The sequence below is a fragment of the Peromyscus californicus genome, unplaced genomic scaffold, assembly GCF_007827085.1.
Source record: "Peromyscus californicus insignis strain IS unplaced genomic scaffold, ASM782708v3 Scaffold_20__1_contigs__length_68692818, whole genome shotgun sequence".
NCBI classification, from domain to species: Eukaryota; Metazoa; Chordata; class Mammalia; order Rodentia; family Cricetidae; genus Peromyscus; species Peromyscus californicus.
In genome coordinates this window covers 63,970,067-64,111,643 of record NW_026294503.1, presented here as the reverse complement: position 1 = coordinate 64,111,643, position 141,577 = coordinate 63,970,067, and the positions used below count along the sequence as shown (strand labels likewise).

At 48.3% G+C, this 141,577-nt stretch overlaps 3 protein-coding genes across 15 annotated transcripts; 2 read left to right on the top strand and 1 right to left on the bottom strand.

Moving 5' to 3' along the window:
• Positions 1-21,071: 21,071 nt before the first annotated feature.
• On the top strand, positions 21,072-74,621 carry Fmnl3 (formin like 3). The gene is given in 27 exon segments (XM_052748906.1): positions 21,072-21,366; positions 53,410-53,493; positions 55,837-55,917; positions 56,575-56,651; positions 59,327-59,410; positions 62,109-62,261; positions 63,364-63,472; positions 63,629-63,705; positions 63,883-63,976; positions 65,433-65,507; positions 65,622-65,732; positions 66,012-66,161; positions 66,552-66,653; positions 67,567-67,849; positions 68,274-68,342; positions 68,425-68,549; positions 68,763-68,965; positions 69,733-69,967; positions 70,097-70,165; positions 70,272-70,352; positions 70,454-70,583; positions 71,078-71,238; positions 71,776-71,877; positions 72,207-72,299; positions 72,572-72,695; positions 73,430-73,447; positions 73,450-74,621. Coding segments are annotated over 27 exon segments (3,339 nt in total). The 5' UTR covers positions 21,072-21,240; the 3' UTR covers positions 73,773-74,621.
• A 214-nt stretch (positions 74,622-74,835) lies between these two features.
• On the bottom strand, positions 74,836-98,726 carry Prpf40b (pre-mRNA processing factor 40 homolog B). 13 transcript variants are annotated; one of them, XM_052748907.1, is made up of 26 exons: positions 98,611-98,726; positions 90,832-90,912; positions 89,990-90,133; positions 89,631-89,696; positions 88,958-88,985; positions 88,702-88,727; positions 88,475-88,585; positions 88,054-88,174; positions 87,939-87,963; positions 87,524-87,733; positions 87,208-87,334; positions 87,061-87,125; positions 86,455-86,619; positions 86,245-86,353; positions 85,780-85,930; positions 83,448-83,581; positions 82,826-82,940; positions 82,592-82,683; positions 77,175-77,291; positions 76,870-77,007; positions 76,565-76,660; positions 76,338-76,439; positions 76,044-76,221; positions 75,717-75,778; positions 75,480-75,644; positions 74,836-75,397 (listed from the first exon to the last, which is right to left on the bottom strand). In XM_052748907.1, exons 1-26 carry the CDS (start codon positions 98,611-98,613, stop codon positions 75,305-75,307), a joined length of 2,724 nt encoding a protein of 907 aa, XP_052604867.1. In that variant the 5' UTR covers positions 98,614-98,726; the 3' UTR covers positions 74,836-75,304. The 13 variants fall into 13 exon arrangements, with proteins under 13 accessions (XP_052604867.1, XP_052604876.1, XP_052604871.1 ...); XM_052748916.1 differs by having other exon boundaries at positions 74,836-75,393; XM_052748911.1 differs by having other exon boundaries at positions 75,480-75,623.
• Positions 98,727-109,063: 10,337 nt separating this feature from the next.
• Fam186b (family with sequence similarity 186 member B) lies at positions 109,064-126,947 on the top strand. The gene is made up of 8 exons (XM_052747517.1): positions 109,064-109,210; positions 112,198-112,423; positions 113,737-113,919; positions 116,951-118,535; positions 119,101-119,293; positions 123,458-123,633; positions 124,211-124,393; positions 126,680-126,947. Exons 1-8 carry the CDS (start codon positions 109,115-109,117, stop codon positions 126,906-126,908), a joined length of 2,871 nt encoding a protein of 956 aa, XP_052603477.1. The 5' UTR covers positions 109,064-109,114; the 3' UTR covers positions 126,909-126,947.
• Positions 126,948-141,577: the final 14,630 nt, after the last annotated feature.

Genomic DNA, 141,577 nt, shown 5'->3' with positions numbered 1-141,577 from the left:
AGCCAGGGTCTCACATTAGCCCGGACAGAGTGGCCAGCTAGCCCCGGGGATCTTCCCATCTCCACCTCCTCGCCTTGTGATTACAAGTACAGACCACCATGCTCCACACTTTCAGGGGATCAAAGTCAAATCTGTATGTTTGTGAGGCGAGCACTTTATCGAGTGGGTTATCTCCCTGCCTCTAGACCCCCTTTTCTTATAAGTACTCAAATTTAGGTACTTCATTATGGTAACAAAAATAAACTAATAGACTGAGTCTATGGCCTCACTCCTTGGATCTCCACAAGTTTCTAGCAACAGGTTACAAAATCGTGATGCTGTGTGACTTCTAAGGCGCACAAAAAGCTACACACCCTGATCCTAGATCTCTCTGCTTCTGGCTTGTGAGCTTGAGAGTCTTTAAGGGGACACATATGGGTGCTTTGGCCAACAGTCCCAGGTAAGCCCAGTTTGATAATGGAGCCCCCAGATGATCTCCTGTGCCTGGACCAAGTTCCTATCACAGCATCCATAGGCCAAGTGAAATGGTTGTTTCATGTGACTAAGTTTGAGGTGTTAACGGCACACTGCACATTCTGTAAATTAATAAGAACAAAACCAACACAAAACAGGCAGATGTCATCGTCTGGGTAATTAACAGCCATTGCAATCAGGGATGCATGTGGTGCAGTCATACATGCAACCAAAACACCCATATACATTAAAATATTTTTTAACTAAAGTTATTAAACCAACATTTGTGAATTGTAAGCAACAGGTACAGGAATATTTATTATTCTCTGCATTTTCTCTATTCCTCCCACACTTTTCATATACATATAAGTCAAGTTGGTAGCACTCTAGCTTTGACTTATAAAGAGTTTATTCTGGCTGGTATTGGTAGATGTCTCAGTCTGAGAACCAGTGACCTCATTTTTTCGGGCCTCTGGTGTGGGTAGCACACCATGTTGGGCATGAATATTGGGGCCAACCACTTTTATCATGAGCCAGGAAGAAAAACCATTTTAAGGAACAAGCAGGGGTCCTGCAATCCCCTTCATGGACATGCCCCCAATGATGTAATGATCACACATGGCTTTACCTCCTAAAAGTCCTACTGACTCTTAAGAGCCTAGGGAACCAAGCCTTTAATGCATGAACTTTGGAGGAGACACCATCATTCAGATCACAGCAATATAGAAATGACTTTTTTTTAAAGGTTTATTTATTTATTATGTATAGTGTTCTGCCTGCATGTGTCCTTGCAGGCCAGAAGAGGGCACCAGATCTAATTGTAAGTGGTTGTGAGCCACCATGTGGTTGCTGGAAATTGAACTCAGGACCTCTGGAAGAGCAGTCTCTTAACAACTGAACCATCTCTCTAGCCCGACTTTTTTTTTTTTTTTTTTTTTGAGACAGTATCTTGCTAGGTAGCCCAGGCTGGCCTTGTATTCACAGTCCTACTGTGCTAGGATTACCACAGGAAGTAACCACAGCAAGCTAACCAAAATTTAAATTAAAGGACCCCTATTTGCTCCAGGTGTGTACTATATGCATCAATTTTGAGTTTGTGTTGATGACATCAGTTTAAGAAGACAGGACAGGGATGGACGAGACAGACACGTAACAGACGTTATCTGCTTTACCCGTTCATATTGTCCTCCAAGCTTAGAAGGTATTAGAATTTACCTGGCCCAGAAATCATCTGTATCCATGCACTCTGAACTCTAAAGACCTCTCTCTCCTGCCCTGTCCCAGACCAGAGGCAGGGATCTCTTAACTGTCTTTTGGTCAGGCAGTGGTGGTGCACGCCTTTAATCTTAGCACTTGGGAGGCAGAGGCAGGTAGATGTCTCCGAGTTTGAAGCCAACCTGGTCTGTAGAGTGAGTTCCAGGACAGTCAGGGCTGCACAGAGAAACCCTGTCTCCAAAACAACAACTAAGAAAACACTGTCTTCTGTCTCCATCTAAGGCACAGTCTTGCCCTTCAATACGTTGCCAATGATGCAGACTGTTTTGCACGCTATATTTAGTCCCGAAGCTTGCTTTTCTTGCCATATTTTTCTCCTGAGGCACTAAATAGAAAGGCAACTAACTGTTTGATAGGGAATTAAGAAGAGATGGAACAAGGGCAAATACCCTTTTTTAAAATTTCTGTTTTGCTATTTTATGTGTTTGGGTGTTTTGCTTGCATGTATATCTGTGTGCTAGATGTGTGCTTTGCACCTGTTGAGTCCAGAAAAGGGTCTCAGATTTCTTGGAACTGGAGTTATGGAGAGTCGTGAGCCACCATGTGGGTGCTGGGAATCAAACCTAAGTCCTTTGGAAGAGTAGCCAGCGCTCTTAATGGATGAGCCATCTCTCAGCTTAAGGCAAGTATTTTAAAATGTCATCTAAGGTATTCAACTACTGCTAACGTAGGCACTGTATTCTAGATCCTTCTATAATTTTGCCTTGTCAGCAAGATAGCTTAGTGGGTAAAGGTGCTTGTCACCAAGCAACACAACCTGGCTTAGTCCTTGGAACCCAAATGGTAGAAGGAGAGAACTGACTCCTGCAGCTTGTCCTATGACCTCTACTCTTGAACCATGGCATATAAGGGTGCCTGAGTGCAACATGCGCAGACATACACACACACACACACACACACACACACACACACACACACACACACATATATGCACACACAAAATAAATATAATAAAAATAAAAACCTCAAAAGATTCCTAAATCTCCCTTATTTTTCCATTCCATTGCCTATTTTTAGGTTCCTAGTCTAGCTGCTAATATCAAGCTAAGTTGTGTATATCATTCCCCACCAGAGCCAGGAAGTTGTTTTTCAGAAATCATAAAAACATGCTTAGGAAATGGTCCAAGAAAACTCTGTGGCTCTATAGAAGAAGTGTCCAGGGAATGTTTATCACCCAGACTGCTCTGAAAATTCTCCATGCGCAGATGTCTAGGATCCACTTGTAGATCCACATGTAATTAACCATCCATTTGCCAAAACTCATTTCTAGAAATTGGGACAGGCAGACTACAACAGCTGGTCTTGTTGGCTGTTTTTGCTCTTTTGGGGGGCCTGCCACCGAGCCCCCAAATAATCACACACAGAGGCTTATTGTTAATTATGAATGCCTGGCCTTAGCTTGGCTTGTTTCTAGCCAGCTTTTCTTAAATTATCCTGTTCATCTTTTGCCTCTGGCTTTTATCTTTCCCTATTCCTGTATACCTTTCCTTTTCTTCTTACTCCGTGTCTGGCTGTGTAGCTGTGTGGCTGTGTGGCTGGGTGGCACTGGGTGGCTGAGTGGTGCTGGGTGGCCGGGTGGCTGGGTAGCACTGGGTGGCTGAGTGGCGCTGGGTGGCTGTGTGGCTGGCCCCTGAAGTCCTCCTCCTTGCTCTCTTGTTCCTTGATCTTCTTTTTTTCTTGCTCCTCCCAGATTTCTCCTTCTATTTATTCTCTCTGCCTGCGAGCCCCACCTATTTCTCTCTCCTGCCTCACTATTGGCCATTCAGCTCTTTTTTTTTTTTTTTTTTTTTTTTTTTTGGTTTTTCAAGACAGGGTTTCTCTGTGTAGCTTTGCGCCTTTCCTGGAACTTGCTTTGGAGACCAGGCTGGCCTCGAACTCACAGAGATCCGCCTGGCTCTGCCTCCCGAGTGCTGGGATTAAAGGCGTGCGCCACCACCGCCCGGCGGCCATTCAGCTCTTTATTAGACCATCAGGTGTTTAGACAGGCACAGTAACACGGCTCCACAGAGTCCAACAGATGCAACCTAAAAGACTGCAACACATCTTTGCATCATTAAACAAATGTTGCACAGCACAAACAAATGTAGCGCATCTTAAAGTAATACTCTACAGCAAGTTGGTCACCCTAAACTCAGGGTGGAGTCGGGCGCAGAGGTTGGCAGGAAGGTAGCAGGAGAGGCAAAAGCTGGCAAGCTTCTCCCACACAATGAATTTGGAGGAAAATCTGCTGAGTTTGTAATCATTTCAGAGAGCACAGATATGAATTACGGGGAGCAAAAATGAAAGGCTTTGGAAAGTCTCTTAAGCTTTGTAACTCCCTCATATTTGTAGTCTGAGACCCTTATCGGTTTCCTGTTAGTGAGCAGATGACAGCCTTGTGATTGCAGGTTGTTTGAGTTTTCTCCTTAAGTCAGGAATGGTGCTCTGTGCCTGCAGTCCCAGCTACTTAGGACGCTGAGGCAGAGGGTTACTTGGATTCACAAGATCAGGCCTGTGCAGCTGCAGCATAGAGAGGTCCTCTATCTCAACTCTCCTTTGACCAGCTTTGGCTGGTCTAGAACTCACGATGTAGAATAGGCAGGCCTCGAACTCACAGAGATCTGCCTGTCTCTACCTCTTGAGTGCTGAGATTAAAGGCGTCTATTACCACATCTGACAGTTTTTTTTCCTTTTAAAAAATATTTTTTGTGTGTGGGGGGGGGCTGGAGAGATGGGGGGCTGGAGAGATGGGAGGCTGGAGAGACAGGAGGCTGGAGAGATAGTGCACTTGTTACTTTTGCCTAGGACCTGACTTGAGTCCCAGCACCCACATGGTGAGTCCCAACCATCTATAACTACAGTTCTAAGTGATCTGATGCCCTCTTCTCACCTCTATGGATATCAGACTTATACACATATGTATATGCAGCAAACACTCATACACAAAAATAATCTAAAAAATTAAATGTATTTTTGGTTTTATTTATTTTTTGAAGTTCTAGAGCTCAAACCTAGGGCCTTGTGCATGCCACTCTACCACTGAGCCAAACCCCCAATCCATTTTTTCCTTTTTTGGGATTTTGCTTTTTATAATAACACTGACTAACAACTGTTGTGTACATTATCCAGTGTATTCATGATGGTTTCTTTGTAAAACATTCAGTCCTTGCGATCACCCTGCAAGGTAGGAACAATGATTACATTACAGATTAGAAAAGGTTCCAAAAGTTTGCTCAGTGTCAGGACCTGAACTTGAGCTCTGGGTATACCACTCTGGAGCCAGGCTGTTAATCATTACACACATTAGTTACACTTCTCACAGCACAGCATTGTTAATGTAACTATAACATTCTATGAATTTTTAAAAACAAAACCTTGGTAAGAAAATGGTAGTTCTACTTAACTTTACCAGAGAAAGAGAGAGCAGGAGGGTATGTAAGAAGAGAGAAGCAGATTCTACTTTTTTTTAAATTTATGAGTGTTTGCCTGCCTGTTTATACACCAAATGTGTTCCTGGTGCCCACAGAGGTCAGGAACTGGAGTTGTAGACAATTGTTGGGCTGCCATGCTGAGAACTGAACCCTAGCCTCTGCAGGAGTGCCCTTAACCACTGAGCCATCTCTCCAACCCTAGGTTCTGCATTTCTGAAGCTAGGGATCTGGGTGTGCTAAACAGAAGACACAAAGTAGGTTGAAGCCTCAGTGTAGGGCCAGGATGGAAGAGATAAAGTGAGGACACTGGGAATGACTGAGGTCCTAGTCTAATTTTAACCTTAGTGAAGGTAGGGTGGCTCCTCCAATAAGTGAGGACAACATGGCTCCCCTAAAGTCGTTTCTTTTTCTTGGATCTGTCCTTATCTACTTTTTTCAATTTTCAGATTTGTTTTATGTGTATGGGTATTTTGCTTGCATGTGTGCCTGTACACCACCTGCATGTCTGGTGCCCAGGGAAGTCAGAACAGGACATCTTGGATCCCTTGGAACTGGAGTTATAGATGGTTATGATCCACTACACAGTTGCTGGGACTCAAACCCGGGCCCTCTGCAAGAGCAAGTGCTTCCTAATCACTTAGCCATCTCTCCAGCTTTGTCACCATTTTCCCAAACAGATTGCCAACCCCCTCTACTGTTGCTAGAGTTTTCCTGCCTGGCCCACAGTCAGGACAAATCTCTCTCACCCGCCAGTCCCAAGCCGCTCAAACCCGATCAAGTAAACACAGAGACTTATATTGGTTTCAAACTGTATGGCCGTGGCAGGCTTCTTGCTAACTGTTCTTACAGCTTAAATTAATCCATTTTTATTAATCTATACCTTGCCACGTGGCTTGTGGCTTACCAGTACTTTACATCTTCCTTGTCCTGATGGCGGCTGGCAGTGTCCCCTCTGACCCAGCCTTCCACTTCCCAGCTCTATTCTTCTCCTTGTCCCGCCTACACTTTCTGCCTAGCCAATGGCCAATCAGTATTTTATTTATTGACTAATCAGCAACACATTTGACATACAGACCATCCCACAGCACCTCCCCTTTTCTTTTCTTAAAAAGGAAGGTTTTAATCTTTACATATCTCCAAAGTCAGCTTGGTATATTTGGGAATTTGGGCGTAGCTTTTCTTACTACTTCCTGCTGGAGGGGGGCGCTGTATCTTCTGGGGAAACAAAGAAAATTTTAGGATCATGGAGTAGTCCGTGAGGCTGTATCATGTGAGCCAGTTGTCTTGAAACGGTTTTGGATGTTGGATCATCTGGGCCATGGTGTCATTGGAGACCTTTCAGGGGGTCTTGGCTGGTCAAACCTGATGTATCTTACTCTGGAACAAATCCATAGCCTCTTGCTTTCTGTGGAAAAAAAAGAGACTCTTTTCCAAAGCAACATATCCTTACATCCAAATTTTGAAGTCAAAGTATCTTTAAAATATACGTACTGGTTTAACTCAGCTTCCTTTACAATCAAGCATCTCTCTGTAGTTAAGAATCCCAAAGACAACACAATCCAGACTCTCTGTGTAATAGTCATCTCTACGTGGCTTATTTTTTATATTAATTTTAGTGTCTCTTTAAAGACTTTATTTTTTAAAACCATGTATTTGTTTCTATACTGTATATATCACCTTTTTTTTGTCTCTTTTAAGCCTACGTATATTTTACACACATTTTAAACTATTACATCTGAATCTGTCTTATTGTGAATCTATTGCTTTAAGCTGCAGCAGCTGTGGCTGCTGGCTCCGCCCACCTCAGCTTCCCAACATGGCGGCGGCGGTACTGTAGTTTTCCGCCAGCTCTGGGAGCTATCGTGGGTCTATGCTTTTATCTAAGCAGCGTGTAGCCCCAAAACCTCTTTTTTTGTTTTGCACCAGCAAAGGCTAAATCCACAATGTAGCTTAATGTGCCACTTGTAGAGGCCTCATTCCCGCCATACTGCAGGTCGAGCGCGCACGCCAGCAACCCGCCAGTAGCTCAAACCGGCAGCTGCCGCTCATTTGAGAGAGACAATTAGGAAGCTGTTTTTAGCTCCGTTTTAGAATCTTTTTTTTCAGGTTTTAGGTGGAAACTCTTGCCCCACGTTGGGCGCCATTTGTTGCTAGAGTTTTCCTGCCTGGCCCACAGTCAGGACAAATCTCTCTCACCCGCCAGTCCCAAGCCGCTCAAACCCGATCAAGTAAACACAGAGACTTATATTGGTTTCAAACTGTATGGCCGTGGCAGGCTTCTTGTTAACTGTTCTTACAGCTTAAATTAATCCATTTTTATTAATCTATACCTTGCCACGTGGCTTGTGGCTTACCAGTACTTTACATCTTCCTTGTCCTGATGGCGGCTGGCAGTGTCCCCTCTGACCCAGCCTTCCACTTCCCAGCTCTATTCTCCTCCTTGTCCCGCCTACACTTCCTGCCTAGCCAATGGCCAATCAGTATTTTATTTATTGACTAATCAGCAACACATTTGACATACAGACCATCCCACAGCACTCTACTTTCTCTGGTCCCCCTCCAGCATGTTCAGCAGGTAGACCAGATGGTGGATTGCCAACCCCCTCTACTTTCTCTGGTCCCCCTCCAGCATGTTCAGCAGGTAGACCAGATGGTGCATGTGTGTAGCCATTGCTCTACACTAACCCCTGTAGCATCAGTCACAATTGATCTTCTAAATCTTTGCTGAATTCTTAAGGTTTCAATGTACTCTCTACTCCTTGTCTCTATGTAATAGCTTTAAAACAGCTTCACAAGTCGATACTCCTCCCTTTGAGAGAGAAACCCTAACTCTCGTCATTTAACTATTGGCTAGATTTAGTGACTTGTTTCTTTCTTTTCCTTTTATTCCTTCCTTTTTTATTTTTATTTTTTATTTATTTATTTATTTATTTATTTTGAGACAGGGTTTCTCTGTGTAGCTTTGCGCCTTTCCTGGATCTCGCTCTGTAGACCAGGCTGGCCTCGAACTCACAAAGATCCACCTGACTCTGCCTCCCAAGTGCTGGGATTAAAGGCGTGCGCCACCACCGCCCGGCCCTTTTTTATTTTTTTGAGACAGGGTCTCTCTACAGCCCCGGCTGTCCTAGTATTCACTGTGTAAGCAAGATTGGCCTCACACTCACAGAGACCTGTCTGTCCCTGTCTTCTGAGTGCTGGGATTAAAGGTGTGCTCCCCCAGGCCCAGCTAGTGACTTGTATCTGACAAACAGTGGAAGTGATGGTCTGCGACTTTGGAGACTAGATTGTGAAAGGTCCTGTGGCTTTCTCTTTTCTCTTCTCTCCCTTGGATCATTTGTGGACATCTGCTGTGTCAGGGAGACATCCCAGCAGCCTTGTGGAAAGGTCAGGCTGTTAAGCAACCACATGTTGGTCAACAGCTTGCAAGGAACTGGAGCATCCTATTGACAACCATCTGAGTGAGGCAGTGTGTGTGTGTGTGTGTGTGTGTGTGTGTGTGTGTGTGTGTCTATGGATTAAATCATTCTACCACTGGTCTTTATTGTAAGTCCAAGTGAGACATGTAAGGGTGGTCAAGAAAGGGCTGGAGAGATGGCTTGGCAGTTCAGGACGCTTGTTTTTGCAGAGGACCTGAATTTGGTTCCTAGCACCCACGGTAGGCATGTTACAAAAGCCTGTGACCCCAGCTTCACAGGATCTGATGTCCTCTTATGACCTTCACAGACATCTGCCTCAGGTGCACATACATGCACACATGCACACACATGAACAAATAATCTTTTAAAAAGACTCCAGATTGCATCAGCCAATGCCTTTATTGCTGCCTTCCAGGAAACCCTCAACCAGAAGCTCCTAGCCCAAGCCTTTTGCAGATTCCTGACTCAGAAAGGTGTTTGTTTCAAGTCTCCCCCGAGAAACAGAATTCATATTCTTACTCAGCTTCCTTTGTCATGTAACAAGACTTGATAATGTAACAAAGCTTGAACACATCAGAGGTGCCACCCCTTCGAGTAAAGAGAACAAAATGACACCCGTTAGCATGGAAGGAAGTGAGTTGGTGACTACGTATCACTGACCGGAAACAGCTCAAGTGGGGGAAAGGCTAATTTATGCTCATGGATACAGAAAGATTTTGGTCTGGCCCAGCAAGGAATGCACAGCCAAGTTCAGGGCAGCAGAAGCTACGTGGGTGTGGTAGATAGAGCCTCTTCCCTTATGTCCCCCCAGGAAGCAGGGAACACAGGCTGGAAGCAGAAGCAGGCATAACCTTCTGAAAGCCCACTCCCAGGGGCTGCTTCTGCCAGCCTGGCTGCGCCCACGAAAGGCTGCACAGCATTCTAAAGAGTGGCAAACAGTGAAACAAGTGTCGAACTGTGAACCTGTGGCGGACATTCCAGATTCTAACCCTAACGTGAGGCCTGTGCCTGGAACGGCTTTGGAACGGCCATTCAAGCTAATGCGTGGCGAGTGGGAACAAGCGTGGTACCCAGAGAGAGGAGTTCAGCTATGGGAACGGAGAAAGCTGGCTTGGGTGAGGCTGGCAAAGGGCGAAGGGGGAGCCAGGAGAATGGACGTTGTATGTGGGGAATAAACAACCTGGGTTCTGTTGGAATTTTATTTTATTTTTATTGTTTTCAGTCGCCAGTGCTTCTGACTGCTAAATCCAAAAACCCAACGGCTATTTCTAAGCTTTCTCTAACGTGCGACTACGTCTTTCTCCGGCTCCTCACGCTGACTCTTTCAGGCAGTTTCCCGGGTTGCTTACCAGCAACGCATTTCTCTCTTTCCTCCAAGGTCAAACTGGAGTTGTTCCCAGCTCTCTTCTCTTCAACAAATATTTGCCTCGTCTCTCTTGTGAGCCAGATGCTGAACTAAATATTAGACATGGCCTTGTGCAAATAGGCATGGTCCCAAATCTTACTAAGTTTTCACTTTAGTGGGGAAGACAGATGTCCAACAAATAATCATATAAATTAAGTAAATACAGCCAAAGCCTAGGTTTTCCCCCCACTTTAAATGTCTGCTTCCTTTTTTTTTTTTTTTGTTATTGTTGTTGTTGTCCAAGACAGGGTTTCTCTGTGTAACAGCACTAGCTGTCCTGGAACTGGCTTTGCAGACCAGGTTGGCCTTTGCCTTTTGAGCGCTGGGATTAAAAGTATGTGTTGTCACCGTCTGGCTTCTGTCTGCCTGCCTTTTAAAACAGTTTAATTTAGGCATAATGGACATATAGCAAATGGTAAAAATATATGTAAACTTCAATTTTGTGAGTTATTTATTTGTTTTTTTGAGACAGGGTTTCTCTGTGTAGCTCTGGAGCCTGTCCTGGAACTCACTCTGTAGCCCAGGTTGGCCTGGAACTCACAGAGATCCACCTGGCTCTGCCTCCCGAGTGCTGGGATTAAAGGTCCCACCACCACCCGGCTTCAATTTTGTGAGTTTTGACTGGAAATCATGATCATAGCCCTATACCTGCCCCCCACCCCCATTTCCTCAAGCCTATTTGTAATCACTCCTACCTTCGTCCTCTTCTATCCCTAAGCAATCACTGGTCTGCTATCATCATGATAGATTAATTTGGACCTTTTCAAATTTTACAGAAATGGAAACATTGGTTTGACCTCTTTCACTCAGATGTACTATTTTCAGATTTGGCTATATTATAGTATACTAGTCCATTACTTTTAACTCCTGAGAAGTATTCCACTATATAGATTACTATAAGGTATTTATCTATTCACCTTTGATGGACTTGTGGATCATTCCCAGATGTTGCTTTGTTTGTTTTGAAACAGAGTCTGACCATGGAGTTCTGGCTGGCCTGAACTGATTCTGGAGAGTAGGCTGAGAGATCTGCCTGCTTCTGGGTCCAACTATTGGAATTAAGATTATTTCCCATTACACACCTTTGGGTAAATGGCAAACAAAACAAAAACAAATGACTGCTATTACATGAAAGATATATGCTTAACTTTTTAAAATACTTATTTTTACTTTCTTTCTAAAAAATTTTTATTTAGTTTTATTTTATGTGCATTGGTGTTTTGCCTGCAGGTCAGATCTTTGAGTTACAGACAGTTGTTAGCTGCCATGTGGGTGCTGGGATTTGAACCCGGATCCTTTGGGAGAGCAGTCAGTGCCCTTAACCACCGAGCCATCTTCCAGCTCCTTATTTTTACTTTCCTGTGTGGGTGTCTCACTTGCATGTGTGTCCCATGTCCTTGAGGAGGCTAGAAGAAGGTTTTAGATCCTTTGGAACTGGAATTTGATGTTTTTGAGTCAATGTGGTGGTTTGAAGGAGAATGTTCCTATAGGCTCAGATTTCTGAATACTTTGTTTCCAGTGGTGGTGCTGTTTGGGGTAGGTTTAGGAGGTGTGGCGGTGCCGGAGGAAGTGCATCACTGGAGGTGGGCTTTGAGATTTTAAATCCAGGAGCCTGTTCATATCACTCCGCTTAATGCTGATGGCTGGAGATGTAAGCTCTCGGCTTCCTTCTAGCTGTGCCACCATGCCCCCACTCTGCTATCATGATCCCTTAATCCCAAATAAACCCTTTCTATCAGTTGCTTTGGTCACGGTGTTTTATCACAGCAATAGAAAAGTAACTAATACAGTCACTGTGTGGGTGCTGGGAACCGAACCTGTGGCCTCTGCAAGAGCAAAGAAAGCTCTTAACCTCTGGGCCCTATTTCCAGCCCCTATTTTAAGGTGTTAAAAGATTATGTGTCTGAGTGTTTTGCCTGAGTGTACATATGTGCATACAGTTCCCGTGGAGGCCAGAAGAGGGCATAGGATCCCCTGAAGCTGGAGTGACAGACTGCGGTGAGCCACTGTGTGGCCTGAGAACAAAGCTCTGTCTTCTGCAGGAGTGACGCTGGCCCTGACGTCTGAGCCATCTCTCCAGCCCCATATATGTTTAGATAACTGCCAAACACTTTGCCCAGCGTGGCTGCATCATTTCATACTTATACACAAGCCGGCCCCGGAAGTTTAATTTCTCTCTGTATACTCACCAGTAGTATAGTCAGACTTTCAATTTTTAGATATGCAGCATTAGCTCATTGTAAATTGACTAAATAAGTCTTTGATTTTTTTTATGGTGCTGGGATTCAAACCCAGGGCGTTGTGTATGTTTTAGGCAAGGGGCAAGGACTCAACCACTGAGTAACATCCCTTGCCTTTCACTGTGATTTCAATTTGTACCTTTGTAATGATAATGATGTTAGATTTTTTTTTTTTTGGTGCGAGGGGGGGGGGGTACTCAGATAAACTAGGGCCTGAGCTGGGGACTTGCAGGTGCTATCACTGAGCTACACTCCCAACTCTTGTCACTGGTTTTAGTTCTTGAAACAGTGCCTTTCAAAGAGCCTTAGTAAGTCACACAGGGTGGCTCATGAATGTAATCTTTGCATTCATAAATTCAAGGTCATCTGCAGCTACAGAGTGAGGTCCAGGCCAACCTAGGTTAGACCTTGTTCCAAAAAACAAATAGTTTTAGTTTTGCTAGGTATGGTGGCTCATGCCACTTGGGAGACTGAGGCAGGAGTCTTGAAAATTATTATGGTCCAGCCTTAATCATCTTCTTCCCAGGGGCCCAGAAAAGAAGCTACAAATGGTGCGAATTATTTTTGGGAAAAGAATCTAAGTACACCAAGCTCTTAGTCCACTTACTTCATTCCTCTGGGATAAAGTTCTATCTACACAGCTTCTATTCCGCTCTAATGTCTAGCTCCTTTCTTGCCTGATTTCTCTACCTTTATCTGCTGTCCCCTCTAAGTTCTATCTTAATTCTCTCATCTTAGTTCTGCCCCATCTTGGTCTTTCTCATCTGGCTCTTCCCCATTTGGCTCTTTCTTATCTTCCATCTCATTTTTCTAGTTCTCCAGTCAAAATCCTCTCTCAGTCTCTGAGGTTTACAGTTATATACCCATGCAATAGCAATGCTCTAGCTAAAGCAAGGTCACCAGGCTTGAATTCTTACAGGGTTATGAAGGCAGACAAGAATTTTCCTCAGGCAGTGACCGTTAGGCTTTCTTTTACAACCCAAAAGGGGTGTGGTAGGAGGAGGTGGTCAACTAAAAGCTAAAATCGGTTACTATATCAGAAAAAGGGAATTTATGTGCTCCAACTACATTCCTAGAAGTGATTAGGTAAAAATGTTAGGAGTCTATAATGTTAGTATAAATACCACTAAGGCTGTGTAAGAAAGGAGGGTCTGAGCTTAATTTACCTTAATTCAGGAGATTGTTTGGCCTCGGATGCTTGATAGGAATTTCAGATAAAATACACTGTTAAGAGTTTTTGGAAGCATACATAGCATACAAGAAAAACATTGCAGGAATCCGCTTATGTATATACAAAAGCTAAAATATCACCAAGACTTCTTAAGCCATGGCTTGACCTTTGGAAAAGTTCTTGACCTTTCTTAGTAGTAGCTTTTGTGATAGTAGCTGAATTCCATTACATTTTCCTGTGGCTAGCAGCACCGGAGGATTGACATAGGTTCAAGGACAGCCTGAGGAACAGAGTGAGACCTTGTCTTTATAATAAAAGAATTTTTAAAAAGAACCACGATCCATAAAAGATCCTATACATTTAATATGTTTGAGGTCTCTGTGTTGAATTCCTAGAGGGAAAAAAAGCATTTTTGTTTTTGTTTTTCGTTTTGAGAGAGTGTCACTTTTGTAACCTTGGCTGGCTTCTAGGATTATAGGCAGGAGCCAGTCTCATGTACTTGGGTCACATTCAGAAGTGACACAAAGGACAGTTGGCTAGTGCATCAGGCGTTTTCTTTTGGGCCACCAGCCAGCCAGCTCCCAAATCATGACATGGAGACTTAATATTAGTCATGAATGCTCAGCCCAGCTTAGGCTTGTTTCTGGCTAGCTGTTTTAACTTAATCTATTTCTCTTTATTTGCCTTTTGTCTTGGGGCTTTTCACCTTTTCTTTCTGTATGTCCTACTTTTCCTGCTTCTTCCATGGCTGGCTGGCTGGCCCCAGGCATATCTCTCTCTCTCGCTCTCTTCTCTTTTTCTTTCAAGCCTAGATTTCTTTTTTTTTTCTTTTCAAGACAGAGTTTTTCTGTGTAGCTTTGAGCCTTTCCTGGAACTCACTTTGTAGACCAGGCTGGCCTCGAACTCACAGAGATCCACCTGCCTCTGCCTCCCAAGTGCTGGGATTAAAGGCGTGCGCTGCCGCCGCCTCCTCCTCCTCCTCCTCCTCCTCCTCCTCCACCTCCTCCACCTCCTCCTCCTCCTCCTCCTCCTCCCCCTCCTCCTCCCCCTCCTCCTCTCAAGCCTAGATTTCTATTTATTCTCTCTGCCTGCCAGCTCCACCAATCCCTTACCAATCCCTCTCCTGCCTAGCTATTGGCCATTCAGCTTTTTATTAGACCAATCAGGTGCCTTAGGCAGGCAAGGTGAAACATATGCAACACATCTTTTCATAATTAAACAAACGCAGCATAAACAAATGTAACACACTACTACACAGGTAAACACAGGTAAAGTAATATGCCACAGCATAAACAATTTAACACATCTTTGTATAGTTAAATATTCCACAACAGCCTAGGGTTGGTTTGTCTTTTTGTTTGTTTTGAGACAGGGTTTCTTTGTGTAGCTCTGGCTGTCCTAGAACTCACTCTGTAGATCATGCTGACCTTGAACTTACAGAGATCCACCTGCCTCTTCTTCCTGAATGCTGAGATTAAAGAAGTACACCACCACTGCCTAGTGCTTACCTAGTTTTTAATTCTGGTGACTACCAATATATTTATTCTTTTATAGATTGCACATTTAGAATCATAGCTAAAATATTTTGCCAAACCTAGGAAATAGAAAGGGTCATATTGTACCCTGAAAGGCAGACCTTAGGCCAGCACCAGACACTAAAGCAGCCACTGGGTGAACACTGGGCAAGGGATGTAGGTGCAGAGGAAAAGACCCAGTTGTAGACGATAAAACAAGGGGTGAACTTGCGGAGAAGCTGTGTCATAGCTACGGTGGTGAGCGTTTTCCATCCATCCGCACAAGCCAGTGTACTTCCACCACAGTGGCTAGAGGGCTAAGACTGTTTCTCAGACTGTCTTGCAGCCAGCATCATGGACTTGGGTCAGATTCAGAAGTGACACAAAGGACATCATCCTGCCGGGCAGTGGTGGCACACGCCTTTTATCCCAGCACTCGGGAGGCAGAGACAGGCAGATCTCTGTGAGTTCGAGGCCAGCCTGGTCTACAGAGCGAGATCGAGGACAGCCAGGCCTACACATAGAAATCCTGTCTCGAAAAACCAAAAAAAAAAAAAAAAAAAAAAAAAGGACATCATCCTGATCCTGATCCTTTGAATATTTCACAAGCAAGGTTGTGGAAGTATCCTTTCTATAGCAGCGATTCTGTGATAGTTGTAGCCTTGCAAACATTGAGAACTGGTTACATCAGCATCAGCGCTGCCAGCATCCTGATGTAACTGCAGGATCCCTGGATTGCAGCTGCAGCCTGTGCTCTTAAACCCAGCCATCAATGGAGATCTCCAGGGGCCTTTCCGCTCCTGACTGGCAGGAGCAATTTCTCTAGTATAGCCCTTCTATCATCATCTAGAAGTCATTTCTGGAGTTCCAGATCACCTACTTCCTGTAGTTCCAATATTCTGGACTTTCTAAAGGATATTTAAAGTACACACAGTGTGTGTGTGTGTGTGTTGTGGGAGGCTAGCTCTCACTTTTTTCTTTTTTGCTTTTGTTTTTGTTTTTCGAGACAGGGTTTCTCTGTGTAGTTTTGATGCTTGTCCTGGATCAAACTCTGTAGACCAGGCTGGCCTCGAACTCACAGAGATCCACCTGGCTCTGCCCCCTAAGTGCTGGGATTAAAGCATGTGCCACCAGTGTCCCACAGAGGGAGCGTTTCTAAGCACCCAAGAAAGGAGATAGGAATAATAGAGAGGCTTTCTAGATGCAGGGTGAAGGGTGGTGTTGGGGGGTCTGTGGAAGGCAAGAATGGGGTGGAGAGAGAGGCAAGAGTCAGTGCCAACAGTTGGCTTAAGGGAGAGTCTGAGGGACCAGAGAGATGGCTTGGTGGTTAAGATTGTGAACTGTTCTTACAGACAATGTGAGTTCAGTTCCTAGCACCTACTTTCGACAGCATGTAACTCCAGCTCCAGGGGATCTGATGCCTCAGGTCTCTATGGATATCTGTACTCTGTACACACACACACACACACACACACACACACACACACACACACACACACACACACACTTTTCTCTTAAACAGAAAAGCCAGGTGTAGTGGGCACTCCTTTAATCCCAGTACTCAGGAGGCAGAAGTAGGTGTATTCTATGAATTGGAGACCAGCCTTGTTCCATAACAAGTTCTAGGACAGCCAAGCCTACATAGAGCGACTCTGTCTTAAAAAAACTGGAAAGAGAGAGAGAGAGAGAGAGAGAGAGAGAGTGCATTCTGGGCTTCCTAAGAGACTAAGGTTGTGTGTTCTTCACTTGATCTTAGCTAAAAGGCTGAGATGCGATCGAGTTGTGTATTCCCAAACTAGCCTCAACTCTTCAATCTCCGTTATTCTCTTACTTCCTAGGAGAGAATTTGACTTCCTAGAATGATGTGAAAATTTGAAACTAAAGCCTAGGGTCGAAGCCAGGCTAACCAATGACTTGCTAGATGGCCTTTTAGTCTGTTTACTCGCTGACAAAATTAGGATAACATCTCTGGTTCATGTTGTAACGATCAAATCAGACGATAGACAACATTTCAAATTGTAGCATGTACCAGAGATGGCTCTGTGATAAGGAGCTTGCTGCCAAGGCTGATGACTTGAACTTCATCCCCAGAACTCACATTCTAGAAGAATGCAAGCTGTCCTCTGACTTCACGAATATCACATGGCATATGCACACACACACTTACACACTTAATTTAAAGGCTTATTTTGAAAGCTGCCCAACATGGGTGCTAGGAACTGAACTCCAGTCTTCTCCAAGAGCAATTATGCACTCTTAACCACTCAACTACCTCTTCAGCTGCAAATACATTTTCTTTCTCTCTCTCTCTCTCTGTCTTTCTCCCCCCCCTCTCTTTCACAATATAGCCTGGCAAGATTGTTTGGGCTAGTGACCTGAGTTCGAGCCCCAGAACCCACATAGATGGGTGGGGAGACCCAACTCCACAAAGTTGCCCTCTGACTTTTGCACGTGTGTCATGTCGTGCATGTGTGCACGCGCATGTGTGTACACACACACACACACACATCCTCTATAAATAATAATAAATTTACATTAAAAATTATAAGACATGTCTTACCATTATTTATCTCATAGTTAATAACTCTGGTTGATTTAGTTACGACTGTTTTCAATTCTGCTCCTTCCCTGATTGGGTTCGGCTCTTCTCTATTCTCCTGCATACTGTTTCTGTAGACCTTTCTAGATTCTGAAATGCTCTTATGGAAATCTTCCCAGAGAGTATACTTGAAAGCTGTCCAAAAACTGGGTGTAGTGGCAAAAACCTGTGATCCCAGAACTTGGGAACCTAAGGCAGGAGGATCATAAGTTCAAGGATGACCTGGGTCATGTAGGGAGACTTTACCTCAAACAACCAACCCACCCTAACTTGGACACAGAACTATCTCTATAGCCCTGTACAAGATTCTCCTTCAATCGGCTCCAGCCTGCCTTCTATTCTCTCTTTATACACTCTGTGCGTTGGCCTAATTAAATGTCTTACTTTTGCTCAGCCTCCCACATTCTTTATCGTCCATTTCCTCCACTCCCACAAGGCCTTGCCCCATTCCTGGTCAACATTCCTTCTTTCTCCTAGGCTTTGTCTTGGGTTTTCTCAGTAGCACTTTGTATGCATTCCTGTGGCAACATTTATCACACTGTTTGGTAAACATTAGTTTGGGAGTCTACTAGACTCCAAACTTGGAGCCCCTGGAAGAAAGACACCTGTTTATCACTGGTTATTCCTTACTGTTGGAACAAATGGACATTTCTGGCTGAATGACTAGAGGTAGTAGGTAGGATAGGAAAAGTGGGATAAAGAGGCATTAAGGCTTGAAGATTATTAAATAGATCTTTTAATACCAGGAGGAAAAAAAACATTGGCTATGAGTAAGCAGGGAGTTTACAGTGAAGGCAGTCCTCTAGTGAGCCCCAGAAGATCCCAAGAGTATGGAAGTCTGGTAGTTAAGCATGAGCAACCAAAAGCAAAATGCTGATGACTAAGAGACCACACAGGGACCGAGGCATGCTGTTGGGCATCCTGTCAAGTTTTTTTTTTCCTGCTGCATGTTACTTGAGTATCCGTGAGTATGATGAATTAATAGTGATGTATTTTCCCCCTTTGGAGTCTCAACTGTTGTTTAGTATGAGTCTACAGTTTTATCATGACGTCTCTGCTCTGGAAGTGTCTGTAAAAGGAATCAGGGACGGGGCTGGAGAGGTGGCTCAGCAGTTACGTGCATTTGCTGCTTTTCCAGAGCCTATGAATCCAGTTCCCAGCACCCACGTCAGGTGGCTCACCACCACCTGTAACTCCAGCTCCAGGGAGTGTTGCTAGAGTTTTCCTGCCTGGCCCACAGTCAGGACAAATCTCTCTCACCCGCCAGTCCCAAGCCCCTCAAAACCGACCAAGAAAACGCAGAGACTTATAGTGGTTACAAACTGTATGGCCGTGGCAGGCTTCTTGCTAACTGTTCTTACAGCTTAAATTAATCCATTTCTATTAATCTATACCTTGCCACGTGGCTCGTGGCTTACCGGTACTTTACATCTTCCTTGTCCTGATGGCGGCTGACAGTGTCCCCTACTCAGCCTTCCACTTCCCAGCTCTATTCTCCTCCTTGTCCCGCCTATACTTCCTGCCTAGCCAATGGCCAATCAGTGATTTATTTATTGACCAATCAGCAACACATTTGACATACAGACCATCCCACAGTACTGGGAGTCCTAACACTTTCTTTCTCAGGTACCCTTGTGCACATGCAGACACAAAGACATAAATAAAAACAAAACAAAATTGTACAAAAAGTCCGGTAAGTGTATGTTTAAGGTAGTGGGGAGGGAAAAGAGAGAAAGATAGAGTTTGGCTGATTTGCCCAACGTTAGAAGAGGACCACACAGGGAAGAAGGCATGCTGTTGGCACGCTCCCAAGTTCCTGGTACATATTACTTGAGTATCCATGATAAATGAGTGTGCCCTTTTTGCTCACAGATGCATCTTCAATGCTCAGAATAGTATGGGACATAAAATAATCTTTTCAATAAGTACTTGTTGAACGAATGACTAAGACATTTGGGTGATAACTTGGGAGAGGTTAGATCCAGTTTCTCAGTATGCCATTTGAATTCTGCCTGGACCGCTCAGCTGTTCTCGGCGCAGGGGCTCCAGTCTCAGGCGGGTTTGGGGGTGATGAGTGACAGCAAGGTAAGCAAGAATAACTGCAGGTTTGCATTGTAACGATTCAGAAGCCCAAGTGACAGAGCCTCTTCCCTGACTCTTCCTTAAAAGCCTTGAGTAGTCCCACAGACAGCTGGGCTTAGGTCAATTTACAGTCTCCAAACTTGGGCAGTCCTGGGTCAAGTCCTGCTCCTTGAGTAGGGGCAAAGTCCAGTTCCACTTCAGCTGAAAACAGGAACTAGTGGTTCCCTAAAAGAAAATGGGGTTCTGTCACCAGAAGAAGGGGGACAAAGGCTGACAGAGATGACAGGTGTCTATCGCCCTGTACATAAATGTTTCCTTCTCTCTGTTTTCATACCAGCCCAGTGAACCTGTGCTTGTTGATAAGATCTTATTCTAAATACCACCCTCCCATCTCTGCCTGTCTACAAGAGGCCTTCCTCATCCCCAGATGCCTGGTTCAAATATATTTCCCTCATGAGTCTCCTTTTTGAACGGAGTCCCATCCTTCTTAATGCCAAATTCAGGGCCAGGGAAGGGCACACAGACTCTGCTGTATGACCTACCCTGAATCTCCTGACCTGTCCGAAAGCAGGCATTACCACATTCACAGTGTCCATGAGAGCACCAGGGTCCAGAGGTGAGTCACTTGTCTTCAGTTCCAGCAGAGCTGAGCAGTGGAAAGACCACACCAATCACTTTCCACCAAGCCTAGCCATTTCCATAATCTACCCTTCATTCTCCAGCCATGCTGTCGTGTGTCCTGTTTGCATTGTACCGGAACTTGAGACCCGGAGAAGAAATAGTTTACTTAAGGCTCCAGGTGCATTAAGGAAGGTTTGCAGAAGACAGATACCATCGTTGGATAATAAAATCCTTCCGGGAGCCAGGTCTGAAACAGACATTAGGGCACAGTAATCATTTTTTTTCTGAAATGTGCATTAGTGTTTTGCTTACATGTATGTCTGTGTGAGGGTGTCAGATCCCCTGGAAATGGAGTTATAGACAGTTGTGAGCAGCCATGGGGTTGCTGGGAATTGAACCTGTGTCCTCTAGGAGAGCAGCCAGTGTTCTTAACAGCTGAGCCATCTATCTCTCCAGCCCTCACAGTAATCATTTTAACCATCCTTTCAAATGGATGTTTCCCCCCTCCGTTCGATCAAGGCTGGGAAAGTGGTGTTTGTAACTTCCCTGGGGTTACATACACTGCTCTCACGATTACTTATTTTTATTTATTTTCTGAGACAGTCTGGCTGTGTAGTCACAGATGGTGGTCTCGCTCCTGAGCGCCCGCGTGTTAACTTTGCAGTCCGCGCGCCCCATGCCTACCTCCTGCAGCAAGCACGGTGATTGGGTGCCCCGCGAGGGCCACCAGGGCGCGCTCGCAGCTAGGCGCGAGGCCGCCGAGGGCGGGAGGCTCTGTGATTGGGAGGCGCGGCTGTCAGTTAGCCGCGGGCGGGGCGGGGGGCGGGGGGGGCGTGGCCTGCATGAATAAGGCGCGCTTCAGCGCGTCGAGCGAGCGCTCCGCCGCCGCCGCCGCCGCCGTCGCCGCCGCCCGCCCGCCGGACGACGAGGCGCCCCCTGAGGGGCGGAGGAATCGGGCCTGGGGAGCGGGCGCTGAGGGAGGAGCCAGGTCGGAGCTGCAGAGGGCCCTGGCGAGGAGGTGGAGGGCTGAGGCCCGGAGGAGGCCCCCGCCGCGATGGGCAACCTGGAGAGCACCGAGGGCGGTCCGGGCGAGCCGCCCTCCGTCCCGCTGCTGCTGCCGCCCGGCAAGACGCCGATGCCCGAGCCGTGCGAGCTGGAAGAGAGATTCGCCCTAGTGCTGGTGAGACCCGCGCGGCTTGCTTCCTTCCCGCCGCTCCCCCCCCCCCCCAAACCCCCGCCGCGTCCCGCCCACCCCCGCTGCCCGGTCAACCCCTGACCCTGCCAGCAGCGCCGGCTCGGGCGGGGGCTCGCACGGAGCAGCCCGTCGGGGGTCGGGGAGGAGGGGTCCCCAAGCCCCGGACCTGCCCGCCGTCCAGACTCCTCCCCACTTCCCTCGGACTTCCCGGTCCGCGGCCGGAATTCCATTCCCGGGACCTCGCTGGCGGGGCGATTTCGGAAGCGGTTGGGTTCCCCAGCCCAAATCAGGCTTTTCCTCCCGTGTGAGAGTGGTTCTCGCGGCCAGACGAGGATGTTTCGGGGCGGGGGGGGTGGGGTGGGGGCGGGAAGGGAACGGAGAAGGGGCTGGCTGCTGTTCTTGGGGGGTGGGGTGGATGGAATACGGAGTGATGCCATTCTTATTCAGAACCGCATCCTGCTAAGTTAGAGTGCCTTTGCCTGGGTTGAACATGTGGATAAGCCATTTGACTAGGCAATTTTTTCCCCCCAATTGAAACAATACACAAACCATTCCGCCTGATTTTTCCCCCCTTGTTTCTTGTTAAGCCTTGGTGACTGGTTTGTATTCCTTTGCCTGTGGTTCTTTGTAGTCCTTCTGTGGTTTCAAAAGGGATGGTCTATAAAGATGCACTTTCAGAGCCGACTAGGGGATTCTCCTTTGCTCTGGGACTTGGACACTGATGTGAATGGCTTTGTGACTAGAGAGATAGTATAGCAGGTACCACTGAGATGAAGCTGGACCATGTGTTGAAGCTAAACGTGAAGCTTTAGAGAAACTTGAACATCTGCTAAGACAGAAATCTGAAAACTCGGGGAAATAGCTTTAGTTCCTCCAAAGAACTCTTAGTAATAATTCTGGTGCATTGTTGGTATAGCCCGAAGGGCTGCCTCTGCCTGTGAGGAGGGATAAGTTGTAGACTTAGCAGCCTTCTTGGATTTCATCTGCCTTGGAAGAGGGAGATTGGATCTGTTGGCAGCAGTGGAGCTGTCTAGAGATCCTGCCTCTGCAATGTGGAGAGCCTGACATCAGCTCACTGGCACCAGCTTGGACTCAGAGAGTCCAGGATGTTCCAGAGAGTTGTTCCAAGGGCAGCAAGCAAGGATCCCAGCTTTGGTACTTGTTTCACATCAGGGCACACCTAGAAAGGACCACTCAGAAACTTCAGCTGCCCCTGGGAAGAAGCAAAATCAGTATGCTGGAACACCTAAGGCACTGGCTTGGATTAGGACTCCTGGGATCAGTGTCCTGAGCAAATCACCTCAGGCCTCAAGCTCTCCAATCTCTGCTGACCCGTCTATGTGGGTCAGATTATGTGTCTCCACCAGAAAGCCAGGCGTCTGTGGTCTTGACTCAGCACTGATACAACTTCCCCAGCCAGAGTGTTTTTTAGGGGGGTTTCCGTAAATGCAGTGGGGTTTGTGAAGCCCTCCTCTGACAAGAGCAGGCATATCCTGTGACTGGGTATGTAGCATAGAGTAGCTACCTTCCAGCGATTTCTGAACCTCAAACTCCTTTGGGGGAATGCAAGTGATCTCAGATCTGAGTCACTGTTGAGATCAACTTCAAAGTTGACATTGCTGAGCACATAGTGCATGGCAGACTTCCACTTTCATTCAGTCTACACAACAGCCCCATGTGGTAAGTGCTGTTATTACCCACATTGTAGAGGAAAGTGGGACTCAAAGGGATTCAGTAGTAACTTAATGTTAACTACCTGACCAGAGACTGAAGAAAACTGTTTGAGTTAATTCTGACTTGAAAGTCCATGTCCTAAACCAGGATTCCAGGATGTCACTCTTCACCTACCAAATAGCTTTTCCATAAATCCAGTCTGTTGCGTCGAAGCTGACAAATTGGGAAAGAGGGTGACAGAGGAGCAGCTTGTCTGTTTTATATCATCAAGAAAAGAAAGTAGCCTACACTGAGCACCTACTCAGTGCTGATTCGTTACACTGTCTAGTTCTCAGTCCTGCCGGGACCAAATCATCAGCTGCAGCTCCTGTTTGCCATCATGAGTAATACTGCGGCGAATACTTGCTGTGTGAAACTTTCCTTAGGATAGAAACTTTGAATTGAACTTGATGAATTAAAGGGCTATAAATTGTTTTTTATTTTCTAAGAAGTTTATTTATTACGATCATGTGTGACTCCACACTTGCAGGTGTTATGGCTTGAATGTAGAAGTCAGGGGACAACTTTTGGGAAGGAACCCTTCTAACGTGGGTTCTGGGACTCGAGCTCAGGTGGTCAGGCATGCCTGGCAGGAGATTTTTACCTGCTGAGCCATCTTGCCACCCCTGTAAATTGCTTTTAAGGTCCTTAGTAGGTATTTGCAAATTGTCTTTCAAAAACAACAATGTGGTTTGGTACGGTAGCCATGCCTGTAGTCCCCCGTGAGGCCAAGGGAATAGAGTAGTGACATAGTGAGTTACATTGTGAGCCACTGTCTCAAAACCAATCTTCACCTCCAGAAAAATGAGTGTTCCCCAGGTGAGAGAAGAGGATTAGGGATGGCTTTTTCTCTCTTGATTATAAAGTGATATATTTTAATTAAGCAGATTTGGAAATTATGGAAAGAGAAGACAATCATCTGTACTAGTAGTTTTTTCTAGTAATATTTTGACAAACTTAAATATATTTTAACAATTAAGATGATACCCCAGATTGTGTTTTTTTTTGTTTGTTTGTTTTGTTTTGTTTTTTGGAGACAGGGTTTCTCTATGGAGCTTTGTGCCTCTCCTGGATCTTGCTCTGTAGCCCAGGCTGGCCTCAAACTCACAAAGATCCGCCTGCCTCTGCCTCCCAAGTGCTGGGATTAAAGGCGTGCGCCACTACCACCTGTCCAGGTTGTGTTTTAAACGGAGTTTTTCTTTACAATTTTAAGCATTTTGTAATTTTTTGTTTTGTTTTCCAAGACAGGTTTTTTTTTTTTTTTTTGGTCTGTGTAGCCTTGGCTGTCCTGGAACTTTCTCTGTAGACCAGGCTGGCCTCGAACTCACAGAGTGCTGGGATTAAAGTGGTGGGCCACCACTGCCCAGCACCCATTTTGTAATTTTTTTTTTTTTTTTTTTTTTTTTTTTTGGTTTTTCGAGACAGGGTTTCTCTGTGTAGCTTTGCGCCTTTTCCTGGAACTCACTTGGTAGCCCAGGCTGGCCTCGAACTCACAGAGATCCGCCTGGCTCTGCCTCCCGAGTGCTGGGATTAAAGGCGTGCGCCACCACCGCCCGGCCCATTTTGTAATTTTTAAAGTGTTCTTCGTATCATGGCTGTATGACTACATAGTACTCCACAGTAGAGTATTTTATCACTACCTTATCTTGTAAATTTCTTTTATCTCTATTTTGTTTGTGATGAATTTCCAGTGCACAAATATTTGCCGTCATCTCTGATTGTCTTAGATAAATTTCTAGAAATGATGTTATTGGGCCAAAGGATTAAATGCTTTTTTGAGGCCATAGAGACCTATGCTTTTTTTTTTGGGGGGGGGGGCGTTCGAGACAGGGTTTCTCTGTGTAGTTCTGGTGCCTGTCCTGTCTGTAACCAGGCTGGTCTTGAAATCACAGAGATTCACCTGCCTCTGCCTCTCAAATGCTGGGATTAAAGGTGTGTGCCGCCACCACCTGGCAACCTATGCATTTTTTAAACATTTATTTTGTGTGTGTGACCATGTTTGTGCCGTGGTGTGTGTGTGTGTGTGTGTGTAAGTCAGAGAGCAATTTTCAGGAGTTGGTTTTCTCATTCCGCTGTGTGGGCTCCCAATATGGAACTCTGGTCATTAGACTCTGAAGCAAGTGCCCCAACTCACTGAGCTATCTGGATCCCCAAGACCTAACTATACCTTCTGTTAATTCTATCAGTGACATTTTCTGTCCACCCTAGTAACTTAGTATTTTCTGTCCACCCTAGTAACTTAGTATTTTCTGTCCAATCTAGTAACTTAGTATTTTCTGTCCACCCTAGTAACTTAGTATTTTCTGTCCACCCTAGTAACTTAGTATTTTCTGTCCACCCTAGTAACTTAGTATTTTCTGTCCACTCCAGTAACTTAGTATTTTCTGTCCACTCCAGTAACTTAGTATTTTCTGTCCACTCTAGTAACTTAGTATTTTCTGTCCACCCTAGTAACTTAGTATTTTCTGTCCAATCTAGTAACTTAGTATTTTCTGTCCACTCCAGTAACTTAGTATTTTCTGTCTGCCCTAGTAACTTAGTATTTTCTGTCCGCTCTAGTAACTTAGTATTTTCTGTCCACCCTAGTAACTTAGTATTTTCTGTCCACTCCAGTAACTTAGTATTTTCTGTCCACTCTAGTAACTTAGTATTTTCTGTCCACCCTAGTAACTTAGTATTTTCTGTCCAATCTAGTAACTTAGTATTTTCTGTCCACTCCAGTAACTTAGTATTTTCTGTCTGCCCTAGTAACTTAGTATTTTCTGTCCGCTCTAGTAACTTAGTATTTTCTGTCCACCCTAGTAACTTAGTATTTTCTGTCCACCCTAGTAACTTAGTATTTTCTGTCCAATCTAGTAACTTAGTATTTTCTGTCCAATCTAGTAACTTAGTATTTTCTGTCCAATCTAGTAACTTAGTATTTTCTGTCCACCCTAGTAACTTAGTATTTTCTGTCCACCCTAGTAACTTAGTATTTTCTGTCCAATCTAGTAACTTAGTATTTTCTGTCCAATCTAGTAACTTAGTATTTTCTGTCCACCCTAGTAACTTAGTATTTTCTGTCCACCCTAGTAACTTAGTATTTTCTGTCCACCCTAGTAACTTAGTATTTTCTGTCCACTCCAGTAACTTAGTATTTTCTGTCCACTCTAGTAACTTAGTATTTTCTGTCCACCCTAGTAACTTAGTATTTTCTGTCCAATCTAGTAACTTAGTATTTTCTGTCCACTCCAGTAACTTAGTATTTTCTGTCTGCCCTAGTAACTTAGTATTTTCTGTCCGCTCTAGTAACTTAGTATTTTCTGTCCACCCTAGTAACTTAGTATTTTCTGTCCACCCTAGTAACTTAGTATTTTCTGTCCAATCTAGTAACTTAGTATTTTCTGTCTAATCTAGTAACTTAGTATTTTCTGTCCAATCTAGTAACTTAGTATTTTCTGTCCACCCTAGTAACTTAGTATTTTCTGTCCACCCTAGTAACTTAGTATTTTCTGTCCAATCTAGTAACTTAGTATTTTCTGTCCAATCTAGTAACTTAGTATTTTCTGTCCACCCTAGTAACTTAGTATTTTCTGTCCACCCTAGTAACTTAGTATTTTCTGTCCAATCTAGTAACTTAGTATTTTCTGTCCAATCTAGTAACTTAGTATTTTCTGTCCAATCTAGTAACTTAGTATTTTCTGTCCACCCTAGTAACTTAGTATTTTCTGTCCACCCTAGTAACTTAGTATTTTCTGTCCAATCTAGTAACTTAGTATTTTCTGTCCAATCTAGTAACTTAGTATTTTCTGTCCACCCTAGTAACTTAGTATTTTCTGTCCAATCCAGTAACTTAGTATTTTCTGTCCGCCCTAGTAACTTAGTATTTTCTGTCCACTTCAGTAACTTAGTATTTTCTGTCCAATCTAGTAACTTAGTATTTTCTGTCCACTTTAGTAACTTAGTATTTTCTGTCCACTCCAGTAACTTAGTATTTTCTGTCCACTTTAGTAACTTAGTATTTTCTGTCCACTCCAGTAACTTAGTATTTTCTGTCCGCTCCAGTAACTTAGTATTTTCTGTCCACCCTAGTAACTTAGTGTTTTCTGTCCACCCTAGTAACTTAGTATCTCATCCTCCCTCCCTTTCCTCCTTCCTTACTTTCTTCCCCCTTCCTCTTCCCCCACAGTGCTTGGGCTCTAACCCAAAACCTTCTTCATTCTAGACAAGTGCTCTATTTGTTTGTTAGTTTGTTTTCTGAGACAGGGTTTCTCTACATAGCCCCAACAGTCCTGGAACTCACTCTGTAGACCAGGCTGGTCTTGAACTCACAGAAATCTGCCTGCCTCTACCTCCTGAGTGCTGGGATCAAAGGTGTGTGCCACAGTGCCCTCCTTTTCTTTATAAGCTACTTCCGGATGGTTTAGATTTTAGGAACTTTTGTTTCTTTGATTATTACAAAATGCCATCTTGTTTTACTTTGCATTTTTCTGAATATTTTGTCGTGTTTTGTCCTTTGTTCTTTGTTTGGGCTTTATTCTATATCCGTATGTCTATGTAATAAATGTATGTTTTGTACAGTTTCACATTCTGAATCTTTTTCACACATGAAAGAGCATAAGTAACTGTCCTGTAAGGGTAAAGTATGTGGAGTTCTTGGAATTGCTCCCTGCCCCTTATGCTTTTCACCTTCCCTGGAACGAGAAGCCTCTAGTGCTGGGCTTGTTGAGTCTGTGTGTCCCACAGCTGGGGCAGTCCAGGTGGCAGGCACACACTCTGCCGCAGTTGGTGAGAACAGTGGAAATAACTAGTCTTCAGTGAAGTGAAAAGAGAAGCCGAGGTGGAGAGGAAATGAAACCGCAGATCTTCCCCCGAGGCTTCTTGGGAAGGCTAGGCAGAGTCAAGGGCTACCCTGTGGTCAAGACCAAGGTATTTGCCCCAGAGCCGACTCTGGTGTCCCCATAGGACACCAGTGCTGTCAGCCTGCAGTCAGCATGTGGCCTGCTCTGCCGGGCATCTGGCCTCCATTTTGGGGAGACATTTCTCCTGCGTTGGAGCTGACTGCTGTAGTGGCAGGGAAGGCCGGGGTTCATTCCAGTTTCGGAATACTTTTGAAAAAGAGAAAGTATCTTTTGAAGACGGGGAAGGTGCTGGGGTCACTTAGCCTCCCTTCCCTTGTCCCCTCTGGACAAGAGACTTCAGGACTCGCTCTGTGAATAGCTGTAGAGGGAACAGGGTCTTAAGGTTCTCTGTCTGTGGGGAAGTGGGGTGGATAGGAGAGTCTAGAATGGAGCTGAACTGGGTAGCTCCAATCCCTGAGTTTTCTCTGCTTTCCTTCAACCCGGGACAGAGAATCTCCTAAGAAAGGTGTGGAGGCCTCCCGCTGACATAGTCCTGCTGGTGCGTCTGTCTGTGTCTTTCTGCCCTCTCGCCTCCTGTCCCTGTTCTCTTCTGTCTCCTCATGGCACAGGTGTGGCCTGGGAGTTTGTGTGGTGGGTAGGGAAGGACCTAGAGAAGATTTGGCATGTGTGGGAGCTGCGTCTCTTCAATCCTGAACTTTACTAATTTCCATAGGCTCAGTCTGTCAAGTTCTTTGCAACATTGAAAAGTACTGTAAACGACTTTAAGAATCCTAAGGGACTGGCTGAGTTCTTGGCATGGCAGGGTTTAGGCTGTGCTATACCGGTGGAGTTTAATTCTTGTGTCCCTCTCCTCCTCTGTTTTTTAAATCACCTCTGATACGCCTCCAGGGCTGGAGTTGCAGCCTGTTGGTTTTGCCACTGGGTGCCTAGTGCAGTAACAGGAAAGATATGTGCTTCCCGTCCCCTTTTCCTCTGTGTCAGCTCAGAATGGGGACTGTCACATCCTTCGGTTACCCAGCCCTTTTCAAAGTGAGAGCTGGGCTTGTGCCTGGGGTTTGGTTATTTTAAGAGATGGTTATTCTGTTTTAAGAACTGCTTAGACTTCAGAGTTTAGCTGTTTTTATCCGTTTCCTTGCGGGGAACTGGAGAACCAGTCACTCTGTATAGTCCCTATTTCCCATGAAACCATTAAAAAAGTGTCCCTCACCCCTCCAGCACCTCCCCTCCCACAGAGGAAATAGCTGGTTGGAGATTTGCTGGCTCAGACTTGGTTTTAAAGAAAGGCTGTTAGTTTTATAATCAGGAGACTTAGGTTCTGGTCCAGTTTTGTAGTCTCTTTTTTATCTGAAAGTCTGTGGACAAATCTTATACTTCAAGTCATTTATTTTGTGTTTGTGTATGTATGTGGACACATGTCTTTTCTCTCCTTCTATCCTGTGGGTCCCAGAGATTGAACTCAGGTTGTCAGGCTTGGTGGGAAGCGTCCTTACCTGCTCACCATCTCCCCATCCCACATCCTGAGCCACTTTTGTTCTTTATGACCTGAATGAGGATAACTTCTTACTCACAGCGTTTAAAGGGTACTCCTGGATCCTAACGTGATTTTCAGCTGAGGGAAGGGTTGGCTTATGTTGGAGTCTTAGGGAGCAAGCAAGGATGTTTAGGTTATTACACTAACTGCTGCTGTGTTTGGTAGACAAGTCCAGGGATGTTAAACATCCAAAGTGAATGGATATGGCCCCACAGCTGCTTGTAATCTCAACCCTTGGGAGGCCAGCCTGGGCTACAAGGGAGACTTTGTATTTTGAAAACCTCTATTGTAAAGGAATAAAAGTAAAGATAGAGCCATAGCTTATGAACTTATACCTTAGGAAAGAAGTAGACCTTTTTATTACCCTTGTCTGCGGGTAGTGCCAGGTTCTTCTGATGCAGTAGGTGCTATCCTAAAACCTGTCAAAGACTTTGGCATAAGCATGCTACCTCTTCCCTCTTGTCAGCCCATTAGACCAGTGTAAAATCAAAGGTTTTTACTTGGGAATGTTTTATCAAGAAACACTTTTGTATGGCTAGGATAGAGTTAAGACAGGATCTTTTGTAGCTCAGGTTAGCCTAGAACTCCTGATTCTGGCTTCTACCTCCCAAGTGCCAGTATTACAAGCATGTGGTACCATGCCTAGCTGAATTTGCAAGTGAATTTGATAACAGTTCTTTGTTTTTTGAATAACAGATCCCTTTGAAAGTCTGTTCAAACCCATGGCCTCCCTCATGCACATGTTGCATGTATGTGGTGTTTTGAGGGCTTCGGGGCCTGTTCATGGATCTGCCAGGAAAGTCCTGGCTTTGCTTGTCAGAGAGGAGAAAAGGGTAGAAGGTGAGGAGACTCTAATCCAACAGTGATCTGAGTGTGTGGTAGGAGGGTGGGAACCCTAGTTAATCACTCCGATAAAACGATGCCTCTGGTAGTGGTAACAACAAAGGCATCTTGTTGAAGTTTGCCTGGTCCCCCCATTCAGAGTGAGGCGTTCAGATCCCTGGACACTGATTTGACTTTGATTAAGGATCTTTTGTAGTGGGGGTCTGGTCTACTCTTTTGAGGTAGAGGTCCAGTTCTAAAATTCTGGGAATATCCAGGTGGGAGTAATTACATTACTTTTGAGAAGTCGTGGGGAACAAGTAACCTCTCTTGTAGTAGGGGACAAAGTTTAAGTCATGTCCTGTGACTGGAGGCACTGCCTGTGAGGAACAGCGGCTCTTTTCCTCTGGGCAGTGTTCTCCCAAAGTGTCCAGATAGAAGGTAGAGTTGGCTCCCAGCACGTGCTTAAGAGGACGGGAAAGATCTGTCTTCAGCAGATGCTTCTCTGATTAAATCTTGTCCATGTAATGACAACAGTCTGACCTGCACCTCTTTTTTTTTTTTTTTTGGTTTTTCGAGACAGGGTTTCTCTGTTCTCTGTGTAGCTTTGCTCCTTTCCTGGAACTCACTTGGTAGCCCAGGCTGGCCTCGAACTCACAGAGATCCACCTGGCTCTGCCTCCCGAGTGCTGGGATTAAAGGCGTGCGCCACCATCGCCCGGCCAGGTTTGGGATTCTTAATCGTGCTCTTAACCGCTGAGCCATCTCTCTCTCAACATACGTTATTCTCATCATTTTTCTTTTTCTCTACTGCCACTGTTTCCATCCAAGTCAGTATCAGGAGCTTGTATTCCAGCCAGGGAACCTTCTTCTCTTGTCTCTCCATTCTTCATCTGTTTCCACAGAGGAGCCTAATTTAAAATATTAGCCTTTCATCCAGAACATCCTTTCTACTTTAGGGCCTTTGTACAAGCTCTATCTGCCTAGGGCGCCTTTTGCCTGAATCTTTAAATGACTCATTTTAGTTTATAACTTAGGGCTTCAGCTTTTGAATCACCACCTACCTCTCAAAGCCAGCCTTGCTTATTATTTTCTATCTTAGAATCCTGCTCATTCCATTGTGTTATTTTTCATTTTGAAATTATTTAATTGCATATTTATCTTCCTACATTACTGACTCCCTGAGGGTGGGGACATTATATCTGCTTATCATTGTACAGCCAAATACCTGGTATAGGTAAACATCATTTAATTTTTGTGGCTGATGGAAATCTCCAAGATAGGAGTGTGTGTGTTTACAAAAATAATAATCTAACGAGGTAGTTCACACCTTAATGCTTTATAATAGATTACATGCTTGTGTATAAATATGTAGAAAAAAGGCCTAGAAGACTCACTACCTAATTGTGTTGACATCTGGAGGGGAATGAGTAAGTTGGGGTTGAATAAGATTGTAAACATCAGGGTAGATTGAGTTACTCAAAAAAACATGTGTTTTTCTATTATGTATCCTTCTTTTAAGGGAAATGGAGTTGGATGGGGGAACCTCAACTTTGAATGATAATATTAAAAAGGTTCTCTTACTTTACAGTGAGCCAAAAGATGAACAGGAGAAAGAAAGGACACCAGTGAGATTGGTAGCTAGGTCCTGCCTGTCACATGCCATGTGGGGACCTGCACATCACATTAGAGAGAGGCCCTTCTGCCCTGAGGCTGTATTTTAGATTGTTGAGTGGAGGCATCCTGGTTCCTCAGACACAGGCAGATTGTATATTTTCAGTCTCTTGCATTTCAAGTCCAGTTAAACGTTCACCTCTCGCCTTAGCAGAGGTGCGGTGATGTCAGCCAAGGAAATAAGCTCCGTGCTTCACTGAACCGAGCTCCTCAGGGTTGGCTCAGCAGTTCTGACCCCTGTGGAAGTAATTTTCTCTAGATTCTTGTCTCTTAGGAAAAGGACAACTAATAGTGTTTTTAAATAATGTCAAACAGGAAAAGAAGATATAATAAATGTGGCCACATTGGGAAGAGGGACAAATGACATCTAGTGACCTTCCACCGAGGGAATCTTCCAAATAATTCTTGATAACTTTTACTGGATGGTAATGGAATGCCAGCACCAAGCCATCACTCTGGCAGAAACATCTCATTTCTTCACCATGATAGTATAAAGCAGGATTTGTTAAAGCTGAATGAAGGGTCTCAAGCATGCTGTACACATGCTCTACCACTAAGCTACGTCCCCAGCCTGAAGCAGTTATTTCTATTTTGTAGATGGGAGAACTGAGGTCCAGGAAGGTTAAATGGTCCAGGATTAAAAAGTAATAAGTAGTCAGGATTTGAATCCAAGCATTCTGACTCCAAAGCCATTGTTGTAGTTCAGTTTGTTTTGAAACGTGATCTCACACTGCAGTACCAGACTAACCTGGAACTCACTAGCCCACACAGGTGTCTAACTTGTGCCTCAGCCTCCTGAGTGCTGGAATTACAGTCTCATACCACCACCCTGCCTCCAAAGCCCACATTCTTAACTCCATGCTCCTCTTCCCAGAGTTGACCTCTCCTTGCTTGCAGTTGGACATGGTGACACACACCTGTGATCTGAGCTCTTGGGAGATGGAGGCAAGAAGATCAGTAGTTCAAGGCCAGCCTCATCTATATAACATGTTTGAGGACAACCTGGGATAATAAGAACCTGTCAAAAAAAAAGTGTAATTACAAGATAGGAGCCAGCCCCAGTGTGAGGGCGCATACACTTGGGTGGCTTTGAGGCAGGAGGATCAGGTCAGGGTCATCCTGGGATTCATAGTGAGTTTAATACCAGCTTGGGCTATATAATGAGTTTCGGGGCAGGCTTAGATACATAGCAAAGTCTTGTCTCACAAAACCAAACGAAAACAGAGATAGGATTATGTCTTTGGGAGGCAAAGAATAGACGAAGCGTGAAGCAAAGGCCTCATTTAGGTCAGCAAGTCTTAGATCCACACTTTCCTTTCTGTATGCACGGCACTCTCCTAAGTGCTCCGGAGTATACCGAAGACGTAGATGGTGCTACCTGAGTTGGAGAGACAAAATGGGTATTGAGGACTGTAGTTTGAACTGGAGCATTAAGTCAAAACATCTTCTCAGGTCATCTGTGAAGCCTGTTGTAGGAAGTCAGACACTGCTGGACAGCTTGTCTTAAAAGTGACTAGGGTGGGTCAGCAGAGAGACAAGAGCAGGATGGGGGGAGACTGAAGAGGAAGAATGAGCCAGCTGTTGAGAAGAGCAGCCAGAAGCCTGCCTTTTGTAATAGAGGAGCCTATTTACAGAGACGTGAGCTTGGATCAGGTTGGACCACCAGTCCACAGAGAGTTCTGCCTGAAGATTTACTGATGCTAGAAAAGGTTCTGTGGAGGCCCTGCTGCCCAGCCTTTCATGGGGAATGCGATTTGAGATTAGTTGGTAAGTGGCCCCTGGCCATTCATGAGTTTACTCATTAAAAGTTGGATGGTTGAAATACATGAGAAATAAACATTTGATCCTCAGAGGTTAGAGAAGCAGAATATTTTTTAAAAACTAGATTGGAAAGGGTCCCACACGTTACACTTGAACCTTATGTAGATGCTACCATTTTTAGTAACCAAACTTTAAACTCATTTTCTTTTTCTAAATCTGTCTTTCCTTTTTTAAAGGTGGAAGGGCATCTTGTCCTAAGCAATTTCGGTTATTAACAGTGCTTAGGGGTGCGGAGATGGTTCAGTTGGTAAAGTGCTTAGGGCCTGAGTTTGATCGATAGCACCCATGTAAAGCGTTGGGCAAGTGTTCATAGGCCAGTAGTCCCAGTGCTGGGGATGTAAGAGGATCCCTGGGCCTTGCTGGTAAGTCAGTTTTGCAGAACCTGTGAGCACCAGGTTCAGTGAGAGACCCTGTCTCAAAAAGTTAGATGGAGCCGGGCGGTGGTGGCGCACGCCTTTAATCCCAGCACTCGGGAGGCAGAGTCAGGCGGATCTCTGTGAGTTCGAGGCCAGCCTGGGCTACCAAGTGAGTTCCAGGAAAGGCGCAAAGCTACACAGAGAAACCCTGTCTCGAAAAACCAAAAAAAAAAAAAAAAAAAAAAAAAAAAGTTAGATGGCAAGCCATTGAGGAGCACACCCAGTGTCAGCTCTGGCCTCTGCAGACATGTTCACACATGTGCGTAGATACACATGGTGCATACAAATACAGAAAATGCTTTGCTTGTGGTAGATTCTCAACAGATGTACTTCACTGCATCATGATAGTGACTCGTGTTACTCTCTGACTGCTGCTAGTGGTGTGCATGCTGTGTGTTGAGAGGCGAGGGTGAGATAGTACCCTTTGCTAGCTAATTATCCAGGCTAGGTATCTGGAGTCCTTCGGGACTGCTGCTCTGTCCACCTTCCCTCTACGACCGCCACTCTGTAGTTGGCCTGTTTGATGAACTTGGTGGTTTCCTTGTTTGAGCCTTGCAGGACCTAACTCTGTTCTCCGTCCTTCATCACAGCCATATGCTAACTTCTGAGGTGTGTTGGAGGGAGTGTTCTGGGAGTAATGAAATTTCAGGAGATGGGAAACAATTGCACATTCAGGGAACTGAGAGGCCGGATTGGTTAATGAGGATCCTAAAGAGGTCTGAGAAGCCATCAATGATGAGCAGGACCCAGACCATGTGGGGGTTTGCCAGTCTTAAAAGTTTGACAACAGGCCGGGCGGTGGTGGCGCACGCCTTTAATCCCAGTACTCGGGAGGCAGAGCCAGGCGGATCTCTGTGAGTTCGAGGCCAGCCTGGGCTACCAAGTGAGTTCCAGGAAAAGGCGCAAAGCTACACAGAGAAACCCTGTCTCGAAAAACCAAAAAAAAAAAAAAAAAAAGTTTGACAACAGTTACGGAGATGGTTTTTAGGCATGGTAAAGCTCTACCCTGCTCTGTAGTGTTGGGAGAGTCCTGGAATCTCTCCTGCTCTGGTCAGCAGCCTGCCTGAGGGCCAGGATCCTCTCTAGGCTCTGCGGAGAGGGATGGCCCTCTTGATCATTTCAGGTTTGACTGGTGCTCAGCCCTCAACTGCTGTACTAACTAACCCTCAGGCCAAAAAGGGCCGTGCCTCTGCTGGGCTGTCCCAGGCTTGGCGTGCCTATCTGTGGCCAGGGCCTATAATTTGGTGGGTTGGCTGGTTACAAAAATAAAAAGTGCGACCTGTAACTAAAGCTGAGTGGATTCAGCGAAGAGGGAGCTTTTAATTTGCCTGGGCTGTACTTACTGGAGAAGTAAGGCGTAGTTCCAGGTTCTGCTTTAGTACCTGCTGTAGGGCCCACTAAGGGCTTGTGCCTGGTGCTGAGATGTGGGGACCCTAGGGGAGGGATTTGGAGGGGGTGTTGGGGTTCAACCATAGGCTTGATATGGTTCCCTGGGAAGTAAACATTATTCAGTCTTGTCTCTCACATGTGTTTCTCCTGTTTGATTGCATTAACATCCATCCATCCATCCATCCATCCATCCATCCATCCATCCATCCTTGTTCAACAGGATTGAGTGCTTTTTGTATTTTAGGCATTCGTGATATCACGGTGATCAAGAGGGACAAAGAGGCTGGCCTCAGAATTCACATTGTTCTTGAAGAGAACAATAAATCAATGTCCAAGCAAATAAAATAATATCCAGTGCCACACAGGAGAAGGGAGACGGGGAGTAATGGGGATGGTATTTTAGATGAGATGGTCCTGTATTTTCTGTGGTTGCCAGGTAGAGGGAAAGGGTGAAAAAGGAACAGGCTACGTGTGTAGAGCCTGGATGCCAGCACCTGGAAGTGTCTCGGAGGAAGAGGCTCCTGTGGCAGTGCAGTCAGCCTGGGTGGAGATGACAGGCGGTGCCCCTCTGGGGCCCAGCTTGTTCCTAGTCCAGGTGGACCCCAGTCAGAGCCTGTGGTTGTTTCTTCCGGGCTCCAGATGTCAAAACTGTCTGCAGGGCCGGCAGGGTGCTGATTAACTGTAAATAGACGCCTGTCTTCTCAGAACCTCTCAAGTCTGATTCCTGGGGTTTCCCGAAGGGACTGTTCTGGACAGAGGAGGAATGTGAAACCGGCCTGGGGAACAGCTGCAGGGGTGATGGGTTCCTCCTGACTGTATCTGGGTGCGCTTTTGTAAGAGCTGAGGTGAGGGGGTTTGGATTTGAGTCTTTTTGTTGTTGGTTGGTTGTTTTTCGAGACAGGGTTTCCTGTGTAACAGCTCTGGCTATCCTGGATCTCGCTTTGTAGACCATGCTGGCCTTGAACTCACAAAAGATCTGCCTGCCTCTGCCTCCTGAGTGCTGGGATTAAAGGTGTGCGCAACCACGGCCCGGCTAAGATTTTTTTTGAGTCAGAGTTCTATGTCCCAGACTGATCTCAAACTCCCTAAGTAGGCAAGAATGAACTTGAGTTTTTGATTTTTCTGCTTCCACCTTCTGAATACTGAGATTACAGGCATGCTCCACTAAGACCAAGTGCAGTGTTCAGGATCAAACCCAGGACCTCATGCATGCTAGGCAGGCACTCTACCAACCAATTCACATCCCTAACTTAAGAAGAAATATTCTAAAGGCATAACCTTTTGAATTGGGGGTCTTGTATTAGGAAGCCAAATGAAAATGCTCAAGAAATGAATTATTGGGACTGGGTAGATGACTTAACACTTAAGAGCATTTGTTGCTCTTGCAGAGGACCTGGGTTCAATTTCCACCACTCATATAGTGAGTGACTCATGAACATCTGTAACTCCAGTTCCAGGGCTGACCTCTGTGGACACTGGGCACTCGTGTGGTACGTATACATATGTACAGACAAAATTTCATACACATAAAAACAGAGAAAATAGAGAAGAAGTATGAATTACCATTCATGGGTGGAGACTGTTTTCTGTATCTCTAAATTGCAGAATCACTGAACTTCCCACCACATTTGTCACTTGGCTTTGTCATCTGATGTTAGACTAACCATGACTTGTCCATAGGCTTTAGAGACTCTCAGGGACAAGGGTGACCCTGGATTCCTGTCTGCCTGCCCTTTAGTGCATTTTGTTTCTGGTGCAGCCATGGAAGGTTCTGATTTTTAGAGCATTCCGAACTTCGGTGCGTATATTAAGGACAGGACAGCCATCACAGGCCTGCTGAGGCTGAGGATTGTGTCTGTACTGTATTGAACTCTGGGTTGTTACATGGATTCATTTTGTGGGCTGGAGATTCCACACCCCTTTCTCCTCAGTGCAAACTTTGGGGATGATACTCTAGAATGGATGGACAGAAGATACACAACTAGGAAAGCCTCCGTGGACTGTGGACAGACTTCTTGTTTGTGGTTATTTTGTTTTCACTTGCTACTCGGGAGGATGCTCCTTACACAGCACACATGGGCAGGTCCTTGGAGGCAGGACTTTGTGAATCCTGCTCTGAGAAGAGCTCGCATCTATCTGCTGGCTTTATTTTTGGGCACATCTGGTATGAGTTCTAGATTAATAGTCCAATAGCAGCTCTTAATTGCTTCCTTTGGGCTTTTTAATTACTGCTAGCATGGTGGGTGACTAAGGAATTAAGAATCTCTTGTACATTTATAGAGCAACAGGTTCTGGTATGTTCCTAAAGCATTTATCTGTCATTTCCCCAAAATATCCATGTTTAAAGTTGTGAACATAACCTTTAGACTTGAGGGGTGGCCAGCTGAAGAATATCAGGAGGCCTTTGCCTCTCCGTTTACTCCTTCCAAGAATTGTAAAGAAACTGTCTAGTACTTGCTGCTCCAGATACTTAGGGAGATGTCATGGCAAAGGCATAACAGCCTTGGTGTTGCCAGCTGCTCCTGAGATCTTAGTGGCATGGAGCTTATTCCTCCCACCTTTTTTCTGAAGCAAGGCTGGTGAAGATTCCCTTCGATTTCCTGCAGGGACTCTCAAGCAGTGAGTTGGAGATGGCCCGTGTCATCTACCCTGCCTAGAGACAGGGACAGGGACAGTGTTTCGGCCATCAAAGGCTCAGCAGGTCTAGTGTAGCGCTCATTCACTCGGCAGGCATTTATTGAGGGCTTAGGACTGTGTTAATTGCCAGAGAACTAAAGATGACTAAGACGGTGTCTACCCCCAGGAGTTCAGGCTGGAGGGGAGCCAGATTCACTGAACATGTAATTACATTGTGTAGTTGGTGAGGTTCTGGTGTAGATGGGCAGGAAGCATAGGTATAGGCCTGGGGAGCACTGCCTGCAGGAGGAAATCCCTGCTGGCCAATGGGATGATAGGATTTGGACAGAGCAGGAGAGAGAATGCACTCCAGATAGAAAGAACAGCATGGTCATAGACTTGCGAGGGAGACAGAGCGTGATGTGCTCCGAGAATCCTTTCAGGGCAGCTCACTGCTCTTGTGTAGTGCAGCTGAGAGCAGTGGGCAATGAAGCCAAGTTGGCCAGGAGGCCTTGGATGCCACATAGAAGGAACTGTACTTCATGCCTTTTCCAAGAGAGTGTCGTGGTCAGATTCTGAGTTGTGTGTAGGTCAGTTCCATGTCCCATAGCGAGGAATTAGCAGTGAGGAGTAGTTGAGTAGTATATGACGGTGGAAGGCACAGTGGAGACCGGAGGACAGATTGAATTTTCAAGACTGATTAGGTTTGACATTGGGAGGATGGCATCTGAGACTTGTAGCTTTCTGGATTAGTTAAAGGGAAGTCCCACCAGCTGAGGGAACACAGGAGAATGACCTGAGAATGGAAAAGATGAGGCCAGTCTTGAGACATGTGAAGTCACAGTACCAATGGGAATCTGGGAATACCCTCTCCTGGGAAGCTGGAGATTTATCGGTGGAGCTCGAAAGAGATTTTGGAGACTGAATATTGTAACTGGTCAAATAAAACCTGAGGCCTTGGTATTCCCCCATTTTAGCCCTCTAGGAACAGGAAGGGACACTGAGAGGACTTACATAGTGTCCCTGGGAACAAAGCAGAATTGTTGAGATAGCGAGGAGGCTGAAGAGAGTGATTTATGCTCGAATGAGTCTGCAGGTTTGCAGACCACACGTTGAGCCAGAGGAAGTCAGAGGCGGCTGGGAAAGTGAGGGATTAGAGGTAAGCCAAGAATGCTAGAAATAATCTGCTAACATCTTCCCCTAATCTCTACAGATAGGCAAGCTGTGGCCCCAGAGTTTCATGAATTGTCCCAGATTCTCCTGGCTGTTCTGATAGCAGGGCAGCTTAGTCAGTGCTTCTGGTCTGTTTCCTGAGCTCTGGTCCTGCCTGTGCTAAATCCCTGGATAGCATGTATACAGCTGCTCTAACCCGCAGAGCACGTGGCTTGTGTCCTGTACTAGCTGTTCAATTGCGTGTGCATATGCTTTAAAGCATCTTGATGAAGAGGTTGTCGTCTTCCTATTTTACGGATGGGAAAATTGAGGCTTTGATAACTTTTCTAGGATCTCATGACAAATATTTTAAAACAATATGACCCAGATTCATGATCTTAGTCAAGGTCTCCTGACCAAGATTCAAATCTGAGTCAGCTCTTGCTTCCAAAGCCTAAGCTATTTTTTTCTTGTTCAATTTTTTTTTTTTTCTTCTTCAGACAAGGTCTCACAGTGAGTTCTTGGCTGGCTTGGAACTCACTATATAGACCAGGCTGGCCTGGAGCTCATAAAAACTGCTTGCTTCTGCCTCTCAAGGCTAGGATTAAAGGTACATGCCACCACATCTGTCACAGCCTAAGCTGTTGTTACTGCAGTATTTTGTACAGTTTAGGATGTTACTCGGCTCTGAGACCGTGTGTCTAAGAGGACAGTTTCTTGTTTCTGGTTGTGCAAGGTCACTCTTACTAAGAAACTTTCAACTTCAGGTGCACTTACACATGCCGTCAGCTGATTTCACTCAGTCCTGCTAGGCAAGGAAGCATCGTTTAATGATCAAAGCTGCCAGACAAATCTAGTTGGACCTTCTTGAATCAGAAATGGAGTTCCCCACCCTCCTTCAGAAAAGTTGATGGCAGGACTTGGTAGAAAAGCATGTAAATCTGGGTTCTGGTACATTTTTTTCCTCCCAGTTTTTTTGTTTGTTTGTTTTTGTTTTTTCTTTTTTTTTTTTTTCCAGTTTTTTCGAGACAAGGTTTCTCGGTGTAGCTCTGTCTGTCTAGGAACTCTCTTTGTAGACCATGTTGGCCTTGAATTCATAGAGATCCACCTGACTCTGCCTCTGCCTCCACCTCCAGAGTGCTGGAATTAAGACCTGCACCACATTGCCCACTGGGCTGGTTCTGGTACTTTCTATATGACCTTGAACCAATTGGTCTCTAGTTCTTCCCTTACTGGGTTAACAGGTGAAGGAGCATTCACCTCCAGGGATTGCTAAGGGCAGTAGATTGGAGACAAGTGCCTAGCATATGAAATGCTCAGTAATGTTTCCTTCTAATCTTTGATCCTGAGTAAAAGGTCTCACTCTGTAGCCCTGGTTGGCCAGGAACTTGCTATGTATACCAGGCTTCAAACTTACAACAACAGATCCACCTACCTCTGCCCCACTAGTACTGGGATTAAAGGTGTATGCCACCACACATGGCCAAGAGCTATCAGGATCTCTTTAATTTTTAAAATGCCACATATACATTTTTTTTTAAATTTTATGTGTGTGGCTGTGCACCATGTGCTTGCCTGGTGCCTGCAGAGGCCAGATGAGGGCACTGGATTGTCGGAAACTGGAGTTACAGATGGTTGTAAGTCTCCATGTGGGTGCTGGGAATTGAACCTGTGTCCTCTGGCAGAGCAGTCTGTGCTCTTAACTGCTGAACTACCTCACCAGGCCCTCGGGGTCTCTTTAGATCATAGGAGAGGAATTCTTTGTGGGCCAATTACAACAGGGAGGTATTCTCATCTAAGTGGATAGTCCAGGGCAATATAAAAAGGCTGGAACAACTGAATACGATGACATTGAGATGTGGGTAGCTGTCACCTCTGTCAAGCTGTGGCCTTGAAAGCATGCGGGGTGACAGCTTTGGAAGACTCTGAGATTAAGAGTGGACTGAGTTCACTGTAGTTCCTCCTAAAGAGGATAGAAGCCAGGAGCACTGTGGACATGCCCCATTTAAGAGCCATTCAGAAAGCAAGGAGGACAGAGGGCTTGGAATGCCTCTTCTCAGCTGATGTGATATGTGACAGATATGTGATATGTGCCTGGACTGGGCCTCATCTTACCCTTCTATAAAACAGGAGTCCTGCCCCTCCCGCATGTGTTTAGAAGTAGGAAGGGATTCATTAAGTTTTATGGTTGGATAATAAGCTCCTAGATTTATTATGAGACTCCTGGAAAGTCAGAGCCAGGCCAAGGCAAGTGCACTGGGTGCTGGCTGGAGTGCTGCCTCCCGTCAGCCTCCCCGTCTCCTTGGACAGCCCACAGTTTCTACTAAATTTCTTCTGCTTGTGCCTCATGTCCTTGCCTAGGAGCACGTGTGTTTCTGGGCCAAGTCCATACCCTCATGGAGTGGACAGTCTAGTTCAGGAAATCATGCAAAAGGTGAACAATGAACAACTGAGGAAAAAAGTATTTTTTTCTATGAAACCGTGTAATTAAAGGGCTGAGCAGAGTGCCTGGCCCAGAGCAGATGTTTATAAACTGCAGCTTCCCCTCGCTGTAAATACACAAGAGTTTTTGTAAGGCAAAACAGATTTTCTGGTGAGATGGCTCTGTGGGTAAATGACCTACCTATGTTTGATCCCTGGAACACACATGGTAGAAGGAGAGAACTGACTCTGACTTACACACACACACACACACACACACACACACACACACACACACACACACACTATAAAACAAGAACAGGTCTCCCCTTTCCCCTGGCACAGTGTGGATGTAGAAGACACTTAACAGCTGTTAAAAGAAAGTCTGAGGTTCTGCAGATGCTGTCACCTGGCTTCTCGCTGTCATCTGTGTTCAACTCTACAGTGTTCTTTGACATCGCTGTAGATGGCAAGGCCTTGGGCAGTGTCTGCTTTGGGTTGTGTGCTGACAAAGTTCCAAGGACAGGAGAAAACTAATTTTCTGAGCACAGACTACAAAGGACTTGGTTACAAAGTTTCTCTTTTCACAAAATTATTCCAGGATTCATGTGCCACACACGCTATAGTATCACTGGCTTCAAGTCTGTCTACAGGGGGAAGTTTGAGGTTGAGAACTTTATTCTGAAGCATCTAGGCCCTGGCATATTGTTCATGGAAAATGCTGGACCAATGCTAATAGTTCCCAGTTTTCATCCCACCCTTCCACCCCCCAACCCCCGCCAAGACTGAGTAGTTGAACGGCAAAGCCTGTGGTCTTTTGGAAGGTGAAGGAAGCCGTGTAGCACTTTGTTTGGGTCCATGGACAGCAAGACCAGCAAGAAGATAATTATTGCTGACCCTGGACTACTCTGTACTATTGACTTGTATGCATCTTAACCAGCAGATCGTTCCTTTTCATAGCCCTGGAGAGAAACCCTCCACCTTATCTGCTCCAAATATCTTCTGATGCTTTTTGTTCTTACTGTAGTATTTTTGTTTGGTGTGTGTAGTTTTGTTTTGTGTATATAGTTTTGTTTTGTTGTTTTCTTGACACAGGGTCTATATTTTGTAGCCCTGGCTGTCTGGAACTCCCTTTAGACCAAGCTGGCCTCGAACTCACAGAGATCCGCCTGCCGCTGCCTCCCGAGTGCTGGGATTAAAGGCGTGCGCCACCACCGCCTGGCCTCGCTGCAGTTCTTTAGGCTCCACATTTTTCTTAGTCCTCTCTAAGTAACTGAATTGTAAAGTTCATGATTATGAGTGAAAACTAAGCAAGAAAAAAATGTTTGCCTATAATTGCTAACAGGGAAATGAGCCCTTCAGAAACTCAGAGGAATAAATAGTATACAGAGGTCTGGGTTGTTGGTGAGGGGAGGGTTCAGAAGGACAATTATAGTTATCCAGCTGAGCCCTGAAGGGCATTCAGGTTAGAAAGGCAGCTGAGAGGGCTAAGGCACTTCCTGGTCTCAGAGTAGGTGCTATGTAGGAGTAAAGTTCAGGATTGGGGTTAGATCTAGATCCAGTTCCAGCCCTCTCCCATACTCTGTGTGACCCCAGGCAAGTTCCACAGCCTTTCTTAGCCTTACCTGTAAAACAAAGAAGTTTGTTGTTGTTGTTGTTGTGAGGATTATGTGTGGTGACCCACAGAGTGCTGATGACAGTTTTCTCAGTAAATGTTAGCTTTGGTCATCATTACTATTATAATTTAAGTAGTATAGTATCATCCTACTCATTCCTGCTAGCTTACCTCGGGGTTCATAAGCCCCTTTGTTATTGGACTGTTTTCTGCCCATAATTTCCTAAGTGCACACTATTACAGCAGATCACTTGTAGACTCCTGGCCTTGTTATGATGCTTTTATGCTTGCAGACATCTGCGATACATGTTCTGATCTAGAGTATGACCATCTTTTCTATTGCTTTGCCTGACCCTCTCCTGCTTGATGTTCAGAACAGAATCCTGAAGCTTTTCTTCCAGTAATCCCTGCTTGCTTCCTCATCTAATCAGATGCTATCTCCCAGGGACCCCTTGGGCAACCTCTGCCTCTTCCTCAGCAGAGCCAACCACAACTCACCCTAGCTTTCTGATCGACCTTGCCTCAGGATATAAGCTGTCCAAAGATAGTAATCACTCCTTGTTTGTTTTCTAGTCCCAGATTCCTAGTTTAGTGTTTGATGTGTAGTTTCATAGCTAAGTGTTGGAATAAAAAGCCCGAGCAAAGTTTGCATTATGTGTAACATTTTCTATGTGGGTTCTGATGTAGATGTTTATATATACTAACTTAACTTCCCCAGTCTCCATGGCAACTTTGCTAGGTAGGCACTATTCCTATCCCCATTTCACACATGAGGAGATTGGGTCTCACAGACATGAACTCCTTTCCCAAGGGTACAGTAGTAACAAGTGATGGAGCCAGGACTCCATCCCAGACACTGTGTCTCTACAGTCCTTGTTCTCACCACTCCATTCTGTTCCCAGGAGTGTCACTGAGAGCCATCGAAAGGATGTGTATTGAAGGTCCAAGATAGGGTGAAGGAACATTAGTCATAAGTCACAACTCTATGGCCACATTTAAAAAGAATTAATAAATGTGTGGAGACTCCGTTGGAGCAACTCTTACTTAGGGGAGATTTGTTAGAAGAGGCAGGATCTCACCTGCTGTGAGCTGGAGGAGGGGTGAGGCTAGGTGTCCTGGAGAAGGAGACAGATGGCAGGAGGAAGAGGAGTATCTGCATGGGGAATGAGGTCTGCTCAGTCTTTAGTGAGTTGGTGGTGACTCTACTCAGAAGCCATCGCCTAGCAGGCTATAGAAGGGTGACTCTGGTTAAGGAGAAGAAAGGGAGAGAGTAGGCTTCGATGGTGACCTGAACTGAGACTTGGGGTGAGACGCAGGAGTTCACTGAGGGAAAAGCAGCCTAAGGAACACAAAAGGTAGAGTATAGGTGAGTGCCCGGAAGTTCCAAGGACGGTGGTGAGATGTCAAGAGAGTTCTTTCTGTTCTCGGATAACAGGAATGGAACAGGACCAGAACAAGGGACCCAAGGGACCTGGTAGAAGGCTGGGCATCAGTCATTTACTAAGCACCAGCATTATTCAGAACAGAAGCCTGACCTTTGCTTTTAGGGACTCCTGTTGCAGTTGTGCCGGGATGAGCAGGGAACAAGCAGGAAGGCACATCATATGGAATGTATTCGGACTGCACTCATGGTCCACGGCTACGGTCACAAGGAGCACTTCTTCCTCTCCTCCCTCCCAGCCCATCCCTGTCGTCCTTCTTGGAGATAGTCTTGCTCAATTGCCCTGGCTGGCCTTGAATTCACAATCCTCCTGCCTCATCCTTCCAAGGAGCTGGGATTACAAGTGGGTGCCACCGTGCCTAGTGGCAGTCACCATAGCAACTGCTGCTTTTAGTTTTTCTCTCTTCAGTCCTAGGTTTGTCCCTAGAGCCCTGTGCACGCCAGGCAAGTGCTCTACCGCAGCATCCCGTCCCCAGACCCAGGGAGTTTTGTTTACTGTATAGGAGGCTTCAGTTCCAAAGCCACCTCGCTTGGTCAAAATAACTGCCAAAGTGCAGCCATTGTGTCTGTGTTCTGCCCAGCTACAGACAGAACTGAGAAAGGAGCGTCTGCTTCACCCCTTTAAGACTCCTTTTCAGAGACCGCACACTCTGTTTACATTCCACGTGGTCACACAGCCAAACTGAAGTGAAAGAGAAAGCCATGGAGGAAAGGAAAGCTAAACACTGCTGAGGAAGAGGAGAAGCTGGGGGAGAGCAAGTGGGCCTTGCTGTGTCATTTGGACTTGTCATTATTTGAGAGTGTGATTTGTGACAGCTGTTGGGTTTTGATACAGGTAATAATGGGTAGGAAGGATTTAGAAGGCCAAGGAAGCGTTGGTCACAGGCAAATCCTGGGGCCAAGAAATAGCAAGAGGGCTGGTTCCGTGAGAGCCCAAATGGTAAGCTGTTCCGAGATGCTGAGGCCAGCCTGGAGAGAAGCTCAGCTCCCAAGCACGTTCTGGTAAGATGTGAGGAGCAGCCAGCCAAGGACTTCTTTTTTGTAAATGATAAGGAACCAAGGAACCAGAGTATTTCTTTTTCTTTTCTTTTTTTGAGACAGGGTTTCTCTGTGTAGCTTTGGAGCCTGTCCTGGATCTCGCTCTGTAGACCAGGCTGGCCTCGAAATCACAGAGATCCGCCTGGCTCTGCCTCCCGAGTGCTGGGATTAAAGGCGTGCGCAGAGTATTTCTGAATCAAGAAAAAACGCGATTCACCTTATGTGTCTGGGTGTTTGGAAGCCATCCCTGTTCCTGGGGAAGAGGGAAAGAAGTGCTGGAAGTCGATTCGCAGTAGAAGGTCAGGTGCCCCTGAGTGCTGAAGTGAATAGTAAGAGCATGGGGTAGTGACGGTGGGACAGGAAGGGAAGGCTAGGTCAGAGTCCTTGTAAGGGAGACCCACCGTGTCCCAGTGAGAGAGCTGCTGTGGTGTGAGGAGAGAGGGATGTGACCCCAGAAATCCTCTTGGGACTCCCAAGGAGTTCCAGGGAAAGAGGGAGAACCCTGGTTGGCTAATGGAGAGTGGCAAGCTGTGCCCAAGACTCCTTGGCTTTGGAAAACCTGTCACCCCCCTCGGAATAGTTTCCATTCTGCGTAACTGGGGAGTGTGTGGGTCTGGCTAACCACGAGGAGGGGCTGAGGAGCCAGTGGCTGGATCAAGTTGCTGTGGTGGTAGTTGCATTGGGCCAATGGTTCAACTGGAAAATGACATCAGCAGTTTTGTCTGAAATGGGGTACTCCTCAACTGGTAGGCAGAAGGGCGTCCTCAACCAGGAGCTGGGCCCAAGCCATCTGTAGAAGTTACCTGATGCTAGGTGTAAGCGCAGTAGTGTGGCGGAGGGTAGAGAGGGCTTTCCTGGCACTGGGGACACCGTCATTTTCTTTTGCCTTCTCAGCATCCAGTAGAGGAATCCTCCAAGGTGACGACAGAGAGGCCTCAGGGGTGTGATGGTTAGAAAAAGTGGTCTCTGAGTTGTGCCGGCCTTCTAGGACCCTTCCTTCATCTGATTTGCCTGGCGTGAATTGCAGAGCTCAACTGGAGACATCTGCTGAATCCATTTCTTTTTCCTCCAGGCTGCTTAGGGACTTGGCCCATAACTGTTCAGCAAGTCATTTCTGGTTATAGAGTCATCAGTGACCACAGGAGCACGTTCTCCAGACATAGTTCTGTGCTGGCAGCTTGTTCCCAAAATGATGGCTTCAATTAAAACAAATCCAGAAAGGCAGACTTAAGCCACTGCAGACACTTAAGTCAAAGAAAATCACACCCACTTCTCTGATACCATAAGGAGGAGCCCCAGCAACTTTCCTTTATGTCTCCTAGTAGCTCAGGCCTCGAGAAAACTGTTCGGGAGAGTGGAGGAGTGGGATGGGGTTGGGTCCCTGCACTGTGAGCCTATGGAGGAAAGGCTGGAGTCTCAGGGTGCAGGGGAGGTGGCTGTTGCCCTCCCTGCTTCCTGTTTTAGAATACTGCTGGGCAGGGGGGCTGGCTGCATTGTTTGCCCGCTCGCTCCTCAGTCTGTGCTTTGAGTGCCCTTCCTATGATTCTCTTTCTGGAGCAGAACAGCTCTTGTCCAGAATCTTTTGTCCCCGACTCAGACTCATTCTCCAGATCCCTGCTCTGGAAAGGCTAGAGGAAGTGGGCGAGAGGAGCAGTCTTGAGCTTTGTTTCCCAGGCTTGGCAGTGAAGACTGGATTCTGGGTCGGCGAGGGCTGCGGGGAAGTCTGCCTGTCCATGGGTTTCATCTCCACCCCTGCACTACCCCAGCCAGTCATGGGCCTGGGGAAAAGTGTGGGTGTTTGAAGGGGCTGCTGTGTTTCCTATGTCTGGATGTTCTAATGTTAGCTCCCGGACCTTTGACTGAGCTCTGATTTGTCTGTTTCCCTTTGACAGGATCGCAGTTTTGGGGGTGTTGGGAGGGGCGGTGCTGAGACTGTGAGATAAACAGTGATGCAGAGGTGGCAGCAGCATGGGGCGGGTGGGGCTGGCCGGGCAGCCCGCTGTCTGGGCGGGCTGGGTGGAGGAGGACTCCTGCCCGGCACACTGGCCAGCTGGCTTGCGTTAAAGCACTGGCTGGAAATAGCTCTCATTGTCTGGGAGCTGCTACTGCAGCAGGGCTGGCTGTGGCCGCCAAGGGGCCAAGGTAGGAGGGACTGATGCCTCTGGAGCGCTCCCCCTTTGGTAGCAGTGCCCAGCTGGCCACAGCTGTGCCCGTTACCTACCGGTGGAGACCTGTGGAAGGCTGGCTGGGCTGTTCCAAACCTGCCCTACTGATGTCTGGTCACAGGCCTTGTGTTGCCGTCTTTGTCACTGGCTTTGGGGCAGACTTGTTGATTGGGGAAGGGGATCCCATTAGGAGCTCAGGCTGGGAACAGTGCTAACTCTCCTCCTACAGCAGCCTCCTCAACTTCCAGGCTTCTCCTTCCTGCCCATTTCCTACCTCTGCTCCTCTGTCCACTAGGTCCATCGACAGATGCCAGGGAGGCTTTGGTGGCAGCTGTATCTGGGGCACAGCAGCATGCTGAAAAGCACGTGATACCCAGGAAAGCACTTTCTGTCCCCTGTGGGTAGGCTCTAGATTCAGTTCTCCAGGATTCTCTATCCCATGGCCCGAGCACAGGGCGCATCTATGCTCAGAGACAGGTCCAGCTTAGGAAACTTGTTGGGAGGTGGTTCTGCAAGAGTAAATATTAAAAACAATCACCAACTCTTCCTGTTTTTGCTGAAAGTAAATACCATTTGTGGCTGTCCCTAAAGTCCTCACAGCCCTTTTCCCAGGGATGTTCCAATGTTTCTAGCCTGTCTATAGGTGCTATGCCATTTTTGTGTCTGTTCCTAGATTTGTCATGATCAGCTGGGGCTAGAAGTAATGGAGCAGGGAGTTTTGGGTGCTTCCTATTTCTGTATGTTGGGTTTTCCCCAGGCTTGGCCCAAGAAGACTGGCAGAGCAGGGGTGAGTCCCAGAGTAGGCGTGTAGCTTTTAAGGAAACTCCAAATAGCCAGTATTTCCCCTTCCTCGGAAAGAAAGGAGGAGTGGCTAAGTGGACTTGGGGTGCCAGGCAGGCAGGAGAAGGGAACCTCTGACAGCAGACCCCCGCCCTTCCTCCTCCTTAGCTTTCCTGGGGCAGACAGGGATCAGGTTGGGGGACGTAAGGAGACATGGTAGAGGAATAGGACCCCTTATTTATACAGGCCCCCAAGTAAGAAGCAAGCCCGAGCAGCCTTGCTGGAGAAGCATCAGATCCACAGCTTTCAGCTTCTTCCATCATGGGCCTCTAGTGAGGCGTCTTCTTGTTACCTCTGACAGAGACCAGGACCCAGACTTGCTTTCAGTTTGAGTTCAGCTCCCTTCTCCCGTCTCCTACTGTGACTGTTTTGGCTGTGATGTGTCTCTCTTCCTCCCTTCCTGGGTGGGGTGTGTCTCCCCCTTCCCCAAAGATGGGGTGTTTAGATTGATTCTAGTCTTAGAGGAAATCAAAGAGGGATTTAAAAAGGGCTCAAAGAATTACACTTCTTTCAGTGTTGAGAAGTGGTTGCCGAAGGACAAATGAGAACAGACAACCCAGAAGCAAGAGGGCAGCTGTGTGGATGCCAAATACCACACTGGCTTTCCAGAAGGACAGGAGTCTTTGCCAGTACCCACCATATTCCAGATGTGTGCAGGTGTAAAATAGTCATCATCTGATGCTCAGAAACCCCCGCAGGATAGTGAGATGTGCTGGATGGATGAGTCCAGTGAACTTGGTAGCTCTGAAATGCCCAGAGTGGATCTTGGGCAATCTGGCTCCACAGCTGGTACCCTCTGCCTTCTTTCTGTCCAACAAGACTTTCATTGGGGACTTACCAAGAACTGAGCTTCTGTCTCTGAGAGCCCACTGTCCAAGGAACCACGGAAACAGGCTCCTGACTGAGGCTGGAGCCGTGTCTCTGGAAGCCAGGAAGTTGGCTTCCTCTGGACATTGGACCCTGCCAGATTTATGCACATTATCAGGTGGAGGCAAGAGCCATCATGCTCTTGTCTAGCAGCAAAGGAACTGCCTGGTCCTCTGCCTTGACTAGTGGCTCCCGCCATAGTCAGTGCTTTGCTCTGTGAGAATGCTAGAGGTTGCGGGTTTTTCCTTCCCACCCCCTTCCCGTTGCACTCTCAGCCCTGACAAAAAGGAGGCTGGGGCCGCTGTCATCCAGAAAGCTGTGGAAGCTCTAGACAGGAGGGGGTGGGCCTGCTGTGAGGACTGTTGGGTGCTTTGCCACCTATTTCCACACTGCAGGGGTCCATCTTCTCTGAGGATTTAAATTTTGACCAGGTCCTTGATGGGTCACCGTGGTTTTAAGACCGGTGTCCCGTCCCGGAGGGGGTTATTTTGTTCAGTCTTGAAGCCTGGAGAGAGTCAAGCATTTCCCCAGCAGCACACCTGGCAGGGAGATGTAAAGCCACAGCAGCCCACAATGGTTGGCCGAAAGAGGAAGTTGGTGTAGACAGGATGTGATGTCTGCCACAGTAGCAGTAGACTATTCATGCTCTGTACCAGGGTCTGAGGTTTCTATTGCTAATGAAACAGCTGATGACCAAAACACAGATTGAGGAGGAAAAGACCTCTCCACTTCCAATCACAGTATGTCATCAAAGGAAGCCAGGGCAGGACCGAGGAGGGAGGAGCTGGAGGCCATGGAGAAATGCTGCTTGTGGTTTGCTCCCTTGCTGAGCGTGCTTTCTTCCGGTACCCAGGACCATCTGTGCAAGGGTGGCATACCTCAGTGAGGGGGTAGACCCACCTGCATCAATCATTAAGAGAAATGCCCCACAGGCTTGCCTGCAGGACAATCAGGTGGGGACATTTTCTCAAGAGAGGTTCTCTTCTCATTTATTTATTTATTTATTTATTTATTTATTTATTTATTTATTTATTATGTATACAATGTTCAGCCTGCATGTATCCCTGCAGGCCAGAAAAGGGAACCAGATCTCATCGTAGATGGTTGTGAGCCACCATGTGGTTGCTGGGAATTGAACTCAGGACCTCTGGAAGAGCAGTCAGTGCTCTTAACCTCTGAGCCATCTCTCCAGCCCCGGGGTTCTCTTCTTAAATGACTCTAGCGAGTGTGAAGTTGACAAAACAAATAAATAAAAACAAAAAGGCCAGCACAACCAGCATTTTTTTCTTCTGCAGGAAAAAATAGGAAGTTATTTTCCTGGCTCAGACGTGGTAGCAGTATCATTGGATGATGGTGCTATGCCCAGGGTGTGTAGAGCCAGGATTAGTCCTGGGGACCCTTTCTGCCTAGTTTTCTCTTCCTGTCAGCCTGTCCCCCAGCTGGCTGGCCTGAGGCTGTCTGAACCTACCTTGGACCTTCGTGTCTGTTTGTTAAAGCGCCCTGCTCCTGTGTGTCACCCACACACAGACAGTTGAGGTCGGCCATCAGCAGAGCAGTTCCCGAAGGCGGGCTGTGTCTACGCATCCTACCGCCAGTGCAGTATCAGCGGGGGAGGATGCAGGCCGCCTCTGTCATGTAGTTCAGGCAGAGACCAGGGAAGAGTTGTGAGGACATTGTCTCTGTCTTGTCTCTCTAGTCCTCAGTTCTTCCATTTGTAACTAACTGGACTCCTCCACCAGCCTCCTTTTTTGAACCCTAATGGTCCTGTTTTCAGCCAGGATGTGAGCCCACTGTTCCTGGGGCCTGATAGCCATGGACCCACCATCAACTTAGGTCTCTGTAAAATGTGTTGAGAGGAGGAGACTGAATGTAGATTGCGTTCTTGGGATAAGATGAGTGCACAAATGGCGTAATAGTGTGTGTGAGATAAGTACATGATGGATTATGTGACAGAAGTAAATAATATTTAAGGGTTTTCCTGTTGGTCCCTTAAGTAGAATACCGGCCCCCTGGAGATCCTGAATACACCATTCATTTAAGGATGAGGGTGGGGTTAGACAGGAGTGAGGCCAGTGCTCAGGCTTGGGTTACCAGGGACTGAGAGCCGGCCTTAGAGAAGCAGGGAGAGGTGAGAGGGAGGTCTTCCCGGAGGTCAGGTGGGTCAGGCAGCTGTGGCACCTCAGATGGGCATCTTGTTTGAGTCCTAAGTGGGGTGTGCAGGCGCTGTGATCTGATCAAAGTGTCAGATCAAAGTGTCAAATTAGAGGCAAAGCTTGTGACCTAGAACAAAGCCAGTCATGTCTGCAGGGGACACAGGGGAGATCTACACCATGTACAGGCAGACTTTAGACCTTCCTTGCACTGCACCGACTGTTCATTTAGTACATAGTAATGAGCAAAATAAAATAACTCATGGTCTATCCTTCAGTATTTTATATTAGGGTGTCTTAACAGGGGGTCTGGACAGTGCCCTGTATTGGTTAATCGGGAGGGTAATCATTTGTAATGAGTAACAAGTAAATTGCTACTGCTTTTTTTGTTTTTTGTTTTGTTTTGTTTTGTTTTGTTTGTTTGTTTTGTTTGGGTCAAGGTTTCTCTATGTAGTCCTGGCTGTCCTGGAACTAGCTCTGTAGACCAGGCTGGCCTTGAACTCACAGAGATCCGCCTGCCTCTGCCTTCCGAGTGCTGGGATTAAAGGTGTGTGCCACCACTGCCCGGCTTGTAAATGTTTTTCTAAAAGTGTGTGAATGGTTCTCTTTGTATAAATGACCTCATTCACTTGCATCTGATTCATGATGTTTGGCTCTCAGGTCACGGCAGAAAAGCAAATTGAAAGTGGCTTTCAGAGTTTGGTCTGTCTTATGCTAAGAAGTATCTCTTGGTACCAGAGAATGGATGGTTCAGGGGTTCAAAGTAGGCACTGCTCTTACAGACAACCCAAGCATCCATGTCAGACTGGTCATAGCTACCTGTAGCTCCAGCTCCAGAGGATCTGATACCCTCCCTCTTCTGGACTCCTAGGGCACATACATACACACACACACACACACACACACACACACACACACTTTAAAATTAGTAAAAAATATTTTTAAAAACATCTTTTTTACAGTATGGCCTTTCCCAGTTTGACTTACCTCATATTACATGAAGTACCTTTTATAGTATGATTTATGTGTATATGACATATATGTGGAATGTCAAAGAAGGCTTCATAAAACATTTATACTTCCTACTTGCAATGAATCTTGGTGTCTTCTATTTAAATCTTATTTTCATTTCTAAGTATTTTGTGTGTATACTTTGTATAGGTATGTGGGAGCAAGTGTGCCATGATGTACTCAGGGGAGTCAGAAGACAGCTTAGAGGAATTGGTTCTTGACTTCCGCATGGCTCTGCTCTGGAGTTTAAACTCAGGACAGACTTGGGGGCAAGCACCTTTACATAATTTTGCATTCCAGATAAAGTTAATTTTGACTCATTAGATTGATTAGTTTGGAAAATATTGTTCAACCAAACTTGACTGTTCTGGTGGGGAGACAGGAAGTGTCCCCCTTCTATGCTGCCTTAGCAGCAGTAAGAGGGGAAGGGGAAGTTCGTGCCTTCCTGCCCTCCAGGTGAGTATGTGGTGGGAGTTTCAGCTTGCTGACTTGGGTTCTCTCCTCAGAGTTCCATGAACCTGCCTCCTGACAAGGCCCGGCTCCTGCGACAGTACGACAACGAGAAGAAGTGGGATCTCATCTGTGACCAGGTATGAGGTGGCAGTCTGTGTGATCAGGTGTGAGGTGGCGGCGGTCTGTGTGATCAGGTGTGAGGTGGCAGTCTGTGTGATCAGGTGTGAGGTTGGCAGTCTGTGAGATCAGGTGTGAGGTGGCAGTCTATGTGATCAGGTATGAGGTTGGCAGTCTGTGTGATCAAGTATGAGGTGGCAGTCTGTGTGATCAGGTGTGAGGTGGCAGTCTGTGTGATCAGGTGTGAGGTTGGCAGTCTGTGTGATCAGGTGTGAGGTGGCAGTCTGTGTGATCAAGTATGAGGTGGCAGTCTGTGTGATCAGGTGTGAGGTGGCAGTCTGTGTGATCAAGTATGAGGTGGCAGTCTGTGTGATCAGGTGTGAGGTGGCAGTCTGTGTGATCAGGTGTGAGGTGGCAGTCTGTGTGATCAGGTGTGAGGTTGGCAGTCTGTGAGATCAGGTGTGAGGTGGCAGTCTATGTGATCAGGTGTGAGGTTGGCAGTCTGTGTGATCAAGTATGAGGTGGCAGTCTGTGTGATCAGGTGTGAGGTGACAGTCTGTGTGATCAGGTGTGCGGTGGGAAGGCCAGGGAGGTAGCAGTCTGTGACACCTGGAGAAGACAGTAAGGCCAAAGCGTGTTGGCAGGAGCCAGCCTTGATACGGGGTAGGTAAACTGACTTTGTTCAGGGGCTGCCTAGTGTACAGTGATGCAGTGGCCTGTGCAGGGTCATCTGTGGATCAGGTGGGCAGTTCCTCCAGAAGACTGTGTTCAGTGTAGGACTGTGACTGTACCTGCAGGCTATGCTCAGGGACTCTGTTACTCTGGCCCAGACAGGACAGATAGTGGGGTGCTTCTCCTGTCAGCCACAGACTTCTAGGAGGGAGATGATGCCCTTGTCCTCTTGGGTAGTCCTTGCATGGGTAGTGTCTAGAGCTGAGTAAGAAGAGAAAGCATTACTTTGCTGATAACCAGGGTATTATAACACTCACTGCCTAGGTTCTTTCTCCTGCACATTTGTCTTTGAATGCAAAGCTCAGCATGGTGCAGACCTGGCACAGAGTGTGGGCATTATGTTTACATAGCACTTAGACGCTGAGCTTGGTCATGAACAAATCTGCGGGTTTTTTTTTTTTTTTCTTTTCAGGCTCTGACAAAAACATAATAGCTAATGTTTGAGAGCTGATTATCTGTCAGGAATGCCACATATAGTAAAATACTTCATTTAACCTCACAAAGTCCTCTGCTGGTCCTCTTTCAGTCAGAGAACCCAGAGCCAGATTGGTCCAGGACATACAGGTGCCAGGTCTTTGCTGGCTGTTCTCTTTTGTCGTGTCCTGTGCTTGCCACGAGCTGGCATTGTGATTCTGAGGTCCACGTCCAAGCTCTCGCCAGGGAAGGGTTTGGAGGACAGCAGTGCTGAAGTTACTTCCTTGATAAGCCCTCTCCTTTTGTTTGTTTTTTTGGAAACAGGGTTTCTCTGTGTAGTCATGACTGTCCTGGAACTTGCTCTGTAGACCAGGTTGGCCTAAACTCAAAGAGATCCTCCTGCCTCCGCCTCCCTAGTGCTGGGATTAAAGGTGTGCACCACACTGCCAGGCAAATTCTGTCTTTTTTTTAGGTTACATAATTTCAGTTTTTCTTGGAGTTTTGTTTGTTTTCAGGTCCTGTTTCCTAACATTATGTCATTCTCCTGAATCCCTGTATGCATCTCTTCCCCTGAGCTCTTCAGATAGCTTCTTTGTGGAGGGCTGTATAGGACCAGAATGCTGAGGGGTTTGTTGAGTCTCCTATTGGGTGGACCCAAATAGAGAGGCCATAGTCCTGTGCTCTGTGGAAGGGTATTGAGAAAGAACCCAGCTGAGAACAGCTTTCAGCATTTGCTTGCTGGGGTCCAGTTCCTGGGCAAAGCACAGACAATGTACCTCCCTAAGACTAAGAACACAGCAAAGCTAGCTGAACCCCAGCTGCAGAGTTTAGAACTACAAAAGCTAGATTCTTCAGGGCAAAGCTCCCCTCGCTGTGGCTTTCATAGCTGCCTGCCAGTTAGCCAGTTCTGTATTCACTTTAGGTACTAGTCACAGCTGTGGTCTCTGCATCTTAGCAAGCAGTAGACTAAAATAGTCCCTGGCATAGAAAAGCAGTGTAGATGCTAGGGAGCATTGCCTGAAGAGGAGCCCGCCCGCAGCCACAGGTGGGAATGTGCCCAGGGATTGGTCAGGGAAGGGAACCTAGGGTTTCGATGATGCTAAGGGGCAGGTGACATCTGGAGGCTGAGTCCCTCAAACAGCTCTGTCGGCATTCTCCGTCCTTAGACCTCCATGGACTTTGTGTTTCTGTGTGCACACGTGTGTTTTTTCTTACAGGAACGATTCCAGGTGAAGAATCCTCCCCACACCTATATCCAGAAACTTCAGAGCTTCTTGGACCCCAATGTAACACGGAAGGTGATGTATAGGACGGAAAGGCCCTGTCTTGCTGCCCTTCATGGTCCTGGGGGGTTGGGGCACAAACCTTTTGACTTGGAGCTAAGTATTTTGACACTGATTTTTGAATATTGACAGTTAAATATCTGGGCTTTGAGGCCTAAGTGACTATCCAGTACCGGAGGGAAGGTCCGTAATTGCACATTGTCATCCCCATGTTTTCTTTTCTGCCTCTTTTATTTGTAATATAAAAATGCATAGCGTATGCCTGTGATCCCAGTACTTAGGTGACTGAGGCAAGAGGATTGTGAGTTCCAGGCCAACTTGGGCTACATGGCAAGATGCTGCACACCCCCTTCCCAGACAGACAGACAGACAGACAAGGTTGATGGAGGAAGGGAGGTTAGAGAGATGACTCAGCAGTTAAGGGAACTTGCTGTTTTTCCAGAGGACCCAGGCTGAGTTCCCAACACCCACATGGTGGCTTGCAACTCCTGTAACTCCACTTCCAGGAAATCCAACATCCTCTTCTGGCCTCTATAGGCAGTGTATGCATATGGTACATAGATATACATGCAGGCAAAACACTCATACACAGAAACATAAATAAATAAAATCTTAAAGAAAAGTAGTTGACAGGGAATGTCTGTCAAGTGACAAAAGATTCCATGTTTACAGAAGTTCAGGAGGAGAGTACAGGAGTCAACCAAGGTCCTGCGGGAGCTGGAGATCTCACTTCGCACCAACCACATTGGGTAAGTCAGGCCCGGCCATCCTGGCCTCGCTCCCTGGCACCAAACACTGTCAGCCACACAGATTTTGGTGCCCTTTGTTGGTTTATCCTTCCTGCCATGAAGCAAGGCTGTCTCTTGAATAGACTCTGGCTCTACAGAGCTCTAGATAAGCCCTTTCCAGCTTCTCCACCCGTCAGTTCTGCCAGCTGCTGACCAGTTACTTCTGGCAAGCTTGGGGCCTCTCTTGGGGTCCTGTGGCTTTGAGTAGAAGACATTCCCATAGCAGCTAAGACTGGAGTCTGCCTGTGGTCTGGTCCTGGGCCAGGAGAGGCCCAGCAAAGGTTGGGATGTGAGAATATATTATATTGATAGATGAAACCTAGTGCCTAATTGGTGACTAGTTAGACTTTTTGGTGCACAGATTATTTGTTTGTTTGAGAAAAGAAGAAGAAAAAAAAACTTAGTACATAAACAGAAGAGGCTTCCTGAAGCACCAAAGAAAGATGTGAGACAGAGAGGCCCGGGCACTGGGCGTCTCCTGTCCTCACAGGTCCTGTTGCTGTCAACACATTGAGATCTGTGGGGGTCTTTCAGACCGAGTGGGGTACCAGGTGGTGCTGAGGGAGCTAAGGGCTGATGTGGCGAGGGTCGGAGGGACAGTGCCTCAGTCCTGTGATGCCGTCCCAGCAAGAGTGAGAAAGAGATGAGAAGAGGCAGACAGAGGTGTGTGCACACCTGTGCAGAAAGGGTAGTGAGGTGGGACTCCAGCACCTCAGGTAGGGGGCCTCAGTGGGTGAGCAGCAAAAGGTGAGGTGGGGTTTCTGGGCAGATGCCAGCCTAAGTCCCTGAGCTTCCTGAGAGTAAGGTGGACAGAGCCAAATGACCTCATCCGCTTTTCCTCTTTGTCAGAGCAGCAGCCTGCTTGTCTACCTCCAGGCCAAACCTGCCTGGAGCTGTTAGGGGAGAGGATATCTGTCTGTATCCAGCTGCAGCAGCAGTCAGAAGGGAAGCGGCACAGGAGAGGACAGGAAAGGGACAGTTCCTGAGGTTGGGAGCTGGGCTGTGCTAGCCAAACCATGGCTTCCACACCAGTCATCTGTGACCCAGACATGGAAAGCCATGGAGAAAGGTGTGGCCAAGCCCCTGCCGTCCAATCTGAGGCTTCTCTGGTTGGCTCTATGAAGAAGACAGACTCTTTCTCTTCAGGAAGTTTGTCCGGCTAGTGAGGGATCATGGGGGGTTCTGCAGGACTGAGCCCACTGGCAGTGGATGGGGGTTCATGCTGCAGGGTGACGCTGCCCCAGCGCAGGATTCCAGAGCTCTCTAGCTCTTCTGGTTTGTATTGGTTTTTCTGCCTTGTCAAAGTGCCCTTTAACCTCTCCTTCAAAGTGTCAGGATCCCTAAAATAGCAGTGTAGACTCAGACAGGAAATGAGAAGGGGGTGGGGAGCTGGAGAGCAGACAGACAGGAAATGGGAGGCCTGTCGGCCCCCAGAGAGGAAGCTCACTTCAGGCGGCTCCAGTGTCAGCTTCAGCTGAAGCTTGCTGCCAAATCAGCCAAGCCTGGTGCTCCAGGTCCAGCCTCTCTCAGCTCTGGGTGTGGCTGCCCAGCATGGAGCTGGTATCCAGCTGTGGGGTAAAAGCCCTGCAGGGCAGATGGATACAGCTGCTTTATGTGGTCCCATGGACATTCCAGAGTGAATAGAGCACTCAGGAGAACAGTGGGTACAGTGGACCGAACTTGTCATACAACAGTCCCAACAACTCTGAGGGAATTGGCTCTTCACTTTTTTGTTTGTTTGTTTGTTTGTTTTTCAAGACAGGGTTTCTCTGTGTAGCTTTGCGCCTTTTCCTGGAACTCACTTGGTAGCCCAGGCTGGCCTCGAACTCACAGAGATCCACCTGGCTCTGCCTCCCAAGTGCTGGGATTAAAGGCGTGCGCCACCACCGCCCGGCAGGCTCTTCACTTTTATTCCAGAGATAGCACGGTCCAAAAGGAAAGCCAAAATGCCCCAGGTCGTTGTCCTTCTGTCCGCCCACCTGCTGCCTTCCTTCCCACGTTCTCATGTGACTGTGGGAGTCATGACATACTGGAGTTTGAGTTCCTAAGTGTCCTCGACCTTTTTCGGTTTGCCAGACTCACTCCAGTTGAACACAGAACTCACACAACAATCTTTGCTCATTGCTTCTCAAGACTGAACTCAGTGGAGAGCCCCTTGGCCCAGTAAGGATCTCTGACTGAGATTTATGGCATAGGGGACTTGCTGGCTTTTTCAGACACAGCTCTCTGAGTGGCAAATGCTCTGGATGCCTCCTCAATTCTTCCAGCACACAGTGGGAAAGGGCTTCGTGCCTAGCATTGTATCAGATCAAAGGGATACAGGAAATAATTGGGTTATAGCCTTGGCCCACTAGGAGAGACTGGCTGGAATCTTGTTGGCTGAAGCTCATCTGTGATAAGGCAAGTGGTGTTGGAAATACTTTCCCTATCTCTGGCTCCCCTGCCTGTGGGAGGTCCAGGCTCCTGACAAGATCACAAATCGATGTTGTAGATGTTGGTTTTCAGGATTTTCTCAGCCTGACACTAGGTTCCAGTAGGATACAGGAGCACACATTTGTTGCTAGATTGCTGGGTCAGAGCCCTCCACTAAACCAAACCAGTTTACAGACTCCATCCACTGTTTCCTGTGTCTGCAGGTGGGTGAGGGAGTTTCTCAATGATGAAAACAGAGGCCTGGATGTGCTGGTGGATTACTTGTCATTTGCCCAGTGTTCTGTCATGTGAGTACCACAAGGGCTAAGGTTGGGGACCCACTGGGAAGGAAGCACATAGTCCAGTCTATTTAGAACGGTGAGGGCTGGGGATGCAGAGCAGCGGAACCATGCCTGCCATGTGCTAAGGCTGAGGGCTCAGTCTCCAGCATGGGAGGAGATGGGGGAGGAGGAGAAGGAAGGGTGAGATCCCAGCAGAGAAGATGGGAATGGGCAACTCAAGACAGGAGGAAGTAGCCCAGGTATTTGTGTGGAAGTGAGCAAGGCAAGACAAGGGACGATCAGGAACCAGCAAGGGGCGGCCTGTTAGCTGGAGTGGAAGGCATGTTCTGGGGGAGCATGATGAGAACAGTATGGAAAGGGAGCTTGGAATCAAAACCCAAATGACCTAAGTGTCAAACTACAGGCTAAGAAAACATTTCCTGGCTCCTCAGGGAAATACCTTGGTAGGGTTTATCCATTTCTACAAAATTGAGTATTCATGAGGCACTGAGATGTGAGAGGGTTACTACAGGCCTGTTGTTGAAGAAGTGCAGTGAGCATGACCTTTGACCTGAGCAGATAGATGAAGCATTTGGGAGCATTTTCCAATACCCTTTTCACGTGGAGGCAGTTAGTGGTGGGTTGGCACAGGAGCGATGGCATGGCGAGGCGCGTGAATGCGGGCTTGTGAGTCACACAAAGGTGGGTTTGGGTCTTAGTTGTGTTGTGCGCTATCTGAGGAACCTGGAGCAGCCTTGTCCTCCTCACTGAAGGGATTAGATGAGAAGGTGTGTCTCACACCTAGCATTTGGAACATAGGCCTCCTCTGTGGTGACTGCTCTGTTGTTAATTTATTACCTGGGTGATATGCCTGCCTGTAATTTCCAGATGTATGGAAAGAAGGCTGCCTGTGATGGTAAATGACATCACCAACATGTGCGGTCTTACACCTAGACAATCAGCCTAGGGAGGTTGGGTCTCGGTTTTGCTCTCAACTTCCCATGGCGCCCTCATATTGAATGTTCCTAGTCTGGAGAAGCCCGGGCTCGAGCCTTGGACCTTGCCTAGACTTTAGCTTTTCTGCTGTCCCTGCCCTTATGCCCAGTGTGTCTCCTCAAGGGTGCACACGGAAGCCTCTCCCAGATGCTGCTTCCCTGTAACCCTTCCTAGGTCATCTTCTTTAACTTAGAGTAGACCACTCTCCATCCAGATCTCTGCAGAACTCATACCTCATGATCCTCCTGTCCCTTTAAATAATCTTTTTATAGAAAGAAATGGAAAAAACAATTTGCTTAAGTGAATTTTTAGTTCAGAACTTTTACAGTAAAAAGATGTAGATATTTCCCCAAATATGCCTGTCCTTCTTGAAAAGCAAACAAACCCCAGTTGCTCTCAACCAAGAATACACCAGACGTTTAATGCTTTGGTGTCTAGGGCAGTGCCTTTGAGTGCAGTGAGTCCAGGGAGTGAGAGAGAATACGTTTTGGGAAGCCTTGAGAGGAAAGAGGTGCGTCCGCTAGGTTGAGAGAAGGTGTGCATGTGTAAATGACACATCCCATGCCTAGGAGTGCCATGGTTGATGGGTGGACATCACCCCTGTCAGAACTCGGAACCTGACCGGATTGCCTGTTAACTTCCTCCTGAAGTCAGGACTCTGATGACTACTGCAGCCTCCTCTGGAGCTTCCAGCACCTGTGGTGTGCCTTGTTCCAGAAAGCCCCGGCCTTTGACACTGGGCATTCATGTGGAGCCAGATGGCCTGTGGGAAAAAGCCTTTGGGAGATATGCCCCAGTTCTTAGTGGCTACAGGGGCACAGGGGAGGAGGGATGGGCGAAACTGCTTCTCAGGGTGTGTACTCTGTGAAGAAATATAAGGGACGGCCCGGGTGGTGTGGAATCTCGGTCATCCTCTTTGCCCTGAGCACAACTCTTAAGGTAAGGAACACGTAACAGGAAGTAGCCCAAATGACACTGACTTCTCCAGCAGCTGGAATGCCCCATCAGCCTCAGCCTATGGTTTTCTTTCGTCTAGGGAAGCTGAAGCTAGGGAGGAAAACACAGAAGCCTCCTGTAGTCAATCACAGAAAAAAAGGCCTAGAGTGTAGCTCACTGGGACCTCCTGTTAGCATACTAGCCTAGCAGGATTAGCTCTTCCTCGGCACTAAAAAGCCAAACAGAGACAGTCCACAGAAGCCAGTGGTAGGATGGGACAGTGATGTACTTCCTAAGCTTCAAGGACCAACTTTGGATTTTCAGGAACCCCATTGTTTTCCTTCCAGGCCTATCCAATTCTTGATGACCTAGCTACTTAGGTGCTCTGAGTACTTAGTCCACTGCCGTTGTCCAGTGAGCGAGACCTGCAGCTGGTCCATCCCTCTGCTTTCTGGAGTATAGATTTGTTTAAGTAGAGCTGTGGTGACTCGAGATGTCCCGTTTGAAGCTAGGAGCACAGGAAGCCAGCCAGCCCCCGCAGTCCTTGGGCCACAGAGAAACCTTCAGCTCTCCCCTCCCAGAGCCGTTTGAGCCTCCTCTGCCCTGTCTGACGTCAATAGCTGCAACCAGGATTAGGTCTCTGATGCCTAATTCTGTTTTCTGTCCTTGCTGCCCTTGCTTTGTGTTGCCATAGAGGCCTGAAGAGTGGGAGGTGGGCTTGCTGGGGGCTTGGCACAGAGTTCCTCTTGTGTATGTGCCTGCGTGTGCGCATGTGTGCCCTTCCATGCTCCAGGTTTGACTTTGAGGGTCTGGAGAGTGGCGATGATGGTGCATTTGACAAGCTCCGGTCCTGGAGCAGGTCAATCGAGGACCTGCAGCCGCCCAGCGCCCTGTCGGCCCCCTTCACCAACAGCCTCGCTCGCTCTGCGCGCCAGTCCGTGCTCCGGTATGTGTGCGCTTACTCTGCCTCCCTGCCCCCCGCCCCCCCAGCCCCGTCCAGGTCTTGGGAAGCCGGTGAGTGCTCATGCCCCTCCTTCACTCTTGCTTCCAGGCTCAGCTCTCTTGCCCTCTGCCTGCTCGCCTGTCTCTCATCTTCTCTCTGTCTCCCTGACTCTGCCCAGCAGTCTGTCCTGGGTAAGTACACGGTCCTCAGCTGTGCCACCCCACCTGGAGTTCCAGCTCTCCTTTCCTCACTCTGGAGCCATTCCTTTCCGACCTTGGGTAGGGCTTGGGCTTTGCTGGCTGATTCGCCTCCTGCCCTCGTGAACTCTTCCCGTCAGTGGCTTGAAGACGAGCCCCACCTGCCTGCTGCTCCTTCCTTTCCCTTCAGGTCTTTCCTAAGTCACGCTTTCATTTGTCTCTGGGTTCTCAAGAGCAGTCCCATTGGTGAACTGGATCCTCCTCGGAGCCTTTTACCAAGAGGCTGTCCTTGCACACCCATAGCTTTTTCCTTTGGCCTGTCTCCTCCACGGCTCTGCTGCTTTCTCTCCTTGGGTTTTGTGTCTTGGACACTGCTCACCACTCTGGTCTTGCAGGAACAGATTCCATGTGTGTTTCCTCTTCTCACAAAACATTAAGACAGTGGAGGGTTGATACAAAGCCAGGCATAGCCCTAGCCTTCGTAAGGCCTGTAGGGGTCTGCTCTGCCTTTGGGGGCTTTAGAATGAGGGGAGAGCAGAGATGCACCTGTCCCCCTGAATGTGCCAAGATGTGGTAACTCACAGTGAGAGCTGGGAAGTCTCAGATATGTGTCTTTGTGATCCATCCCAAGAACCACAAAGTCCTCGAAACAGTCTTGTATTTCCGAGGGTGCCTGGGGTTAGCATGTTTGACAGAGTATAAAGCTAGGGTCCTGGGGAGTTGCTGACAAAGGCCTGTCCCACGGAGGTGAATAGAAGCTGACTCCCCTGCCTCCTGCACCCTGGCTGTCTTAGCCGTTGGTACAAGGTCCTCTTTCCCCCATTTCTTCTGCTTCAAGGGCAGCCTAGTGTCTAGAGCCTTCACCAGCAGTCTTGTCTCCAGCCTGATCACGTGGCACTTTTCCCCAGGTACAGTACTCTTCCTGGCCGCAGGGCCCTGAAGAACTCCCGCCTGGTGAGCCAGAAGGATGATGTCCACGTCTGTATCCTCTGTCTCAGAGCCATCATGAACTATCAGGTAGGGGATGATGCTCACCATGGATGCACTACTCCTTCTGCCTCATATGTTAAACCGAGACAGCTGAGCACCAGCCTGTGAAAGATTTGCTAGCGGGGGACCTGCTGGCTTCCCCTTTCCCACCGTCAAGGGCCTCTCCTCTCCTTTCCTTTGCAGTATGGCTTCAACTTGGTCATGTCCCACCCCCATGCTGTCAATGAGATTGCACTTAGCCTCAACAACAAGAATCCAAGGTGCGTTCCTTCCTTCCTCATTGTGCCCAGATAGCTGAAGATCCTGACTTACCTTTGACAAGTCCTACCCGCTTTGGGGTCTGTCAGTCAGGGTCTCCTCTGCTGGAGAAGTGTCTAAAGACATGAACTGTGGTGGCTTGGATGGGACTGAGGATGTTAATCTTCCTTCATCCTTAGGACCAAAGCCCTGGTCTTGGAGCTGCTGGCAGCTGTGTGTTTGGTGCGGGGAGGACATGAAATCATCCTTGCTGCCTTTGACAATTTTAAAGAGGTTAGTCTTCTGCATGTTCTCTGCCGCCCCCCGGGTCCCGTCCCCCCCCCCCTCCCCCCGTGTGTGTGTGTTAGAGGAAAATGTGAGGATCCCATTTACTGGGGTCTCTAGTGATTTTAAAACAACTGCTTGACTGAGCAGCCTGCTTCAGAGTGAGAGCAGAACTAAAGAAAGAAAAGCAGAGCTTAGGTCTCTAGATCTTGTTCCATGACACCTCCCAGTTGGCCAGTTAATGATGCTCTGGGATAGACTGCAGTGTCTAACCTGATACTGTCAGAATCACCAAAGGAGCTTATTGAAAATGCAGACTGGGACTGGAGAGATGGCTCAGTAGTTAGAGCCTTTGCTGACTTGGAGAGGCCCTGGATTCAGTTTCCAGGGGCTCACAACTAACTGCCTCTAGTTCGAGTTCCAGAGGATCTGGTGCCCCCTTCTGGCCTCCACAGGCACAGTACACACATGCATATACACTGATGTAGGCAAAACACACACGTTTTTCTTGTTTTAGGCACGGGCTCTACTCCTGACCCACTGGAGGGAGCCTGGGCATCATCTTCACTTTATTAGACCCCCCGGGTGGTTCTGCCGCAGCTAGCCCACAGGTGGAATCCAAAGCAAGTCTGTTCTCAGGGAAGGAGAAGGCGATTAGTTAAGGAAGAGAGAACTGGGTGTGGAATTTTCCCATCCTGAGGTCTACCTCTGAAACCCCAGTTTGCTTGAACATGGGATTCCTCAACATCCAGCCACAGCTGTGGGCCCACCCCTTCCTCCTCTCCGGGCCTCTTCCCTCGCATCCATTGTTTGGTTCAGGAAACAGCTCTTCCTCCTTAAAGTTCAGAAACTCAAAGGAGCCCGGGACCCTTTTCAGCAGAGGGCTTTGCTGCATACTGACACCTCCTCCGTGTTCCCCTGGGGCCCAGCCTCCTGCCACAGCCATGGCTCAGCTCCTGTCCTCCTCCTTGTCCTCCTCCTGTAACGTGACAGCTTCAGATCTGCTGTGTGTCTTTCTGGACTACTTTAGAGACACCAAAATCCTAGGCTGTACTGGATTCCCTCTGTGGTGGAGGGTCACAGACCCGGGGCCAGATTCCAGGTCCTGGGTTTTCTTCTGGTGTCCAAACTGGCACAGTCCCTGCATAGAGTTAGGGTTAATTTGTTTTTGTTTTATTTATTTACACATATATTTGGATTTCTTTTGTCTGTTTGTTTGGTTTTTGTTTTTTTAAGACAGATTTTTACTTTACAGCCCAAGCTGGCTTCAGACTTGGGCAGTCCTCCTGCTTCGGCCTCCTGAAGGCTAGCTAGGAAGTCAGGTGCCAGCCACCATGCCGCACCAAGTTGTGGCTAACCCCGGACTGAACCGTGCCTTTGCCTCCGTGTTCCTGGGAACCGGAGGCTGGGGCCTTAGGTTCTGCAGGGTACAGACCCTTCCCCTGAGGAGTGTTTGCGCCTTCAGGTGTGTAAAGAACTGCATCGGTTTGAGAAGCTAATGGAGTATTTCCGGAATGAGGACAGCAACATTGACTTCATGGTGAGGACCTGGGACAGGTGCATGCCATGCCCATTGAGGCTTTGTGCTGCTGAAGCCAGGCCACACTCACAGTGTGTTCTGAGAGTCCGCCTCTCACCCCGCGCCCCCCACCAGGTGGCCTGCATGCAGTTCATCAACATTGTGGTGCACTCAGTGGAGGACATGAACTTCCGGGTCCACCTGCAATATGAGTTTACCAAGTTGGGGCTGGAGGAATTCCTGCAGGTAAACTGGTGAGGGTCTTGAAAAGGTGAAGTGTTGTAGGGTAGAGGATCAGCCTAGACACAGCACAGAGGGCCTAGATGGTTCTGGAACCTGCCTGTGTCCTTTGGACTGAGACGGAGGCTCTTCTGCCAGTGTCCATCTTCCCAATGAAGCAGCTCTATCAGGGCCAGCCAGGCATGGGTGGGGCTGGAAGACCCTGGCTACATGCTCTCGGAGGTAGTTAGGAAGCAGTGATGCTTCCTCTCAGATCTACACTGACTCCCGCACTTCTTTCCTTAGAAGTCAAGGCACACGGAGAGCGAGAAGCTGCAGGTGCAGATCCAGGCATACCTGGACAATGTGTTCGATGTGGGGGGGTTGTTGGAAGATGCTGAAACCAAGAATGTAGCCCTGGAAAAGGTGGAAGAGCTGGAAGAGCACGTGTCCCACGTAGGTATCCTTGGCTTGTCAGGAGCCACTGTGGAAGGCTGGGAGAATGGGCACAACTGGGTTCCAGGAACCCTGAGCTGACCTGCCTGCCTCCAGATTGAGCCACAGGAAGGCTCTTGAACCACTGAGTCTCTCTAGACCCCACTGGAAGGTGCTGACCTCTGTGGCTGGGTATAAGATGGCCTTAAACTGGGGACGGACTGTTACTGTTCACCTTGTACCTGTTGCTGTTTCATAGTATCAGGACTCCTGGCCCCTGAGAGTCATGTAGGGAAGCCACTTGAACAGACTGCCTTTGGGGCACTGCTTTTCAGGTCCTGGTTTGGCTTCAAGTTATGCTGAGTGTTCAGGCTCGAACACAGCCTTGAACAGGCCTTCTCCATTCTGTAGCTCACAGAGAAGCTGCTGGACCTGGAGAATGAGAATATGATGCGGGTGGCGGAACTGGAGAAGCAGCTGCTGCAGCGGGAAAAGGAGCTGGAGAGCATCAAGGTGCCAGTGGGGGGACAGGGGGGGGGCTGCCGCTGACCCGGGGCCCAGTCCACAGGGCTTTCCCCTTCTAACCAAATCATGTCAAGGGAAGAAACTGATCTATCCTCAAGGCACTCAGGCAAGGGTGGACGGTGATCTTGAGCTCCTCCCTTTTCTATCTGGAGAGAGGTTGAAGCTAGAGCTTGCCAGACTCAGAAGAGAGGAAGCAGCCATCTTCTTCCTGCCCACTTGCTGGCTTTTTCTCCAAATGCACCTTAGCTCTGCTTACTGAGCATGCTCAAAGTAGCCCAGGTCTATTTATTAGACTGTCTACAGGCGTCCTCTGAAGGGCAGGACTTCTTGTGTTCTTGCACCTAACTTTATAATTTAATTACAAAGCCGTGCTACAACCTCCTTTTTCTTGCAGAAGAATATGATTATGTTGGCTACTGAGCTCAGCTCAGTGTGTATCTGCTCTTCCCTGCTAAGTACTATACAAGGAGCTAGGGGGATACAGAGCTCACCAAGACAAGGCTTATCGGTGAGGCTTCCATCTGAGCAGTTATCCACAGACAATAATGGAGGTCTGTGGAGAGAGCAGCTGTGCCCATCTGGCAGGGGACCAATGGGAGTTTCAAATGAGGGGCATCCTTTTCCTCAGCCTTGAGGGCTCCCTGCAGTGAGAACAGGCTTGAGCAGAGTGAAGGACCTATCAGGATACCTGTGGAAGCAAGCTGACTCTTCCCCCACTTGTGCCCACTACACCTCAGCTTTGCTCTCCTCTGACCGGAATTTCTTGTGTGTTGAGCACCCTCTCACTGAGATGACCCCAGCTCCTTGAGAATCTGTCTAGTGGGTAGGACTCCTGCCTCCCAGGGGAAGTGATTGTTAACCCTCAGCCCATTCTTCCTCAACGTTGCTGTCTGCTTGATAGGAGACGTACGAGAACACAAACCACCAGGTGCGCACTCTTCGGAGGCTCATTAAAGAGAAGGAGGAGGCCTTCCAACGCCGACGCCACCTGGAGCCAAGTGCCCGGGGCCTGGAGTCCGTAGGTGGTAGCGAGGCCCTAGCCAGGATAGGCCCTACAGAGTTGGGGGAGGGCATGCCACCCTCTGACCTGGACCTGCTGGCTCCAGCCCCACCTGCTGAGGAGGCCCTTCCTCTGCCCCCTCCACCGGCTCCGCCTTTGCCCCCACCCCCTCCGCCACTACCAGGTAACTGAGACTTCCAAGCTGGGAGGGGCAGGTTTTTTGTGAGGCCAAGACCCTAGTCTCGGGGAGCAGCTAGGAAATTGCATCATTTGAGGGCTGGGGGGATATCAAGTCAGGATGAGAGGGCTAAGGGAGGACCAGAATTTGGGGAATCAGATGAAGGAATGTTGGAAGCAGGTTTTGTCAAGGATCTCTGGGTGCTGCTCTGAATTACCCTGAAGGCAGCCAGGCAGAGGGCTACGCTGTGACAGAATAAACCCCGTCAGTGATGCTAGTCACTGTCCCCTTCAGCAGCCTGGATTAGCTTGATCAGACTCTCCACAGCATCCTCTCTGGGTCTCTAAGGACAGGTGATACAGGCAGAGCTTGAGCAGCCTGGAAGGAGTCTTGGGACCTCTGGGTCACTGTGGCATGTTTTCTTCCCCAGACAAGTGTCCCCCTGCCCCTCCTCTCCCTGGCGCTGCTCCTTCTGTGGTGTTAACAGTGGGCCTGTCAGGTGAGTGTCCTCAGGGATCTGGGCAAGGCTGGTGGGGTTTTCCTTGGCCCTTGCCTTACACCCAGCCTCCTTCCAAAACTAGCCATTCGAATCAAGAAACCTATCAAGACCAAGTTCCGGCTGCCAGTCTTCAACTGGACAGCACTGAAACCCAATCAGATCAATGGCACTGTCTTCAGTGAACTTGATGATGAGAAGATCTTGGAGGTGACAGGGTTCTAGGGTCCAGAAGGGTGGGGTTGGGGGTTGAGGACCAAGATGCCCTTACAGCTAGATCTGGTCTTGGAAGAGCTTTTGCAGAACAGAACTGATGTTATATCAGCTTTAGGGACCATGATTGGGTCCTTGCAGGGCATGTGGCAGCAGGTGTTGTCATAGTGTGAGCCTTCAACATCGTCCCTTCTTATCTGCTTCTGTCAGGACTTAGACCTGGACAAGTTTGAAGAGTTATTTAAGACAAAAGCTCAGGGTCCTGCCCTTGACCTCATCTGCTCCAAGAATAAGACAGCACAAAAGGCTGCCAGCAAGGTGACCCTTTTGGAAGCCAATCGTGCCAAGAACCTGGCTATCACCCTTCGCAAGGCTGGGCGCTCTGCTGAGGAGATCTGCAGGGCCATCCACACGTGAGGCTCCCACTAACTTGGTCCTGGTCCCCAGACAGCTATTCTCCCAATTCTCCCCACAGCAGTGGGTTCTCTTAGACTCCAGGGCTCCTGACAGGACTTGCTCACACTTCTCAGTCATCCACTGGCCCAAACAGCGTATCGACTCCATGCTTGGTGTTAGACACAGTGAGAGGAGCTGCACATTCAGCCCAGAAGGAAGAAGTGTGGTAGGAAGAGTGTAGACGGGGTACCGCCATGTTAGCAGAGCACAGACAGGAGAGCCAGGTGGCTGAGCACTGTAAGGGAAGACGTCCCAAGCAGGGTCTTAACTAAGACTGAAGGAATTGCACAAGTTGGTCCAAGTCAGGACCTGGAGGAAGCAGCGTGGTATACTGAGTACTGAAACTGAAATCTGCCTTTAGTGTTTAGGCCAGACAGGGTAGAAAGTGGGCAGAGGTCTTGCAGGCCACATTCCAGTTGCTTCAACTTTACCATAGCTGCAGAGGGAAGACATTGAAGGACTTAACAGGAGCAAGGGGGTCAGGCATCGTCTATGTGTCTGTAGTCCTAGCACTTTCGTAGCAGAGGTAGGAGACTCACAAGTTTGAGACTGCCCTGGACTACATAGCAAGATCCTGTCTGAAACAAACACGGATATTCCCCTAGGAGTACTGTTAACATGATGACAGATGAAGCAGTGTGCTCTGCCTCGGGCTGAACCAGTGTGTCGGGTGAGGGAAGATGTGGACAGATGTCAGACCTAAACTGCTGCTCTTCCTGCACAGGTTTGACTTACAGACACTACCTGTGGACTTCGTGGAGTGCCTGATGCGCTTCCTGCCCACAGAGGCCGAGGTGAAGCTGCTGCGGCAGTATGAGCGTGAACGGCAGCCCCTGGAGGAGCTGGCCGCTGAGGACCGCTTCATGTTGCTCTTCAGCAAGGTGGAGCGGCTGACCCAGCGAATGGCTGGCATGGCCTTCCTGGGCAACTTCCAGGACAACCTGCAGATGCTCACACCGGTACAGCCTCTTCCCTGATCACCCTGTACTGCTGTCACTAGTCATGGCTGCGGTCCATTCTTCCGGCCCTACCCCTTGACGCCATCCTTCTCCCACCCTGGGTGACTCGGTGTTCCTCCTGTTTTCCAGCAACTGAACGCCATCATCGCAGCCTCTGCCTCCGTCAAGTCCTCACAGAAGCTGAAGCAGATGCTGGAGGTTGGGAAAGGGGGTGACTGGGGTGCTGGTGGTCCCCAGTACTACTAGACAGAGGAGGAAGTCCTTGGGGCCTCTCGTGACCTGCCTTCTGTGCATCTTTGAACAGATCATACTTGCATTGGGGAACTACATGAACAGCAGCAAGCGAGGTGCTGTGTATGGCTTCAAGCTGCAGAGCCTGGATCTGGTAAGGTGGCAGGGGGATGGCAGGGGCATCGTGTGCAGGGCCTGGAACACCGTGGTTAGAGCCAGGGTGCTTAGCTCTCTGTTGCCGCCCCTGCCTTCCAGCTGCTGGACACCAAGTCCACCGACCGCAAGATGACACTGCTGCACTTCATCGCCCTGACGGTGAGGGAGAAGTACCCAGACCTGGCTACCTTCTGGCAGGAGCTGCACTTCGTGGAGAAGGCTGCAGCAGGTGAGCGGCTCCCTGCCTGCCTCCAGCCCGGGGCAGTCTCCGGAAGCGGAGCAGGAGGAACACCTGGGCCCACTTCTGGCTCTTCTTCCTTACTACTTCATACTTTCCTCTAAAGCCGTGAGCAGGGGCCACTCCAGAGGGAGCCCTCCTCTGAGCTCAAGTGGGATCAGGCTTCCCTTAGGCTGGCCCGGAGATTGCATTTCTCTACCGTTTATACGATGTGGTTAGAAAACCTACACAGCCCCTACACGCATGCAGTACTGCTGTTTCTGCCCTGCCCATGAAAAACCACAGCGGGCCCAAGGTAGCTCCCGCCTGGAGACCAGCAGTCTCAGTGGTTTGTCTTCCTTTGCTACCTTGTTCTTTGGGGTCATGAACTCTGACCCTCTACTCCTTCCCACTGCTGAGAGCTTAGTCTGCTTGACGTGGACTTATCTACGTGAATGTCATTGGATGTCTATGTCATAGTCCTGAGCAAGCCTCTTGGTAAATAGTGTCCCTGGAGAACGTGCTGCTGGATGTGAAAGAACTGGGCCGGGGCATGGAGCTGATTCGACGGGAATGCAGCATTCACGACAACAGCGTCCTTCGGAACTTCCTCAGTACCAATGAAGGCAAGCTGGACAAGCTCCAGCGTGATGCCAAGACCGCTGAGGTGAGCCAGGATTTGGAGTAGGCAACAAACATCGAGAACAGCACTCTGCACCTGTGGGTCGTGACCCCTTACCCCGCATGTCAGATATTTACATTATGATTCATAACAGTAGCAAAATTATGGTTATGAATTGGCAACGAAAGTAATTGTATGGTTGGGGATGACCACACCATGAGGAACTGTACTAAAGTGTCGTAGCATTAGGAAGGTTGAGAACCCCTGGGCTAGAGCCAAGACACTAGGCAACTTTGTGGCAGCATCCAGCTGCAGTTCTGTGGGGCAGCTGGCCAGCTGTTAGGGAGCATGACGTGGGCGTAACAAAGGACTTTAAAGACGGCAAACGTCCATCCATGTCTGGAGTTAGGACTCTTGGGAACCTTGGGGACACCCACATTCTCTCTGGCTCACAGGGGCTTGGGGAGTTGGTTTTCCTCCCTTCGGCCCTAGGCTTTGCCTTTTGCGGGCCTTCTGTTCATGTGTGCATGCTGGGCTGCTCGCCCCCAGGATGACCCTTCTGTCTGCCCCTTCTTTACCCAGGAGGCCTACAACGCAGTTGTGCGCTACTTTGGCGAGAGTCCCAAGACCACACCTCCTTCTGTGTTTTTCCCAGTATTTGTCCGATTCATTCGTTCTTACAAGGTAAGTTGAAAAGTTTCTGGAGGAGTTTGGCTGAGAGAAAATGATTAGTTGGGAGAGCGCCTGTGCTTCAAGTCCGAGTCTTTTTCCAGTTCCTGAGGCCTAAGAAAGGAACCATGCAAGCTGGTGACAGGCCTCTTAACCATGAACTGGTGGGCAGGGTGGGGGCCCAGCCCCTTCCTTTCATTGTTTGGAGCAGGAAGTACCCCTCCGGAGGGTGGCCACCTGGGGTGAGCTGGTCCCTCTGCCACCCACTCTTCATGCTCAGTGTCAGCCCCTCCTTTCCCAGCCTGTGAGAGCCTCTCGCTCCCCCTCTCTTGGTTCTCTCTAAGGAAGCAGAACAAGAGAATGAAGCTCGCAAGAAACAAGAGGAGGTGATGCGGGAGAAGCAGCTGGCTCAGGAAGCCAAGAAGCTGGATGCCAAGGTGGGTGGGACCAAGGGCTGGTCTGGAGGGCAGGACAAAAAACTGAGGATGCAGGGAGCGGGGAGCCAGAAGGACATGGAAAACCAAGACACACCCACTCACACTCCCTCCCTTGGAGTGCCTGAAGGAGGAGTCCAGAGGGAGGGCAGACCCTGACGGACAGGACATAGGGTTTCTCTCGGTAGGGCCTCTTCAGACTGCATCTCAGGACAGGAACCAGTTGCTTGTCAGGTTAATGACGACTTCCTTCCCCTTCTAATATTTGGCCCTAGACTCCATCCCAGAGAAACAAGTGGCAACAGCAGGAGCTGATTGCAGAACTGAGGCGGCGCCAAGCTAAGGAACACCGACCTGTTTACGAGGGGAAGGATGGTACCATTGAGGACATCATCACAGGTGGGACCTTTGTCCATTGGGCCCAATTCCCAAAGCCTGAGCTCACCCCCTTTGGTCCTTCTCCCTAGTCTGTTTCCCTATAAAACCTGACCACGATCTCTCCTGGGCCATAGTGTTGAAGAGTGTTCCTTTCACGGCCCGCACTGCCAAGCGGGGCTCACGCTTCTTCTGTGATGCAGCCCACCACGATGAGTCAAACTGTTAGCCCTCAAGGCTGGGGCCCCTGACAGGTACTGGGCACCATGGCTGCACTCTCTGCATGCCTTAGAAGCATCTGGTAGCAGCCTGCCAGGGATGGAGACACACTTCTTGCATGCTGCATGCTCTGAGAAACAATTTATCCCCTGCATGTTTCCTCCCACTAATTCCGCCCTAGCTACTAGACCCAAGGGCTAAGGAGTCTCTGGCCAGAGTTGGAGCTATGCCAGAAAGGTTGTGGTTCCTGGGGTCCCATTCCTGGGGTATCCAGGATCCTGGCCTCCCTTAAGAGCTCTGGCAGTAGCTGCTACTCAGGGACACATGTCCCATGACCTCTGCTTCTTGACATCTGGTTGGCTTGTGGTCTTCTCCTGAGTGGCCTTCAGATCCTATGTCATCCTCTGAAAACAACCAGCAGCTTCTGTAGCTGGTCCTCCCTGATCCTCTTCATGGCTGACTCCTTCTTCCCTGTCCTCCAGAAGGTATTGTCCTGCTCAGTCTCCCTGCCTGTTCACATGCATATGTCTTTCCCACAGGCTTCAACCACCAGCCCACGGTCATTCGCAACCAAGCCAGGAGTGTTGTACCACCCAGTGGCCCTCCTCGGGCTCCAGGTCCCCACTGAGACCCTCGTGGAGGCAGAAGTACTTTAATTCTGAGTCCTGCAAGTCTGGACAGTGGACCTGGGGCCCAGCAGAAGGCTGTGCTGTTCCCGCCACAGCCACTCTGGCTCTGAGGCTGGATCTTCCCTGTGCCACTGTGGGTACTAGGGCTGTAGGGACCTGGCACTTCCCTAGTGCCTCCCATAATGCACCTTGCCCCCACCATCTTCAACTTCAATCAGGGCTGGGAAAAACCACTTCCAGCTTTGGCTCGTGAGGGCAGATGGCCCCTCTTCCACTAGAGTCTAATGGGATGAAAAAGGAGGATGCTGTACTCTCTCTATATATTTTTTTCTTTTTGCAGTCCCATAGTCAGCTCTGGTCTAGAAGTATCCAGGCTTATGGATCCCTGGACTCTGCCAATATCAGATCATCTCACAGAGTAAAGCCCTTCTTTACCTGGGCTCACTCTGCTAAGCCCTAGTAAAAAAGGGTAGAGGAGCAATGTCAGGATGTCAGGCCCACTGCCTTCTTGCACATTCTACCTGAGGCATGTTTTTTGTCCTGCCCTCCAGACCCTTGGTCCCACCCACCTTGGCATCCAGCATCTTGGCTTCCTGAGCCAGCTGCTTCTCCTGCATTACCTCCTGCTTCTTCCGGGAGCTTCTTGCTCCACTTCCTCAAAACCAAAGGATTGTGGGGGAAGACTTGAGGCTTTCAAAGATGGAAAGGGAGGGGCTGACACTGAGTATGGAGAACGGGGCAGTGGGACCAGCTCACCCCAGGTGGCCACTCTCTGGAAGGGTACTTCCTGCTCCAAACAATGATAGGAAGGGCCTGGACCCCACCCTGCTCACTGTCTTCCCACTGAATGAAGAACAGAATACTGTCTGCACCAGCTCCAAGACTGCTAGAGGAAGGATGTACCATCGTCTCACCTTTCCTCAGCTAGGTGGATTCTGGCCGGGAGCAGGCAACATAGAGGACCGTCATAGACTATTTGCTCAGTTCCCTGTTAGGGTCTCTGACCCTGAAGGGAGTTTGGGGGCACTCTGTCTTTGTACATGTACCATTTCCTTTCTCTTGTACATAAACCCCACACCCTTCAACAAAGTCTTGTGCACCAGGCTGTCTTCTCTTACCTGGTTTGGGGGGGGGGGGGCGCTCGGGTGGCCGTGAGAATGTGAGAGTGGGTGGGGGCTGTGTTTGGCTCCATCTCAGGAGTGATAGCCTAGAGGGCTGGGGAAGCCTGCCTGGGTGAGCTTCAACTCACAAAGATGTTAGAACAGTAGTGCCCTCTGCTGGCCTCCAGTGGTTAGCACATGAAGAGGACAAAGTAGTTGTAGATCATGTTATAAATATTATTTAAAAAACAAGAACAGAACACATACATCGGGTCCCGGGATAGAGGAAGCAGTGGTGGAGCCCCAGGCCAGGTCAGGCAAGAGCAGGCACTGATGCTAGAGGGTGAGGGCCCTGCCCTCTGCCGCCCAGGCTGTGTCCACCAGCCTGTCTCTCCCGGAAACCCCTTCTCGCACTTCTTAGCTACTGGCATCACCCACCCCATGTGATATAGACTGCCCATCTCTGGTCTGGGGCTAAGGGCAAGGACTGCACTAGTTTCTGAGAACTAGGGGACCCTTGAACACCAAGAGCAGCCTTGAGAGGTGCTAACAGTAGTGTGTTGGGGTGGGTAACTTTAGGGAAAGTGGACACAGACCAGACAGACGAGGAGTCTGAGGCAGATGGTGAGGATGGCCCCGGGGCCGCTGCCTCACTAAGTCCCAAGGCAGAAAGTAGCTCGTGGGGTCATTGGTGGTCATCCAGCTGCTGTAGGAGTGTCCGCCTCCGCCTCTCCAGCTCCCCCTCACTCAGCTCGCTTTCCGATGTGTCCCAGCCTGTCTGTTGAGCAAAGGTGTGGCTTACCTGAGCCCCCTGGACAGTGTGTCACAGGCTGGGGCGAAAGCCAGGTCCATCCATTCACCTTCTCCTTTTTGACTCCAAAGCCTGGAGAGCGGTTGGGGAGCTCCGCCTGCCGGAGCTCCCTGTCCTTGTCCTGCTCTTGTCCCCTGTCTTCACTCTCCTTGCCAGCTTTCTCTTCAGGGTCCGTCTCACTCTCAGGACTGTTCTGTAAGAGTTCAGAGCCCATCTGAGCGACGACTGAGCAGCACGGCTGGAAGGCAGATAAAATGGACTCCAGGACCTCAAGAGTTCTACTCACCGACTTGTGTCTTCTCTTCTTAGTTTTCTTTTTTGGTTTCTTGGCTTTCCGAAGACCATGATCTATAGATTTAAAAAAAATCCTTACTAAGTCTTATTGGGGGAAAGAGAAGGCTCATCCTCTTCCCTGCACATTCTTTCTAGACTCTGGCTCCTGGTCTGAAGAAGGCTGAATCTGGCCTCCCTTCTTCTATCCAGCTCCTTGCCTGGGCAGGGATGGGAAATCTCGCCCGTCGCTAGGCCCTCCCATCTTCCTAAGCCCTCCAGGGGTCTAGGACCAGCTGTGCCTCCACTGAGTCAGGACCACAGGCTCCCAGAAACCGCTTACCCGGCCCAAGGGGAAGGTGGGAGGATGGGGAGCCTGGTCCTCCAAGGGCAGCACCCCCACTTTCTACTGAATCAAGTGAGGATGAGGGTTCAGAGCCAGACTCTGAGGGGTTCCGCCTCCTCCGCTTGGGGGGCCGGAGGGATGGTGGGGGCAGTTCCTCTTCATCTGACTCAGAGCCCTGGACAGACAAGAGACACAGGTCAGCCCAGAGTTCTGTCCTTTAGAAGCTGAGAGCTGGGGACAGAGTCCAGAGCCAAGAAAGGAAACAGTCCAGCCTCACCCACGTCCCTCTACCTGCCGACTCACTGAGGGTGAGTGAGAACGCTTGCGATGGTGTTTCTTGCCCTTTCTGCCATGCTTTCGGCCTTTGGTGTGGAGGTGCTGGCATTCAGTCTGCTAGAGGCAGAGGGAGAGGTGAGAACCTCCCTTCCTGTCTCAGCGAGGCCTGCCTTTTCTAGGATACCCTCAGTCCCCTTCCTTGGCTGGCCAGGTACACAGATTAGGGTGGCCAAGTGCCTTACCTCCAGCACCTGCAGGAACTCTCGGAAGAGCCGGATCCGCTCCGACTCCAGGGTGATCTGCTCAAAGGCTGAGTCGCACACAAAGCGCTCACGGACCTTGAACGGGGAGAGCACTGCTGATCAGACCAGGCCCTGCCTGGCCCAGCTTGGACACGCCACGAGCACTGGGCAGGGCTGGGGCAGAGGAAGGAAGGGAACTGGAGCTGGCCCAGGGCTTGTGCTGTGACTGGGGTGGGCCCTCAGTGGTGGAGAAGCTCCGCTGCCCTCAGGCTTGAGGGTGATTGGGGCCAGGCTGTGCTCCTGACCTCTTCCCAGGCAGTGCCCAGCTCCAGGGCAGGCACGGCCTGCCTCAGCATGCTTCGAAAGGCAGCTTCTCGGCGCCGCATCCTTCGTGCCTCCTCCTTTTCCCGTTCCCTCTCCCGTGCCTCTGCTTTCTCCAGCAGCTGTGGGCAGAGGGAAACACAACAGGGTCAGGCGTACTGTAAGAGGTAGGAAGGTGGGATCTGGACTCTGGCCATCATTCCCCAAGCCCAAGATAATCAGCAGGGTAGTGAGAAGGAACAAGGCACTGGGATAAGTGAGAACCACCCTGCCCTGCCCATCCCCTCACACTATTGAAGGTCAGCTTGATGTTGCCTGCGTCCAGCGCAGCAGCCCTCTTGTCAAAGCTTATGACGTGGGCGAAGTCCTCAAAGGCTGTGTTCACCTCCACACAGAAGCCCCGGTCCTGTGGGCACAGCAGTGCGTGAAGGCCAGGGGCACCACAGGCCCAAGACCCAAGGCCAACAGGCAGAGGATCAGGCTGCAAGGCGTTCAAGCCTCTGCCCTCACATAGGACCCACAAGACTCGTGACACACCTTAGAAACCAGGCTAAGTCTTCATCTCACAGCCCCCTTCCGACCTGTGTGGGTCATATGGAGCCAAGGAAGTCAGGAAGCTTCTTCAGTCTTGATAGATGACTGAGTTTTGCACCATTACATCTTTTCCTCTGGCCACAGCTGGACCTTCCTGCTGCTCATGGAAGCTGCCACGCATTCCTAACATCTGGGCTGTACCCTCTGCCTCTCGTACTGAGTGCTCACTATGTAACAGGTTCTCTGCTGGGTGCCTGACACATCTCCTCTAATCCTCTCTTCTGTCAGGTCAGCCTCTCATTTGATGCAGACAAGAAAAATGAAAGCACTTGCTCTGTTGTATCTCAGGTCTTACCCCCAAATCTGACTTCAAGCACTACACCCACCCTGACTGCAGAGTTCCTGGAAGAGTTGCTGGCCATCGAGTGGGTCACTCTCCAGCAATATTAAAAACATGTCCACTGTCTAAGTGCATGGCCAGGCTCTATTTCTCGTCAAAAAGCCTCCATGTCCCAGTGAAGTTGAGGTGAAAGAGTGACATGAGAGGTAAATGGAACACTGTCACAGGCCAGCTTTCCTGTCCTTCCACACAGACGGCCTCCTCCAGTCTCCCTACTTGCTGATGCCAGGTGCAGACTTTTGCTCTCCCCAAGAGTCCTTTCTCAGTCAGGCTCCAGCCCTTCCAAGCACACCCTTCTTTCTGTAGGAGTGAGGACACAGCCAGAGGACTCTGTGTATACAGCTCAGTCTACCTCCCTTGAGACTGTGGGTCTCACAGAAACTGATGGTCTCCATTTTGGCTAAACTATCAGGCTTGGATCATGTCTCTGCCCTGCTTCAATGCTGGGGTTGCAGACACACCCAGACTTTATGTGGTGTTGAGGATTCACACTCAAGTCCTTACGCTTGTGTGGTAAGCATCACCTCCCTAGCAGTCCCTCCATAGGGAAGGCTTGACTACATCCTCTTCACTGTCCTCCCAAGGAACACACAGCTCCCTTTACTTAGAATAGCCCTCCATCCTGTTTTTAGCTTCTCAAGCTAGCTGTTTCTTTTCCTCACTTTCAATTCCTTGGACACAGCACAGGGAAAAGAAATAAACATTTATCAAGAGTCTGTTATAAGCAAGACACTTGACAAAATGTTTTTTTAAATGTTCTTTCTTACAATGTGGTATATAGATTCTCCCCAATTTATAGAGGATAAAACTGAGGCTCAGAAGCACAAGACAAACTTGTGGAGGTTTCGGGGCTAATAAACAGCCAGAAGTTACTTGATTGTGAAATATATGCAGTACTCTCCTCTCCATGATTCCTGTATTGTGGCCTCTCAAACTTCCCTTGTGTGGACACATACATATGTTCCTGAGAATCGCCCTTATACTATTATTTGTATTATTATTAGTTTTTGTTTTTTGAAACAGGTTTCTCTGTGTAGCCCTGGCTGTCCTGGAACTCACAGAGATCCACCTGCCTCTGCCTCCCAAGTGCTGGATTAAAGGCATGCCCCACTACTGCCTGGCTTTTTTTTTTTTTTTTTAACTTACCTGATCTACATTTCCCTAGCAGTTCCGCCCCTCAACCTGCCATACCACCAGGCTACTCTAATGCACCACTCCCTCCCACACCCATCGTTAATCTTCTAGCCCAGACCTCCAGTCTCCTATCTGCTCTAAGTTCAGGGTCCTACATTGTCCCAGGAGATGAGACTATGGATGACCACGGGAACTGAGATCACCTGCCCCCTAAGCTGGGAGCTCCAATGAGGGAGTAGAAAGTGGAGCTGTCCAAAATAACTGCTTTCTCAGGTGGTGTAGACAGGAGCCCAGCAGGCCATTCTACCAGTTACTTTGGCTAAATGTTAAGTAATAAAATGTAGCTATATCTTAAGATAGGTATTTATAATTTGCAGGATCACACTGTGCAAGATATGTTACTTGCTTTATTCCTTCCTGCCCTGGTTGCTTTTAAAAGTTACTTCCCAGGAATGCTTGTCTTCTGCAGCCAGTTCCTCTTTTTTTTTTTTTGGGTGTGTGTGTGTGTGTGTGTGTGTGTGTGTGTGTGTGTGTGTGTGTGTGTGTGCGCGCGCGCTTTCAAGACATGGTTTCTCTGTGTAGCTCTGGCTGTCCTGGAACTCGATTTGTAGACCAGGCTGGCCTTGAACTCACAGAGATCCACCCTGCAGCCAATTCTTTCTGCTTACCTCTCACTGCTTAAAATCCTTAGTACTTAATTAAGTGCTGCCACCCACCGCCTGCCTTGCACCTCCCACCCTTCCCTGAACTTCACAGAATGATCTGGCGGTTCTACTTTAGTGGTTCTATCCCACTGAGTTTAAACTTTTGACTTTTTTCTGAAAAGAAAAACATTTTAAATATCCCCATCTTCTTATCTATTTTATTTAATCTATAAATGTTAGAGTTCTTGGTCAGACTTGAAAACACTTTTAAACAAGTCCTTGGCAATCTCTAAATTGTTCTTGGTGACCTTGCTAACCCTTTGATCAAAACTGAGGTCAGAGGGGCATATAAAAAAGGTCACCTTTAAGCCAAGCAGTGGTGGCGCATGCCTTTAATTCGAGCACTTGGGAGGCAGAGGCAGGCGGATCTCTGTGAGTTTGAGGCCAGCCTGGGCTACAGAGTGAGTTCCAGGACAGGGTCCAAAGCTACACAGAGAAACCCTGTCTTGAAAAACCAGAAAACAAACAAACAAACAAAAAAAACAAAGGTCACTTTTAACTTTTACATTTTTAAATCATTTATTTTGCATGTGTGTATGTGGGTACCCATGTGCCACACATATGTGAAATTGGTTCTCTTCTACCAATGAGGATTTCTGAGATCCAACTAAGGTCACTAGGCTTGGCGGCAATCCTCTACCCACTATGGCATCTTACCAGCCCAACTTTTTTTTCCCCCCAAGACCACTGGGTTTCTCTGTGTGTATGTAGCCCTGGCTATCCTGGAACTCACTCTAGACCAAGCTGGCCTCAAACTCAGAGATTACCTGTCTGCCTTCCAAGTGCTGGAATTAAAAGCATCCACCACCACACCCAGCCCAACTTTCAACTTTTTTAACATTTTTTAATAAAAATTTCCTACAGCATCTCAATGCACAAGAGACACGAGCTTTTCTTCTAGAAAATAAGGGAAGATAACCTCCAAACTGTCTCAGCACGCGGATGTCAAGGGGTCTATAGGCTCTTGTCTCACCTGCCAACCAGACCCTGCAATAGCTGCCTGAATAGTAACCCCCCACCCTCTTCCATCCCTCTAACACGGTCTCTGGCATCATGGTTCTCCAACCTTAGTATCAAAGAGCACTGATTAACAGGACAGGGATGAGTCCAGGGACAAGGGTGAGCTCAAAACTGTAGCTCCAGTACCGTTACCACTTAAGCTCTTGAGGCGTGAGGAGCTGAACTCCCACCTCTTCACTAGCACTTCCCCTAAGGATACAAGCAGACTGGGAAGTACTTCACCACCACCACCACCACCAGAGCTACCATTTACAAGATAATAATCTAAGCCTCCTCTTGGTTTAGCATCCAAAGCCCTTTGCAAAGCTCTAGTAGGCATGTGGTTCCAGAAAAATAAAGAAAATCCCAGGACAACATGGCGCATCTCACTTCAGAGTAATTTTGAAACATTAAACTCTTGGGGGATTCTTTCAGGTCTTTAGAGATAGGATCTGTTGTGTAGCCCAGGCTGACCTGCAACTCACCATCCTCCTTCCTCAACCTCCAAGCACTGGGGTTAAAGGTGTGAGCCACTACACTTGGCTTATTAATTCCACATTAAACAGGTAACTATTACAATGCAACATCCGTGGCTTTGGAAGGTGATCTACTAACAGTACCCCATGTCCCTCTCAACTCAGACACCAAGTCGCTATCTTCGGTAACTGGGTGTCCCTTGGTGGAACACTCCCCATTTTTGAGATGAGGAAACTGATGTTTAGAAAAGTTCACACAACACATAAAGGCTTTCACCCCAAGTCCTACTGCTAGTCACTGTATTGGACTGTATCATCAAACACATATTATTTATTTGACTACTAGAATAGTATTTACTTTTATAATGTTTGAATTACTATTAGAATTACATGTTAGAATACTATTTACTTCCATAAAGAAATACACTTTTTTCCTTTTGGAACACAAAGCTCCCTTCACTTGCTTACATTTGTGACTCTGACAGACACGGACAACTATTTCTCCAGTAAAGAAAGTGGCAGGGCACCTGGGCTAGTAAACAGCAGTTGGCACTTGCCAGCACTGAGAAGGCAGTAAAGAGGAGGAGAGGAGCTCCTCACCCTCTTCCTCTCTTAAAGGGCATGGCACCTCAGCCAGTGTCCATGGCACGTCTTGCAGAATGAGCCCAGTGCTGCCAGACCACCCAGACTGGTAAGAGATACCAAAGATCCGGATTTTGATGTGCAGCCAGGCACAGTGGTGCACACCTATGATCCCAGCATGTGGGAAGTGAAGTGAGAAGGATTGGGAGTTCAAGGCCAGCCTGGGATACGTAAGACCTTGTCTCAAAAACCAAAACAAATCATATTTTTGTGAAATCTGATTTTAAAACATTAGCAGTAAGTTTCAAATTCTTCCAAACACCCTACAGGCTAGACGGAACATGGCTGTGGGATATGAGTTTACAATTAGCTGTGCTTGCTTCTCAGGCCTGCTACACCCTTCCCATCCACTTGCCTTTGCTCCTGTAGCACCCTATGCTGACAACATTCTACCTCTCCCACCTACTCGTTCCTGATGGTAAAGTCACTGGGTCACTATCAACTCTTCTGACTCCTGTCTCTGTAGTAACACTTGCCCCTGGCTAATAGTTCTCAAGTTTGTTTTAGGTCATGAGCTCCTAAGAGCATAAAATGATTTGTTGCTTTGGTTTTTATTTTTCTGACACAGGGTTTCAACCTGGCTGGTACTCACTTTATTGCTCAGACTGGCTTTGAACTTGTGGCTGTCCTCCTGCCTCAGCTTCCCAAGTGCTGGGAATACTAATATGCATCACTACATCTGGCCAGAAAAATGTGTTTATTTTTATCCCCAGTGCAAGCTGCCCTGTTCCTGAAAAACATTACTTAGGGAGTCCTGGTCTACAGTAGAGCTTACACACCCAGTCTCTGTCCATCCATAACACCAGGTCTCCCTCACCTTAAGAATGTCCTTTATGATCTTCTTCTCATCATGGAATCGAGCCTTCAACTCCTCCACATAGAACTTGAATAAGTCTAGAGGAGTAGAGCCTGCAGAAAGGGAGAGATGGGGGCCTGGCGGGCGGCAGCTTCCCAAGGCCCAGGGTGGGGTCAAGGACAGGACCAGGGAGTGGGGTGCAGAGGCTGGCAGGTAGGAAGCCAGACCAGACAAGGGGAAGCCTGGCTGCCTTACCCGGCTGGCCCAGCATGTTGGCAAAGCGGACATCAGTGCTGACTGCTGGGTACAGCTCCATCCAGGTGGACATGGAGTGCAGCTGCCCTGTCTCATGCAACTCGTCCAGGAAGGTCTGAACAGGAAAAGGTCAGTGATAGGAGAATGAGGTAAGGAGGGAAGCATGACTAGGAACTAGGGAGGAGGGAAGGGAATGCAGACTTGGACAAGCAGGGGCATCAGGCAAAGGAGGCAGAGATGAGGAGACAAAGACACTACAGAAGGAGGGAAAGTGAATATACAAACAGAATAAGCCAGTCTGCAGGCAATAACGCAGAAACCTGCAGGCTGCAGTTTTCTGACCTGGCTTCAATTTCCTGCTGTGACCAGCTTAGTCAACCCACTACGACTGCTTCCCAGCTGAGGACAAACTGTCTGGCTCCCACCCAAAGGCAAAGACACTTGGTCTCGCTGGCACCCATGTCTGAGGGTGGTACAAACAGCTTGTCTCCCTCAAGGGGCACTAATGCAGAGTGGCCTTAGAGGACGTGAAAGGGGCTGGTCCACAGACCATTCAGAGGCAAGGCACTACAGAGTCTGGAGCAGAGCTGAGCTAACTCTGACCCCAGGAGTAGGAAGATACCTGAAAGGCCTCCCGGTTCTTCCGCTGCTCTCGCCGCTCCCGAAGCCGGGCCCGTTCCCGCTCTTCCTCCTCTTCTCTCTCCAGAGCTCGGATATGCTCCTCAAAGCACATCAGTGCATCTTCTTTGTCCATGTCTACGTGCAGGGAGCAAGCTCAGCAGGCACCATATCAGTGGGACAGCCCCTCAGACCCCATTTCTTTTCTTTTCTTTTTTTTTTTTTTTGGTTTTTCAAGACAGGGTTTCTCTGTATAGTTTTGGTGCCTGTCCTGGATCTCAATCCGTAGACCAGGCTGTCCTCAAACTCACAGAGATCCGCCTGGCTCTGCCTCCCAAGTGCTGGGATTAAAGGTGTGCACCACCACCGCCCGGCCAGACCCCATTTCTTAAGAATGCTTCCCCTGTGGGTGGCTAGGGGCTCTCATGGGGTGGAGAAAAGGGAAGCAGAACTATTTGGGAGCAGTCACTAGTGGTAGTTCCTGGGGAAAAGTATTAATTGCATGGAAAAAATTAGCAAGTACTCAACTGATGAATTTAGCTTTTAGAAACCACTATATAAACCTAGTTATCTTAGAATCTGAGGCACCACATCTTAGGGAACTGGAAGTCAGTCAGGCTTTGATGCAGCTTTAGAGGGTGAATTATTCTGTCAAGATCACAAGTCAGTAATTCCTTACTACAGTTAAGGCCCACAATACTAAGACAGTTTAAGACCATCTTCACATGAGCTTAGATACCGCCACCTCTGAGGATTTCATATTTCTATCCAAGACACACAACGTTCAGGTGTGTTCAGTGGACCCCAGTGCTGAGGGTAGAACTTACTAGTTTATTTAGCGCTTGCCTGAGTACCTAGATTCAGTTCTTAGCACCACAAAATAAAAAAGTTAAAACAAAAAGATAGAGGCTGATCTAAAATGCTTGTGAGGGCCAGGGCACCATCCCTACTAAAATATATATAAGGGCCAGGGCACCATCCCTACTAAAATATATATAAGGGCCAGGGCACCATCCCTACTAAAATATATGTAAGGGCCAGGGCACCATCCCTACTAAAATATATGTAAGGGCCAGGGCACTATCCCTACTAAAATATATGTAAGGGCCAGGGTACCATCCCTACTAAAATATATGTAAGGGCCAGGGCACCATCCCTACTAAAATGCATGTAAGGGCCAGGGCACCATCCCTACTAAAATATATGTAAGGGCCAGGGTACCATCCCTACTAAAATATATGTAAGGGCCAGGGCACCATCCCTACTAGAATATATGTAAGGGCCAGGGCACCATCCCTACTAAAATGCATGTAAGGGCCAGGGCACCATCCCTACTAAAATATATGTAAGGGCCAGGGCACCATCCCTACTAAAATATATGTAAGGGCCAGGGCACCATCCCTACTAAAATATATGTAAGGGCCAGGGCACCATCCCTACTAAAATATATGTAAGGGCCAGGGCACCATCCCTACTAAAATATATGTAAGGGCCAGGGCACCATCCCTACTAAAATGCATGTAAGGGCCAGGGCACCATCCCTACTAAAATGCATGTAAGGGCCAGGGCACCATCCCTACTAAAATATATGTAAGGGCCAGGGCACCATCCCTACGAAAATATATGTAAGGGCCAGGGCACCATCCCTACTAAAATATATGTAAGGGCCAGGGCACCATCCCTACGAAAATATATGTAAGGGCCAGGGCACCATCCCTACTAAAATATATGTAAGGGCCAGGGCACCATCCCTACTAAAATGCATGTGAGGGCCAGGGCACCATCCCTACTAAAATATATGTGAGGGCCAGGGCACCATCCCTACGAAAATTCATGTAAGGGCCAGGGTACCATCCCTACTAAAATGCATGTGAGAGCCAGGGCACCATCCCTACTAAAATTCATGTGAGGGCCAGGGCACCATCCCTACTAAAATGCATGTGAGAGCCAGGGCACCATCCCTACTAAAATATATGTGAGGGCCAGGGCACCATCCCTACTAAAATGCATGTGAGGGCCAGGGCACCATCCCTACTAAAATATATGTAAGGGCCAGGGCACCATCCCTACTAAAATATATGTGAGAGCCAGGGCACCATCCCTACTAAAATTCATGTGAGGGCCAGGGCACCATCCCTACTAAAATGCATGTGAGGGCCAGGGCACCATCCTAGCACCGCACAGACAGACAGAGCAGCAGACCAGAGGGATGATCTCAAACACTGGACCCCAGAGTCCAAGAGAAGCAGTGACTGAAGGTTAGGGTTTCAGTCAACAGGCAGGGACAGGCTCTGAGGTCTCAGATCAGTGAGGAAAGGGCAGACAGCCAGGCTTACTCTGAAGCTGCTGGTCCTGAGCAAAGCTGGGGTTGTCCATGAGGTACTGTTGGGCCTGGGACCATGTGGTCTGGAAGTTGACACTACTCATCCCATCCAGGATGCTCTTTAAGGCCTGGATATTTCGACGCCGAAGCTGCTTGGCTTGTTCCTGGAAAGCGACAGGATGAAAGTGAGGTGGGGCTGGCAAAGGAGATCTGGAAAGAGGAGGTGGTTAGACCTAGGAGGGCCAGACTTGGGACTTTGGTGTCCCAGGAAAGGGGAGGAATTCCAAGTCACAGACCAGGGTCCTCCTTGTCCTCCCCCACCCAGGGCAATTATAGGTCCAGTGCAGAAATTGGGAAGGTAAAAGTTCCACACCAGCTTTCAATTCAGAAGGGATACTGGCTGAGCAGACAAATCAACAGCCATGATCCACAGGAAATTAAGGGCTAGGAGAATCCAGCCAGTGACTATGACCATTACCTTCTCCTTCTTAGCCAGGAAGAAGAGGACATCATCATAAACCTCTTTTCGATCCCTCTCAGGGACCACAGCCCAGACCTCCAGGTCCCCAAAGGTCTGTTCTGCCCGCCTGTGGAGCACACGGGCTGTCAGTAGGTAGAAAACAGAACCCTGCACCTGAGTGTTCTCAGGGTTCCTGAGCCCCAGCCCAGCCTAATACAGTCCTCTGACCGGTAGCGGGTGGTGGAGGTCATCCGTTCATGCTGCTCCAGGAAATGCTGCAGGGTCTGTTTGGCCTCCTTGGCCCTCAGCCGGGCCTCCTCTTTCTCCTCCTTCTCCCGCTGTGCCTTGTAAGCATTAAATGCCTGCTTCTTCTCACTCAGTTTGGGCAAGGCACTGGAGTGGACAAGGTGAAGACAGGGAAGGACACAGCTTGAATCACCCTGCACAGCCCACAAAGCAGGTCTCAGGACATGGGGAAAGGTCTCCATAGCACCAAGCTGGGGATCCATGCATGGACTTAGCATACCGGTGTTCAGAATATGGGAAGGGATGGGCAGGGAGGGGAAGAAATACTGAGCCCTTTTGCTTAGGTCTTCTCAAGTCACCATCAGACACGTCTTGGTAGGGCCCCTCTCCCCTAACTTTAGTTCAGCTCAAGCCAATGCTCATTCACTAAGATCTCATGGCTGTACCTTTCCCTCTTCGCATCCCAGAGCTACTCTAGCTTTTCCTTCTCCTGCATTCCACCCCAGCCACTGGGGCCTGAGTGTTGAGTTCAACATCCTGGCCCCGTTGCTTTCATGAACAAGGGCTATCCCCTCCTACTCAGCCTACCTGTAACGGGGGTCAGTGACTACCATCTTCATGGCCTGTTCCCATGAAGCATTGGAAGGGACAGCCTGGAACAGAGAGGCATAGATCTTGGGGTCTGCCCACCTTCAAACACACCACAGGACCTCCCTAGGAGCCCACACCAGGCACCTTGTCCCTCAGTAGCTCTTTGAAGGCCTGCTTTGCCTTCTCCCGGTTGCTCCAACTGAGGCTAGATCTCTCTGGCTCAGGCCTAGCGTCCTCCTCTTCCTGTGGTAGCCGATGCTGTCCAGTAGAACTGGAGAGGAGAAGGGACTCAGCCACAGGGCCCACAATCCTTAGAGTTTTCAGTGCCCTTCACTCTCAGCAACGTCCGGTCCTTTTCTTGCTCCCCAGGGAGCCCTTCAGAGGTCAAGCTCAGCTCTTCCAATGTCCCTCCCAAGGCTCTGAAGAGAATGAGGCTGCAACGCACAGGGGCAGCTCTCACCTGCTGGGGCCCTCCTCCCGCTGCAGGAACCCCTGCTCCACAGGCTGGGCAGCCTCCAACACATCACAATCTTCACTGCGACCTGGCTCAGGTTCCAGGAGGGCCATAGGCACTGGGGTGGGACCGGGGGGTATAGGCGGAGGATCAGGCTGTGGCTGAGGTGGCTGTGGCTGTGGCTGTAGTGTCTGCAGCTGCTGGGTCTGCTGTTTTCTGTAGGCAAGCCAAAAGGGTGATGGTATACCAAAGCGAGGACAGGAAAGTAGGGTGGGCCAATTGCTCTAGCTTGGGAAAGACTGGGTCTAAAGCAGCTGACCCCATAAAGAAATAAGACTCCTCCTCCCACTGAGGAAGGATACCGGTGAATCCACTCCCTCCCCCAGGTGCTCCAAGAAGGATACATGGTCAAGTCACTTACCCTGCAGACTCTTGTTTCACTAGGGCTGCAAGGGGAAAAGGTAACAGTCACAGAGTAGCACAGGACTCGGAGTCGCCTTGCCCAGTCTTCCCCTTCTCCCTCCAGGACCCCTCACCCTCCAGGTCATCCAGATCCTTGGGCCGGGTCCAACGGGACTCCTGACTCTGGTTGTTGTAGTAGTACGGCTTCCCTGTGTCTGATTTGTACTCTTTCCAGGGACACTGGGACAGCAGCAGCTGTAAGAGGAGGGTCAGAAGTCATCAGCAGCTGGGCAGCTCTCCAGCCTGTCAGGGGAGCTCAGGGGACCCAGGGAACAGAGGACACAGTAGTCTTTAGCTGCCACCTGGCCTTGCCTGAATGGGGGAAAGTGGACTTCCTAAGAGCCTAGGGCGGTAATTCCAAGGAGCATGGAGGTGGTCAAGGATCTTGGGGTCAGAGGAACTACAATGAGTATGGCTAGAGACTCAAGGAAGGCCAAGGATTTGGAAAGGTCGGAGAAGCTAAGGGAGGAAGAGCCAGAAAGCCCCACTTAGGACCTCGGCCTTGGACTTGAGCGCGCTGGGCTTCTCCCACACGGACTGCTTGTCCTCAGCGTTGTAGTAGTAGACGCGCCCGTCAGGAGCCACATGCTCACTCCATAAGGCCCTCTGGGGGAGAGGCACAGAACCGTGGTCAGGCTCCTTTCCCAAAACCTCTCCTCACCCTCAAGACTTAGCCATCAGCCTCCCACTTTCTACCAGAGACCTAAGCTGGAAGCACTCACCGGAGGGCCTGTCCCAGGTACAGCAGCTAGAAAAGAAGCCAAAGGAAACCTACTAAGCCCTTGCTCAAACCCCCATCTTCTCCCCACTTACTCCTCCCTTATTCCGTCCCATAAATACCCCTCTGATCCCATCAACATCCCAAAATCCCTGGCATCCCAACAGGCATGATCCAGCGTGGGCTCCAGTCCATGGTCCCCTCTCCCCTGTGCCCCCCAACCTCCGAGCCTGGGGGGAGCAGGCCCCCAGAAGACTCACAGCTGGCGGTGTCCGCACCCGGAGCCGTCTGCCGAAGAAAGAGGAGGGGGAAGGGTTGGGGCCAAGCCCAGTGGCCCCCCAGGACCCAGGCCATGGGGGATGGAGAAGCAGGCCAGGCCAGGATCTGTGTGTCCTGCTCCCAGGGATCTCTGCCCTCTAACAGTACTATCCCTCCACCCCACCAGGGCTGTGCACTCAGACCCCACGGGGAGTCGCACAGTCGCTCCTTTCTTCCGTTTCCACAAGTGAGAGCATTCTGTTGAGTCAGCTCCTGAGATCCATCTCTTCACAGTAGATGCCAAAATTCTACACCCCACTCAAGACTCCACTACACTGAGCAACAGCACAAGAAGGTGCCACTGCCTCTTTCCGAGGCAAAGAGGATGTGATGTGAAGAAATCTGCTGGCATGTCTAGAACGCGGAGCATCTGAATGAGTGTTCTTTAAGGGTGTGGGGTGTGGCATGAGAGGTGACGAGAGAACATGTTGTCTTTGGCAATGAGTGGGAAATAGACTGCTGAGGATGTGGCCGGCGAGGGTTTGATGTGAGGAATATTGCCAGGGACCAGACAGACCCAACAGGAGGGAAAGAACAGAGTCCACATCCATGCACTCCAAGTCAGACCCACATGTGCAAGACAGAGCCTGCCTCCTGCTTGTCCCTAGCGCTTACCGCTGCAGTGACAGGTACCGCCGGCATCAGCATCCCTGGCATCATTGGAGGTACCATTCCTGGAATCTATAGATATAGACCAGCAGTCAAGGTTAGAGTCAGGAAGAGCTAGCCAGACCAGTCTCTGAGGTGGGTTCCCTGAGAGACCCCTTTGGGGGCTCTGACCCCTGCCTGGGGCATACTCTCAAGCAATCTTCAGGATCTGGACACTCAGCATGCCTGAGTGCTGTTTGAATCATTCAGCAGACAAATCCATAGGAGTCTGGCCCGAAGCTTCCTTCCCCCCCATTTCTAAAGCCCCGAAGCTTACTCTCATCTCTTTCCCAGCTAAAGATCTCCCCGTGGAAAGAACAAATTACCTGTGTGAGTGGTGGTGGTGCCCCCATTGGCGGGAGCATTGGGGGCAGTATGCCAGGTGGCATGGGGGGAATGGCTGGTGGTCTCTGACTCATAGGGGGCAGCCCCATTGGAGGAAAAGGAGGTGGGATCCCTGGAGGGGGCATCTAGAAATGAGGAAAGAAAAAGCCACTAAACAGAGGACACTGTCTTATTACGGCAGAGACCACCTATCTCAGGCACTACCCAGTCCTCATCCTGGCCCAGAGGTGATTCCAAGGCTTTCATTTGAGAAGTAAAAGGCATAAAACTGTCTCCCTCTTCACTACTGAGGAAGACAGGTAACTGAGGAGTTCCTAGGCATAATGGCACACACACAGCTTCCTAAGCAGGGGAGGGAATGGAAAAGGACACAGGAACAGTACCAGTCTGGGGAGGCTGTACTCCCCCCAGAGACCTTCAGGTGAAGGGAGAAGGCTGGGATCCCAGTCTCCTGCCTCCCGTTCTTTCTAACTCACGACCACCAATGCTATTCCAGCCCGAACTCAGAGGCTTTCGTAAAGAGAAGGTAAGGAACAGTGAAAGAGAAAGAAGCCTCTCCAGCCCTCACCCACTGGAGGTCTCCCCTTCCATTTCTCCAATCTCCAGCCCCCTTGTGTCCCAAGGACAAAACAAAAAGGGAGAACTGTCACTTTACGGACTAGAGCTTTAACAGCAGCTCTCCCCACCCCAGCGCTCAACACCTCCCATCTTCCAAATACCAAAAGGGTGTGTCACAGGTCCTTGCTGGCAACGCAGCAGTGGGAGGTGGGGGCTGAGGGTGCAGGCTGGAAAAGCCAAGCCCAGGGAAACACATAAAACTTACGAAGGGTGGTGGCATCATGGGGGGCCCCGGTGGGAAGGGGGCAGGCGCTGCTGGGGGCCGGGGACCAGAATCGGGAACCGACTGTTGAGGGAGAGAAAAGTCATAGGACCCAGGATGGGCACAGAGATGGACTTTTGCAGAAGGGAAGCAGAGGGATGAAAGAGAAACACAAGTTCAGGAGGGAGTTTCCACGCCCCGTTTCCTGCCCATCCTGAGCCTGAGCCCTGCAGAGCTCTGCTCTCCAGTGCTAGCCCGAGGACCAGCTGACGGACGGAGCCCTTCATGCCATCTGTATTTGGGGAGTTCCCATTTTGCCAAGGCCACAGCAGAGGCACAGAAGGCTCTATTACAGGCATCTGGCTCTTCCCACGACGTCAACCCATTCTCCTGCACCTCTCTCAAGCCAGTGAGGGGTTATGTCTTCCCTTGGTCAAGTCACTGGTTGAAGATTCAATCCAAAGCTGTTGGTCCTTTACAGCCCTAGTGCTTTACAATCAGCTTCCTTCTAACCAGACTCTATCACTCATCCACCTGCTCCCACTTCTTCTACTCCCAGACATCAACCGGACCATCTTCCACCCGATGGCTACCCTTCCTTTACAAACCCTGAGCATGGACACAGGCCTGCACAGTCCAAGTGTTCCTGTCTTCCCTCTAACAGCTGACCACATGACACTATTTAAAGTGGTTTTCTCCACTTTCTTCTCTATCTGATCCCCTTCCTTACTTTCCTCATGTACACAATTTTATTACAACGTTTGCCTGGGTATGTTTTGCCCTACTACAGGGTGATGCCATTCCACAGAAGCAAGGATCACATGACTTGCTGAAAGCTGGATTCCTGGTACCTGCTGCAGGGTCTGGCACATAACAGATCCTCAATAAATACTGAATGAATTTTTAAAACAAATGAAGCAAATTAATATATAGAAGTTTCCAATTCTAAAATGTCATTCTCTCTATAGAAATTACAGATGTATAAAATGATAGATGTACAAAGTCTTCATTTTTAAAAACACAGATGAGAATAAGCTTAAATATCCATCAGTAAAGATTCATCATACACAAACATAAAATGGAACACTACACAGTCATAAATGAGAATGAGGAAACTCATTACTAAGATACGGATCAATGTCAAAATCTTTTTTTTTTTTTTTTTTTTTTGGTTTTTTGAGGCAGGGTTTCTCTGTGTAGCTTTGAGCCTTTCCTGGATCTTGCTCTGTAGACCAGGCTGGCCTCAAACTCACAAAGATCCGCCTGCCTCTGCCTCCCGAGTGCTGGGATTAAAAGTGTGTGCCACCACCGGCCGGCCAATGTCAGCATCTTAAGATACACTGGTAAGGTGGAGGGAGGCAAGGTGCAGTGAAGCTTTATCACATGTATAAATACTGGTGATAAGAGAAACAAAAGACAGAAGGAGAAAAGGATCTTCACAGTATGCCATTTTGTGTTTTATAAATATGCACCATATGGCTTTATTACCTGCTCAAAAATATTTGGTAGTGGGGGCAGCTGGAGACATGGCTCAGCAGTTAAGACACTGGCTGCTCTTCCTGAGGACCTGGGTTCGGTTCCCAGAACCCACATGATAGCTCACAACTGTATATAACTCCAGTTCCAGGGGATCTGACATATTTTATGGCCTCCATAAGCACCAGGCACAGACACACATGTAGGCAAAGACTTAAATACACAAAATAAATCTTTTCTTTACTTTTTCAAGTATTTTGGGGACTAGAGAGATGGCTCAGTAGGTAAGAGCACTTGCCGGATGAGTATGAGTTTGGATGCCAGAACACACACGCACAGGCACACAAGCTGTGCATGGCTGTAACCACAGTGCAATGGAGGCCTGAGACAAGAAAATCATTAGAACTTGCTGGATGTCAGCCTAACTCAGTGAGAGGCCCTGTCTCTAGCAAATAAGGCAGAGAAGGATGGATAAAATGCCTGCCACTTTCCTCTGGCCTCAGTGCATAGACAGACACATTTATTGTTTTGTGTGTTTGTTAGTTTTTGAGACAGGGTCTCACTATGTAGCCCTTGCTCACTCTGTAGACCAGACTAGCATAGAACTCAAGAGATCCTCCTACCTCTGCCTCCGGGTGCTGGGATTAGAAGTGTGCCTGCACCCAGCTCACACACTTTTTAAAAAGGTGAAGATGGAGCTAAAAGGCTGTTCTTCTTCCTAACTGGAAGCTGAGAAGCAGCATAGGAGTTCTAGGGAGAGGTAGTAGCTTGGATGAACAGGAGCCACCCTACAACTGTTTCTCAGCCAACCTATCCCGAGGAGGCCTGGGCAGTTAAAAATGCTTTCTAACCTTTATTTCTAGAAATATCTGTCTTCTGCCTTGTCCTAAGTAGTTATGTGCCAAGCTACTACAATTGACCCCATTCTCTACCTTCAACTAAGGGCACTGTTCCTGTCCTCTGGAAATCTTATCTGTACGGAATGTCAGAAACAAGTTGCCACGGGAGGAAGTCAAAATTTGTTTCCTACTCTTCCACCCTGAGCGACTTTAACCCACCAAGTCATCTTTGAGTCTTATCAGGCCCTGCCCACGTGATCCAGTCCTGCCCAAGACAGAGACCTGGGGGTTACTATCTATAGTGTCCTCAATAATACATCCCAAGTTCTCTTAGTTTTACCTCCAAAAGGTCCTGGTACATTTCACTTTTTCCCTCAACCCACGTTTCCATCTGATCTACTGTGTGACCGCCCAAACTGTTCTCCTCGTATCCACTTTTTAAAAAGATTATCATATATACGGTGTTCTGCCTGCACGTATGCCTGCAGGCCAGAAGAGGGCGCCAGATCTCTTTACAGGTGGTTGTGAGCCCCATGTAGGTGCTGGGAAGTGAACTCAGGACCTCTGGAAGAGCAGCCACTGCTCTTAACCGCTGAGCCATCTCTCCAGCCCCTCATATCAGCTTCTACCTGTACCTACAATACACTTTTCAAAATGTATCTCAGACCCATAAGCACCTGCTTAGAACAGTCGTTTCCTACTGTTCAGAGAGTGAACAGCAAAGCCCTATCCAGCTAGGTCTAGGAGGCTGCCGATGACCTCGCCAGCCTCTTCCACACCCATCTTCTGTGCTCCAGCCAGACTCAGGCTTCCTCCCATCTCAGGTATTCCCCTGTGCACAGAACACCTCTTCTACGTTCTATACACACTTCACAGCCAACACACATTGCCAACCCACCGCACTAGCCCAAGCCCTCCTTTATATGCTCAATACCAACCCTTTCCTGTCAGGAGTTCCCACTGGAAGTTTACAGGCATTAATTAGTATAACTCCAAACGTGCTGTCTCATGTGGCACTAAGACATACTCTATTAAACATGGATACTCACATGTTAGATTTAATGAACTAGAACGTCTAGTGGAACTCCACTAAAATGGAAACAGAGGCAGAGGTAAACTGAGCACAGTGGCTCAACACTGCCACCCCAGCACTTGGAGACAGAAGAAGATCCGGGGCTGGAGGCCAGTGTGGGCCATGTAGTGAGTACCAAGCCAGCCCGGGCTGCTGAGACTCTGCCTCAAAAAATAAGTAATAAATGAGTTGGTGAGATACCTCGGTGGATTAAGGCACTGGCTTTCAAGCCTGAGGACCTGCATTTGATCCCTGGGACCCACATGGTGGAAATAGAGAACTGACTTCCACAACTTCTCCTCTGCCCTTCTCACATGTACTATAACACATGTGCATTCATCCAAAATGAGTAACAGAAATTTCAGAAAAAAAATTAAGGTGGGGCAGTTGTAAGCTGGAATGGATGCTTGTTTCTTGACTTGAATGGTCTTGGTAAGTCCCACCAAACTTAAGGGCCACTGGTAAGGCCTACCATCAAGAAAACACAATTTAGAGCTGGAGGAGACCCTGAAAATCGCCCCAAATGCATGCTCCCCAACCTTGAGACAGGGCATTACTCTGTAATGAGGCTGTCTTGGAACTCACTGTATATTCCACTCAAGCTCTAGCCTCAAATTTGCAACGAAACAACCCTCTTACCTTAGCCTCCCAAGTGCGAGGATTACAGACAGGTGCCAACTTTTGTTTTCAGTTGTCTAGCCTACACTAGTTTTAAACTCCTGATGCTCTTGTCTCCACCTCCAGCACAGAGTGCCACTACACACACCAATACTTCTCTCCTGTCACATGAGTAAAGTAAGACCATACTGGCTACCTAAAGTCTCACAGCTAGTTTCAGATGAGCCCTGACTGAATCTGATTTGCCTCCCTCAGAAGCACAACGGCTGCCAGAGAAAGCGGGCATTTTTCATACCAACCTTCCCTGCAACTCCAACCTCATCTTAAGAATGTGTACAGTGGTGCCAGGCAGTGGTGGCGTACACCTTTAATCCCAGCACTCGGGATCTCTGTGAGGCCAGCCTGGTCTACAGAGCGAGATCCAGGACAGGCACCAAAACTACACAGAGAAACCCTGTCTTGGGGGCTGGGGGGGGGGGATGTACAGTAGTGCCTATTGCGTACCCCATAAAATTCCTCAACTTACAGTCAGGTGCTGGTGGCACATGCCTTTAATTTAGGAGGCAAAGGCAGGCAGATCTCTGTGAGTTCAAGGCTAGCTGGGTCTACATAGCAAATTCCAGGACATCCAGAGCTACACAGAGAAACCCTGTCTCAAAATAAAAAAATTAGTAAGCTGGGCATGATGGCATATGCCTTTAATCCCAGCACTTGGTAGGCAGAGATAAGTAGATCAGACTGGCCTCGATCTCTGAGTTTGAGGCCAGTCTAATCTACCGAGGGAGTTCCAGGATAGCCAGAGCTAGGCAGAGCAACCGTCTCAAAAAACAGAGCTTTTTTTCCCCCTTCATCTACCATCCAAAGTCTTTCTATACAACCAGTCCCACACTCTGGCCCACCCCGAGTTCAGGGCTTCTCAGTTCCTTTCTGTACAGGAACTGTTAGATTACCTTCTTGTTTTGTTCAAGACGATCGTGTTCCTTTTACATTATTGCATACCCCACATACACATTCTATGTCCTTTCAGGATAGAGTGCACCACTTTGCAGAGTGGCATGTCCCTCTAAGAGTGTTTACTGGGCTTCTGAAATTACCCACCTCTCCACTGCAGTGCGGAGTTCCCTACATTTCAGAAGTGAGCTTTCTTTTTCTTTTTCCATTTTATAATGTTTGAAGACATGTGGGGTCACATGAGCACGTAGAGACCCAAAGCAATGTTGGGAATCATCCTTGATCAATCCTCCACCTCACTCCCTGAGAAAAGCAGTCTCTCAGTCAGACCCAGAGCTCACTGACCCAGCCAGCCTTACTAGCTGCCCTGCTCTGGCAGTCCAGTCTCTGCCCTCAAAGGCTAGAATTACAGGGAGGTGGGTATTTTTGTAGGTTCTGGGTATGCAGCACAACAAGCATTTACTAAGCCATCTCCCGGGCTGGGTTTTCTCTTTTTTAAACTTCCCCAACTGCCTAGATAGGGCTCTCCACCTGAAATGTTTTGATGAAACACGGTCTGATCCCTAACCTTGGTGGGGTTTTTCATACAACCTAAAACACTGTTTGCGGAGCATAGCCTGTGACAGAAACATGTAGAATAGCAGAGATTCTTTGGCTTAGGGAAAGGAGCTGGTATCAAATACTCATGCAGGAAAAGTTACATGACAGAAAGCTGTGTGTGATCATCTTCACACTGGATGCAGACTTCTGGCCTATTTCAACCAGTTACCCAGGGAAGACGGAGCAGTGGGATGAATGTAAATGACTATGGAACTTTCAGAGCCTTCCCTTCCCTGTACTGTCCTTCCTTTCCTCAAACACCTGCTCCTCTCACCGGCTGCAATACCAGTACAATTCTGGGTAGCTAACACTTGCGTGAACTCTGAAGTGAACAATGCAAGAGGACAGAAGGAAAGAAGCCGAGAGAAGCGGACCTGTTGAGTTTCCCTGAACAGAACACACATTTAGGGGCTGGGGAGGGACAGTGAAATTGAGACCAGAGACCAGGGGAAGCATCCTGATACAAGATGTAATCAAGTCCCAGCCTTCACAGCTAAGGGGCATCTCAGAACTGAGCATTCAGAAGACCAAAGAGAGAAGAAGACAAGAATCGAGAAACAGAGGGGGTAGAAGAAACAGCTAATGGTAACGGTTGCTTATCACGAGCCAGACTCACACCAAGCGTTCACTGAATCTGCACAACCATCACCGCCTGAGGTTCTGACAGACTACTCACTTGACTATGGTCCTAAGAGGTTAACTGGTAGAGGCAGGTTTGGAATCCAAGCAGTCGGACCCCCTAAAGCTGCCTCCCAGAAGGAAGGATGGTGCCACAGATGACATTTCTTAGCCTCATCTTTTCCTCCCAATCCTCACACAATCCTGAGATTCTCAGACAGCCAAGTGATCCTAGGTTGGCCTGGTCTGACTCACTCTCCCTCACTGAAGGAACTGTTATAAAATGAAGGCTAGGGATGTATTTCTCAGAAAGGGGCAGCCATCATCGGAAAGAAACATCGGGGTTGGGAATGTAGCTCAGCAGTGGAGCATTTGCCGGGCATTACCAAGGCCCTGCTTTCAATGCACACTGGAGTCTCCACTGACCTGCGGAGCCCCTCAGGACCAGCCCCTCCCCCAACCCCTTCCGAGCCTCTACTGGGGTGTGTAAGCCCTAGCATTTCTTCAGCTCCCCCCAAGAGCCTGGGGATCTTTCTAGAATATAACTTCTTGTTGTTTCTGATCCCCATCACCTCTTCACTCTCCTGAAGAACAGAATCTTATGTTACTTCTGGCTCTCATCTTTGGCAGCCAGGGTTCACCCTCCTCTATTTACAGAGTTCTCCCATTCCTCCAACAGGATTCCCAAGACCCAGGCCCACCAGGACGCGGCCATGAAAGCTTTAAATTTCCTCCTACCCGCAAATCCCAGGGAATTTTTCCCAGTCCAGCTGAAGGATTCCTCTCCAACTTCACGCTTCCCGAATCCTAGAACCCACTGGCCTTAAATTTCCTCCTCCAAACCCGCCCCCTTTCGGAACTGATGGAGATTCAGTAGATCATTTTCGCCCATTTTCCTTTTTAAGAGTCAATGGGAAATCCGAGGCCCAAAGAAAGGGAGTGTGACTCGCCCAAGGTCACACATGGTTATTAGTTTGTGGAAGGCTGAGCCAGGGCTGGGACCCAGGGGCCTCTCTGCTCGTCCATTCCTTGGACTAGCTACTCCAGCTCCGAGGTGAAAAACCAGGAGCCTCTCTTTCCTCCAGCAGCCCTCTCTCCTCACCTCCGGAGGCAGGGTCTTGTGAACGGGTGGAGAAAGAAGGGAGTCGGTCCCCTCCGGCCCTCGGGGGGGGCACCCGGGGCTTCGAGAAGCCAGCCTGGGTCTGGGGGAGGGGCCCGGGGCACGCCAAATGGCCCAGGAGAGGTACCTGCGGTCCCCACCTCCCGCCCTCTCCTCTTCCCCGACCTCTCGCCACAGGACCCACCCTTCCTTCCCTCCATCCCCGTGCCCTCCTCCCCGCGGAGCCTCGCAGCTCCCCGTCCCCTCCTCGGCCCCCCGGCCGCACACCCCCCCCGCCATGCTCCATAATGGCCTCCCCGCCCCTTCTACCCCCCATCCCCGCCCCCACCCCCCGTCCCGGGCTCCTCTTCCTCACCCCTCGGGCCCCTCGCCCTCCCTCAGGGTCCCGGGCACCCCGGCGGCCCCCCCGCCTCCCCGGCCCGAGCCCGGGCCGCAGGGGGCGCTGTGGGACAGCCCCGGGCCTCTCCACCCCCGCGCGGGGACGTTACCATGCCAGAGCCTCAGAGCAGCTGGGCCGGCTCGGCCCACTCGCCAGTAAAAACAGCCCTGATTGGCCGGGCCTCGGCCGGGAGGGCGGGGCCAGTGGGGGGTCGCACCCCTTCGTGGCCGGGGCTCCGGTTGCTCTCGCCGAGGAGCGGAGCCCCCCAACCGGCCCGGTGTGCCCGGCCCGGCTCCGCCCCCGGCACGGAGGGCCAGGCCCCGCCCCTGCGCGCAAGGTCCTGGCCCCGCCCCCCGGGGGGCGGGGCGCGCCTGCTCCCGCCTCTGCCCGGACCGCGCGCCCGCCGGGCTGCGCACAGCGGCGGCGCCCGGCTCAGCCCCGCCGCCCGCCCGCGCCTCCGAGGCCGCCGCCCGCCTGCAGGGCACCATTGTGCTCCACGGAGCGGGGTTTTTGTGGTTTTTTTTTTTTCTTTCCTGTGCATTGTCTGCACTTCTTATGGCGTTAATTCAAGAGCTAGTCACTGAACACCTGTTCCAGGAACCACGTGCGTGCGTGGGGCGCGGCCGACACATCCCCTGAGCCCCGCCTGGCCCGTCCTGGCGTGCACGCGGGCCTTCTCGTGTAACCCCGAGGTCACTTTTGGAATCTGGCTCCACAACGTTTATAATGTGAGATAAATGTTCGGTTGTGCAGATAAGGAAACTCAAAGCTACCTGATGCGTGTGCTGAAGGTCTTGGGCTGGTAACTGACGCCCGCTAGCCAGGGCTGGATGCAGAGCACCTCTTTTCTCCCCAAAATCCGAGTGAAGACGTTTCCTGTTTCCTCTGTGAATACTGGTGCCCGTACTCGATCCTCAGCACCATGGCAGGTTCCTGAGCCTGAGTCAGGAAAACACACCTTGATGTCTCACCTTTGTCAATAGTTGTGTAAAGTTTCTAGGACTCCTCAGGCAGGACATCAGGGGGAAAAGGGAAAACTGAGGAGGGAAAGGAACCGCTCTCCCTGGGTTCTCATATGCCTTTCCTGAAGCCATCTCAAATAACAACCTCAAGTAGCTCTCCCTTTTTCTTGTTTTTATTTCGTGTGTTGGGGGGCACACGGGTGCCCAGCGCACCCATGCGGAGGTTAGAGGACAGTTTTCTGGAGTGGGTTCTCTCCTTCCTCTGTTTGGGTCCTGGGAATTGAAATCAGGTCATCAGGCTCGGTGCTAATGGGCTTTACCCACTGAGCCATCTCTCCAGCCCCTCCCTTATTTTTTAAAAAAGAACGTGTGTGTGTGTGTGTGTGTGTGTGCTGTTGCAAGTGTGTGTGTGTGTGTGTGTGTGTGTGTGTGTGTGTGTGTGTGTGTGTTCTGTTGTGAAGTCAGAAGGTAACCTGTAGGAATCATGACCGTTCTCTCCTTTGCCCATGTCCCGGGATCACGCTCCTGTGTCCGACCCGGCAGCAGTCGCCCTTACCTTCTGCGTCCTCTCCCTTATCTTGATACACTCTCATTTGTCCTGACAATTTTTCCTGCAGCGTAGTCAAGCGTCTGGCTTGACCTGCCTGGACATACCTAAGGGGGAGAGAACTAAGGCTACTGGCAGCAGTGTTGGGCATCACCCCGCCCCATAACTAACAGTTTAACAGTGTCTCGATGGCCTCAGACCTAGTCTAAGGGTTTACAAGCCTTTTTGGAGCACAACACAACAGAAGTGGTTCAGAGGTTCCATGAGGTTGTTGTTGTTTGTTTGTTTTGGGTTGTTTTTTTGTTTTTTTGGTTTTTCGAGACAGGGTTTCTCTGTGTAGTTTTGGTGCCTATCCTGGATCTCGCTCTATAGACCAGGCTGGCCTCGAACTCACAGAGATCCACCTGGCTGTGCTCCCAAGAGCTGGGATCAAAGGCATACACCACCAGCGCCCAGCTACAATTTTTTTTTAGATAGGTCTCTCGCTGGTCTAGAACTCACAAAGGAGACTAGCCAGTGAGCCCAGGGATCTGGCTGTCCCTGTGAACCGGTGCTGGGTTTACAGCTGACCCCTACCATGCCTAGCTTTTTCACTTGGGTTCTGGAGAATTCAGGTTCTTGTGTTTGCAAGGCAAACCCAGCACATGGTTTTGTTGTTGCTATGTGGTTTGGGGCTTCATTTTTCTTTTTCTTTCTTTCTTTCTTTTTTTTTAAGACGGGGCCTCAGTATGTAGCACAGGTTGACCTAGAATTTACTATACAGTCTAAGCTGGCCTTAAATTCACAGTCCTGCCTCTGCCTCCCGAATGCTGGAATTACAGTATGAGCCATCACTCTGGGCAGACAATTTTTTTTGTGGGGGTGGCGGGTTCAAGACAACGTTTCTCTGTGTAGTCTTAGCTGTCCTGGCTTTGAACTCAGAGATCTGCCTGCCTCTGCCTCCTGAGTGCTGGGAGTAAAGGCATATGCCACCACCGCCCAGCAAGAAAAGTGGGGTTTTTTTTTGTTTGTTTTTCTTTTAAAGATTCATTTATTTATTATGTGTACAATGTTCTGCCTGCATGTATGCCTTCATGCCAGAAGAGGGAACGAGATCTCATTATAGATGGCTGTGAGCCACCATGTGGTTCCTGGGGATTGAACTCAGGACCTCTGCAAGAGTAGCCAGGGCTCTTAACCTCTGAGCCATCTCTCCAGTCCCCAAGACAAGTGTTTGGGTTTTTTTGTTTGTTTTGTTTTGTTTTTCGAGACAGGGTTTCTCTGTGTAGCTTTGTGCCTTTCCTGGAACTCACTTGGTAGTCCAGGCTGGCCTGGAACTCACAGAGATCCTCCTGGCTCTCCCGAGTGCTGGGATTAAAGGTGTGCGCCACCACCGCCCGACTAAGACAAGTGTTTTTAAGGGTCAAATAAATATATTAAAATTTTTTTCAAGACGAACAGCAGACCCTTGCTATGTTTATATTCTCCCTGGAAACAACCTTTTTCACATCTTTCAGAGGTGTTTCTGTTGTGGTTCTTTTGGATTGTTTTTTGTTGTGTTGTGTTGTTGTTTCTTTTGTTTGGAATATCTACGTCCCTCTTCCAGCTTCATTCCTTCCCACAGGGTGGGGAATCCAAGAAGATACCCTGACTCAAAGCTACTTCCTTATAGATACTTTGAATGCAGGGAAAGTTTAAATCCCTACGCAGTTTCTTGTTGGGTTCCCACATCCCTCCTCGGGGAGATCTTGCAGATGACGTGGGCATCCCTGGGCCTGGGGAATGACCAAGGGCAGCTGTAGCTAGAGTTTTCCTGCCTGGCCCACAGTCAGGACAAATCTCTAGCTACAAATGGCTCCCAACGTGTTGGCAAGAGTTTCCAACTAAAACCTGAGAAAAGATTCTAAAATGGAGCAAAAAACAGCTTCCTAATTGTCTCTCTCAAATGAGCGGCAGCTTGCCGGTTTGAGCTACTGGCGGGTTCCTAGCGTGCGTGCCCGACCTGCAGAATGGCAGGAATGAGGCCTCTGCAAGTGGCACGTTAAGCTGCATGGTGGATTTAGACTTTGCTAGCACAAAACAAAAAAAAAGAGGTTTCTGGGCTACACGCTGCTTGGATAAAAGCATAGACCCACGATAGCTCCCAGAGCTGGTGGTAAAGTACCACGCCATGTTGGGAAGCTGAGGTGGGCGGAGCCAGCAGCCATAGCACCGTTTCAGTCTTACAAATGCTGCAGTTTAAAGCAATAGATTCACAATAAGACAGATTCAGATGTAATAGTTTACAATGTGTGTAAAATATACGTAGGCTTGAAAGAGACAAAAAAGGTGATATATACAGTTATAGAAACAAATACATAGTTTTAAAAAATAAAGTCTTTAAAGAGACAGTAAAATTAATATAAAAAATAAGCCACGTAAAGATGAATATTACACAGAGAATCTGGATTGTGTTGTCTTTGGGATTTTTAACTACAGAAAAACATTTGATTGTAAAAGCTGTTGAGTTATGCCAAAATGTATATTTTAAAGATACCTTGACTTCAAAATTTGGATGTAAGGATATGTTACTTTGGAAAGGAGACTCTGCTTTTGTTTCCACAGAAAGTCAAAGGCTATGGATTTGTTCCAGATTAAGATACATCAGGTTTGACCAGCCAAGACCCCCTGAAAGGTCTCCGATGACACCATGACCCAGATGATCCAACATCCAGAATGGTTTGAAGGCAACTGGCTCAGACAATACAGCCTCATGGACTATTCCATAATCCTAAAATTTTCTTTGTGTCCCCATAAGATACAGCGCCCCCCTCCAGCAGGAAGTAGTAAGAGAAGCTATGCCCAAATTCCCAAATTATATGTAATTTTACTTTGTTAAGGTTAAAACCTTCCTTTTTGAAAAAAAAAAGGGGGAAGTGCTGTGGGATGGTCTGTATGTCAAGTGTGTTGCTGATTGGTCAGTAAATAAATCACTGATTGGCCAGTGGCTAGGCAGGAAGTATAGGCGGGACAAGGAGGAGAATAAAGCTGGGAAGTGGAAGGCTGAGTCAGAGAGACACTGCCAGCTGCCATGATGAGAAACAGCGTGTGAAGATGCCGGTAAGCCACGAGCCACATGGCAAGGTACAGACTTATAGAAATGGATTAATTTAAGCTGTAAGAACAGTTAGCAAGAAGCCTGCCACGGCCATACAGTTTGTAACCAATATAAGTCTCTGTGTTTACTTGGTCAGGTCTGAGCGGCTGTGGGACTGGCAGGTGAGAGAGATTTGTCCTGACTGTGGGCCAGGCAGGAAAACTCTAGCTACAGGCAGCTATTTGTAGAGAGGCTCAGCACAAGGCAGGGGCCACCGACCCCATGTGAGGGCCAGGGGCTAGGCACTGCCACTTTCTACTGCAGAATTCTGGAGAGTCCAGAACTCTCATTTAGAACCTGGCTTTCCAGGTGCATTTCTTTGTTGTTGTTTTTCTTCGTGAAACTAAATTTTAGAATGTGTTTTACTTAACGGTTTCGTGGCTTACGGTGTTGAAATATTTAGAATATGAATATTGATTTATAGTCTTGCCTCAGCCCCAGAATCAAGAAGGGCAGATGTAAGGATTTAGCTCTTTTCCTTTCCCTACTTACAACTTATACATCATTTATAATATCCGTCTACCAAATTCAATCCTGTAATAATTTTTCGCTTGTTTAATAGTCAGTTCTTAAAACACTGTGATTGCCATTCAAAGTGAAACCAGGCAGCAAGCCGACATGGCTCCTTTTCTGCACAAATTCTCATTATTTCCTGGAATTACTCATCATCTGCTTTTGTTGTTGTTGTTCATTTGCTTTGTGTTATTTGTAATTTTTTATTAATTTATTTGTGTTTTATGTTAGTATGTGTGCCCACAGACAAGTTGTGGGAATCAGTTCTCTCCTTCCACTAAGTGTGGAGTCCCAGGATCAAACTCAGGTAATCAGGCTTGGTGGCCCCTGCCTTTACTCACCAAGCCACCACACTGGCCCTCGTTGTCTTTGGTTTTGTTTTTGTTTTGGGGGGCAATGTTTCTCTGTGTAGTTCTGGCTGTCCTGGAACTCTCTCTGTAGACCAGGCTGACCTCGAACTCAGAGATCCACCTGGCTCTGCCTCCTGAGTGCTGGGATTAAAGGCATGTGCCACCACTGTCTGGCATTTGTTGTTTTTTTGTTTTTTTGGGTTTTTTTGTTTTGTTTTTTGTTTTTTATTTTTTGACATGTTAAGTTTATTGTTCTCACATATGCTCTGAATATCCTTTTATAGCATCTTATGTGTTTCAGGTTGCAATAATCCATCTTGAAAACTGCCAGTTATTGAATGATTGTGTTTTATTTAATTCTTTTCTCTCCACAATCTGTTTGCTCCAATTTTATTTTATTACATTGTGTGTGTGTGTGTGTGTGTGTGTGTGTGTGTGTATTATTCAGGATTCAAACCCAGGGCCCTGCAAACACTCTAGCACTGAGTCACATCCCCAGCTATGAGGTTTTAAAATAATACCCTTGTTCTCCTGTTCTTGTGCATTTATGCTGTGAAAAAAAAAATCCTTAAGGTTAGGAGACAGCTCAGTCTGTAAAGTGCTTGCCTCACAAGTATGAGGACCCAACTGACCCCCAGATCCCATGTAAAAAGCCAGGCTTGGTGGTTCATGATATCAACCCCAATGCTTGGAGACAGGTGGATCCCTGGGGCTTGCTGGCTAGCTAGCCTACCCTACTCAGTGAGTAACAGGCCAATGAGAGACCTTGTCTCAAAAAACAAGGTAGATGGCTGTCCCGAGGAATGACATCTGAGGTTGACCTCTGACCTCCACATACACACACTCACATGTACACATGCATGTGTAAACACACACACACACACACACACACACACACACATACACACACACACACACCTGTCTGACATATCAAATCTCTGGCTTCATTGAAGGAGGCTTCTATACAATGGAATGTTGGTATCACACAAAGTGTTATGAAGTTGAACTTACAATGTAGATGAGAACTAACGACATAACAGCGTATTTGCTTTAGATAACGACTATACAGACTACGAGATGGTTTTTTTAAAGTTAGTAAGCGTCTCCCCCTAGACGTGTAGTGATGAGCTATGACGGAGGTGTAGCAGCTGGCCGGGGAGCAGACCTCAGAAGGACTAATGTCTGGAAGCGTCCCACGGGACAGGGGTCTAAGTAAGACGGGCTGCTTCCGAGACAGGAAGACTTGTCCACCCTTACACTCTCCAGTGCTCACCCAACTTCTAGGCATGTGCACTGGCTGCCTACAGCCCCACCACAGTCTCGAGCATTACATGTTGTAGTGTGTGTGTGTGTGTGTGTGTGTGTGTGTACTGCACATGTGCGTGGTAGGTATGGATGTAAGAAATACTAAATGGTAGTCTTTTTGTTGAACACTGTAAAATGTGTTTATGACAATGAATGCAAGTATTTTTATCTCCTCACTAGGTAAAACCTTTATACAAATCCCTCACACACAATGTTAGAACTTTATTAACACATAGGTCCTGCCTGCTGCACTGCCAGAATTTAGGTGACCTAAGTGGGCGACCCTTCCACTATCATTCACTTCCTTTGCACATATTCTTTTTAAAAACGAGCCAATCTTAAAAGAAGATCTTGGAGTTACAGACTGTTGTTAGCTGCCATGTGGGTGCTGGGAATTGAACCCCAGTCCTCTGGAAGAGCAGTCGATGCTCTTAACCATTGAGCCATCTCTCAAGCCCCTTGTTCATCCACTTTTATGAGTAGTGCACTCTTTTTTTTTTGCAATTCATGTGAGTATTTTGCCTGTACTTATATATGCCTACCTACCACATGTGTGCCTGGTACCCATGGAGGTCAGAAGAGGATGTCAGATCCCCTAGAAAGGGAATTACAAACTATTGTGAGCCATCATGTGGATGTTGGGAACTGAACCCAGGTCCTCTGCAAGAGCAGCCAGTGCTAGTAACCTCTGAGGCCGCTTTCCAGCCCCCATCACACCCTCTTAACCAAGAGTGAAATTATATCTTGTTGAGACATTTCAACTGGAGTGGTGGTCTCTTTCCTTGGGACCCCACACTTATTTCTCACATGTGTGCCCGTTCATACCTATCTACCTATTGGGATACAGGTTTTTCTCTTGTGTGAATGCTTGGGCATGAGATTGCTGGGCTGGATAGTGTTATAAACAAAGTTGTCTGTTTTCCAAGGGGGCGAGTCTGTTCACGTTTCCACCAACAATTTGAGTGTCCTACTTTCCACTGTTCTCTCCCACACTTGGTGTGGTCCTGCTTTCGCCCTGACCAGAGTGGATGTCCTGTTATGGTTTCGGCGTTCATTTCACTGATTAATGACGTTAAGAATCTTTTCATGCCTGTGTTTACAATTTTGAATATCTTCTTTGGTGAGATGGTATTAGTATAATCAAATATTTGATCTTTAAAAAAAAAGACTCATTTGTCTTTGTGTGTATGTGTATTTTACCTGCTTGTTTGTCTGTGTACCATGTAACATAAAGTTCCTGCAGAGGCCAGAAGAGGACACTGGATCCTCTGGGACTGGAGTTACAAGCAGTTGTGAGTTGCCATGTGGGGCCCTGGGAAGCGAACCTAGGTCTTCTGTAAGAGCAGCAGGTGCTTTTAACCACTGAGCCATTTTTCCAGCCCTCCCCAGTCCCTTTTTTAAAGACAAGCTCTCTTACAAGGCCCAGTCTTGAACAGGCTATGGATCCCAGGATGACTTGAATTCTCTGCCTCTACTACTTAAGAGCTAGAATTACAGGCGTGTGCCACCATACCCAGCAATATGTGCCTTTTAAATTTAAAGTCCCGCCGGGCGGTGGTGGCACACGCCTTTAATCCCAGCGCTCGGGAGGCAGAGCCAGGCGGATCTCTGTGAGTTCGAGGCCAGCCTGGTCTCCAAAGCGAGTTCCAGGAAAGGCTCAAAGCTACACAGAGAAAACCTGTCTCGAAAAAACAAAAAACAAAAAACAAAAAAAAAAGAATTTTTTTTTAAAGTCCCAGGTAAGTAGTGTACAGTTTGGGTCTTAGCCCTGCCCCTCTAGTCAGGATTTCTGTCACCCTGACTGTCCTGGAACTCTCTATGTAGACCAGGCTATCCCCAAACTCAGAGATCCGCCTGCCTCTGCCTCCCGAGTGCTGGGATTAACTAAAGGCATCGCCACGCCCAGCTTCCTTTCTTTTCTAACAGAAAATCTGGGAATGGGTGAGTGGTGCCTACTCTGATGAAGGAGCATGCTTACTTCATACATTGAATTGAAGAGGTGTCTTGGGCTTTTCTTAATTAAATCCTACAATCTACTCATCAGTGTGGTTGAGCTTGAAAGAAAATGGAGAGGGATGGAAGGGGGAAATAAGAGTGTGGATAAGGAGTTGTAATGAAGCACCCAGGTTAGAATACTAACATTCTTCTCAGCTGTCACTAGGTGAACCTCACCCCCAGAGCCTTGGCTGGCTTAGGTATGTCGCTGAAGGTGAGTTATTGGGGGTTGAGGTGTGTCCAGTGGTTGAATGTGTGCCCAGCATGCACATGGGTCTGGATCCAATCCTTACAGCAAGTGAGAGAGATCAAGAGAGGCTAAATTAAAAATAAATATTTCAACAGAGTCAAATTAAAGGTAATTTATGAACTATAAGATGTTCTGAAATCATGAAGGCCTAAAGGGCCATCCAGAGAGATGTCAAGACAAACAAGTATCCACTAGCTAGGGTTTGAGTCTGGGACTACTCACTTCTGTATTGCCAGCACTTAGCCCCATGCATAGCATCTGGAATATTACCAAAGGTGAGTGAGTGTTGAGTGACTAAGCAATGGAAGAATGAACATCCCTTCTTGAATGAATGTATGGTGAAAGACAGATGGGTATCAGGTAGTCATTAGTGGGTATGGCACCACGAGGAACTAAACTTACAATGTTTAATTCGTTATCTATTAAATGGCTACATTTTTAGTAACAAGGAACAGTTTTCATGAATATGAATCTGCATTTCATATCCAGTGTTTAGCTAGTGTCCTGGTAGGTGACAAATACAATTCTAGGTCCTGAGTATACAGTGATATTTATTTGTTTTATTTGTTTGTTTGTTTAAAAAATACCTGCTGCCATGACTATCAACTTCAACTAGTAAGAGTATTGATTGGCCGGGCGGTGGCGGTGCACGCCTTTCATTCCAGCACTCGGGAGGCACAGGCAGGCGGATCTCTGTGAGTTTGAGGCCAGCCTGGTCTACAGAGTGAGTTCCAGGACAGCCAGGGCTACACAGAGAAACCCTGTCTCAAAAACAAACAAAGAGTGTTGATTGATCCTTGATCTGTGGGGCAAAATCAAACATAGTTTCATTTAGTTATTGATTGACTCTGATTTTAAGACCAAATGTTCTCTTTGGAAGCGTCTCTTCAGCCTTCTGGTGTTGTAACAAAATCCTTGAGAAAATTAACTCAAAAAGGAAAAGGCTATTTGGCTCACCATTTTGGAAATTCTAGTCTGTGATCAAAGAGCCCTTCTGTTTCCGACGTGGTGGAGCAAAACCATGAATCAGGGAAGGAGGAAGGGGGAGGAAAGGGCTGAAGTTCCACAACCCCCTTCAAGGGCACTCTAAGTGTCCTAAGGACCCCCACAAGGCCCCACCTCCCAAATGTTCCATGACCTCCCCGTGACACCACATTGTGGACTGGAGCCTTCCACATACGGACCTTGTTGGAACCAAGATCTAAACTACAGAACTAAGTCATTCCTCCTAGTTTCATTTCTTCCTAATTTTTTGCCATTAATATTTAGTTTGGGAACACAACGTTTAATGAATAAAAAAAAAAACCATGTCAAGTAAAAATAATAGCAGGTAATGGATGGAGATGATAGATGGCCGGAAGTTTAATCTTCTAATTCTTTAAGTCAAACTGATGATGTCACTAGGAAAGAGAGTCCGTTGGAACCTGGTATCTGGCAGTTACTAGAGGAGCTGTGGTTGAGCACAGGGTACCCGGGAACCTCCCTGGGCCCTTAACCCCCAAAGCTGCCAGTACTGTGTGTTCAGGCCTGTGCACAAGAGACACAGGGCATCTTGAGACTGAGAGAATTATCTGGAATGGAGAAGGACAATCCCCCACACTTGGTGACTCCCACATCAGTGAAGGCTATCATCTCAAAGATTGAGGCTGCCCAGCTAATTCGGACTCAGGAGGTAACCCCAGAGATGAGGAAACATCCTTCTGTTGGGGTCTGATGTAGAGGCTGGGGACTGATCTCACGTTTACACAAGATTCCAGCCTTTGGGGGTCCTGGGATACTTGACAACCTGGGTTTGCAGACAGATGAGTTCAGAGTGTCCACATCCTATATTTGACTTCTGTAGGGTAGGCTGAGACCAACTGCCCCTGGAAGGCAGGGCTGTAAGGTAACAGCCCCTAGATAAGTGGGCAGGAAGCCCCTGGTCAGTGCCTAGTGATGGGTCCCAAAAGGTGGGAGGAGGGCAACTGTGTTGACAGACTACTAGAATCCCCTACACTGTTCCCTGGGAACGCTTGCAGTGGCAATCAAAGGCTCAGGTCACTTTGTATATAAGACCCTGATGCAGTTTTGGCCCAGTCTCCTCCATCTCCACCTAAGTCAGACTTGATGGAGTGGAATGTGGGTGGTGGATGTGGGACAGCAGAGGACACATTCTTCTGATGGGTCTGCCTTTATATGTTACTTGGCCTTTTTCCTTTGTGGCTCTTAGTATTTTTTTCTTTGTTCTGTATGTTTAGTGTTTTGATTATTATGTGGCGAGGGGACTTTTTTTTTTTGGATCCAATCAATTTGGTGTTCTGTAAGCTTCTTGTATCTTATAGGTATTTCTTTCTTTAGGTTGGGAAAGTTTTCTTCTATGATTTTGTTGAATATATTTTCTGTGCCTTTGAGTTGCTATTCTTCTCCTTCTTCTATCCCTATTATTCTTAGGTTTGGTCTTTTCATGGTGTCCCAGATTTCCTGGACGTTTTGTGTTAAGACTTTTTTGGCTTTAGTGTTTTCTTTGACTGATGACTCTATTTTCTCTATTGTGTCTTCAATGTCAGAGATTCTGTTCCAGCTCTTGCATTCTGTTGGTTGTGCTGTAGTTCCTGTTCGTTCAGTCAGATTTTCTATTTCCAGCCTTCCTCAGTTTGTGTCTTCTTTATTGTCTTGATTTCAATTTTCAAATCTTGTACTGTTTCCTTCATCTGTTTAATTGCTTTTTCTTGGCTTTCTTTGATTTCTTCCAATTTTTTGTTTGTTTGTTTTCTTCCATTTCTTTAAGGGAATTTTTCATTTCCTCTTTAAGGGAATTTTTATTTCTTCTCTATCATCTTCTTCTTTTCCAAGACAGGGTTTCTCTGTGTAGCTTTGCGCCTTTCCTGGAACTCACTCTGTAGACCAGGCTGGCCTCGAACTCACAGAGATCCGCCTGCCTCTGCCTCCTGAGTGCTGGGATTAAAGGCGTGCGCCACCAACGCCCAGCTCATCTTCTTAAAGTCATTTTTAGGATTAATTTCTTCTGCTTCTTCTGCCTTGGTATGTTCAGGTCTTGTAGGTGTAGAATCACTAGGTTCTGATGGTGTCGTATAGGTCTTTATGTTGTTGCCTGTATTTTTGCACTGGCGTTTACTCATCTCTTCCTCTGCTCAGTGCAGATGGTGTCTGTGTCTGAGGGTGCCTCTTTTGTTCCAATTGATAGTCTTGGTCCACTGGGAGTTCTTGGTGAAATCGGTGCTGATGGGCTCTGTTTCTCCGGGAGCAGCTTAATCCAATCAGTGTTAGAGGGTTCTGTCTCAGGGAGCAGTTGTTCCCAATTGGTGCAGGGCGGGCTTATGGCTCCAGTGGTTGTTGGTGTCTCATGGGATGGTTTTCTTGGTGAAGGGACAGGGAAAGAGGCCGCTGCCTGGTCCCTGGGGCTCCAGTGGCTGGGGGGGGGGGGCACTTAATGTGCCCCTGGGGCTTAGGGGTTAGAGACCTGGTCTGCTGGTCTGGAGATGGGGCCTTACCTGTTCCCAGTCAGTGTAGGGTGGGCTTATGACTCTGGTGACCTGGTTCAGTGGCTGGATGGCTCCTCTTGCGTTCTTGGGTCATGCTCTGCTCAATCGCCAACTCGCCAACAAGCTGATCTTGTTTCCTCAGACGGCAGGCTTCTGAGACCTCTCCAGAATGGATCTCAGCTGAACAGGTTGATCAGTAGGGCAATCTCACCAACACCTCCAAGTTGATGGACCTTGCACGATTGGCAGCTGGACCCCGGGCCGGCTTCCGGCAGAATGCTCAGGTCCATTCTGGTTGTGTCCCACGGCGACGGCTCCTTCCCTGAGTGCTGGGATCAGCCCTCACCAACTCCACCTCTTTTGGTTTTTCAAGACAGGGTTTCTCTGTGTAGCCATGGGTGCCCTTGAACTCACTCTGTAGACCAGGCTGGCCTTGAATTCACAGAGATACCCCTGCCTCTGTCTCCCGAGTGCTGAGACTAAAGGCATGGGCCACCATACTTCTGTCTCTCTTTCTCTCTCTCGGACACATTCTTTTTTTTTTTTTTTTTTTTTTTTTTTTTTTTTTTTTTTTTTGGTTTTTTCGAGACAGGGTTTCTCTGTGTAGCTTTGCGCCTTTCCTGGAACTCGCTTTGGAGACCAGGCTGGCCTCGAACTCACAGAGATCCGCCTGGCTCTGCCTCCCGAGTGCTGGGATTAAAGGCGTGCGCCACCACCGCCCGGCTCGGACACATTCTTGAACCTTTGATCCAGAGCGTTTCTTTGGGATTCTGTTTTTGGGGGGTTTGCTTTGTTTCTTGGGTGTTTTGTTTTGTTTTTTTCTTTCCATGTTGCCTCTGAGTTGTGAAATTCCAGATATCCCCAGCAAGTTCTGAAATTCTGAAGGTGTGTTCACTGTGGATCTTTAGTGTCACTGAGCTTAATGATTAAAATGGTAAGAGCCAATGCTCTCTCTCTGTTCAGGGCACAGTTCTAAACACTTCACAATATCAACTCATGCCACTCTCCTGAAAGCCTGACATTAAGGACTATAATGAGCTAAACTTTACCAGTGAGAAAACCCTGGATCTGGAGTTTAGCAACTTGTCTGAGACCATGCTGCTAAGACATAGACAACTGACCCCAAGATCTAGACTCCTAACCTCTGCCATCTGCTGCCCTGCCCCCACCCATACAGGATATTTCCACCCAGCTCTCGGACATCTTGGACAATGTCAATTGTGCCATCAATCGCTTCCAGGAAGAACTGGGATATGATTTAAAGGAAAAGGCAAAACCTCTCCAACCAGAGCAAAAAGGCAAGAAGAGATTCATCTTGCTGGAGAAAATTGCCTCTTTCTCCAAAGATGCTAAGGCTAAGGAGAAACACCTGTATGAGATCCTCCGCTGGCTGGGAGACTGGGGTGAGTCTGCAGGCTGGGTGTGGTGCTGAGAGCTGGTGCTTTCCCCCAAGACGCTGGTCCCTGCTGGCCCAGGCGTTTCCTTTCTCCACCTAGGTCAGCACTTGTGAGGAAGGGCATGGGGGTGGTGGGCGTGGGTGGGGGTTAGGTCGGACCCACTGTAACACTTCTTCCCCAGCGATGGATTCTACCACTCACATCACAGCGCGCAAACTGTCCCCCCTCCCCCCAAGGGCTGTCTCAGTCAGATCTTTGTTGCTCCTGCAAATACCTGGGAGAAAGAAAGGACAAAGGGTTCATTTTGGCTCCTGGCTTCAGAGGTGTCAGTGATGGTCTCTTGACCCTATTATCACTTTAGGCCCAAGGCCAGGCAGGTCGTCATGGTGACAGTGGGATTGTGATAGAGGAGGTTCTCCACTCAGGCAGCGGGAACTCAGAGAACAGGAAGAGGCCAGGGTCAAGACATACCGTTTAAAGGCACACCCCCACTTTCTCCAACTCGGTCTCCCATCACCCCCCACAACAGTCCACGTACATTTCGAATCTGTCAATGGAATAAGCTACTGGTTAGGTCAGAACCCTCATGATCCGATCCCTCTGGAAATGCACTTGCCCAGAGGTGCGGTTCCATCAATCCAGTCCAGACTGATCATCACACACGGGGCTGGGAAGGTGGCCCAGTGGACAGGTGTTTGCTGTGCACACTTGAGGACCTACGTTCAGACTCCCAGAACAGTATGTGCCTGTACCCTCAGCGCTGGGGAGTGGAGAAAGGTGGGTCGCAGCCAGCCTAGCAAAAATGGTTCAGTTCCAGGTTCAGTGAGAGGAGACACTCCACTGTCACCTCTGGGCTACACACACACACACACACACACACACACACACACACACACACACACACACACGCACACGCACAGCAGCCTAGCCTGCCTAGTGAGACTCTACCTCAAGCCGGCAGACAAACAAGCACAACAAATGCGCTTGCTTCTACTTAACCCACTCGGTGGTCCAGACGCTAGATGGCGCAACAGGCGCAGGTTAACCAGCCGTGTGCCGGGCTGCGCCTCACTTTGGCTGCGGTCTCTCCGTCTGCCGCACTTCTGCATGGCAGGCCTGGAGTCAACCACTCACTGCACACAGATTACCCGACTCAGTCCTCTTCCAACCCTTTTTCAGGGAAGGAAACCGACGCTCAAGGAAGAGATCTGCCCAATAGCTAGTGTCCCAAGAAACCAGTCCACCCTTGGGTCTGCTGTAGGGCTCCATGGGGGTCCCCAGAGGGCAAACTTCTCAGCCTGGGCCCCCACCCCGTCCAGGTGACAGTCTGAGCTATGAGATGAAGGACAGGAGGAGCGCGGAGGAAGAGGAAGCCCTGGACGAATGGATCGAGGTGATGGAGAAAGTGTTGCCTCTCTCCCTCATGGCCACCAAAGGAGGCATCGAGTCTCTCATCTCCCTTTGCTCCACTCTCATTGAAGAACAAAAGAAAAGGACACAAAGTAGGTTCCTGGAGCATCCAGGAGGAGAGCTGAGTGGGGACGGGCTGGATGCCATCTCAGGGGAGGAGGTCTCAGGACAGTGTGTAGGGGCTTCTGATCCTCCTCTTCCTCCATAGCACACATGCAGCAGAGTGGGAAGCCAGGATGCAGAGCTGGGGTGTTGGACTAAACACTGGTCACAGAGCTGCTCTGAGCTGCACTGACTGCCCTGGTTGATCTCCCAGAGGACCTGGGTTCGAGTCCCAGCGCCCAGACAGCAGCTCACAAATGTCTGTAACTCCAGTTCCAGGGTGTCTGACGCCCTCTTCTGGCATCTATGGGCACTGCATGCACATGGTGCACAGACCAAAAACACCCATACCTATAAAGTAAAAAAAAAAAAAAATCTCAAAAAAAATTGTTTTTTTAAGATATAGGTAGGAGTGAGGTGAAAATGGGCCTTCGAGGGCTTCCTGGAGCTGTGGCCTCATGGGGGTTCTGAGAAACAAGGCTTAAAGGCCAGGAAAGCTGCAATTTATAGGCAGAGCTTGGAGAACATCCTTCCCTCGCTCTTAAGCCAGCTGCCAAGCCAGGGTTTGATAAGCTTTGGTTGGAAGTCCCTCTAGAGCATTCCCAATTCTGGATTCTCCTAAGCCGGTCAGTCTCCAGCTTGACTAAACCTCAGAATTTTATCCTGTCCACACTAGACTGCTCTGAGATTACCTCCTGCATTTTGTAGATGAGAGCCCTGAAGCTCAGAGAACAGAAGGGCCACAAGAAAACTGGGGACAAAGCCCAGCCCCTTGCTTTGATTGGTCTCACTCAAGAGCGTGGCTTCGGAGTGAGACAGATTTCCCTTTGAATCCCACATCTAACAATTTTGGGCTGTATGGCTTTGGGCTTTTTGTTTTTGTTTTGTATTTTTCGAGACAAAGTTTCTCTGTGTAGCCATGGCTGTCCTGGAACTAGTTCTGTAGAAGAGGCTGGCCTCGAACTCACAGAGATTCACCTGCCTCTGCCTTCCGAGTGCTGGGATTAAAGGCATGTGCCACCATGGCCCAGCTGGACATCTTTATTTTATCTCTATGAATCTGTTTCTTCATATGTAAAATGAAGAGGATATTATCTACCCTCAGGGTTGGGAAGAGGTGTGCGTGGGGTATGAAATGTCTGACCACGTTTGGAATATGCCAGGCTTAATTAACAGTAGCTAACATGAACATTTCCATGAATTCTCTTGGACAAGTTCATTATCATTATCAATTAAGTGATGTTGAAGCCAGGTATGGTGGCTCATGCCTCTAATCCTAGTACTTGGAATGCAGAGGCAGGAGGATGTCTCTGAGCTCAAGTCCAGCCTGGTCTACAGAGTGAGTTCCAGGACAGCCAGGGCTATGTAGAAAAACCCTGTTTCAAAAGAAAAACAATGAAGTGAAGTTGAATGTTACAGGAGGAAGAAATGGAAAACGGAGACTATCCGTCCCATTTCTTCACTACATCATGTTTTGAAGTAGTTAGTTGTATACTTATTTTCCTTCAAGAGTGTAAATTTGTGTGGTTTGTTTGTGTGTAGGCCAGAGTTTAATATTGAGGGTCTTTCTCAACCACTCTCCATCTTATTTTTTGAGACAGTCTTTCACTGAACCTAGAGCTTTCCTGTGGGCTAGACTGGTTGACTAGCAAGCCCAGGAATCCCCCTGTCTCTGTCTCTCCAGTCACGGGGTTATAGGTGTGCCCAGTGTGTCCAGCTGTTTATCTTGGTGCTGGGGATCTAGACTTCGGCTCTTACGTTTACACAGTAAGGGCTTTACAAGTGACCATCTCTTCAGCCTGACAGTGTAAACTCTTAAAGGGCAAAAGCCCTATCTTTTTTTTTTTTTTTAAACTCGTGGGGCTTGTTTATTGAGCATTTACTTTAGAACTTTACTTGGCCTCAAATATGTACACTCTAAATCCTAAGAATTAGAATCTATGGTGCTTCCCATTTTTCTAACGAGGAAACTGAGGCACAAAGAAGTTAGGAAATGTACCCAAGGCAAATGTTATTAATTAGATTTGGATCCAAGAGACTTAGTCTCAGTTCTGGACCCCGGGGTCCTACGGCTCATCTGACAAGGCCAGCAAGATGCTAGACCGAGCGCAGTGTCACTCAAGCACCGTGGCCCGTGCCTTGCATCCAAAGTCAGCCGCTGCTTTCTTTGCCAGTGACGTTTGAGAAGATGTTCCAAAACGATTGTTCCATCAGTCCTACACAGAGTAGGTACAAAGATGTATGACCACGGCCAGTCCTGGAAGAGCTGAGATCTGTCACTGGGGTTGCACATAGCACACATGCTCTGTGCTTACTGTATTCTCTTGGGATGATGGGCCAATGTGATCCCCCCCCCCAATGTAGGCAAAGATAGTTATTTTTTGTTCATTTGTTTGTTTTGTTTTGTTTCGAGACAGGGCTTCTCTGTGTAGTTTTGGTGCCTGTCCTGGATCTCGCTCTGTAGACCAGGCTGGCCTCGAACTCACAGAGATCTGCCTGGCTCTGCCTCCCGAGTGCTGGGACTAAAGGCGCGTGCCACGAGCGCTGGCCAAAGACAGTTATTAACACAATAATAACCTGTGAACGGTTGTAACAGATTCTCTATATGCACAGTTCAGAGGTAACAGAAGAGGAAAAGGAGACTTGTAAGTGGGGTTGAGAGGTTTGGGTAGTCAGCATTAAGGAGCCAAACATGAATTTGGGAGCTGGGAAGGAGCAAGATTAGAAAAGTAACTCCTTGTGAGGGGTAGGTTGAACTGAGTGGAGCCTGGCAGCTGGTCCAGGCCCTTCTGGCTCTACAGGTGCTGTGCATGCAGTTGGTAGACCTAAGGCTAAGCCCGAAGCAATCTCAGGATTGCTCAGGGGTGTCTCCTCATAACACCTCTCTGGCTCACAGTGCCAGCTCCTTATTGGTGCCCATGCCAAAGAGGGGTGGGTAAGAATTCTGGCTCGGCAAGGTCTGGAGCATTGGTCCACTTCTTTCCTAGTGGGCTTCCTGCCCTTCTCCTCCATCTCTTCCAGCATCCAAACATAACTTCTGGCAGGACTGGCGGGAGAAAAGACCGCAGAAGTCCGCCCTCCTCCCTCAGCCGCTGAGCCCAGAGCAGATGCTCCAAGACAAGAATACCACCTGCACAAAGGTCTCCGAGGTGAAGTCCATGCTGCAGGAGCTCCTTGACTCCACCATGTTCAACAAAGGGGAGGTCAAGGCCATCAGATACATGTCCACTGTCGTGGAGAACCTCAACAAGGCCTTGATCCTCCAGCACAAGGAGAACAGGAGTCTGGAGTTGAAATACAGATGTTTGCAGGGGGAGATGACCAAAGAGCTCCAAAGCCAGAGGCTGTACTTCCAGAAATCCATCCAAGTCCTCGAGAGCAAAAGGGACGCTCTGCTAAAGCAGGTAAAGGTTCTAGGGGGCAAATACCATGACCTCCTCACAATAAAGCATGCCCTGGAATTCCAGCTGAAGACCGTTCAGACCGCTGGTGGACTAGAGGAAACCCCTGAGAAAGGGACCCTTCCAAACAAAGATACAGCCCTGGAAGAACCCCAGCTGGAGCTCAAGGAGGAAGAACTGTTGTTCTCACCTCTTTCCCAAAGCCACCTGGCCAAGGCCTGGGACAGCAGCACACCACCCGCCCAGCAGCCGCTCCCCACCGCGGCCACAGACTCCAGGGTCGAAGCTGTGTTCCCTGACCACGCCGAGCGCCTGGAGCCTGTGCTGCTCCACTCAGAGGCGCTCCAGTTCCCAACACAGTGGGAAACACGGGCGGAAGAGGCCCCAGAACACGGAGGCAAAGACCGAGAGGACCACCCGTCCCCAGCGAGCTCCAGGAGGACGCTTTTGGAGAGCCACATGGAGCACTGGGAGGAAGAGCTGGGCTGGGAGACCAGGAGGCAGCAGTGGCTGCAGGAGGAGGAGATGTGGCTGCAGCGGCAGAAGAAGTGGACCCTGCTGGAGCAGGAGCACCAGGAGAAGGCGCGGCAGTGGGAGGCGGAGGAGGCTGCCAGGCGGCAGTGGCAGAGACTCACCCAGCCAGAAGAGGAGGCACGGAGCGCCAGGAAGGCCGCCGGGGAGCGGAAGGGAGGTTCGGAGAAGCTGATCTTCACGCCCACCAGCCGGTGGAGGAACCTGGAGAAGTCAGAACCATCGTCAGCGTCTCCCCCGTGCCGGGCACAGTCTGCTCGCCAGAGCAGGAGGTCCCATTTACCCATGTCTGCACACACCCAGCAGCCTGGCCAGGGAAATCAGAGGATCCTGAGTTCAACCGAGTTGATACAAACGCCACGGTCCCGCCAGGTTTCAACTAAACCCAAAAAATGTGCTTCTTTCCCCGTCACGGGGACGTCCATCCGAAGGGTGGCCCGGCCTGCTTTACAGAAAGCCCCAGTAACCCCGAAGGACAAGGTGTACCACATAGACATGGGGGGGCAGCTGAAGAACCTGCAGATCCTGGGTAGCACGGAATCAGAGCTGGCACTGCCACAGTACCTACGCAGCAAGGCCCTAGAAGTCACTGCCATTGCCATGGAACTGAGCGTCCTCAGGCTGCAGAACCTGTGCAAGAAGTACATCCACTACAGACGTTTCCAGAGCCTCAGGTAGGTGCCCAGCAGACACCCGGTACCCACCCGGCACCCACCCACACCCACACAGCAGACACCCACCCGGCACCCACCCATACCCACACAGCAGACACCCAGCACCCACCCATACCCACTGCAAAACAGGGTAGAGCCAAAACCCAGGGACAGATAAAGAATGTGGACAGAAAAACCATGGGGGACGCCCCCAGGTCTCTTGGGAAAGGGGACTAACAAAGGCTGTTTGGTGTCAGGCCTCGGACAACACTCCAAGGCGTAGGAGGTACAACATCTATACATTGTTTTCCTTACGGTGGGCTTCTCCTCCAAACCCACTCTCCGCATCTCCAACCCCTATTATCCTGACCTTCACTCAGTATATTCCCTACCACTGGCGTGACTTTTCCTTTCCAGCCTAGGGGTCCCTCCCCTCACACCACCTTCCAGCTTTCTGCTCATTCTCAGAGACCCATTCCTCGTTTCCCTCTCAAGAATTCACAAAGTGGAGGCCTCGCTCAAGCCAACCGACTGGGAGGAAAGAGGAAGTCTCTCTACCAGCTAAGTCCCTTCTCTCTCTTCCCAGACAAGAAGTCATCAAACACATAGGAGCCACTCGACAGATGAGGGTCACCTATAAGGCCCAGAGCCTCTATGTGTTCCTCGAGAACATCGACCGCCAGCAGAACCTCAGGCTGCAGGTCTGGACAGACAGACAGAAGGACCTGGAAGAGAAGCACCAGGAGTACCTGCAAAACATGGCCACCATGTTCTCGAAGGTGGGCCTCCTGCCCTGCCACCTGTCCAGTCAGGTGGAGCAGCATGGGGGCTGGCGGGTGAGAGCCTCTGGGCTGGAGTATGAGGGAAGGCCGCTGTCCAGTGGGTGAATACAGGGAGGTGTGTGAGAAGGGCCCTTCCCAAAACTGTAGAAAGGAAGGGCTTGGGGCTGGGGGAGCTGAGCCCTGCAGTCCCTCCGTGGAACTGGGACTCTCCCTGCTCCCTTCAGCTCTGGTTGCCCTCCAGGCCTGAGGCACAAGGGGGTCTCTCCGCCCCCTTGCAGGGGCCTACGCGTCCTTCCTTGTTTCACTAGACCTTTTCTTCCAGGCACTTCCTGACAGGGAACGCAGTGGAGGGTGAATGCTGGGAGACCGTGGTGGCCTGAAAGTGCCCCTTTTCAAAAACTGTGTTATTCCGTGTGCGCGTGTGTCCCCTTCCAATGTGGGTTCTGGGGTCAAACTCGGGTCAGCAGGCGGTCATGACAAGCACCTCCACAGCTACCATGTGGGTCTTGAGAGGGTCTTTACCCAGGGTCTGTCCTCACTTCCAGCTGATAGGCGTCTACTCATGGAAGCCAAAGCAGGCTTCGTCTTCCCTGGCGGTTTGCAGGCTCCACTCAGCGCCTTGTCGGTTTTGATGCTGCGTAGAGCCCCAGACCGTCCTGAGTTCTGCTTCTCTGGCTTCTGCCTGTCTTCCTTCCCTCAGCTGACAGGATCTCTGTGTCCACACTGTTTGACAGTGTCAGTTGACTTTATTGAGCATTTAGTCAGCCATTTCAATTTAGAGACTTAAGTCCTTGAGTTCTAGCACATCTTCTTAAATTATACAGTAGTAGCTCAGGTGTGATCTGCTGGCCCCGGGGACCCCCGGGACAGCTAACCTGTGGCCTGTATGCCCCCAGCAGAGCTGTGGATGAAGCCTCACACAAATCATAATGCTAATTAAAACATTTAGAGAGCAGGGCGGTGGTGGCGGCGCACGCCTTTAATCCCAGCACTCCCGAGGCAGAGGCAAGTGGATCTCTGTGAGTTCACGGCCAGCCTGGTCTACAGAGCGAGTTCCAGGACAGCCAGGACTACACAGAGAGACCCTGTCTTGGGAAAAAAAATGGGGGGTTGTTCTTAGCAACCCTTCGAGATGTAACTTGAGAGTCACCAAAATAGTATTCATGGCTAATGCTAGGACACTTCACTGAAACTTTCCCTTGAGAAGCTTGTGTGCTTCCTGGGTAGATCTCATTTTTTTCTCTTAACTCCCCTGCTTAAAATCTACATTTAAAATGTCTTTTGAATAAACTGACTCTTTGAGACCTACATCTATGCTTTTGGGTATGTTTTTCTTCTTTGCTTGAATGTCTTTTTTTTTTTTTTTTTTTGGTTTTTCAAGACAAGGTTTCTCTGTGTAGTCCTGGCTGTCCTGGAACTTACTCTGTAGACTAGACTGGCCTCAGACTTAGAGATTTGCCTGCCTCTGCCTCCTGCTGGCATTTTTAAAGAAAACCCCAACCCTGCTCATACTGGCTAGTCCTGAAATTTCCTGTCCATGTAGAAGCCATGAATCCTGCATTTTCCTAAGTCAAAATCCCTTAAGAAAAAAGAAAGAAAGAAAGAAAGAGAGAGAAAGAGAGAGAGAGAGAGAAAAGAAAGGAAGGAAGGAAGGAAGGAAGGAAGGAAGGAAGGAAGGAAGGAAGGAAGGAAGGAATGGGTTAGGTAGAAACAGAGGCAAGAGGTCTATGGAATTATGTGATAAAGATGCAATCCCATTGCGGATCCCATCACAGACCCATCAGTGTTTACCTCCTGCTGTATCCTGCCAGTCATCAGTTCTATGGGAGGCAAGCTCCTCCTGGGAGGCAAGCTCCTCTTGGGGTGGGAGGGGCACTGGGGCTTTAGCTTTCCTGTTCCCCTTGCACTAGGTTCCTGGGGGATTCTAGTTCCTTGGGGACCATTTTTCAAGAATCTGATAAAATGTGGGGTGCAAGTGTCCCTCTTTAGAACATCTTGGTCCCTGCAGGGAGTTACAACTGGAGCTGTTCACTCATGCTTTCTACTCTGTGTCCTTTGGTCTACATCCTCCCACTTCCTGATCCACGTCCCAACTTTGGTAACCACTGCTTTATTTTTTTACCTCTATATATTTGAATTTTTCTCTATTAGATTCCACAGCTAAGTGTGAGATTGTATAATACTTTCTTTTTGCATCTGGCTTATTTCACTTAGCATGCACGCTGTAGCAAATCACAGGCGCTCCTCTTTGGAGGGACTGGGCTACGGCAGGAAAGAAAGGTAATCTGAGGTTAGTCAGCGGTGGGGAGAAAAGAGATCCCTTGTACACTGTGGGTGAAGATGGAGGTTTGGTTGCAGCCCTTAGGACGCAGTGTACAAGTTCCTAAAGAAGCTGACATTGGAATCCCCAGAGGACCCAGCCATCTCTCTTTTGGGTAGTTATGGTTTGAATTTAAAACGTCCCCCACAGGCTCATGTTTTGAATTTTCAGTGTCCAGTCTGTGTCACTGTTTTGAAGGCCTTGGAGACTTCAGGAAGTGAGGTCAGGCTAGACGAAGTAAGTCATTAGAGTTGGACCTTGAAGGTTCTACTCACCTCTGCTCTGGTGTAGCTCTGTCTCAGCTAAGAGACAGTACAATGACTCTGAGGGACTGAAGCCTCCCTGAACGCACGAGACAATAAACACGGTGTGTGCACAGGAGAAATGAAGCCACTGTAGCATTCTTTATAACGGGTGAGCTACGGAGACAACGGGCCATGCTGCTGTATGCCTGAAATCCTAGCATGTGGACAGCTAGGCAGAAAATGAAATCATGAGGGCCGCAAGAGGCTCAGACAACCTCAGTCTGATCCCTGGAACACACATAAAGGGAGAAAAGAGAACCGACGCCATGAAGTTGTCTTCTGACTGCCACATGCCCCCCGTGGCACTCACATGTGTGTACACGGGAGTAACCGTAAACAGAGTCTGAAAGAAAGGCTGAACTATTATGCAGCAGCATTTTGTTCGTATGGTGAGTTACATTGACAGATTTTCGTATGTTGAACCATCCTTGCATCCCTGAGATGAAGCCTACTTGGTCATGGTGGACAATTTTTTTGATGTGTTCTTGGATTCAGTTTGCCAGTATGTTGAGTATTTTTGCATCAATGTTCATGAGGGAGATTGGTCTGTAATTCTCTTTCTTTGTTGCATCTTTGTGTGGTTTGGGTATTAGGGTAACTGTAGCCTCATAAAAAGAGTTTGGTAATGTTCCTTCTGTTTCTATTGTGTGGAACAATTTGAAGAGTATTGGTATTAACTCTTCTTTGAAAATCTGGTAGAATTCTGCACTGAAACCATCTGGTCCTGGGCTTTTTTTGGTTGGGAGACTTTTGATGACCGTTTCTATTTCTTTAGGGGTTATTGGTCTATTTAAATAGTTTATCTGGTCTTGATTTAACTTTGGTATGTGGTATCTACCCAGAAAATTGTCCATTTCTTCCAGATTTTCCAATTTTGTAGAGTATAGGTTTTTGAAATATGACCTGATGATTCTCTGGATTTCCTCGTTGTCTGTTGTTATGTCTCCCTTTTCATCTGATGTTGTTAATTTGGGTGCTCTCTCTCTCTTTGCCTTTTGGTTAATTTGGCTAGGGGTTTGTCTGTCTTGTTGATTTTTTTCAAAGAACCAACTCTTTGTTTCATTGATTCTTAGTATTGTTCTCTTGGTTTCTATTTCATTGATTTCAGCCCTCAGTTTGATTATTTCCTGGGGTCTGTTCCTCCTGGGGCAGCAGCCTTTTGAAAATGGCAAGTGTTTGTGTAAAGAATACTGTGAGGCCCTCCAGCTCCATGCCCAGCTTCACAGCTGGGTCTGAGAGCAGAAGGCCACTGTGCTGGGGCCCTGCCTGTGAGTGCCACCAGTGTTCTACGGCCTGGCTTCCTTCAGTTTTCTTCCTTCTGTTTCATCCACTGTCCAGATTCTTTACAACAAAAGAGAAAGTAGGAACTACCCCAGCAAGTGTCATGTGCTGGGGACCCTGGTTTAGAGTCAAAGGGCCTTTGCCTCGCCTCAGCCCAGAGCCCAGTGGGGTCAGTGACAATCAGGCAAGGCCTCCTGCCATCCTAGAGAGGCCCCTCTTCCCACCTTCCTGATGGCCCTCTGCTGGCTCCTCTAGCTCAAGCAAGAGTGGAACATCCACCTGAACAGCCCTGTGGTCCTCCCTGCCGCAAAGCCAGGGAAATGCAAGTCACCTCCAGTCCTACTCCAGAGAGTCCGCTCCAATGGCGCCACCAACAAGCAACCCCCGCCACCCAAGCAGCACCGGGAATCTGTGCCTCTGTGGATAGCTGGGTAGGTGTTGGCAGGCTGAGGGACGACAGCCAGCAGGATGAGAGGGCAGAGGGAGCAGGGACAGCTAGCTTGGGGAAGCAGCAGCGAGCGAGGACACAGCAAACATCGCCTCCCTGGCTTCAAGTCCGGTCTGCTCGGCTGCCCTGACAGGCTCTGGGCTCGGATCCAGAGACAGAATGTGTATGGCAATGTGTGGTTTTGAGGCGCAGCCTGACTGACCCTGAGAAAATACAGGGAAAACCCTTTATTTCTACCCTGTGTGTATTGACCCAGTATCTACCATTGGTCTGTATGTAAACAAGCCCAATTCTTCCCCACTGTGTGGCCTCCAGGTTCAGACATAGTGAGCCTCTGGGCAGCCACGATGATTCCCGTGAACACCTACCCCAGTGGGACCTGATTCAGAGCTTCAGCCCCAGGGCATGTGCCTAGAAGGGGAGCCTCAGGAACTAAGTCATAGGGCCTGTTGGGGAGGTTAGGGTGACACAGAGGCCTGTGTCTTGGACCTTGGGGCTTCTCGGCCTGTTCCCACGTCTCTTTGTCTGTCCTGATACTGTCTGTGCTCTCCCACTCCCAGCCAACAAGGGAACCAGATGGAAGCCGTATGGAAGACCGATGTGGCCTCTTCAAGCCACCCAATAGAAAAGAAGACCCCTGCAAGCCTGTCCTGGGACCAACTAGGGGGATATCCAGACATCCCCAGGCTATTGGCCGGGGATGAGCATTCTTACCACAGAGGCTTGATGTCCTTCAAGACTCGGTAAGGAGTGAGGGTGGGGTGTGTGACCTGGATTCAAGGAGACCTGTCCATCAAGGGTGCACTGGTTCTACCCAACAACTCAGGCACTCTCTTCCCAAACACTAGTCCTGGACCCAGTTATTTTACCACACCAGAGAAGAAACACCTCCCTGCCTCATCCATTGACTGGCCATCAGCTTGGGTCCTGAAACAATAGTGCTTCAGTCTCTCATGGGACTTTCCGCAGTACTTGGGTTGCTGTACGAGTTTTACCTCTGCGTGTGCTCCTGGGTTTTCCACGGCTTTCTCGGGTGCCCCAGCTTGCCCTTAGTCTAGGGTTGTTCTAGAGCTAGAGTAACAGGTGGAAGGGCAGAGGCTGAGGGAAACCAAGAATTGTGGGATGGACCTAAGACCTGGGGCTGAGCCCGTCTGTGGGGATTTCATTTCCTGACTGCCTCAAAGAACCGTCACTGGGGAGAGCAGCTGAGGACCAGGTGTGGGGACGCACACCTACATCCCAGCACGCGGGAGGCCCAGACAGGAGGACCTCCAGTTTAAGGCTAGCCTGGGACAGCGGCAGAGAGAAAAGCAGCAGGACTCGGAACCCAGTGGGCTAGCAGAAAGCTGTTCTGGTTAGAACAGGTTACCTCCTTTGTCTCTCTTGGCTTGAAGACATCACCACTGGAGACTCAAGGCTCTTTCAAGGGACCTTGTTCATCTCATCTGCTGCTAGTGGACCTGACTCTGTCCCAGAAAGATCTGTAGCGAAGAGAAGCCACTGAAGGAGCCCGCTCAGTGAAGCCTTCCTCTGCTGGCCCCTTCACTAGCTGGCTCCTCCAGTGTCTGTCTCTGTACTCCTGGCATGGCCCTGGCTTTGCCCAGTCTCTGGGGGAATCTGAGGCCCACCCCTTCGTTCTTCCCATATATAAATGCCCGGATAAACATCAGTGTACATACTATACTTGACTCGAGGCATTTGGGGCATTAGGATCTTTCCAAAAATGAAAGGAGACAGCGGCTGGGGTGACGACTCAGTCAGGAGAGGGCTGCTGCACAAGCATAAGGACCTGAGCTCAGAGCCCCAGCACCTACATCAGATGCTAGGTGTGGCAGCACACGTCTGTAATCCCAGCACCAGGAGGTGGAGACAGCTAGGTCCCTGGAGCTCACTGGCCAGCCTCCCTAGCCTAGTCAAATTGATGAGCTCCAGGTTCAGTGAGAGACCCTGACTCAAAACATAAAGCAGAGAACAAGTGAGACACTCGATGTCAACCTCTGGCCTCCCCAGGCGCTCACACACGTACCACACATACATCCACACGCCCACGTGAGCACGTACATCCCCTACACAAAGAACAACCAAAGAAAGGTTGATGGGGAAAGAGAGTCAGAGTGAACAGCACCCAACGGCACCTTCCTTTCTTTTCTTTCTTTTTTTTTTTTTTCCATCTTTTGCTCACACTCTGTGGTATAAAAATTCTAAGATCCTTCATGTCTCAAGCAGAGCTGTCCCACCCACCCCTGATCCTCCGCTGGGATCTCAGCCGCAGGCTGAAGCACTTACCAAAATATTGTTCCCAGCAAAGACAGCTTTCTCTCCTTGTAAGAGAATTTAGGTGAAGACAGTTTTCCCCCCCTTTCACAACTCTCCAGGAGTTTATCCGACTTACCACAGTCCCAGGACAGACGCAGAGCCCTGCTTCTGTCTGCACTGGCACCCCAGGTTGGGCAGCTCCCTGTGTCTTTTTAGGAGGTTCCCGTGTTGTGCCCAGATGCCAAGATGGTGTCCTTCGAAGCCTTGCAGGCCCCCTTCTCTGAGGTCTCTGCTCTGCCTGACCAGCAGAGAGAGAGAGCTCCTGGGCTCTCTGACTGGCAGGCTGAGGGGAGCTGTGTCAGCACACGACAGTGCTTTCTGCCTTTTGGGAAGCTCTAACAGTCCTGCCCTTCCCCTGCTCAGAGCCGCTCCTGCACAGCCACAGCATACGCTGCTCTCGTGCCTACCTAGGCCTCGGAGCACAGACTCAGAAGGCTTAGAACTTGGTGTCTGCGAAGGAGATTAGAGCAGATGGGGAAGGGATAGAGAGTAACAAATAAGGTTGAAAGGAGGGGAGAGGAAACACCCTGTGAAGTAAGACAAGATGTAGACTCAAAAGAGGAGAGGCCGAACCCCTAAGATTCAGCAGAAATGTCATGCTAAGCATTTCTGCATTCAAGTCAAGTCTGAGCTCAGCTCTGGATTTGTCCCCATGCTCTGGGTGGGCTGCATGGGCCTTGTCTCAGGTGCTACCCAACTTGTCACCATATTAGCTCTTTCAGTGCCTCAGCAATCCAAAGAAAGGAATGCCAGGAACCCTCAGAGGAGCCAGCTGAGCTTGTCCGCAAAATGTCCAGCCAGTCACTCCCTGGATCCCTACAAAGCCAGAAGGATGGGGCGGCTCCGGTTCCCGCTCCAACCCTTAGTGAGTCTCCAACTTCCGGGTCACTAAAACCCTCACAGGGACTCGTTCCAAATGCAGGTTCCCAGCTGGTGCCTTGAAACACACGTCAGGTGTTGCAAAGTTGCCCTAGAACTTTGAGAAACACCATTCTCTTTCTTTTAGTCCCCATACTGTTAGTTTTTAATAAAATAGAGGTTGGTTAAGTCTCCTGTCTCATTGCCGAAAGCCTCTCCCTCCAACTCCCCCGACTCATCTTTGGAACCAGGCCCTCGGATTGCTCGAGTGGGGTCACTGACTGTGGGAGTCAACAAGCCAGGAGGCTGTTATCAGTGCCTGGCACGCAGTAGGTTAGAAAGTCTATTTAATCAAACACAAATAGGTATCTGATATTCAAGTGATTAGTAGGACAGCTCAGAAAAACAAAAGGCATGGTGGCACACGCCTCTGATCCCAGCAGCTGGAAGGCAGAGGCAGGAGGATCAGGAAGTTCATGGTCATCCTTGACTACAGGGTTAGAAAGAATGGAGACACAGAGGTTCCAAATCTAGATGGTGGAGTTCAGGGGGCCCTCAGCAGCAGCCATGTGCTTGTTCAGCGGAAATCTGCTTTAGTTCATGTATTTGTCTATGAAGACCCACCTGCCTCCCCCAGCCTGCCTCATCCCCACTCAGCCTTTCCCGGCCTCTCCTAGAGACCAGACACAGCTGGCAGCAGATGTTCTAAGTGAACCCGTATCTAGGTTCTCCTCAGGAATAGCGCCTGTCTTTGGTTCCAGTTGAGGTTAAAGTGAAGGAAAGAGCCAGGTATGGTGGTGCATCCTTTGAATCCCAGCACGCAGGAAGCAGAGGCAAGAGGATCTCTACGAGCACAGAGCTAGCATGAGTTCAAGGACAGCCACAGCGACATAAGGAGACCCTGTCTCAAAAATAAAAACAAACAAAAACTCTGGAAAGAAAAGGAGACTGTGGGCTCTATGAACGCTGTCAGGAGTAAAGTTCTGCTTTGAACCCTATCGCCAAGAAGGATGCCTGGTTAAAGAGGAAGACAATGGCATTCAGATGCGGGTTGGAGACAGGACAAGCTCTGCAGAAGAGGCGGTTTCCAGGCTTACTCTTTATGGAAAGCCTCATTGCAATCACATACAACATATTAAAGTACATCCACAGCCAGCCTCTGGAGGATCATGAGTTCAAGAACAGCCTGGGTTCTGTCTTAAAAGAATAATTAGCCAGGGCCGGGCGGTGGTGGCGCACGCCTTTAATCCCAGCACTCGGGAGGCAGAGCCAGGCGGATCTCTGTGAGTTCGAGGCCAGCCTGGTCTCCAAATCGAGTTCCAGGAAAGGCGCAAAGCTACACAGAGAAACCCTGTCTCGAAAAACCAAAAAAAAAAAAAAAAAAGAATAGTTAGCCAGGTGGTGGTGGCGGCGGCGGCGGCACACGCCTTTAATCCCAGCACTCCGGAGGCACAGCCAGGTGGATCTCCGTGAGTTCGAGGCCAGCCTGGGCTACAGAGCGAGATCTAGGACAGGCCCTAAAACTACACAGAAAAACTCTGTCTCGAAAAACAAAAAACAACAACAAAAAAAGTAAAACCTTCACATTAAATATATTGCTTCAAATAATTTGAAATGAATTTTGTTTTGTTTTGTTTTTTGAGACAGGGTTTCTCTGTAAGTAGCCCTGGATGTCCTGGAACTCACTCTGTAGACCAGGCTGACCTTGAACTCAGAGATCCACCTGCCTCCCAAGTGCTGGGACTAAACATGTACACCACTACTTCCCAGCATTTGAAATGAATTTTATAACCTTGCTTTGGAAACTAATCAGTCATAAATTATTTACTATATAACTGACTGTAATATCACTGCACCTGTCAGAAAGAGAGATGGGCTTTTACAATCTTATTAATGCAATGAGAATATTTTGAATATTAAAGTCAACAGTAAGTGAAAATAATATGATGTTTTATAAGAACTTGAGATATTCTTTACATTTTGGTACCAATAACTTTTTTTTTTTTTTTTTTGATACAGGGTTTCTCTGTGTAGCTTTGGAGCCTGTCCTGGAACTCGATCTGTAGACCAGGCTGGCCTTGAACTCACAGAGATCCGCCTGCCTCTGCCTCCCAAGTGCTGGGATTAGAGGCGAGTGCCACCACCTCCTGACCCAATAACATTTTTAAAGCTTTATATATTTTCACAGTCTTGTGATGGTGCTTAAAGTTCCTTAGTAGCTAGTCACCAGGATGGAGGACTTGGACTTCTTATATGTCCTTCAGTAAGATCTCTGGCCCTTCAGTAAGATCTCTGGCAAGCAGTCTGTGCCTGATAGATTCCTTTCCTGCTCCACTAACAACCTGGGGAAGTATGCATGTGTGTGTGTGTGTGTGTGTGTGTTGCTTTTCTAGTAATGGGGTTGGGATACAGGACGCCTTTGTTTTTCAGAACCGAGTTAACCTACTTGATCAAACAGGACCTTGTCTGCAAAACCAAAACAACAACAACCCAAGGGGAACCAAGGAAGGCAGAGAGGGACTGTATGTGGGACTTGACCATAGCTCTGCTTGCATGGTTCATGGCCACAGGAGCTTCAAGATGAGGAGTCAGAAGTAATGTGGAAAGGGACCCGAGGGAAAGGTCTGTGTGGAGAAAAAGGGACAAGAATCTTTTAGAAAGAACCCAGGCAAAGAGCCAGGGATGGAAAGCCGTGTATTCCTGTCGCATATACTGTGGGAGGTTGACTCTGAAGAGCAGGGTAGGCATAACTTCCTGATTAGATAAGTCATCTCAAAAAGAGAGATGTGCACAGCTGGGATACTGCAGATGTCAGTGTGCCACTGGGAAGGAGCAGGAGCCAATACCCTGAAGGCTCTGGTTTGGTGGAAAGCTGGACAATACCCATGAGTAAATGGGGACCTGAAATAAAGAACAGGAAATTATAGAAAAGGAAGTAAAAGACGGGGATTCTGGAAGTAAAAAAGTTACAGGCTAGAGCGATGGCTCGGTCGTTAAGAGCGCGCACTGTGCCAGGCAGTGGTGGTGCACGCCTTTAATCCCAGCACTCGGGAGGCAGAGCCAGGCGGATCTCTGTGAGTTCCAAGCCAGCCTGGGCTACAGAGCGAGATCCAGGACAGGAACCAAAACTACACAGGGAAACCCTGTCTGGAAAAACAAAACAACAAACAAAGACTGCATACTGCTCTTGCACAGGGTCTGAGTTTGGTCCCCAGGCCCATGTCAAGCGACTCACAATGCCTGTCTGGTTCCACAAGCTTCAAACCTTCTCCTGAACGCCACGGACACATCGCATATGCATGCACACACACACCCCACGTAAACATATACACATGATTAAAAAATAAAGGCAGGGAATATAGCTCAGTGTAGAATGTTCACCTTGCACATGCAAGGCCCCAAGTTCGATTCCTAGCACAAAAAATATTAAATATAAGTCTTTTCAAGAAATTAGTGTCAGAGATGAATTATTTAACAAGGTTATTGCCAATCTAGACAAAAATAAAGGGGGTGGGGAACCCATGAACTTGAGACCAGGTCAATAGAAATGGACCAAATGTAACACCTACTAAAACCCAACTCCCCAAACTAGGCACTCAAGGTATGTGGAGTAATGTCAGATGACTGTCCCAGAAAGAGAGGGGCAAAAAAATATTTCCAAATGATGGAAGAATAAACTTCAGATTCAAGCTCAGAGAACCTAAGCAGGGTAAATACTCAAAACAAACTAACCAAAAAACATACCTAATCATATCACAGAGAAACCTGAAGCCAAAGACAAAAGAGCATTTTCAATTAAATGTTTATTTTAATTTTACACACATAGGTGTTTTGCCGGCATGCATATCTGTGTATCACGTGCCTGCTTGGTGCCCAGGGAGGCAGAAGAGGCCATCAGATCCCCTGGGACTGGAGTTACAGATAGTTATTTGCTGCCATGTGGGTGCTGAGATTCAAACCCAGGTCCCCTGCAAGAGCAGCCAGTGCTTTATCCACCAAGCCATCTCTCCAGCCCCAAGAGGACGTCTTAAAATTAGCCATAAAAAAACCAAAAAGATGCCTGGGTGTACCTCAACAGTAAAGTACTTGCCTAGCATGTGTGAAGCCCTGGGTTTGAGAGTCAACCACACATGCACATGGACACACACACACACACACACACACACACACACACACACACACTATAGAAAAAAGAAAGCAACCCTCTCCTTAGAAACTTTGGCAGCCAGATGGTGCCTGAGGCCCAGCTGTTTCCCTGCCTTGTAGGTACACAAGATCACCAAGCAGCCCCTGGAGCTATTAGCTCAGATTTCAGTTAGCTGCACTAACAATTGGCTAGACTACAAGAGTGGCTAGCACCCCACGAGGCACGGGCCCTCTAGTTCTCCACAGGCCTTTCCTCCCAGGCTGCATGCCATGAGGACCTGGGTGGGTTTCCTCGCCACCCCACAAAGGCAGCAGTCCCTAGGTGGGGAGGGCAAAGAGGAGCCTGGGTATGCTAACTTGAATGTCCCTCGACCCTCGGCAGGACTCTAGAACAACCAGAGCCTGAGTGCAGCTGGCTCAGCAGCCGGGGCTCGGCTGAGGAACCGCTACGGCTGCTTCCGAGAGGAGCAGTCAGTAATAATGTGAGGCTGGCCAGAGGATTCAGGAGTGCTCTCCCGTCATCCGGTGGTGAGCGACCTGAGCCAGGTTGTCTTGCTTCCTGGGAGAGTTCCTTGATTGCGGAAGCCACTAGGAGGCAGCAAGGTGCTTGTTTAAGAGGCTCAGGGACCTGGTCCGGGAACCACAGCAAGGTGGATGGATGGGTACTGCAGAAGTTCAAGGGCCACGTGGGAGGGGCCGGCCCCTAGGGGGTCCACTGGGAGGGTGCCAGGCTGTGTGTGTGTGGAGAGCAAGTTCGGCCAAGGGAGAGGAAAGACACAAAGGATTCCGGACCATCCTCGGAGCATCTGGATCCTACAGATAATCTGTAAGGCCCAGTCTTCTCTCCGTCAAGCTCTTCTTTGCCTGGCTGCCCATCCCCATAGGGCCCTCAGCACTGCGGGGCAGAAATGTGTCCTTGCAAATGATTATTTAGGCAACTACTTCTAAGAATTCTGCCAGGAGGCCCTCCTGTGGACTTCTGCCAAACACATGCCACGTCCTCATTCATTCATTCACTTACTCATTCAACAAATACGTGAAGCACTTGACACTAGGCACCCTGCCCAGAGGACTGTGCACACAGTAGAAACCAAGTCAAGCTCTGCTGGAGGACTAGGTCGCCCCTCCCCCGCCCGTGGACCGGCCTGCTCTTGCTCCTGAGCTTTCGACTTGGCTGCCCTTCTGCCTGGAAAGCAGATCAAATTACACGACTTTGTTGACGGATGGTTTTTGAGACAGGGTCTCACTATTTAGGCCACGCCGGCCTGGAATTCGCTTTTTGCACCAGGCTTGCCTCAAACCCAGGTATCCACCTGCCTCTACCTCCTGAGTGCTGGGATTAAAGGATGTACCACCATATCCAGCCACTGGTTGATTTCTTAATCACTTTTTGAACACCTACTGTGGTGTCGCGTTTTGTACTAAGCACTGAGGACACAAATATGAAGAAAACACTTCCAAGGAGCTTACCTCAAGCACCGGGTCCTTGGAAAGTTCTGAAATGTCACAAAAATAACACTTGGTTCTTATACTCCTGAAAACTCACCATCTATTCATCTGTTGGTCCATCCATCCATCCATCCACCTGCCCATCCATCCATCCATCTGTCCATCCGTCTGTCTACCACACATTCAGCGATGGCTTCCTGGGGTGCTGTGCTGAGGTTTTTGTGTGTGTGTGTGTGTGTGTGTCTATGACACTGGGATACCACGTCTCTTTCCACTCTGCAGACAGAGAGGTAAGCTGTAGTGGGCTGGCAGATCTGAAAAAGCAGCCCATGGCAAGTGTGTGGTAGAGTACGGGAGACGAGAAGTAATGGTCACTCAGGAAAGGCCGTAGGGCTCAGAGGGATTTCAGTCAGTGTCGGAGGAGAGAAAGACAGAATTACTGCAGGGAGCAGGGTGGGCAGATATCTGAGGGAGGAGGAACAGACAGGGAAACTGAGAAGAATAAAACCCCGTTTATATCCTCAAAGGTTTTCAGTCAAGTGGGAGACAGACTAGCAAACCTCACCACATCCTCCCTGTGACCTCTCCATGCTCTTGGGGGTTGCCCTCCATGGTCCGTTATCTTCTGCCTGCCTTGGGGGTACTGGGCACGACGCCCCATTGCTTGGATTCTCTCCCAAGATGACTTTACCTTGCCATGTGGCTGCACTTGTCACGTAGATGAAAGAGATTCCCACATGCCCTCCACTTCTATCCTGAGAGCCGTGTAGCACACATACAACTGAGCACCTCTCTTTTTAACACGTTTATTAGATTTGTTAATTTTACTTCTTGTGTGAGTGTTTTGCCTGCATGTTTGTGTGCACAATGCATGTTTGTGTGCACAATGTGTGCATGCTTGGTGCTCACAGAGGTCACAAGAGGGCATTGGATCCCCTGGAACTGGCGCTAAACCACCATGTGGGTGCTAGGAATCGAACCCACAACCAAACATCTCAAACGCTGCCCACTGTACCTTCACCAGCTCATCCAAATCAAGCCCATGTTTCCATTTCAGCCCAAACCTGCATTTCTCCTCTCTCCTCTCCTTCTGCCAGGGCAGGCACCTCATCTCTTGCACCCCCATATCAGTCGGTCCCCATTAGGCACCTTATGTGTCTTCTCTCTGGTGAGCACCCTAAGGTAGGCCATCAACTGGGGTCTCAATCGCATTTTAAAACATTTTGTGTGTGAGTGGTTTGCCTGCACATGTGTCTGTGCACCTGCGTGCCTGGGATCCACAGAGGCCAGACGAGGACACTGGATTTCCTCGAACTGGAGTTACACACAACTGTGAGCTGCTATGTGGGTGCTGGGAATCAAACCTGGGTCCTCCGGAAGAACAGCCAGTGCTTTTAACCACTGAGCCATCTCTCCAAGCTGCCAAGGTCTCTTTAGTTTTATTCTCTTGCAAACTGTTCCACACTAGGCTGGAGAGATCTATACTGTCGATGTGATAGAACATCTGCACTTAAAAAACTCTTTCATGGCCATTTCTCTCTCTCTCTCTCTCTCTCTCTCTCTCTCTCTCTCTCTCTCTCTCTCTCATTGGTTTGTTTGTTTCTCTGTGTAGCTCTGGCTGTCCTGGATCTCGCTCTGTAGACCAGGCTAGCCTCGAACCCAGAGATCCACCTGCCTCTGCCTCCTGAGTGCTGGGATTAAAGGCGTGTGCCACCACCACCTGGTGGCTCTTACTTTTCTTAAGAAAATGTTTAATCACTCTGTAAAGCCTTGGTACCAGCCCTTCAATTGGCTACATGGTACTCCATTACTTAGACGTACTATACTGCTGATTGGTCCTCTAGTAATAAGTGTCTGTGTGTTTTCTCAACTTTTGCTATCAGTGATTTAACTTTGTACATAGTTTATTTTCCATATATGTAGGTATACTGGATCAAAACTCATATGGTGCTGTAATTCCACAAGCAATGATAAATTTGCACTTCAACCCATCGTCAAATGTTTGAAATTGTTGCCAATTTATAGGTGAAAAATTATATTTAAATGTAGTTTAAATTTCCTTGTGAGGGACTTTAGTGTGTTTTTTTTTTTTTAAACTACGTCTAAGGTCATTTATCTTTTCTGTCAACAACCCATTTTCTTATGTTTTCTGCTCTTTTTCATATCGACTTGAAAAGGTTTTGTATACATAAAGCCAATTATGTCCTTTGTCTCTGGTATGGGTTGCAAACCTCTCCCCGGTTTTCCATTTGTCTTTGTTTATGGTATGCTTTTGCTCTGCAGAAATTATAGATTTTTCTGTTGACAGAATTTGTCTTTCTTATGCTTCGAGAAATCTTGTACTATCTGAAAAATCCTCCCTCCACGATGATATTGTGAATTTGTAATTTTGCTCTTTTACATTTATTTAAACACAATTGATTCATATGGGTGTAATTTAGTGTGAGAGCTGAAGCAGGGAACCACATCATTTTTTTCCAGGTGGCTACACAGTTGTCTCAATAGTGCTAACTGTGTGATCTATCCCATCCCTGCTGACAGACAATGCTGTCTTCATAACATACTAAATTCCTTTAATGTCTTGGATCTATTTCTGGTCCATTTGTTCTCTTGATGGAAACACTTAGCATGCACTGGCATTCTCTGGAGTTCACTGTACTATTTGGGAGGGCTTCCTCCCTCTCATTAACCTTCCTTTTCAAAATGCTCACGGCTAGCTGGTTGTGGCTGCCGCCACCGTTTCCGTCGGTATAAATTTCCACGGGAACTTTATATTCAGGTTCCGTAGTCTATTGGTATTTTTATTAGACCATATTAAATTTATAGATTAGTTTATGGGGCGCTGACATCTTTATGACACTGGGCCTTTCTACTTGAAGATATACTGTGCCTTTCCATTTATCCAAGCTTCTTTCGGTGTCTCTTGCCAGCATTTTTAAGTACCTAGATCTAGCACGGTTATGATTCGATTGCTGTTTCATTTACTTTGTTGTTTCAATTGAATAGCACATGTTTTATTTCCTTATACTGTCTAGTCAATCCATTTTAAAATGTACATTAACTTATGCCTGTTTTGCTTTAAAGCATCAAGCCTGGTGATCTGGGTTGGATTCCATGTGCATGCGCAAGCACACACACACACACACACACACACACACACACACACACACACCACAAATAAGTGTAAACCATGTCTTATTTGTATTTGCTTTTCAGTTGGTGTCCTTGGACTTTCCAAATAAGCCACGTCTTAGTTTGCTTTCTGTTGCTATGATTAGGGTTATGATCAAAAACACATGGGGGAGGGTGTATTTGGATTACAGGTCCCTCTTCAGGGGATGTTGGGGCAGGAGCTCAAAGAAGAAACCTGGAGGCAGAAACGGAAGAAGCACGGGCCATGGAGGAGCGCTGCTTACTGGCTTTCTCCTCGGGGCTTGCTGAACCTGCTTTCTTACAAGCCAGAACCACCTGCCTCGGTGTGGCACCGCCCACACAGGCCGGGCCCTTCCCTGTCAATCATCAGTCAAGAAAATGCCCCACATACTTCTTTTTATATCTCATTCTTTTCTCTCCTGTAATTATATAAGCACGTACTTTCAAAGCCAGGTTAAATAAAAGTAGCCACAGGAGCAAACCTTGTCCCACATCTCATTTTAATGGGAATAATCTAATTTTTTTATTAAGTATAATTATGAACTTTGGACTGTGTAAATTTTGTTTTGTTTTGTTTTTGGAGACAGGATTTCATAACAGCCCTAGCTGTCCTGGAATTTACTTCGTAGACCAGACTGGCCTCAAACTCACAGAGATCCCCCTGCCTCTGCCTCCTGAGTGCTGGGATTAAAGACATGCACCACCACACCCAGCTGAGTGTGTAAATTTAGTCCCATTGAAAAAAATTAACTATGGGGCCAGTGAGACGGCATGGTGGTTAAAGGTGTGGTTGCCAAGTCCAACAACTGGAGCTCAATCCCAAACCTGTCTGGTGGAAGAAGAGAATTAACTCACACGAGCTGTGCTCTGACATCCACATACTTGTCATGACACATGTACACCCATACACAGAGAGAAAGACAGACACAGAGAGGGAGAGGATAATAATAAAACAAATCTTTAAAAACATAAAACCAAATGCCAGGTATGGTGGCACACACCTTCAGTCCGGGCACTTGGGAGGCACAGACAGGTGGATCTCTGTGAGTTTGATGCCATTGTGGTCTACACAGCAAGCTCCAAGGCAGCATGGACTACATAGAGAGGCCCTAATCTCATTAAAAAATAATAATAATAAAATAAGAAATGAAGCCAAGCAGTTTGACTCCAGATCCTGTGTCTCCAACCACTGTGTTCTAATCTCTCAGGAGCCTGGAGTCCTGAGCCAAGATCCAAAAGGACCCGCAAACATGGCCTTCCCTGTAAGCCAAAGCCACACCAGAGAAAGAGAGCCGGACCATGAGGGCCTATTCTCCATCGCGATGGTTAGCTAAGCTGGATGGCTGATGTCACTGCCAGCTTTTTCTTTTCATCCACATCCTCTGTATCTATGTGAGCTCTACTTCCTCTATTTTATCTTGAACGCTGGAAGGTCCCTGCACTGGTCTTGGCCCTTCCTCATTCTACCTCTCTCTACTCTTCTCCAGAATTCTCATCTGCATCTTCTGATGACTTTCTGTGTGTGTCTCCAGGCCTCTTTCCTAACCAAGCTCACATCTGCCCTGTAAACTCAATACCTCCACCAAGACACCTCACAGGTACCAGAAACTGAACCTATTTAACTCCCGGCTCTTTGTTTCTGCTCCTACACAATTCTGGGCCTCCCACAGACTCATCCTTTGTAGTAATTAAAAATGATTACTCAACAAATATAAAGCATGTACTTTAGTACTGGAAAAAAACAAAAGGAAAAAAAAAGACCCAAACAACTGCCCTCATGCCCTCAGAGCCAACAGGGCAGGGGTAAGGGATACAGAGGACAGGGTTTAAATTCTTAGAAAGGCAACTGAAAGCCTGGGAGATTGTTCAGTGTTGACAGCCAGGCCACTCCAAGTTTTCCCCAGTCCCTGGTGTATGGAGAAACAACATAATTCCTTGGAAAACCAGGAACACACTTGGCAAACCAGGGCCTTGGGAGCTTTCGCCTAAGGCCCTGATGTTTGGAAAAGGAACAGTAAGTAGTTCTTTATCTAAAACCAGGAATATGCTTGGCAAGGCCAGTGGGCCAGGCCTAGGGCCAGGGCCTGGGGATAGCTTTGCTTCTGGTTGGAGAACCCAACTCTTTTCCCCTAAGGAGTGATGGTTATCAGGCCCAAGGTTGCTCATCACAAGGCAGTAAAGATTGCTTTCAACATGGAATCACAGCTCAGGATATTCTTTCTTATTTGTAACCATCAAGGGCTTAATAGGTCAAGAATAAGAACCAAAATGAGTGAGGCCCTGTCTCAGAGAGGGGAGGGGAGAGCCAAAATCCACACTGAATTACAAGTTGACATGAGCTTCCCTGACCCGGACACTGCCCTGCTCCACCTTCCACAGTTTTCTTGATCATTCTACTCCAGCCACGCGAGGATCCTTGCTCTTCAGATTCATCAGACTCCTTCCTGCTCCAGAGCACCATCGTCCCTTCTGACTGGGGGTTGTGGTTACTCTCCATCATTAATCTGATTTAGAACCACCTAGGAGACACTCCTCTGGGTATTTCTGTGAAGGCATTTCCAGGAAGGTCTGACTGAGGTGGGAAGGCCCATCCTGGACACAGGCTGTACTATTCTAAGAGCTGGAGTTCCAAACTAAACAAGAAGAAGAAAACATGGGGAGCACCAGCGTGTCAGCTCTCCCTGCTCACTGACTGTGGATACAACGTCCGGCTGCCTCACCCTGCTGCTGTCATGGCTTCCCTACCGTGACAGAATGCACCCCTCAGACTGTGTGCCAAAGCAAATCATTCCTTAAACTGCTTTTAATTGTGAGAACAGCAATAAAAGTTGAAGAGGCATAACTTAACATTAGTGCAGCCGTGACAGGCTGCAGAGGAACAATACTGGGACTAGGCCTCACCATTACAATAACCAGGAAAAGCCACAAACTGTACCCCACAGGGGACCAATCAGAATTGAGACAAACAAGTACTAAATGCTCTAGAAAATCAAGGATCGCTTACATAATCTGTATACAGCTTGCTAATTTCCTTGCAGCAATGCTAGTACCAATCCCTGTTTGACAAGACTTCTGTTACCTCACTCCTGCCCAACCAGGAGTTCAAGCCCCATCTGAATCTGGAACTCCCCTACATCCCCATCCTTTACTCCTTAAAAACTCTGCCATAACTGAGCTCAAGGCTCTCCCTGATCCAACTGCTGTGTTGGAATAGATGGGAAGCCCAAGCTTGAGCTTGCAATAAAGGCTCTTTGCTTTTGCACATGGCCTCGGACTCCTGTTGAGGAGGGGGGTGCTCATGACCAGGGTGTAACAAAAGTAACTAACACAGCAATGCAGTTCTGAGGATGGGGGACTGGTTTGGGGTTGGGGAGTGGAAGAGTGTGGGGTGGTCATTAAGAGGAATCCTAGAATGCTCTAAACAGAGCTTTTTAAGCCACTATGGTGTGAGTCTGGAAAAGCAGAACAGTAATGACAGGCAGATAGTGAATGCCATGCCTCTGGGGTGCTTATCAGGAGCTGGCAGCACCATTCTTGCTACATTCTGCCAAATAACCTGGCTGCACTCTGCTCGTGCCCTGAGAACGTGAGTGAGACTGATGTAAAAAGTAATGGACTAATTTGGGGGTGTAGGAAATGTCATGACAACATAGTGTTCAGGCTATATTCACAGTCACTACTCACTAATCTTATCCAACTTTACAGTAAGAGAGAGCCAAGCAAAAGGAAAGGTGCCTTGCAGGCAATACCCCATCCACTGAAACACCAACCTGTGAAAATTCATATTTGAGAGAGTCTAAATTAAGAATACCACTAGAAATATTCACTGTTTGAAAACAGCAACTAGCGAGACACTGTTTTCCCAGGTGTTCCAGGTTTGGTCACTAGTATGTAAAAAGCCACTATAACTGTGATAGAAAGAGGACAGACTCCATCTTGAAGCAACAGTAGACCTTGGTGATACCCACATGGTATTAGTTTTAAAAGCTTTGCGGGACATTTGATCACACTCTGAACCCCAAGATTTTGTTATTTACTGGAAAAATATGTTTCTAGTTGTGGTGTGGCTTAGCCCTAGCACACACGCTCTTTAATCCAAGAGCTTTCTGCTTATTGCAAACAGGATTAAATCAAGTCAAACATAGGTCAAGAGGTGGAGCAAGCAACCAGTTGACAGGAAAAAAATCATAGGAAGGGGGATTCAGGAGGACGGATAGAGAGACACAGGCAGTAGAAGGGAGGGGCATTCAGTTGGAGGAGTTTTGTTTGAGCTGGCACAGGAGAAAGCTCTCTTTCTGGGACGTCAGTAGAGGAAGAAGTTCAGCTGGGTGCTTTCTCTGCCTCTCTGAGCTAGCACGTTTTCACCCCAGCACCTGCCTCCTGAGTCTTTCTTGGTAAAATCTGAACGATTGAGATTTAGTCAAAAACATTTGGTGGTCCAACATGTGGCACAACCACACAGACAGAGAAATTAAACCAGCTGTGGACAAACTGAGAAGACATCAGATTTGGTAAGACACCTGGGAAGTCCTCAAGGAGAGAGTTAAGTCATTTTAAAAGGAAAAATCTTTCCCACGTTAAAAATGGGAAATATCATAACACAGGGCATTAAGACCCTGTATAATGCTACTTCAGATGGCTTGAAAATAGAAGCAGAAAATTAAAATATAAATGACTTAACTGAGATTGACATAATACCAATTATAATTACTATCCATCTGGTAATTCATATTTTATCTTTAATAGTCATAGTGGGTTTTTTTGTGACAAACATGAAAAGTGGATTGATAAGATACAAGCCTTAGAAAGACTTATACATGAAAATAAAAAAAAAATACTCTGACACAGACAGAGGAATTTAGATAAGAACCTACCACACCACACACTGAAACTGAAGAGGGGCAGCCGAAGGTTATTAGAAAAACAACCTTAGTTTATCCAGTTACTAGACAAGAATGATCAGCAGATGACAGGCACTCCAAAAGTTATATAGAAGTTAAGTGGAATCCTCTAGAAATATTGGATTTGAGGAGATTTAAGGAGGCAGTCATTTTATATGGTATGCATTCCCCCTATGTGGAGCAAATATTAAATTCATGGGCAACTCAGAAAAGAGGTATCCCCCAAGATTTGGCAACAGCAATGTTGGAAGCTGGCCCTCAGTAGCAATGGTGAACATGGTGGAAAGAGGAAGCTAGGGCCACAGAACAACAGAATAAGGCTGGAGGTATTGATATTTCCCAAGATCAGTTTCAAAGGCAGTTTGAATTTAATGATCATATTTTGGTGCTATGTTGATTAGCAGCTTTAAATGCTTGGACCATGTTGAAGAATCAGGAAAGAGGTCTGAGTTATTTACTAAAATTATGCAAGGCCCCAAAGAAGCCTTCACTGATTTTTTTGCAAAGATTGACTTCAGCTGTAAGTAGAATAGTGTCATATCCAGAAGTCAGATGAATATTAATTGAATATATGGCTTTTGAAAATGTTAAGTCAGAATGCAAAAGGGTGATTAGGCCTTTAAAGGCAAGATCAGCACCAATAGCTGAATGGATTAGAAATATGGCTGATGTGGATCTCACACTTATGATGATACTCTGATAAAAGTAAAAGTTTTAAGAAAACTTTTCAAGTTTCTAAAAGTTTTAAGAAAAATCAAAATGTCAGATGTTTTAATTGTGGTAAGTAAGGTCATTTGAAAAGAGACTGTAAGCAAGACATTTCTAGAATAAATGTTTTTTCTAGAGATAATTCAGAAAGAAGGCCCTAGCGTTTTGGAGTATGTAGAAGGTGTAGCAAGGGCTGGAATTGGACTAATGAATGCAGATCAACAAGGGACAGGCAAGGTAACCCTTTGCCATAGGGAAATGCCCTGAAGTGCCTCCCACAGGCCCAATATCAAATTTGAATCAGCCATTCCTTGTCAGCATCAGAGAAACTCATCCACAGAGCAATTAAAATACTTAATACCTGTTGTTAAAAACAACACTGCTCTGAATGTAATC

What these genes read in the sequence shown, in the direction of transcription:
- Fam186b (XM_052747517.1), top strand. Translation starts at nt 109,115, where the DNA reads ATGGAGAAGGACAATCCCCCACACTTGGTGACTCCCACATCAGTGAAG. An exon ending in AGCTAATTCGGACTCAGGAG is followed by an intron (nt 109,211 to 112,197) that starts GTAACCCCAGAG and finishes CCACCCATACAG; the next exon opens with GATATTTCCACCCAGCTCTC. An exon ending in AGACGTTTCCAGAGCCTCAG is followed by an intron (nt 118,536 to 119,100) that starts GTAGGTGCCCAG and finishes CTCTCTTCCCAG; the next exon opens with ACAAGAAGTCATCAAACACA.
- Prpf40b (XM_052748907.1), bottom strand. An exon ending in CAACATGCTGGGCCAGCCGG is followed by an intron (nt 82,684 to 82,825) that starts GTAAGGCAGCCA and finishes CCCTTTCTGCAG; the next exon opens with GCTCTACTCCTCTAGACTTA. An exon ending in TCATAAAGGACATTCTTAAG is followed by an intron (nt 77,292 to 82,591) that starts GTGAGGGAGACC and finishes CTGTGCCCACAG; the next exon opens with GACCGGGGCTTCTGTGTGGA.